General features: G+C 40.1%; 2 protein-coding genes, 3 long non-coding RNA genes and 2 pseudogenes across 5 annotated transcripts; 4 read left to right on the top strand and 3 right to left on the bottom strand.

The window, feature by feature from the left end:
- Positions 1-2,297: 2,297 nt before the first annotated feature.
- On the top strand, positions 2,298-8,124 carry fam174b (family with sequence similarity 174 member B). The gene is made up of 3 exons (XM_028451797.1): positions 2,298-2,738; positions 2,892-3,048; positions 6,848-8,124. Exons 1-2 carry the CDS (start codon positions 2,461-2,463, stop codon positions 3,025-3,027), a joined length of 414 nt encoding a protein of 137 aa, XP_028307598.1. The 5' UTR covers positions 2,298-2,460; the 3' UTR covers positions 3,028-3,048; positions 6,848-8,124.
- A 1,865-nt stretch (positions 8,125-9,989) lies between these two features.
- LOC114465406 (uncharacterized) lies at positions 9,990-15,384 on the top strand. The gene is made up of 2 exons (XR_003674305.1): positions 9,990-10,176; positions 13,919-15,384. It is a non-coding gene; the product is annotated as an uncharacterized LOC114465406 (long non-coding RNA).
- Positions 15,385-48,653: 33,269 nt separating this feature from the next.
- slco3a1a (solute carrier organic anion transporter family member 3A1a) lies at positions 48,654-105,975 on the bottom strand. Its single transcript, XM_028449579.1, has 10 exons — positions 105,817-105,975; positions 101,701-102,154; positions 68,952-69,050; positions 63,941-64,216; positions 60,989-61,153; positions 60,725-60,923; positions 57,567-57,744; positions 52,509-52,699; positions 52,372-52,436; positions 48,654-51,132 (listed from the first exon to the last, which is right to left on the bottom strand). The coding sequence occupies exons 1-10, from the start codon at positions 105,973-105,975 to the stop codon at positions 50,780-50,782; spliced, it is 2,139 nt and encodes a 712-aa protein (XP_028305380.1). The 3' UTR covers positions 48,654-50,779.
- Positions 65,446-65,914, top strand: LOC114464912 (uncharacterized). Its single transcript, XR_003674270.1, has 2 exons — positions 65,446-65,596; positions 65,732-65,914. It is a non-coding gene; the product is annotated as an uncharacterized LOC114464912 (long non-coding RNA).
- Positions 66,265-68,934, bottom strand: LOC114464913 (uncharacterized). The gene is made up of 3 exons (XR_003674271.1): positions 67,783-68,934; positions 67,463-67,519; positions 66,265-66,536 (listed from the first exon to the last, which is right to left on the bottom strand). It is a non-coding gene; the product is annotated as an uncharacterized LOC114464913 (long non-coding RNA).
- Positions 105,976-108,118: 2,143 nt separating the features above from the next.
- LOC114464228 (coatomer subunit delta pseudogene) lies at positions 108,119-112,746 on the top strand (annotated as a pseudogene).
- Positions 112,747-121,185: 8,439 nt separating this feature from the next.
- LOC114466304 (uncharacterized) lies at positions 121,186-121,303 on the bottom strand (annotated as a pseudogene).
- Positions 121,304-144,179: the final 22,876 nt, after the last annotated feature.

Raw genomic sequence — 144,179 nt, 5'->3', positions numbered from 1 at the left:
TTTAATCAGTGTGTGCTGGACTACAAAGGTCACTGGAGCTTATTCACTATGGCAATAGGTGGTTTGCAACTGACGTCACATATCCCATGATCCTCTCGGATTTGCTTGGATCCACCATCTCTCATGTATACAGCTGCATAACAACACATCTTCAATGGTGGATTAATGTGATTTTCCCCAAATTTATCAAGGATTGAATATTCCAGATAAAGCTAGGTTTCGCAGTAAGATAGAGAAGTCTGGTTGACCCCTACAGCAAATTGTTAAAATTTGAGGACGATGCAGGCATGTGGCCGAGTGTGAACTACTTGGTACACACACACACGGACATGCGTGGTGGTCTGAAGTGGAAGATCCTGTTATTTTAAAAACACAGTTAGTGTAGTAATGGACAAAAAACTTACCCTTCACAAAATGTTCTTCACATTCTCGTGTGTATTTGTAGCTTGTAGGTTTGATATCCAATCTGTGCAGATTTGCGAGATACTGTCTTTGACGTCTGTGAGTTAATCCTTTGATTTCTGGCCCTTCACACTGTTTAACTGTAGGTAAACTAAAGAATGAAACATTGTTGCGAGCAGAATTGTTAGACACCCGACAACTGCGCACATAACTCCCATTTTGCACTTTTCTCAACAGTTACCGCCGTGTTGTAAATAAAAGTTGTCATAAAAGATGGCGGAAACTAGCAAATCAGAGAGGATCATGGGAAATTTGTGACGTCAATGCAAACAATCTATTAATGCTGATCCCAGTGTGTGTGTTAGAGTTCTACTTGAATAGAAACACCTGCGCTGTAATAAAGTTTAACTACAGAGTGCTGTTCATTTATCGTCCAATGGATTAATCTAATAAATAATCTCCCACTTTTACGCATTCACAGTATCAGCAGCTTCCTGCCTGAGTTCTCTCATTTCTGCCTTGTCTGCAACAACAGTGTTGTCTTTGGTCTGAATTTCTGATTTTAATTATTCATCATTTTAAACTTCAGCAACCTGGTCGTTACCAATTATGAAGTAGATCATCACTACTACACTGTTGCTCTCACTGTCATCATAGATTTATATTCATTATATTTGTTTAAGATCATTAGCTGTTTCTCCATTCATTGTAAAGACGATCAGTCTGACAGTTCTCTCCATTGATTGGTCAGACTCTGCAATCTTTATGTGCACTCGCACGTAGCAAGGCTGTAATCACTTGACTTAACTAATATTTAAAAAATAACTAGTTACTATTTAAAAACATGAACAATAACATGTTTTGTCTTGTTTTTATCTTTAATAATATGCATATTATTATATTTGTATGAATATAATTTAATGATAAAACCAACAAACTCAGTGTAAGTGAGGAGGGATTGGGACTAAATCTAAGGACGGAAAGACCTTACAGCTAAGGTTGACCCCATTTTTATATCACAAATTACTGGTGACCCCAGAGACTTTTTTGTGTCTAAAATCATTTTTTTTTTTTATCATATTGTTTATACTGTGTTACAAATATAGAGTAGTCAGGATTAGTGCACAAAGTGACAATATGTACAAGGTCAGATATTTTTAAATTGCATTTGATTTGAACTAGATTTATATTTGACAAAGTGAAACTATAGAATACAATTATGTGAGACTGTGTAGTGTTTTAAGTTATTATTATTATTTTATTTAAGCTCTTTGAGGTTTCTGCCTCTTCCTACACTACCACACCACAATATCTATTTCTGTGATTTTATGTACTTTTTTTTTTTAATAGTGCAAAATAGAGAAATAAAAATAAATAAAGAAATACAATAAAGAATCAAATATAATATTAGTCAGTCATTTAAAAAAAAAAAATGTTTTACTCTTTTTCCTTTTTGTAAAAAATCTTAAAATTGTATTTTGAGTAAAATCTTTAACAAAACATTGTAGAAAAATAATGGTCATTTCATATGATGACTTGATCACTAGTTCAACACTGGACAAATAACTTGACTGAACAAATTACCCAAAAAATAATCACCACCCATTGTTAGCGTTTTCACTTTAAATAAATCCCATTTAAAGCTTTATTATTCTTGTCAAATTACAGAATGTACCATAAACCCACGTCTCTAATGTTGCCCTTATGTGTAGATGTTTATATTCATATGAACCGACATTTCCTTATCTTTGAACCTTTTTTTATTTTACTTATTAATTTAAATCAAATAAACTTTTAATAAATTCTTATTTTTGAACTTTAAAACCATCAAACCGTGGGATAATATTGTGTGTGTGATGGCCAAGGGCCCGTGAACGTAGCAGTGCTGATCCCTTTCCGGAAGAGGAGGAGGAAGATGTTAACCTGAGCGTCAGAGAGGTTTTCTGTGTTTCTCACGTCAGAGGAACGAGCGGAGGCTGAGGATGATGATCGATCAGAAGCAGATTTTGGATTAATACTCACAGATTAAAGAAAGTGTGTGCGTGCGTGTGGGACGTCATGGGGACACTTCCTGTGAGTGTGACGCTGCTGCTCGCGGCTCTGTGGGGGGTCACCTCCGAGCCGCACGTCATCACTTCATCAGCTACGCTCCCTAACCTGACCTCATCATCATCCATGGTGAGCCACGAGCACGCGCTGAGGAACGGGACCGATCCCTCCGTGGGGTCCCGGATCTCCTCCATTATGACGCACCTTCCCGCGCTGAAGAACGGCGTCATTTTGGTGTGCGGACTGACAGCTGCGCTCATCACGTGTCTGCTCATCAAAGTCATCAGGTGGGCATCATTGACTGTCATCTGCTTTGATCTGATTGGCTTTGATCAAAGTCAAAGTTTCACTTTTGATTTAATTCACGTTTGTGTTTAAAAAGCACGTTTAATAATGTTTCACTTGGAAAACCCAGTTCATCTCATGATTGGTTCCTTTAGATCCGGGAAACGAATGAGAAAAACTCGAAAATACGACATCATCACCACACCTGCAGAGCGCGTCGAGATGGCTCCTCTAAATGAAGACCACGATGATGAAGATGACTCCACCCTCTTTAATGTCAAGTACAGGTAGAATCGATTCCTCAATGACAACGTAAGTTTGAGTTTCGGGTGTAAGGAAGACAAAACACAATTTGGCAATATATCCTGATATTTAACTGTGCGATTATCATATTGATCTAAAAAATGTGCAAATCCATTTTTTTAATCATGTTTTTTTAATCAGAAAAAAACATTTAATGTCACAAACATCTGCATAGCATGTGAACCCAAGGGTGTTGGTTTGTTTTTGAGGCCTTGTCCACATGTAGCTGGGTATGTTTTATATCCCCCCTCCTCCATTATATATACTGTATATAAAAAAATACATCCACACAAAATCACATAAATGTGCTATCCATGTGAATGGATAACTGGATGCATTGGGGTCCCAAGTGCCCCGTTATAGCTTTGCACACCTGCCTAACAATGTTTGAGAACCGGTCCATGTAGGAGGCCTGTCTGGTGTGAGCACCAAAGTGTCCATACAGCTGGCCACTGGAGAGGGTAAATGACTTAGACGGCACGTGGCTGCTCGTGGCCAGCATGCGGCGGGGGTTGCCCCCTGACCGCTGGTGGGTGTGGCTGGTGCCCCGCTGTGCCTGGGGAGTGGGGTTGATGCCGTGCCCCATGGAGCACGGCATCAATCTTCCACAGGGAGGTGGCCCCGGCCCCCCCCGACGAGAGAGGACGCCATCGATCGCCCAAGCAGGGCCACCCCATCAGCCACAGGCCGACAAGCAAGCATACACAAGCACCCCGAAGCGGGCAAGATTTTCCCAAATCTTCACTTTGGTTGGAGTTTTCCAAAAGCTCAATTTTTAATTACATTATCCTTTGTTTTTGTGTGAATGACAGTGGTGGGGACATAGCCTCCTGCTACTCATCACCACCATGCGGCGCCGCCAAGGGAGAAAAATTGTATACATTATTAAGCGGTGTAATAATTACACTAGTGTAATAACAGATGAGAAGGCTGAGCTATAACAATATCTGAATTTTTCTTCAGTCATAGTGCAAACCACTGCAATAAACTTTGCATTATACATAGAATTAACATTAACAACAAAACACAAGAATGTCGACTGCTATTATACAGAAAAACGTTGTCTGCCTGCTCCTTATATTTACATAAAATTTCACAGATCTACCAAAGAGTGCCCTAGTAATTATTATATTTTTGTACATAAATTCCAATACAGTATACACTGCTATCACACCTTCAATCCAAAAAGCCCAACATCTACTGCCTTGCTCTTATGCAGGCAGGCAACATCACATTTATAAAGTTAATAATTACATATTTTATACATTTCGTGTAAAAACAAATTAAATTTGAATTGCATTACAGTGTTATCAGTGTTGGGAAGGTTACTTCCAAAATGTAATTCATAACAGATTACATGTTCAAAAATGTAATTTGTAATGTAATTCCTTACATGACTTAATCTGAGTAACGCAATCTGATTACTTGGATTACATCCACATTAGATTATCTTTTTTTAAGTGTAGGAATGCAGCTATCATTTAGAAGACTAAAGAGGACCATTATAAATACCACATCATTTACAGGTGCTGATGGTGACATCACACTTACAGTAACAGTAATAGTACATACTCATAATAATGATCTGTTTTAAATGTAATGTGTGAAGTCTAGTAGTCTATTCAACAAATCATGTTAGCACACCATAAAGGACTTGGTTTGTATGGAAACATCAGACAGTAACCTAGCACTAACTGTAGACAGTAGGCTATACGTAAGTTAACTAACTGCACATTAATAAGTAGATAGAGATGAGAGATGTTGACATCTGACTATTATCCTTGTTGATTACACTGATGTTTATGACTAGTTTATTACGCAAGGTTTTTCTAGAACAGTTCATATTAAGCACAAAAATAATCTACAAGGTCAAAACACTGTATTTAATAATATTGTGTGTATTCAATATTCATCTGAAAAACTTCCTCTGTATAACCTGTTATTAGTTTAATACTAGTGTGATGCTCACACTGTGAGAGACGAGCAGCTGAACTCCTCAGGATGAATCAAAGGAAGCAAATCAAACTGAAAACAAACAAATTAGAATCAATGTGTGGCATTTTGAAGTATTTCTTTATTTTATAGTTTACAAACATTTGTACAATAAACAGTCCAACAGGCAGAAGCAATAATACTGATCAATAATCAATGTAATCAACAATCACATGAATCTATGGCAACTATACAAAGGAACAAACAAACAAATAATAAATTAGTTATCAGAGTTACAGTTCAGCTCTCAATAATAACATGTTCAAGCATCACATATTAATCGAACAGTGAAATGTAGAATTAGAGAAGTGTGGGATATCTTCCTGATAGTGGCAGTTACTGAATACAAAATAAAGCTTTGAGTACTTCATCATACAAACAGAGCAGCCATGGAATCATTAGCAGGTAGTGTAGCATCACATTCATTTAAAAACACCTCCAATAAAAATACACTCCTACCTTTTCATGTGTGCGGGCAGACACGCACAAACACACACGCGCAGGCTGAGTGCCCTGTCTCAAAGACGCACTTGGAGGCGGTGCCGAAGTGGGAAAGGATTTAACCCTTTGTGTGCCACATGAGCTGCCTTTTTTCCCTTCAATTGGTTGGTACATTTCAGCCATAATTAGAGATTGGTATGAACACGTCCATACGCAATTCTCCGCCAATGAGTGAACTACATCAGACCTTGTTAAACTATCTCACTCCCAGTGTCGGTGTCATTCAGGGGCTGTGCCCCCCGGCTGACCTACTGTGCCCCCCACTCCCTACTCTTCCCACTCTACAGGGGGCGCTCTGGGACAAACCTTTTATTACTCGACGAGACCTGATTGGCTATCGCAACTGACTGTGTCTATTCACTGACAGCGCACGGGAGCCTACTCTGTTGATCGTATTGTGAAATGTGAACCATTTCATATCATTAGATTCAAGGCAATGCACAGCCCTAATTTGAATCCCATTGGATCAGATCCAGGCTTTGATCGGAGACGATGTGTGATTGATCACCTTTAGTGACTCACTCAATGCCCCTTAGAGGATTTGAACCAGCAACCCTTCCTTAACCACTAGGATGGTTAAGTGAAGGCTTTACTTTTCTCCTCCCAGGATTATCTTCAGATTACTTGTGTTTACCTGTCCCACCCTCAGCTCCAATGACTGATCACACAAAGTTATTCCTGATCGGTTTTTATTAATTAATCTTATTCTACTTTATCATCTCGTCACCTGCTTTGTGTGTGTATGGAAAACTTTTAGATGACATAAACACTATTTCTAACTTATTTTATCCATAATATTTTTCCAAACAAGTAAAAAGAGTTTAAAAAAAAAGGTGAGTATTGATTTTTCTGTGGGTAATGCAAAGTTTTAAACACTGAATTCAGATTAAGTATTTGTTACCCTCAAAGATAAACACTGAAACACAGACGTCACATGATGTGGTGATGGAATGATTACAGAACCTGCTTTTCCTTTTCTCATAAACACTGTGTGTGCATGTGTGTGTGTGATAATGGCAGAGTTGTGCACTGTCTGTATCTCATTAGAACAAAACTCAGCACAAAAACACATTTAGGGGAACTTGTCTCGGCAGTAGAACAGCTGAATAGTTTCCTCAAACCAAGTGTTTTTCTGTAAATTCTTTGTTGACTTTAGGTCACACCCTTCCCTGCTCGCTATTGTTCCTCCATGCCAACACTTCCTCAAAGGAAGGCGAGACATCCTGTTTGACATTCTTTAAGTCAAACTGGATTCTGAACAAACAAAGATCAGAACAATTTAAACTAACTCTGACTTTCATCCTTTGGTTTGTAGGTGAATCCTCAGCGTTCCAGAATCTTCTTTACCACTTCGTCTGTGCTGCTCCAACACAAACTATGAATTGTATCTGCCTCCCAAACGATGCCTCAGCACACGAGTAGAAAAGTTTCCTGCTTTAATAAATTCCTCCTCCTCATCAACTGGAACATTTTACAGATCTATGTATTTGTATCTATGTCTGTATCTGTATGTATGTATCTATATCTATGTCTGTATTTGCATCTATGTATCCTTGTCTGTGCAGCCTCTACAGACGCTGACCACTGACAGAATGAGTAGATGATCACTGGTCACATGATCTCAGCAGAGAATCATCAGTGTGGTCGGTGCTGCCAACAATGTGCAAAAAATACACAAACTGATATTTTTGTAACTGAAATGAAATACGAATCACTCGATCCTACATTTATATTATGACAGTGACGTCTACGTCAGCAGGAAACTATTTCTAATGTATTTTATTTATCTAACACACGTTTGTTAGGAATGTGTTTAACTGTGACTTTAGTTCAAACTCTTACATCAGCAGCAGGATTTGTTTTAAAAAGTCCAATAAAATGTGATATTTTTAGATTTTTCAGACATAATAATTTATACTCTGTGTGACAAGTTGGTGAGTTTAGAAAAGTTACGAATATATTTGTTGAAGGAAAAAAAACTTTTTAATGTTTATTTTCTTTATTCTGAAAAATTACACAAATTAACCAAAGTTAAAAAACAAGTTGATAAAAAGAGGGAGTGTGTGTGTGCGTGTGTGCGAGAGATGGGAGATGTGATCCTTCGTGGTGCATTGGGGTGCAGTGGTTCTCGGACGACTCCACGTCTCTGTATTCAGCGCTTCTGACTCAGTCTTTTCTGTAAATAATTTGTTCAGATTGTGTGGACATCAATTATTTTTTCTGCTGAGGACCAAAGCGTTCAATGAGAGATTGAAACGTGTGTTTGTTGGTGAAGCTTTATGTGTTTTCCACTTGTTTGCAGATGGACGTGTTTGTTCTGAGACGAGTGTGTCAGCTTTGCTAACGTGTGTGTGCGCGCGCGTGCATACAGATGGAAACAGCTCACGACTTTATGATGCTATTTGTGGACGTTTATTGGAAAAGAATCGTCTGCTGCAGAAAGTTTGTCTTGTAAAGAAAGAAATCAAAATGTTGGCTCTGTTTTGGAAAAACAAGCTCTAACACACTAGAGATTCTATGTTCCCACTTCTATAATTCCTTTGTTTCCATCAGTTTGAAACTACTGAAATAAAACAGCTCTTATAGCTAAAAGAGACTCAAGTCTTTTTTTCAAGTTTAATATCATAAAATTCCATCAGAACTGCACAAACATTGAAACTTCAAACACTCCACTTGAATCTATTAGATAATGTATTAGATAATGCAAACACTTGTTGACAGTTTGGCACAATAATAATAATACTGTATGTGAACATTCAATAAAGGTTTCAGATCCAGGCTTCATTAACTGAACAGTTCATATTTTTACAGGGCGACCGTGGATCAGGTAGTAGAGGGTCGTCTTCTGATCGAGAGGTTGGGGGTTCGAACCCAGTACCTGACTATGTGTCGAAGTGTCCTTGAACCCTAAGTTGCTCCCAGTGGTCGACTAGCGCCTTGCATGGCAGTCCTGTCTCACTGGTGTGTGAATGTGAGAGTGAATGGGTGAATGAGCTGATATGTAAAGCGCTTTGAGACTGCTTCAGTGTGGTGATAAAGCGCTATATAAAATCAAGTCCATTTACCATTTTACAGGTTTCACACCCTGATGATGATGATGATAATGTCTGTTCTAAGCTTCACTGCAAACGTTTTATGGACAAATCAAAAATGCTGCACAGTTTCTTTGCTCTCATTATTTTTGGAAAACATGAGCTTTAAGAAACTGAAAAATTATTAAAAAATAAAAAAAAAATGAGTGAAGAAAAGTAAAGTATCAAAGAGAAGCTAAGTATGCAATCTAATTACACTTCAGACATCTATTCTACATTATGTTGTTTTTATAAACACTTGTATAAATGAAAAATACTTTTATTCCTAGAGCTACTTCCTGTCTGATAAATAAATATATTTTATAGGCTTTATTGACCTAAAAATGAAGCTGCTTTAAAAAGCATCGTCTATAAAAAACAAACATGGTGAATAATGTAAAAGACAGCTTTTCCTTCCTCACAGGAATCATAATAATAAGAACTAGAACTGCAAGCAGTTATGAAAGGGGCAGGTTTTGCGGAGCCCCTAAGTACGTCACAAAGGATGACGGGATTGGGGCAAGTGTCAGGACACAGGCCAACGTGTCATTTGCAGTGTTGTAATAGTAATGGGCGTGGCCCAGCCCAGGTGATTCAGTACTATAGATTGTTTGCACCGATGTCACAAATTTCCCATGATCCTCACTGATTTGCTAGTTTACACCATTTTTTGACAACTTTTATTTACAACACGGCGATAACTGCAGAGAAAAGCCCAAAATGGGAGTTATGTACGCAGTTGTCGAGTAAAAATTCTGCTTGCAACAATGTTTCATTCTTTAGTTTACCTACTGTCAGGGCCAAAATTGTTAGTTATGTTTATTAACATATTTACTCATAGACCTTATTCTTTTTAAGGCTTTAAGTTGAGACTTTTCATTTCTGCTGTCTCATGTTTTCTGCTCTCTTCTCTTCCCAAAACACATCTTATCTTTCAGACACGGAGGCATCACACAGTCACATGCCTACACACACTCACATAGTCACACATACACACCCAATACACATCCATTCATACACACAAACACCATACACGCACACACCTCCGAAACTCACGACATTCAGGAGATACCAGAGAACTGGTTGTTTTGACCCAAAGAAGAAACTGTCTCTTTTCACCCTCTCCTATCACCTCCACCCTGTCCTCTTTATCTCCTGGGGGGAGGAGGGAGGGGGACTGAGGGGGAATATACATGATGAGTTAGAACTGTGTGCCACTCTGTCCTCGGATCGCCTGGCCGGGCGGTCACTAATTTTGTCCATCTTTGTACTCTTTTTTACTTAGTTTTATAATAAACCTTTTTTATAAAATCATCAATGCTTCGCCTGGACTCCATCACTCAACCAGAGCAATAAATCATGTCTCCAAATGAGGTCAACCGCAAATTTGCCGTGACAAATTGGCGATCACGAACAGGATCCATCTTCTACTCTGGGGGGCTTCTGCCGTGGACCAGCACTGGAGAGTGGACGCACTTAAAACCCCAAGGCTGCCCCACGGTGGGCTGCCCCTCGGACAGAGACTGGACCACGAACCATCGGTTGACACTCAACACCAATTCGAACTATTAAGGTAAAGCTGCCTTTATATATATATATATATAAATTTTAATTTACATATATATATTCGCTCTGTGTTGATAGAAAGGCAACCAGTCGAGCACTGTATTGATTTTCATCATTCTGGAGGTTCTCTCCTCCTTCAGCTGTTCTGTGTTTTGACGCTGTGAAAGAAACTGCCATGAGAGAGGGTCAAATGGTTGAAGTTCTTTGCTTTTTAATATTATAAGTTCCCTCTATTTTTCTTCGGGTTCGGATATTTTTGTTCAGGCATCTAGTATGGCTGGTCATTATTTACTTTGGTTTTGTTCAGGCACCTCCCCGGACAGCCTGTGAGGGCCTGACCATAGGATAGACAGGCAACCAAAGTTTCCAAAACACCCCGGTGCCATGTACTGAGTTCACCTCTGTACCGATATCAAAATAGATTAAAACCCCAAACCTAACCTAAACTGTAGTGAAGACTACAGGGAGTAAAACACTAATCATGGGAATCATACAGATGAACAATCCAATAAACAAATAATATATGCATCCGCATATACAATCTTGGTATGATGTGAACTCAGATTATGCTTTCGGTGAGTTTTACTTCTTTTTTATCTTTGTTTTTATTTTGTTTAAACGTGTGAATGGAATCAGATTTCTCCCTTTGGTTGTTTGGCTTTAATGCTTTCATTTTGGACGAGAGTCAGCTGCTGTGTTTTTGTGCGCTTTGTTTTTTTTTTTTTTTTTTCTCTCAGCTGAATGGACTTGTGGCACGGGGCACAACCACACACACACACACACACACACACACACACACACACACACACACACACACACAGAGAGAGAGAGCCACACCCACACACAGAGAGAGAGAGGGAGGCACACCCACACACACACACAGAGAGAGAGAGGTAGCGCCCCTCATTGGCCTACAGAATAGTGCTAAGCCATTACAACACAGACACTATTTTTTATTTTTATTTTAAATTTCATTTGATTTCATGTTTGATATATCTGGGGTCCACTCTAAAATGACTATGAGCAACACACACTCAAACACACACACAGATGAATACAGTATTTCATTTTATTTTATTTTAATATTACTGTTATCATCATTATCATTTTTTATTATTTTATTGTTAGTTTCTGTTGGCTTTGCGGTTGTCCCTGAAGAAACGACATCTTCAATGAAAGCTCTTAATGAATGAAATCACCTTCAACTCTTATGCTAATGAAATGTCAACATCATTCAAAGGACCAAGCTTCAGAAGGAAATCGACTATCAAAGGACTCAACTCTCCCATTCAGCAAAGCAATGCTGCAACAAAATAACTCGCTCAGTCCCAAGTCAACTCTTCATCGTCTATGGAATGGGCCGCATGCCAATGCTGGGATTAACACATCCTGTCCCATCATCAAAGACTGAGAACCTGTGGGCGTCGGAGTTGGTTGGACACTCCCCCACCAATGAGTTGCGGGTTAAACGCCACGAATACTGCCTGAATGATGGGCAGCAACTGCAGACTGATCACACGTCTGCTGGAATATCTTCACCAAAAAAGACACTGTTTCAAAAGCCACGAGGATACCAAGCCATAAGAAGTCCACCACAGCCTTTGGTGGTAGTGCTATATCACTTTAGCCTTGAACTTTGGCATGGATGGGGACAACTAGCAAATAGCCAACAAGCTTCTCCTTCGATAGGACAATACTAACCCCTCTATCTTCTGACTGTACGCTAGATTATTTTGTTTTCATTTATTCTCTCACACCCGGACAGACCAGACATACAGTCACACACTCACGTTCATAACTATGAGCTGAAACACAGGACCACCATAACTTCACACAGAACCCTTCTGTTTGCCACATGAGACCATGTGTGCCCATCATTTACCTTTGCTTTTATTCATTATGTTGCTCATTTATTTACACTGCTTTTGCCTCTATGAGAAAAGAACAAACAAAAGGGAAGAAAATAGTGTTACTAATAGGTTTGTTTTTGTTTGCTTTTCTTTCCTTTTATTTTCTTGTTGAGGGGAGACCCCCCCCACAATGCAAGATATGGTTACATCCGTTGAAGAAAGAGCCCTCTGTTGCCTCAGCTTTTGGAGCTGAAGTGTTTATTTTTTTTTATTCTTTTATTGGCCATGATTTTTTTTGAGCTCACATGTTTTTTTCTCTCAATTTCAGGAGAATTGAGACAGAGATTGAGGACTGCAGCCTCAACCAAGTTTACATTTTGACATTTTTTGACCGATACCCTCGTAAACAATCTGTACCTTACCCTTTTTTAAGCTGCTTGCGACAGACAGCCTAGTTCAACATTCATCGTTTTCATTTTGCGCGCCTCCTCCTTACCGCGTCGGACTGTCTTGCCGGCCCGAAGCCACTGGACAGCAGGGGGGGTACCAAATTTTTCCTGAGAAAACTGTCCCATTAGTTGCTATGAGTACATAGGCAATTACTTTTCAAACAAGAAGTCCTGGTTTAATGTGCAGAAAAAGGATAAACCTTGCTAGGGGAAGCGCTCATTGGGGGATAGTGGTCCACCTGATTTGATACATGCTTGGTAACCGAATACCGTTCTGAACAAATTTCTACGTTCCCTTAGAGTGAGGGTTATTAGAGGTTGCGTGCTCCGTTCAATGTTGAATAATATTAGGGGTGCCCAGAAGTCCTGACAGTTCTGCGTTGGTGGTGTTTATAATTCTCTCAGCTTTATATTTTCATAAAGGCAAAGGTTGAGAGGTTCTCCTGCTAATTCGGAGGGTTCTTTATATCTCCGGAGTAACTAGTGGTCGAGGGTATAATTCTCCCCAGCTTTATATTTTCATAAAGGCAGAGTTTAAGAGGTTCCCCTGTATAATTCTCCCAGCTTTATATTTTCATAAAGGCAGAGGTTGAGAGGTTCCCCTGTATAATTCTCCCAGCTTTATATTTTCATAAAGGCAACGGTTGAGAGGTTCTCCTGTGATTCGGATATTTGTTTTAAATTTCTGGAATTTGCAGCTGTTGAGAGAGTTGAGTTTGGTTATTAAGTGCACGGCCGTGCCAATTCTGCCTGATCAGCAGATAGCAGACTGTCAGTACTACCATGGGCAATAATCTAAGTGTAGACTCCGCCAAGGCGGAAGTAAAAAATATAACAAACAATTTAAATAAATAAATAACATTATTTATTTATTTGGTTAAACTTATTTAGCTTTCTCACATCTCCATGTCTCCCAATTGTATGTATTCATCTTGAGAAGACATGTAGTCACACTCCACACTTCTCCGTCCGACTTGCATGTCCTTGTACACAGTGGTTCTCAAATTGTTGCTTCTCACCAGGTATCAGCGTACCACTGGTTGTAGACGTACCACAGTTTGAGAATCACTGCAACTCCAGCTATGCTTCTCCTTGCTCCAGGAAAGGAGAATCGAATTAATACTTCCTGCTTTTCTTTCAGCCTCATATTTTCCCACTCACGTGTGAATGGGCTACAGATAACATTGAGTTAGGCATGGCTAAAAGCTCACTAACCCACACCTAACCATTGTGTGATTGTGCAGCAGCACCTTTTAGGATCTGAAAAGCTCTCAGATCCTGACCTCTGACCTGTCTCTACCTTCCTGGAAGCTATAACTGAGCACCAGAGCCATACTAACTATTCATTTAGTTAGTTAACTAACCCTAACACCCCTACTCTTTAAACTTTTATTTTATTTTATTTTATTTTATTTTATTTATTTTTTTCCCCCTCTTTTCTTCTGTTCAGGTACCAACCCATCCCAAGAGAGGTTGCCAGGTGTGTGGAGACTACCCTTCCTCTGACACCAACTGATCATCTACACGATATTCGGCCTAATGACGAACAGGGTGGACCGACCAAAGGTGAATCGGCCCTTTTCAGGTTCAACTGACGACACACACGGCTGTGAAGGTCGCAGAGCGAGCCACGTGGATTCATGCATCACACTGCAGGAAGGTGCCAACACCAGCCGACACTGATCTTGAGGCGACCCGTCCAACGGAGGAAGAACCAACATCACCACTGATCGAGGAACCGCAGTAAGGAGCGTTTCCTCTCTTCTGGATCGGGAGCAGTGCTTTGATGACCTTTCGTTTGCTTTGAAAGTTGCAAACGAAAGGGAAAAGGAAAAGACCTCGGGCGGTCACCAGCTGACCTTTCTTACGAGGCAAAGAAAAAAGACCTCGGGGGGTCACGAGCTGACCTTTCTTACGGGGCATACGGTCTGTTGAAGCCTTTGAAATCCAACCTTGAGGACATCGTGGGAGAAAAGAGGTCACAAGCCTTTCTCGCTGTGATTGAAGTTGGTCATCGATTGACGCGATGGTCCTGTCAGCAATTCCAGTACTCCTCTGGCTGGGCTTGAACCAATGAATGCAAGTGTTGATCCTGATGTGAATGTTTCCTTTTACAGGGATACTAATGCTAGCAGAAATAAACGTTGGATAAACGTTTTTTACGAACACCTGGTACTGATACGCGCACTATCAAGCTAAAAGTAGGGGCCTAGCCAACTGTTATGTTTGCTTACTGATGACACCTACATACGTTTTTGTTGACACTACTGTTAAACATCGTGAAAGGCCAGTAATCAAAGGATTAACTCGCAGATGTCAAAGACAGTAGCTCGCAAATCTGCACAGATTGGATATCAAACCTACAAGCTACAAATACACACGAGAATGTGAAGAACATTTTGTGAAGGGTTAGTTTTTTGTACATTACTACCTTGACTTATGTGTTTTTAAAATAACAAGATCTTGCACTTCCACTTCATACAACCAGGCAAGTTCGCATTTGTGTGTGTGTGTGTGTGTGTGTGTGTGTGTCATGTGTTGGTTATTTAGCCCTTGGGGTCCTCTTTTCGTTATTCTGTCTTTGTTTATTTGGTTTGAGTCTGGTCTTGTGTTAACTCTTGTCTGTGTTTCAGGGATTCCTGTTTGTGGCTCCACCCCCCAGTGATGTCTGTGTGCTTGGTTGGTGATTGATTAGCTCCCTCATGTTTTTACCCAGGTGTGGCCCATTCCCAATCAGGCTTCCTCCACTATTTAACTGAGTGTTTGGTCACAGTGTGTTACTTGTTCGTTGATGTTGTCAGGTTCATTGTCTCCCTCCTCGTGTCCTGCTGTGTCTGGTCTTGCTCCCTGTTCCTGTTCCCCTGCCTTTGAGTTTTGTTTTGAGAATAAAAACATGGACTGGTTCCAGGAACGTTATGCTTCTATTCTGCCTCCATCTCTCCTTGCATTTGGGTCCACACCCACACCGCACCGTGACAGTGTGTACATTTGTTTCTGCCTTTGCATTGTTTTTAGACCTGTTAAGCACTTTGTATTACATTTGATTATTTAAAAAGTGCTTTATAAATAAAGTTGATTGAGTGATTGATTGAAAAAAAACATTTTCGTTGTAGGAAGACCTGTGTATGAGTTGCATGAGGCAGATGTAGATTGGGCCCCCACACTGAAACTCGGGCACTCTAAAATCAAAGTACATCTGTTGCTCGATCAGTTGAACGTGGTGAACAATTGAAGAGAAGAAAAGCAAGAGCACGGTATTCCAAACGTTCTGCTGGTGCCAACAACTTTGATGTGGAGCCTTTCAGAGACAGTGAAGATGTTACATGTAAGTCTCGAAATGTTATAAATTTTGTGAATGAATATGTTAAAATACAAACTATTTGTTCATACAGAATCATTGATGTATTCATTAATTTATTCATTAATTCACATACAGTGATATTTTACTGTCTGTGACCTTGGCATATTTATGTGACAGTTGTACTGTAGCAAAAGTTGTAAAAGTTTATTAACATTAAAAAAATGTCATGTTAAAATGATAGAACTATGATTATTTCTTTTAAGACTCTTCTGTTATTGACAGCTACCTTGGGCCAGTCAGAAGATTGCAGTGAAGACATGACATCTGGAATGCCATCATCTGTTGGTGCAGAACCTATCCTTGGTCAGCCCATGAACGTAAATCAACACTGAAGGTGATTCAGTGCTATTCAGGAGTGGGAGTGGCCTATGTCAGAAGATGCGACTGTATTTAGGGAACACGTGGATTTAAACTTTATGAAGATGTGATTTAAAATGTCAAAGTTTCAGGCCAAAATATGTTTGCACTTATAGCGCCACCTAGTGGCGCACTTTTTGGTATGTGTGGTCTGTGTGCTCTTCTATGTATACACTGTACATTTCACAGCCCTCAACATAATATTTCAGCTGAAATAAATGTTTGTTGTTTATGTTGTAATAAGCGATGCCCACTTTGACCAATTGCGATTAATTTCAAGATTTGGCTCACACCCCAACAGTCACATGCCAACCAAGGATCTTAGATTTGGTGTTAGCATTTATTTTGATCAAAATATGCAACAGTTTGCGTTTTTATAGCGAGCTAGAAACATTTATTCATTAATAATTTGCGTATATTTTGATTGAACAAAATTCTTTTATGATCTTTAGATCCGGTCCAACTGAAGACTCTCTGTGTCAAGTTTCACGCTGATTGGACAAAACCCCAAGGAGGAGTTTGAAAAAGTAGGTTTTTGATGTGTAGTGACTTACAAAGAGCAATATGCCGTGGAAGTGAGCGTGGCCTATGTCAGAAGATGCAATTATATTTAGGGAACACGTGGATATAAAGTTTATGAAGATGTAATTTAAAATGTGAAAGTTAAAAGCCAAAATATGTTTGCACTTATAGCGCCACCTAGTGGCGCACCTTTTGGTATGGGTGGTCTGTGTGCTCTTCTATATATATCCTGTAAATTTCACAGCCCTCAACATAATACTTCAGCTGAAATAAATGTTTTGTTTATTAATATTTTGTGTTGTAATAAGCCACGCCCACTTTGACCAATCGCGATTAACTTCAAGATATGGCCTCAAGAGCGACCCAAAGTCATACCCACCAAATTTGGTGAAAATTGGTCTTGCCATTTAAGAGACAGAAATTTCCCATATTTGCAGTGCCCCCTAGAAGCCAATGTTATTAAAATTTGGCTCAGACCCCAACAGTCATGCCAATCAAGGATATCAGATTTGGTGTTGTTAGCATTTATTTTGATTGAGATATGCAACAGTTCACGTTAATAATTTAAGCATAATTTGACAGAACAAAATTCTTTACTCAACTTTAGATCAGGTCTAAAAGAACAATCTACATGTCAAATTTCTGATTGGACAAAACCCCAAGGAGGAGTTAAAAAAAAGTAGCTTTTCCAGTTTTCGCGATTTACACCGACAAATCTCGAGGTGGAAATGGGCGTGGTCGAGCCCAGGTGATTCAGGGAATCTGTGCATATGAAGTTTTTGAATATGCAACATACGGTGTGGGAATTATAGGCCAACCCACCAAAGGGCACCACCCTCCTTTGCACAGTTTTGCCTGCGGCACCACATTTACCAGGGGAAAACTATTACTAATAAAAACCCATGTGATTACAATAGGGTTCCGAGCACTGCTGATCCCCAGGCCCCGCGGGCTTGGCCCCTTAACTAGAACTGCAATCAGTTATGAAAGGGGGCCAAGCCTTCCCGTGCGGCTCGGCCCCCAGGTTTTGGGGAGCCCATGGAAAAATGACGAAGAATGACGGGCTTGTGGCGAGCGTCAGGACACTTTTTGGTATGGGTGGTCTGTGTGCTCTTCTATATGTACCCTGTACATTTCACAGCCCTCAACATAATACTTCAGCTGAAATACATGTTTGTTGTTTATATTGTAATAATCCATGCCCACTTTGACCAATTGCGATTAACTTCAAGATATGGCCTCAGGAGCGACCCAAGGTCATACCCATTAAATATGGTAAAAATTGGTCCTGGAGTATGTATGCATGTATCTAGCACCGCTGGTCCTGGGAGCTGCGTATGCACATACACGGTCCCCAGGCTAAGCGGGCTTGGCCCCCTAATAATAACAACAACAGGCTGGCTCTGAATACATTCAATTAGAAACACGTTTCCCTTCATGCTCCACATGTTTTCTATTGATCCATTACACACACACACACACACACACACACACACACACACACACACACACACACACACACACACACACACACACACACACACACACACACACACACACACACACACACACACACACACACACTTTAAAGCAGCATAAAAGTCAAATAAAACATTAAAAACTTAATTTTAAAAGGTATATAAGAGCATAATTGATGTATTTTAACATTTACACCTAGAATCTTAAAATGTCTTTTTAAAGACACAAACATGTTTCACTGCCAAACAGACAAGATCAGCAGCCTTTAGTGTAAGTAAGTAATTAATTTATAAAGCGCTTTTTGCTGATAAAATAACAAAGCGCTGTATAGAACAGAGGAGAAATTAAAACAACAGGAGAAACATCATAAAAGAATAATAAAACAAAGGTGTATTTACATCAACAGCAGCAGCATCATAAAATAATAATAAAATCTAAAATCTATTTAACGAAAAACTTTTCTGAAGAGCAAAGTCTTCAAATGTTTCTTAAAAGAGTCCACACAGTTAAGCTCCTGGAGAGACTGGTGCAGGTTATTCCAGAGTCTGGGGGCCACAGCCTGGAACCCCAGGTCTTCTCGGGTTTTAAAATTAGTTTTTAGGATCTTTAGGAGACCGAAGGGTGCACCCTGTAGTGTAGGGGCACAACAAGTCCATGATATATTGAGGAGCCTGGCCATGTAACACTCAGAAAGTCAGAACTAAAATTTTATACTCTACGCAAAATTTGACTGGAAGCCAGTGCAGAGTAGAAAGAATGGGGGTAATGTGGGATGTTCTGGGGTCACCAGTCAAAAGTCTGGCAGCAGCATTCTGTAGGATCTGAAGTCCGTTTAGGGTAGACTTATTAAAACAAGTGAAAACAGAATTACAATAGTCAATGTGAGATGATATGATCATAGGCATGATCAATTTGAGATCTGATTTTGATAACAAGTTCCTCACTTTAGAGATATTTCTCAGGTGATAAAAACAGTTTTTGGTCAATTGAAGACAGAGATCCTCCAAAGATATTGACTGATCAAACACAACCCCAAGGTTTCTGAGGCCGGTTTTCACAGATGAGCTCAGAGCACCAAAGGAGTCCCTAATCAGAGGGAACTTTTTATCGGGAGTGATGATCAGAGTTTCTGTTTTGCTTATCTAGAGGTAATTGGATGACAACCAGTTTTTGATACAAGATACACAATCTAAGATCTCAGATGAAAAGTGAAACTCTGAGTCAATAAAGGAACAATGCAACTGGATATTATCAGCATAAAAATTATCCGTCAGGTACAATAAAAACAAACAGGCCCCAGAACAGGGCCCTGGGCAACTCCATGACAGGTTGGACACACCCATAAAAGTTTTTCCATTTATATATATGAAGCAAACCACTGGAGAACAGCACCAGAAAACCCCATCTCAGATTTGAGTTGATCTACAGTGTCGAAAGCAGATGTTAAATCAAGTAAAACCAAAACTGTGTAGCGACCAAAGTCAGCGGTCATTCTCATGTCATTGGTAACTTTCACAAGAGCAGTTTCAGTGGAGTGGATTGATCTAAAGCCAGATTGATATTTATCATAAAAATCATGCTGTTCCAAAAATGAACTCTAACTCTAACTCTAGGTCAACAATGTCCACAGGTCTTGATGAAGGTTTCATCTTGCCCACTATAACCTGAACATCCTGTAGGCTGACAGGAGTGAAGGAGGACCATGAGCCCACAGGGGCTGAGGCAGTGCACAAGCTAACCAAGGGGTGAGCGATACTGGCCCTAATGTCTTGTACTTTGTTTACAAAGAAGTTTAAAAAATTGTTACAGTCCTTCTGTGTGTGCACAGGCACATGAGGAAGTGAGGGTGTAACAAGATTTTCAATAGTGTTAAACAAGACTTTGGGGTTTCTCTTACTTCATAAAACAAGATTTGAGAAATAAGCAGAGTGGGCGCATTTTATTATTTAATTTTGCTCCATTATCTTTTCTTTAAGTGTTTCACTTTCTGGCGGCTTCTCCTAAAGCTAAAAATAGCTTCATTCATCCATGGACAAGGTTTCTTATGAGAGCCTGGAGTGTTTTTAGCTGGTGCTTCCATGTCCAAAACAGTCAAACAATGGCTATTGAAGTTTGTCATAAAAGTGTCAACATCATCACAACTAGCAAAGGTAGATGGGTCAAAAGAGGCAGAAAACCCACTGATTGCAGCTTCATTAAGAATGTGTCTCTGCTTTTTCACATTGGAAGTAGTCCTTGCTAATGTGAATGACAGATTAAAAACGATACAGCAGTGGTTGCTTATTTGCAAATCTTCAATACTTATTTGGTCAATTTTTACACCAAAAGAAAAGACCAAATCTGAAGTATGACCTTTTGTGTGCGTTGGACCCGACAAATAGAGCACAGACTGGAAGGAATCCATAAGAGATACCAACTCAGCTGCCATAGGACAAGAGGAGTTATCAACATGAAGATTAAAATCACCAAGAATTATAACACTCCAGCTCAACAATAGATGACACGAACTCAGTAAATTCATTAAGAAATAAACAGACAGGACCAGGAGGTCGGTAGACTAAAACACAGTAAAAAGGGGGTGTTCGTTTCCAACCTTACACGTCTGGAGCTCAAAGGAGTTGTAAGTGTTTGTGTCCAACAGTCTGCAGCTGAAAGAGTCCTGGTATACGAGTGCCAAACCGCCTTCACAATGCGTGAGCCATGGAGTTCCAAACACGGAACAGTCCGGAGGGCACAGCTCAAGATGAACGTACTAATTTTCTCGCTCAACTCACGGGACACAAAAAGGTCCTTCAGGAGATGAGCTTTGTTGGCTAGCGATCTAGCATTCTGCAGGATGAGGCGTAGTCACTTCCTCGTAATCCCGTGTAGAGCTGCAGCGCAGCGGCCAAAGGCATCCGTGATCCACACTGCGGAGCATGGGGAGGCATCTGTGCAGCGGCGCTTCAAAGATAGGAGGTAGGACTTAAAGGAGCCAGGCCTCTACCACAGCTCAGGGGAGCTGGAGAAGGCGAGGCCTCCCGTGACTTGTCCCCAGAGGCGCCCAGAGTATGGGCAGTCATCCATCATGAAGATTTATACAGGGGTTATTTAGACCCATTTCATGTAATGTATGCATACTAAATTAAGGGCATGTACGCGCAGGCTTGGTGCAAAACAACCGGAGAACTGCCGAGGCTATCTCAGTCTGGATCCAGTAAAAACTGACCGTAAAAAGCTGTAAATGGACTGATATGCAGACGTGGGACAGTGAGGAGGAGACTTCATGTAGAGATGGAAACTGATCAGAATATGTGGAAATACACGGAAACTTTTGTTAACAAGAGTACAGCAGCCCGCCTACCAACCCGTTCATAACAAGTAGTTATAAGCATCTAGAGACTTAATGCTTTTAGGTTTTCTTTCGTATCTACACTGGGTTTATCTATCAGATATGTATAAATGTTCATTAATTGCCATTTTTCAATTTTTCAAGCATCACATATGTAAACAACATGGTTTCTGCACCGAGTATGCACACGCATTTCAGTCACGTGTCCCGCTCATTCTCCAAGTTAAAACTGATTAAAAACCACTTAAGGATCACAGTGGGACAGGAAAGACTTGCCATGTGGACTTGCCATGTTGTCCATAGAGAATGAGAGAGCAAAGAAAATGAACATACAGAGCATCGTGAACGAGTTTGCGGAGCGCAAGGCTCGTCGTATGCCCTTCAAATAGTGGTGAGTAGGTCTATAGTACTTCTATTGGAATTGGGTTTGTGATCATGTGGGCTGCTGTGCCAGTTTTACTAAACTTTATAGCTACTGATACAGGCTCTGAGTTGAAATGGTTAAAGTGGGTGTCAAAATTATGCGACCGCTATCCGCGGTGCTGAACTGCTTTGAATTTGTTTTGTTTTAATACTAGTGACTATGTAGCCTAATGTTTTTGTTGTTCTCTTGTTTTGTTATACTTCATGTCCGTTTGATGGACTTCAAAATGACATAGTCGCTCTCTGTAGTGCTGAAGCTTGTAAGTCCTGCTGTTGCAGGCATGTGTATGTTATAAAATTATGTTATCATGAGCTTTATTATTTAAAGGGCCCGGCCATTTGCCCCGCCCCCAGCCCTCTGATTTGTTCCGCTAGTGTGCCTGACGGTCATATACGAGTAACGCAGTGATATTTTGACACGAAAACCAGAACAATGTCACATTAATCCTGTATTAGCCTCTCTGCATTGGCTTCCCATAAAATATAGAATAGAATTCAAGATTCTTCTTCTCACTTATAAAGCCCTAAATGGACAGGCACCAGTCTATCTCAAGGAGCTTTTAGTGCCATACAATCCCCCCAGAACACTACGCTCTCAAAATGCTGGACTACTCGTTGTTCAATTTGTCTCTAAAAGTAGTATAGGAGGAAGAGCTTTCAGTTATCAGGCCCCACTTCTCTGGAACCATCTACCAACCACGGTTCGGAGGGCAGACACCCTCTCTACCTTTAAGGTTAGGCTCAAAACATTCCTCTTTGGTAAAGCTTTTAGTTAGGAACCAGCTCATAGCTCATAGTTAAGATGCAATAGGCATAGACTGCCGGTGGGGGGGTCTGGCATGCTCGGTTGGAGAGAGGTTGGAGAGGGCGTTAAGAGAGAGGTCATTTAGGTTAGAGAGGGACCGGAGAGGGTCCCATTCCTCTCTCTAACACTCCCTCTATGTCTGCTTCTTCCCTAGTGTGTTTGCTCCTGTACTCCTTCTGGCTTTTGTCTTGCAGGTCCGTGGGATCCTCAGTGTGGAGTTACAGAGTCTCAACAACTCTGTCTCCACCCTTTCCTCTGCACACACCCAACACAGCATAACGTGGATGGCTGTTCATCATAGGAATGGGATCCACACAAGGTTCCTGCTGCTTAACAGAAGGTTTTCCTTGCCGCCATGATGAATTCATGTTGGGTGTGGGATACATATGTATGTGTATATACGTATATATGCATATGTGTGTATCCATAAAATGAAGAGTCTGTCCTTAAGACTGCTCTACTGTAAAGTGTCTTGAGATACCATTGGTTATGATTTGGCGCTATACAAATAAAGATTGATTGATTGATTGACTGAACAATGTAGCAATAAACAATAGTTCCAGCAGAGTAGGCAAGGCAGGAAGACAGTGGCCGGTACATGCTGGCGCCATCTTGGATCCTGATGTGACGTGTTCTTAGAGAAAACGGCTTGACATAGCAGCATTAGCATTAGCATAGCTTATGTATGTGTTACACTGTACGTCCTTAGAGCGTTGCACGCAGGCTGTGTTGTAAATGTCTCACTACCGTACTACACACTACAAACTCAATGAGTATATACTGTCTACTATATACTATAAGTATGATTAGGATGATGAGCGTTCCCACTGAAGTATAATTCCATGTTTCCCAAGATGCATTTGGAACCTACAAGGACAAAAACCTGAAGCACATTGAGGCTGAATATCTCCATCAATTCTCCACCTTTGAAAGTTCTGAAAGCATTTTAAGTGAGAAAGTGACCAAGTAGAATATCAACATGTGCTCATTTGCTCCATAAAACTCACATAGACATATTTCATTCACACATTTTCAGAGACCCTCCATTGTGCTACTGACTAAACTTCCTGTTAACTTCAAAACAAGAGCCCTATTTACAAAAGAGTTAAGAAACGAATGCAGTATTTTTCAACCTTGGGGTTGTGACCTCATGTGCGGTCTCCTGAAATATCTAGTGATTGAAAATAAATAAATACTGAATTAAGTACAATCTTAAACAACTATATTCTATACTTTGAACTATATTCTATACTTTCACTTTCTAAAATATAAATCTAGTTCAAATAAAATGTGGCTTAAAAAAAAAGAGAAAAAAGGAATAAAAATAAGTAAGTATTAAAAAATCTGACCTGGCACATCTTTTTACATGGCTAATCTGTATTTTTTACAGTGTAACAAACATTCTAATATTCTTCTAATATTAGAAGAAAGGAAAAAGTCTTGAGAAATTGGGGTCACGATCGCAAAAAGTTTGGGAACCCCTGAACTAATGGAAGACAAGAAGAGATGCCAGGGGACGGGACTTGGATAAGCAAACTGCTTCTCTCGTCTCCTTTTTCGGCATGGACAAAACAAAAAAAAAAAAAAAAAAGGAATAACAAAACTTCTGTGAATGCAACCATGTCGGAAATAAACTGAATAAATAAAAATAAATAAATAAATAAATGCTTTCATTTTGAAAAGGGGATATGGATTTTTAGTTTGAAGCCAGTCCCAGGACCATTTTACATTCAGCTCCCAGTGCATAATGTGAAGTTTGAGTATGACTAGGGTGCCCCATAGACGTAATACATAGACGCTGCATCGACTGCCGCCGCCCACTAGAGCGGTGCTTCAACAGGGCGGTCATCTTGAACCGGTGGCAATCGCTCCTACAGTGCATTACATCTATGGAGGAATGATGTGTTTACACTATTAAAGTTGTCATAAATCACTCAATTCTCAAGCAATTTTCACGGAGTTTGTTTGTAACAAACGTCAGACATGATAGATAGATAGATAGATAGATAGATAGCTAGATAGATAGATAAATAGACAGACATAAATAGAACAAACCTAGAAAATGTTCAGATGTGCTTTATTGACAACATTGTTTAAGGCTATACATTGCATTTGACTATTATTATTATTATTGTATAATTGCACTACTACTGTATTATTGTTATTGCTATTCTTATAGTTATCATTATATTCTCATATTATTGTATTTTTTTATTATTAATACTTTATATTATAATTAGTGGCATTCTCATTGCATCATTATTAATATTGCTATTATTATTATTATTATTATTATTATTATTATTATTATTATTATTATAACCATTACTATTATAACCATTACTATTATTACTATCACTATTACTATTATATCATCATAATTTTATTGTAGCCAAAGAACTGAAATTTTCAAGGATGTGGGTGTGGAGATTAAGTGTTGAGTGGTAGAACCAGCATTTTAAATATATCCAAGCACCTTGTATCATAGCTACATGTGTGACGTTTAAAAAAATTAAACAGACGTTTAAAAAAATTAAACAGACGTTTAAAAAAATTAAACAGACGTTTAAAAAAATTAAAGTTTTGAAATCGGTTCAAAATTCAATGAAAAATTCTATTTAGAGATTGATAAATACCTAGTTCTGTCGTAATGTCCATGCACCGCTGCCTCCACCAAGATGGCGGTGCTGTTGACGTGTCCCCCCACAGTCAATGCGGCATCTACGTATATATATATATATGTGTGTTATCATATATATATATATATATATATATATATATATATATATATGAAAACACACATTTTAAAGAATCAGATTTTGTAAATAAGTGGAATAAAACAGTATTTAGTGGCTGCTGAATATTTATTTCTATAGTTCTTATCATTTTGTGTCATCTCCCCCTTAGTGTGGGACCAAGACTGACCCTAGTATTTTCAGTTCATGTTCTAATCAAGAACGTTTACATCATCATTATCATAAATACAATTTTTAACTAAAAATTTACATTATAAAACCCCATATTTATTTGTTAATTTTTCAATTTCTCCCTTAATTTTTGTTGGATTTTGAGTTTAAGAAAAATGTGATTGGCAGAGTGTATTATTTTAAGTTGGTTATAGAATGAGTGGTACATTAGTATGAGTAGTATGTTAGGATGAGTAGTATATTAGTATAAGTAATACACTAGGATGAGTAGTATATTAGTATGAGTAGTAAGCTAGAATGAGTAGTACATTAGTATGAGTAGTACTTTAGTATGAGTAGTACGCTAGAAAGAGTAGTACGTTTGTATGAGTAGTATATTAGTATGAGTACTACGCTAGAATGAGTAGTACGTTAGTGTGAGTAGTACTTTGGTATGAGTAGTATTCTAGGATGAGTAGTACGTTAGTATGAGTAGTACGCTACTGTGAGTAGTACTTTAGTATTTTATATAGACATTCATAACACAGATATAGTCATAATGTTGAAAAGTAACGTGAGAACTGAGTGTAACAGAAGCAGCCATTGATAAAGCATATTTGATGCTTTTAGGCATTGATTTTTGATAACTTGAATGTGAAACTACATTAAATCTGTTATTTGTCCTATAAAATTAAGTTCTGTAATGCTTTAGTTTGATTTGAACATTCGAAGCAGTAAACAGGAGTTTAAACTGTAGGTCAGGTTGAAGTTTGGTCTCATTCTCTCTCTTCCACTGCATGTTGAGTAAACGTCTGTGTGTGAACAGCTGCTGTTGGTTCTCACGCTGAGAGTAAACGTCTGATGCTCACAGCAGCTCTCTGTGGACCAACATGATGGTCTCTGAGATCAATCCATGCACAGTGATACTCATTCAGCTGCTTTTACATTCCTATCACAAACTGTAAAAAAAGCACATTTTTAATTCAAAGCTTGTGTTTTTAAACCTTTTTTGTCCCTATTTAAAATAGAAACATTGTGTATCCAGTGTAAGGCCACGTGTGGCCCTAGAAACCAGCATCAGAGGTGACGTGTTCCACTGCACAGCTCAGTGTGGAGCTGCAGCGCCCCCTGTCTGTGCAGCACGCTCAGCGTCCTGAACTCCAGCGGCATGGTGTGGGTACTGGAGCTGTACTCGTACCTCAGACTCTGAGGCTCAGAGTATCGTAGTAATGGTACTTAACGGCTCCGCCCCGCAGGTCACGAGGGAATAGCCGGAAACCGTACAGATGATTTCCTCACAGAAACGAGTGGCCAGAGTGTACATGAGGAGACCTGTGGACGAACGCTCTATGTTCAAGTGGTTGGTGAGCCAGAAACTGGTGGTGAGACACACACACACACACACACACACACACACACAGCGGTGCTAGGAACCCTATTGTAATCATTGTAATCATAAGGATTTTTATTATTTTTATTATCATTATTAGGGGGCCAAGCCAGCGGGGCCTGGGGACCGCGTATGTAAGCATACGCGGTTCCTAGGATGGTGCTAGGACCCCTATTGTAATCAAAATCATTTTTATTATTATGTTTCCCCCAATAAAAGTGGTGCTACAGGCTAAAACGTGCAAGGTAGGGCGGTACCCTTTGGAGGTTGGGTCCAGACCCCTCCGCGTACCTTGGACACAAAAACTCACATATGTCTGCCAGCAGGCTGCGCTATACCCAAGGTCAATGCATTTTGGCCTGTAACTCCCTCACCGTATGTCGCCCATTCAAAAACTTAATATCCATAGATTCCCTGAATAGCACTGAACAACCTGGGCTAGGCCACGCCCATCACGAAAACTGGAAAACCTACTTTTTCAGACTCCTCCTTGGGGTTTTGTCCAATCAGCGTGAAACTTGGCACGCAGAGTCTTCAGTTGAACCCGATCTAAAGTTCTGCAAAGAATTTTGTTTGGGCAAAATATGCTTCCTACATGTATATACATGAGCATTATGTAGCGCTGTTTATTAGCTTACCTTGTCATTGCTGACGTTGGGGATTTTGCCGACAAGCCTTTTAAAAGCCGGCAATTCCACTGTTGACAAAGGCTGCATATCCTCCACCAATTCAAGTAGCACGGCAGACCGAGAGAAACTTCATTTCTGCTGCTTTGTGTTCCGCACTTTCGTCCTCTGCTCTCTTTCTCTTCGCCGCACCTGCATCTCTCTGTGTCAACTTGATGTTAATGTGGCACTGGTCCATGTTTTCAATGTGTCCTGTCTGGATAGAAGTTAATTGTATGCATAAAAGTTGTATGGCTATTAGTATGTCAAAAAACATTGGGATGTGATTGCCCTTAATACCATACAAGTTTAAGTACATTAAAGAAAATTCAAAGCAATACATCCTGTATATGATACATATTAACTTAAGTTAACTTAACTTAATTTTTTTACCCAAATTAATGTTGGCCTTAACTACGTCAAAAAATTAGGTAAACTAGCTGTTTACACTAATCTTTAAAACAAATTTACGTTAGGAAAAAAAAAATATTCATACATAAACATGTATTGTATATACACATACATATGACAGTGTACTGTATAAATCAATAGTTATAAATGACAAAATTACTGAAAATCCCAGTTATTTCAATGGATTTGAATTGCTCGCCAATAACTTCCGGAACTATTTGGTAAATGGTAAATGGTAAATGGACTTGATTTATATAGCGCTTTATCACCACACTGAAGCAGTCTCAAAGCGCTTTACATATCAGCTCATTCACCCAATCACTCTCACATTCACACACCAGTGGGACAGGACTGCCATGCAAGGCGCTAGTCGACCACTGGGAGCAACTTAGGGTTCAGTGTCTTGCCCAAGGACACTTCGACACATAGGCAGGTACTGGGATCGAACCCCCAACCTCTCGATCAGAAGACGACCCTCTACCACCTGAGCCACGGTCGCCCCATGAGTCTACATGAATCACGTGACGGTCAAGCATTTTGAACTTTCGTTGTTGCATCTCTCTCTATACGGTTCTGACAACAACAAACACATACCAATAAAAATAACTGACTGTAGACACAGTACCACCTACTTGTGAGCATTAGATGTTTTTTCACAAAATTTCAAAAAATCCTAAAAATCATAGGAAGGGCCGAGGAGGCTCAAACCTGTCTCTACGTTGTCAGCTTTCTATGGCCAACATTTCATACACTGCAACCTATGGTCTACAAAGACATCCATCACTCTAACTTTTTACAGATATGTCAAGTGTTTTTTCTTGGCCAATAGTAATAGTAATAGTTTCATATCACCGCTTTATGCAGGAAACACACATTTTACATGCTTATAGCTGTGATTAGTAGCTTACCAACAACGTTTGAATGTCCTCTGTGATCACCGCCTGTCTTCTTAAGCACGTGTGTTCCGCATGGCGTTCCGAAGACTCGCGAGGACATTTAGTCTAAAGTACGGTTGAGTAGTGTGTTCCGGACGACGTTCCGAAGACTCTTGGGAATATAAAATTAGTCTAAATACAGTCGAGTTTGTATTTGCTATTGATACAGGCAGTGTTCCGAAGCACTAACCAGTGAAAAGTGATTGATCACCGCTTAAAGGTTGCCAAGCACTGGGGGGGGGGGCAAATAAGAGCTCATTGACCCAGAGAGAGGAGGTGGACTGGTTATCACCGCTGGTGGGTTAGATGAGGCCTGTACTCTACTTAGACACTGCGCAGCAAAACCTTGTGAATGCATGAATGTGAAAATTGATGCATGAACGTGTGCGGTGCATGATGTTTGACTACACATGTTCCTCTGTTTCACCTTCCTTTCCTCCTGGGTTTTGAGGCACTAGATCTTCTCCCTGTTTTTGCCAATTATGTAGTGGGGTGTTCAGATTTCATTGCTAATTGTTGATGGAATTATGATTTTTGGCTTTGGGCCTTCTAAATGGTTTACCAATGTTTTTTTTTTTTTTTTTACATACATAATACCACTTTCAGTGGAATGACTTGCTTTGACCTTGTCTGACCTTACTGTTCATGTTCAGTGTCCATGTTTTTGTTGTGTGCTTGTCTATGTCTTCGTCTTTGTTGTTGTTATTGTGGTTTTACAGGATGCTGGCTGTATATAAAAAAGGGATATTTTATATGATCCGTCTAAGTCTTAATGTTTCCTCTCTTTCTGTTTCTGAGTGTTTCCGAACAGAAAATGCCACTGCCTTTTCGACTCCGATCCTGCCTCCTACAGCCGTCATGCCTGGTCACTGCTTCTTTGATGAAGGATGAGAATTAAAGGGAAGTATTGTCCTTAAACTATAACTGGGAAGCAAAGGGGAAATAGATTGAAATAAACACGTGACAATATGACATATTGCGGATGTTCTAACATAATATCTTATCCAGAGACTACAGAGACTTCCAATCCAACTGCAAAACTGGACAAATCTTCAAATTTCCAAAAGGAGCGTACAGTTAACCCTGGCTTTGACATTTATGGCTGAGGAGGAGGAGGTTGAGGAGGCTGGAGGGCACAAGAGAGAGGAAAAAGGAGACATATCCAAAATGATCAGATAAGTGATTTTCCAATGATATTTATCATATAGTTTTAAGAATCCAAATGTATTCTTATGTAAAAAAGGGAAGGCAGAGGGCCAACGTCCCTCTGATTTTTGATTTGTATTTTATCATAGGAAAATGATATACCTCAAAACCCTCCAACCCTTTTCTTCCCCCACCAGCACTTAGCGTGCAAGACCACAAAACACTTTCACTGGATTTAGACATTTTTAAGGGTAAAATTAATTGTTCTCAACATTGGGTTGGTGGCCCAATCTGGGTCGCCTGAGATATAAAGAGGGTCCTCCTGAAATTCTTAATAATTGATAGATGTAAATGAGATAGTTTAACTTCCGAGCATTTAAGGAAGCTCTCCAAACCGTGCTATGGCTACGAATGGGATAAATGCAGAGAGCAAAAGACAATATGATTGTTCGACTCAACTTAACTTTAATTCTGTCTTACCTTAAATAATATTGCTTAACTTTGGTTCAGACACAGAATAGGAGACAATTTTGAAGCTAAATTGGTGGCAAAAGTAAGTAAATTACGTCTCAAATAACAATTATGGGGGAAAATAATGAAAAAAATGAACTGACAAATTCAGCTCTATAAAAATGATTAGGTTATGTTATTAGGTGTGGTTAACATTATTCAGAATAAATAAAAGATAGAACAAGATTTCTCTTTCATAGATAAGAGATAAATAAAAAATAAAAATAAAAAATAAATAAATAAAGCACCTTTTAGGATCTGAAAAGCTCTCAGATCCTGACCTCTGACCTGTCTCTGCCTTCCTGGAAGCTATAACGGAGCTGACAAAGCCATACTAACAATTCATTTAGTTAGTAAACTAACCCTAACACCCTTCTCTTTAAACTAGTTTTGTTTTATTTTATTTTACTAGTACAGTGTCCGTCGGAAGTATGCATTCATGTGGGAGCATAAGTACAGTTGTCAATTATGGCCAAATGAGTATGTGTTTGAAGGTTGGATGTACAAAGAGTTGTACATACTCTGTAGTGTTATAAAGGGGTTTATTTGTAGGTGCAAAGTAAAATGGCGTGTGGTTTAATTTCATGGGACATGATCATGATAAATGTGTTTGTTGTTTTTTTATACTCATTTTTATATATTTTTTTTGTTTGATGTATTTTTTGTAATGTATGTTTTTGGAGTCATTATGTGTATTTTTGTATCTTTCTGTTGTCTTTGTGTGCATTTTTTGTAGGATTATTGTTGTTTGTCAATCAATCAATCAATCTTTTATTTGTATAGTGCCAAATCATAACCAATGGTATCTCAAGACACTTTACAGTAGAGCAGTCTTAAGGACGGACTCTTCATTTTATGGATACACACATATGCATATATACGTATGTGGCAAAATGGTAAGTTGTGACAATGCCACCAGGAGAATTTCACCCCTGGAGATAGTTAAACCCAACTAAGTTTAAGGTCCCACAGGTTGGCTTACAAATCAGGGCTGAAGGCGTGATTTCTCGTACAACAAATGCCTTTTATTATAACCAAATGAAACAAAAAGACAGTCAATCATTTAAACAAAACCAAAGGTGTCGCCATTGCTGGGGAATAACAAGAGGCAGAGGTGGCTGCACAGGGAGCAGGGGGGTGGACTTACCGCGGCAGCCATGGGGGGAACAAGGGCACAACCTAAAACACCACGTGACACACCAAACCAAGGACACCACACAAGGTTGGGAACACCACCACCAGGGGTTCTGGCTGCCACGCACCAGAGGCCCGCAGCTCCTGGCAGACAAAAGGAAAACAATTAATACACCCAGCAATAGGACATCAAAATTAACATGAGAAAGAAATAAAAATACGGAAACCAATGTATATTCGGAAATAATGACTACTCAAGAAACCAATAACTCTCTTGACAAGACAGACGAAACACTAAAATCTAAACATACAATGCAGACACAGACAAGGACAAAATAACACTTAGCCTGTTGCCCCCTGGAGGGATGGGCCAATCGGGCAGGTGTGGAGGGCTGATCCCTGAACAGACTATAGTAAAAACAGAGGATAAAACACCCACACACAACAATAATATTAAAACGGAGCCAGTGTGGATTAAAACCACCAAAAGACAGTTGCATTAAAAACCAGCCAATCTCATAGTGCTGATATAAATGAATCCTGGAGAGGAAGAGATCCAACTCCGGCCGTACGACACAGCGCAGCAAAACAGCACGTCTGAGGGGGAGTGGCAGCCGGTTTTAAGGGGCAGCACACAGCGGCTTTGAGCCTAAAACAAAACATTTAAACTTCAAGCACCAAGTCTAGCCATGATGTTATTTATGAGTTCAACACTTACAGACGGTAAGCTGGAGTGGGAGGAGTCGGGAGCCGCGATAATAGCGGCTCACGCTGCGCACAGAGCTAGACCAAAAATAAAGCCCATGTTGGTGCTGAACTTAAAACACGGAGCAGCCACAGGAGAACGAGCAAGCCTACCTCGGAGACGGTGGTAGATTCGTGCCGAGCCAGACAGGAGCAGAGTGTCCGCCAGACCATCTGCTTTCCAATGCGCTCCATGCTGTAGACACACCACATGAACTGAGTGTCCGTGTGTGCCAGTGATCGGAAGAGGAAGCAGAACAAACCATGCTCACCTCTGGAGCGGTGCCAAACTCCCAGTAGATGCCGGAGAAACTTGCTTAAAGCAGATCACTGCAGCCTTACGTCGCCAAGCCACTCTGCTACATCTACCAAGCAGGAAGTGATCAGCAGGGGTGTGTGCAGAGCCATAAGTACGCAGCGCTGTCAGGGGCACCACCCACTAATCAGCGCGCCAGCTGTGGAGGCAGCAGACTCCATCCTGCTACACGTATATACACATACATATGTATCTCACACCCAACATGAATTCATCATGGCGGCAAGGAAAACCTTCTGTTAAGCAGCAGGAACCTTGTGTGGATCCCATTCCTATGATGAACAGCCATCCACGTTATGCTGTGTTGGGTGTGTGCAGAGGAAAGGGTGGAGACAGAGTTGTTGAGACTCTGTAACTCCACACTGAGGATCCCACGGACCTGCAAGACAAAAGCCAGAAGGAGTACAGGAGCAAACACACAAGGGAAGAAGCAGACATAGAGGGAGTGTTAGAGAGAGGAATGGGACCCTCTCCAGTCCCTCTCTAACCTAAATGACCTCTCTCTTAACGCCCTCTCCAACCTCTCTCCAACCGAGCATGCCAGACCCCCCCGGCAGTCTATACCTATTGCATCTTAACTATGAGCTATGAGCTGGTTCCTAACTAAAAGCTTTACCAAAGAGGAATGCTTTGAGCCTAACCTTAAAGGTAGAGAGGGTGTCTGCCCCCCGAACCGTGGTTGGTAGATGGTTCCAGAGAAGTGGGGCCTGATAACTGAAAGCTCTTCCTCCTATATTACTTCTAGAGACAAATGGAAGAATGAGTAGGCCAGCATTTTGAGAGCGTAGTGTTCTGGGGGGATTGTATGGCACTACAAGCTCCTTGAGATAGACTGGTGCCTGTCCATTTAGGGCTTTATAAGTGAGAAGAAGAATCTTGAATTCTATTCTATATTTTATGGGAAGCCAATGCAGAGAGGCTAATACAGGAGTAATGTGATCTCTTCTCCTAGTTTTAGTCAGTACACGTGCTGCAGCATTTTGAACCAGCTGAAGTGTTTTAGGCGACTTGCTCGGGCAGCCTGCTAAAAGAGAATTACAATAATCCAGTCGAGAGGTAACAAAAGCATGGACTAGCTTTTCGGCGTCGCTCTGAGACAGGATAGATCTGATTTTAGCAATGTTACGGAGATGAAAGAAGGCAGTTCTTGAAGTTTGTTTTATGTGAGAGTTGAAGGATAAATCCTGATCAAATAGAACTCCAAGGTTTCTAACAGTTGTGCTTCGTGCCAGAGTAATGCCATCTAGGGCAGTTAGGCTAGCATAGGTTTCTCTAAGGTGTCGTGGGCCCAGTACAATGACCTCAGTCTTGTCTGAGTTAAGAAGAAGAAAATTTTGGTCCATCCAGGCCCTAATGTCCTTTAGACAGGCCTCAAGTTTAGATAGCTGATTTGTCTCACCTGGCTTCATTGATACATACAGTTGGGCATCATCAGCATAACAGTGAAAGTTAACAGAGTATTTTCTCATAACATTACCAAGGGGGAGCATATAGATACAGAAGAGGATTGGACCTAGCACAGAGCCCTGAGGAACCCCGTAGCTTACTTTAGTGTACACAGAAGACTTATTATTCACGTGTACAAACTGGTACCTATCAGATAGGTAGGACTTAAACCAGTTTAGGGCAGTGTCTGTGATTCCAAGTAATTCCTCTAATCTCTCTAGTAGAATATAGTGATCTATAGTGTCAAAAGCTGCACTAAGATCTAATAAAACCAGCACTGAGAGTCGTCCTTCATCTGAAGCCTAGAGTAGATCATTAGTTACTTTAACTAAAGCAGTCTCTGTGCTGTGTTGAGCTCTAAAACCTGACTGGAAGTCCTCGAACAGGCTGTTGTTTTGAAGGAAGTCACAGAGTTTGTTGCCATTATAGTGTCATTCTGGAATCATTTTGTGTATTTTTCTGTCTTTTTAGTGTAGTTTTGTGCATTGTTGTCATTTTGTGTATTTTTTGTATAAGTATTTAGTTTTGTGTATTTTGAGTCAGTTTCATATTTTTGTTGTTGTTTGGTGTATTTTTCTGTAATGTATGTTTTTTGGAGTAATTCTGTTGTAATTTTGTGTACTTGTATAAATATTGTTTAATTTTTAGTTTTATTTTCCTCATTTAGTATATTTTTTATAATAAATACTGTGTGTGTGTGTGTGTGTGCCACCCATCTCCTCCGTGCGTTATCTATCACACACGTGCACGCGCGTCTTGCACATTGTTAAGAGAGACACGGTAACTGCAGTACGCCAGTTAAGTCAACTATTCATCAGCATGTATGTCTATGCTGTACGCCCCCTCGACCAACAGAGAAAGTTTGTCACACCAGTGCCACCACTGGATAAGTTTGTGTAGAGCCCTAATAATAATAAATATGTTGATTAGGATATAATATTAATAGTGAAAGTAGTAATAGTAATAAAAGTAATGTTGTAATGATATTAATGGTAATAATTGCAATAACAAAATAATATAATAATGCACTAAAAACAATATTAATAATAAACAATATTAAATAATTATAAGGTAATATAATGACAATATAGTAATGCTAATAATACAATGAGAACACCAGTAACTATAATAAAAAATATTAAAAATGAAAAAGAATATAATGGTAATTATAAGAATAGCAATAACTTCAATACAATAGTAGTAAAATTATACAATAACAATAACAAAATATCATGAAAATCCAGTAACTATAATACAATAAAAACAATAACAACATAAAATAATAAGGTAATAGCAATAATAATAATACAATGAGAATACCAGTAACTATTAGATAAAAGAATAATACAAAAAAAGAGTAATATAAGAATAGCAATAACAATAATATGGTAGTAGTACGATTAGATAGAGATAATATATTACTGTGTGTGTGTGTTTCTCTCTTACACAGGGGTCATGCACATAATGTGTGTGTGTGTCTACCTCTATCTCCTACCTCTCTCTCACACATGCGTGTGTGTCATGCACATAATCCGTCAGGTTGTTGAGAAATAAAAAAAAAAAAGAGAGAGAGAGAGAGAGACCCGAAAGTACCACGAAAAATAAATGTTTTGCAACACCATAGTCGCAACTCTCCCTCAACGGCTCTGTCTGCGTTCACCATGTACATCACAATGTAGTGCACGCACGCACGCACGCGCATCAGCCGTGTGTGTTTGTTTACATTGTAGCTGCTAGCATCTTTCTTAGCACATAGAAGAATATAAGAAGAAACACTCACCGTTGCGTAGAACAAACAATAATCATAGTGGACCCATCCGCTCACAAAAACGTTACATTCCTCTGTTTGAAGAATCATAATGTTTGTAATATAATCGGCTAACGACCGTCAGCACAGCCACCGTCCACAGTCATGGAGACGAAGGAGGAAGTGAAGTCCGTGACGCAAGATTTAAAGGGAGTTTGGAATCACTGGAATAATATTAAATAACCATGAAATATTAACTTAAATGACTTTTAGCGATACAAAAACTTTTTTAATATTGACTTTTTTTTTGTTTAACCCAAACAAACTGCGAGACGGTGACATCATGAACCCGGAACCGGAAGTAGCGCGCTTAATATCGCGCTCTTACCGAGGGAGTGTAATTATAAAATTAACACTTTGAACATTTTGCTACACCAAATTACTCCAAAATAACAGATGCACACACTTGGGGTATTTGGAAGCCGTCGACTAAGTTTTAGGTCGAACTCACACCGCGTTGGGGAGATATTCGCTCCACACACAGACACACATGCACACAGACGTTCTTTGCTTTTATAGATAGAAGATTTTATTTTATTTTGTTTTTGTTTTCCCCTCTTTTCTTCTGTTCAGGTACCAACCGATCCCAAGAGAGGTTGCCAGGTGTTTGGAGACTACCCTTCCTCTGACAACAACCGATCATCTACACGATATTCAGCCTAATGACTTCGTGATCATCTACATGCCGACCAGAAGTGGATCGACCAGAGTTGGACCGGCCCTTTCCGCGTTCAGCTGATGACCCACACGGCAGTGAAGGTCGCAGAGCAGGCGACATGGATCAAAGCAGATGATGCTGACACAGAGGCTGACCGAACAACAAAGGGGGAACCAACAAGGCCACTGAGTGAGGCAGCGTAATAACAACTACACCGTCTAAGCTGGCTTCTCAGGTGCGGTGCACAAAGAAGCATTCCTTTGCCTTATGGGATCACAGGAGCTGAATTTCTTTTTCACGAGACACACACTCTGTTGAAAAATCGCTCTAGAACAAGAGCCTAGATCAAGCCCTGAGGACCCCACTGACGTGGGACTTTTGTTCTTCCTTTGCTTTGTTTACAAGCCACACCCATTAAAAGGCTTATAGCTAGGTGGAGGGTGGACAACCTCACACCTGACTGCAAGATGATACAGTCACAAGCCCTTCTGCTGTGATTGAGGAAAACACTCAAGGTTCTTCACTCATGATGCCACCAATCAAGTGGGGTGGTTCTAACCATGGTTCCACTATTCTTCTGGCTATTGGTGACCCCAGTTACCAACAGGGCCACTGGACTCAGTCAATGAATATGAGTGATGTCCTTGATGTAAATTGTGATATTTGCTTATCGAGATGTAGTAGAGGTTTTGATGTTTGATGATTCATGCCATTGATAATAATGATGATGATTTTAAGGGTTTTTTGCTTATTTCCACATTTTTCTTGCTCTCTCAGATATGTGTGTCTCACAAAAGAAGAATATATCCAATGTATGACAATAACAATGCTAATAGTTAACTCTGACAGACAGCAAAGGTGGATCCAACGTTATTCTACTGGAATATAATAATTTTGTTTCTTGATTTGGTTGTTGATGGCAACCAAAAGTGGGGAATTGTTATGGCAATTATTATATTAATCATCATATCATCAAATGTGTGTTCATGTGTACAATTTGTCATGTGTTTCTACACAATGACTGCATTATATCGTTGTACTTTTGAACAGAGACGTTGCTCCTTTGCTGAGTCATGTTAGATTAGATTACCCGCAGTACAGACAGATTGTGCTGTATTCACAGTGCCAGCAACAAACAGTCTCTGCTGAAGGTCTCATACCAAAGCTCTGATAAACAGAGCTCTGTAACAGTGCCAATGATGTGATTCTTGTTTTATGCCTTTCACAGGGTTTAGCTGGCCGACTCACATTCTCTCACCTACGCACACAGATAAGCTGCATCTGACCAAGGCCAAACTCAAACTCACATGCAGATACGCGCGCATGCACGCACGCACGCACGCACGCACGCACTGTACAATATAATCTGTTGTTGATGCCGTTATGTGAACTTTAATACATGTTCACTTAAATGTGGAATTTTCCTGCTCAAAGACCATTGAATATATAATTTGTTTTACTTATTACCACATGATGTACAATGTTAGTTGTCTTTTACAGATGATTATATCTATCATTACGGCTGGCTCTAAGCCTCCTGCAGAACGCTTCACAACATGTTGCAGTTAGTTTCACTGCCCTCTGTGCTTCAATGTGAAACCAGAAAAATGGTCAAGGCTGCAGAGGCATTTAGAGTCACCTTTAGAAGGTGGCATTTAAAGGTAAGATTAATGTATTCGTCCCTGTTTGTACTCATAAGTATAAGTACCAAAACACATCTTTTTTTTATCCATGTTCTGACATCTTGCAATTGATATTCCAAATCATGTTCAGATTTGTGTTGTAGCAATTTATGGTGCTGAAAAAAGGGTATTTGGAATTTAATCTAGTATTGTATCATTTATGTTGCTGAATTTTACAGTGTAGGAGGTTATGAATGTTGGGTTATGTGAATGAAAGTATAATTATGATTACTGTATGCCTTTGGGGTGCAACCTCCTTCACGGAGGAAAATATGTCTAAGTTTTAAAATAAACCCAATGATATAAACCAGGGAAGAGGACTCGAACAGCCAACTTCTACACCTTAACAGCTTTAATAACTCAAAGGAATCAAAGATTTCAATTTACCTTTCATTTTGTATAATTCAATAATAAACAAAAACAATGTGGTAATTATATCATGATAAATTGCAGTTCTAAGCTAATTAAGGTGAGATTATACGTAATAAAATGAAATCATTACTAAACATCTAATCTAGACTAAATACTGGATAAAAAAGCTAGGATACATGTTAGAATAAAAATCATAAAAATCTATAAAAACCATAATGAAAAGGGACTCAGGGAAAGACGGACAGGGTGGATGCATAGCCACGTACGGACAGACGAACATATATGATGTGTAACTATATGTGAGACATGTTTGCCGGTGCTGCGTGAATCTTTTTTTTTTTTTTTTTATCAAATTTTTATTATTTTCAGAACAGTACATAGCGTTGTGTGTTTAATACAGAGAGGGAAGATACTTGCATATACATACAGAAATATTATGCAAATAGGTCATTGGTCAAAATAAAGCATGTAGGATTAAGATAAGTCTGTCCCTCTGTTCTGTCATTACAGCACAAGTATGCACAAAAGAAAAGAAAAGTAAAATACACCCATCCAGCCCATACTCACCCACCCCACCCCGAGGACCCCAGGATTGGACCAAAAAGGAAAAAATAAAACATAATGGAAGGAGGAGGAAAAAAAACAGAGAAAAAAAAGTACCGGTAGTGAAACTTTTCATAATAAGGTTTTAAGAGTTCTTATGGCGTTAGACCAAAATTATATATTATAAAGTTTAGCATGGTGCATTTCAGCTGCCCAGCACTCCATGTTTGCAACATCAATAAAATCCAACAGCCATTTTTGCACAAATAATATATGAGGAGGTTTCCATCTACATGCAATAAGTGTCTTGGCGGTGGTGAGGCCAGCCAAAACCACACACTTCTGCTTAAAGGGGACATATCCTTCCTTTTTAGAGATAAATCATACAGTTGTGGTCTATATAAAGCGGAACTGCACTGCTTGGGTCTGAATTCCTCATTATTATAGCTCCACAGGCCCCTTTTCTATCCCTTTTCTGATGTGCTTCTAAGAGCAACTCGTTTTGGTGCAGTCTCTTTAAATGCAAATGAGACACCGCCCCCTCTCCAGGTTCAACTCCACCCTGCTCGGCCATTTTTGTAGTTTGATAGAAGAGATATGGCTATGTAGCGGCGCAGAAAAAGTTTATTCACACGGTATTTACACAATGTCAACAACGGAAGACTTGTCCACCCAGCTTAACATGTTTGAGCCAGAGTCTGACCCGGCGGAGCGAGATGAAAATGAAGATGATGAACCTGCAGAACCCTAACAAGTGAGCTAACACAAGCAGCGAGCTAACGCTAGCGCCAAGCTAATGTCATGAAATGCATTTTAATACAGTCTTTTCGGAGACAAAAACGGCAAAATGAAATGACTAATGAAAACTTTAGACTTAAATTAAACCACGTAGGCCATATCATCAAGGATCTAAAACGAGCACACAGCGCTAACATATGAAGTCTTTAGACGGTGCAACTGCTAATGCTAACAAAACAATGACAGTGGTGGCCTAGTGGTTAAGGACGCTGTAATCGGAGGGTTGCCGGTTCAAGCCTCACCTGGGCCATCACTGTGGGATGTTGAGCAAGTCCCTTAACCCCGAACTGCTCCCCAGGCGCCGCAAAATGGCTGCCCACTGGCCCTCAGGGATGGGTTAAATGCAGTGGACAAATTCCATTAATGTAATAACATTACATGGCCAATTAAAGGCAAAAGCCCCGATTTAATCTTTAATCTTAATCTTTAGTGTTATTTACAGCTTACCGAAGTGCTTTGTTCGTTGTCTCCAAAGATAGAAGGAATTGAACCCTCAATCAGACAAAGTCTTTCGGCAAATCCTTCTTTATACTGGCGGAGGTTGCTGAAGCAGTCATCCTTGAAGTGCTGCGCGCACACAAAAATGACCTTACCCACAGATGTGGGTACATTTCCGTGAAAAATAAAACTCAACCAGGCACTTCGAAAAGGTTCTGATGCTGGGAGACGTTGTAATGAAGCGTGTGGGTTACTACATCCAACAACCGAACATTTTGATTTCTCCTCTCGTAACTTCTGCATCCTGGAGCTTGGACTACAAAATAAAAGCAAGAAATAAAAATGGCGGATTGCTCGAAGTGTTGGGCCTGGAGTCGATGTCCTAGTTTGGCAGTTCCGCTGATGTTATTGTTCAAAAAATGTAATAGAGAATCAAAAAATCAAAACAGATTGAAAAATATGACCAAAACATAATATAAAGATATCAACGGAGCACCTGAAGAGATTAATTTGAACTTTTCTGTGCTTCTAAACAATCTAAATATACATCAAAATGCATTTAAGGGCTAAAAAAGTGGATTTAGCATGATATGTTCCCTTTAATTGAAAGCTCTAAACAAGAGCAGTCATTAAGAAAAACTTGTGGTAAAACTGGAACTTTTTTGTTTAAAATACGTGAAAGAGTATCGCAAACTACCCCCAAAAAAATCTGCAACCCCTGGGCACTCCCAAATCATATGTAAATAGGTGCCAACAGATTTGTCAGGGCATAAGCTGCAATTTGCAGATCGTAGGGCTTTCATTTTATAGAGGGTACGAGGTGTATAATATGTGCGATGGATAAAATTCAAATGAACAATTTGTTGATTAGGGTTTCTGGAAGATAGAATGGTATTTTGCCAGATTGAGTTCCAGCTACAAACAGTAGATCAGGGGTCTCAAACTCAAATTACCTGGGGGCCACAGTAGGCAGAGTCTGGGTGAGGCTGGGCTGCATCAGGTATTCCACAAAAAAACTTTGGTAAAAATGAAATCTTCATAAACGTCATTACTAACAGTTCTTTAAAGGTAGGGTAGGGGTTTGAATGTAGCCTCCCCGACGGCTCCACCTTTACCCCCCTCCCCTCTGTGCTCCGTCTGACTCACATGCATGCACACAGCTGCTGCAGAAGAGGAGCTGAGCTCATCGCTTGTATTGTGTAGAAACATTGTTGTCTCATGTCTCATTCAGAAGTAAGTAAACACTAAACTTTACCATCATATATGTTAAAAACGTGACCAAAAACTCTGTATTAACTCTATCAGCGGTGACGGGCTTTCAGTCTGAACTCGTGCACGCGAGGAACCGAGAACGAGCAGGGAGACAGAGAGATGTGATTGGTTAAAAAAGAAACAGTTTGTTTTTTTCCATTGGTTGAAGTTATTACAGATTTACAGCTGCTACAGTTGACAGATTTTCTTCGTTCCTTTTTCAGTACATATAAGATCTTAATTTCTGTCAGGACATGAAGACAATTTCAACCCTAACTTAAAAAGTGTATCTGGAGAAAATCGTCTACCCTAGCTTTAATTTCATGTATTCCACAAACAATTTTGGTAAAAAAAAAATTAAATCTTCATAAATGTCATTACTAACAATTCTTTAATTTCAATGGGTTCTTCTGAACATGAACTGCCCTGAACATGAATGCACAGTGACAAAAATGAACATTTCTTCTGAACATAGCTTCTCTTGCCTACTTCCTGCTGCCAGAGACCTGGCAGTGCTTCCTCTCACATAGCTGAGCTACATTTGGCTTGAGGGAAGAAATAGTCTCTGCTCATCACCAACCATTCTCTTCACTGCAGGCTTTGAACATGACATGATGTTGGCTAATTGCTGTCACTCTCCTAATGAAGTTTTTTTTTTTTTTTCCCAAGCAATAAAGTTCAAATCACGTGTTTAGCCAACCAGACGCACCGAGAACGTCATTTCTGCTTTTTCTTCCAGCAACAACAAGGCGGATATTGAACCACTCGGCAGCAATTGCCTCTCTTTTTGCGCTCAATGTTCATGTATTTTTTGATGACATGAACATCGTGACATTTGTAGATGGTAGAAAGTACCAAGATAGAGAGCGGAAAAAAGGCGATCGCAAGTGGGGTGTTTACTATCCGTCGGGAGAGTGGGACATTAGCCAACTGTAGCCAATATAAACCATGGGACGCAGCCACAGAGGCGTTTACTGGCTTTTATTTTCTATAATAACCCCATGGAATCAGCTGTGTGTTCTAGCCAACACCGATGTTTGGTTGACCATAACCGAGGTGGGTAGGTCCCCTTTGAGCCCACAGTCTCGGAAGCGGGACGGCGGGTGCGAGCTGGCTGGGTGGGTGGCTCCATCGGAGGTGTGCTTCCCTTAGTGACATTGTCAACGCACAATGCTGTAAAGTGCCATTCATATTGTAACAGACTGGGTCCTATTTAACTGAGTTATGTTCCACGTGGAGTTTATTCAATGTTTAACAGGTGTTGTAATTTCCCATGGCATTTGAAGCATTGTTACGTGTAGCTTTCTCTGCCAATGTTCGTCTTCGTTTACATGTGTTCTGTGTGTCGATTGGCTGGGAGGCTGGGGAAGGGCAGGCGTAAGCGGAGAATGAGGGGTACATAATGTTTTAAAGACTTCCATTAAAGGCTGATAAACCTTTGATAACGGCTTTAGTCATGTCATTACAATACAGTATAAAACACACGGGCCGCACTAACATTACATTTGCACATTGTCCTGCAGTCCACAAATTATCATCCCACGGGCAGCGAGAATCTCTGCAGTAGATGGTAAACCTTCATCCATGCTTGGTAAAGGGGCAGTGGACTAGCAGTTGCCTCAAGTAAAGTGCCATAAAATGTAGAAACTATGCTGTTGGGTTTGATAAACAATGCATGAAATGGATTGCTGGACAGTAAGCTGTTCCAGGGAACACTATAGGTGGGCATTGCTGTGTGTAGCTGCAGGTAGAAAAAGAAAAGGCTTCCTGGTAAGTTAAAGATATTTAGAATTTCTTGAAATGAGCGTAAGCCCCCTACCTCAAAAATATCGCCACAAGCGTGTACACCCTTTTTTGCTCCATATAGGGAATGAGATTGGGTGTCTTCCTACCTGTAGAGAATAGTTGTGAAATATGGGTGAATGAAGGAACCATTTTGATGTAATATTTGTGTGTTGCCAGACAGTGATAAGCTCAGTGACAATGCTGCCAAACTTAGTTTGTGTTTTTTTGGGGGAAATATTGGAATATATTGAGGCCTACAGTCTATGTTGGTGAACAATGTTTTTCTCAATTGGGCGCCAGGTAACTAATATAGAAGGGTCTAACCATTTAGAAAGAGGGCGAAAACAAAAGACCAATAGTAGAATTGGAAGTTTGGGACACCTAGTCCACCTTGCCTTTTTGCTCTTTAGAGCATTGAGAGTTTCAATCAAGCCTTCTTTTTCCCCATAGAAATTTTGAGACAACAGAGTGCAACTCTTTCCAGTAACAACCGGGTGGGGGTAGAGGAAGCATTTAGCAGTAAAAATTAATTTGTGGAAGGATATTCATTTTTATAACTGATATGCAGGAGTGGAAGGAAAAGGGGCACTTTTCCCATCTCTGTAAGTCATTCCTAACCTCTGAAAATACATGTTTGTTAATAAAAGATACTGGATAAGAAACTGAGGAGCTGACCATGATTCCCAATTATTTAAAACTTTCAACAATAGGAATGTTTGAGGGGATAGCTGGTAATCTGTCAAGGCGATTTAACGGCAGTAGTGCTGATTTATTCCAGTTAATTTTATATACAGAAATATGACTGAATTTATGGAAAACATCTAATAAATGGGGAAGAGACTGAGAAATGTTTTGGATAAAGAGCTAAATATCATCAGCGTACAAAGAGATGTAAGGATTAGTGTCCTGTATAACAATTGGGTGACGGGAGACTGACTACCGGATTTTCTGAGGCATAGGTTCTAAAGAAAGTGAAAAAAGCAGAGGGGAAAGCGGGCAGCCCTGCCGAGAGCTTCGAGAGATTGGGAAGCGTTTAGAGCAAGTATTCCCTGTAATAACCACGGCGCTGATGGTTTGAAATAGAGTAGCTGAATCATAGATATAAATGTATTACTGAAGTCCATGTGTTTCAATACTGCCCACAGATAGTGCCACTCATGGCGATCAAAGGCCTTCTTTGCATCCAAAAACAAAAAAGCATTAGATAAGTTTGTAGAATTAGAAAATTCCAGGATGTGAAGAAGGCGACGGAGGTTATCAGAAGCAAGATGATTTTTAATGAAGCCTGTTTGATCCTCCTTAACCAAATAGGCCAGTAAGGGTTCCAATCGAGAGGCAAGTGTCTTTGCATAGAGTTCAATATCTGTATTCAGAATTGACAGAGGGCGATAGCTTGAGCATAAGAGTGGGTCTTTGTCCTTTTTTGGAAAAAGAACCAGAAGAGCTATGTTTTTATTATTAGAGAATGAGATTTTTTTGATTACTGCATGGATCATATCAAGGATTCGAGGTCCCAATTGGGGCCAAAAAGCCAAATAAAACTCAGGCTGTATACCATCCAAACCAGGTGACTTTCTTTTATTCATATTCTCAGAGAGTTCACTTAAAGTTACTGGAGCATCTAGTAGAGGGTGGGTGTCTTGCTGGAGCTTAGTTAGTTGGAAGGGACTAAGAAAATAATTTCATAATTGGTCATTGGGGCTTATCATTAGGGAGTACAGGTTAGAATAGTATGACAAAAAACAGCTATTGATGTCTGCTGAACTAATGAGCAATTCATCTGTAGGTGATTTAATCACAGTGATAGTAGAACATTTTTCATTAAATTTGAGTTTGGATGCTAGTAAGTAGCTTGGTTGTGCACTGTGGAGGTAATGGTGTTGTCTGCTTTTATGAATAAGGAAATCAGCCCTGTATCTGAGAGCTTGATTTGAATCTTTAATCAATAGTTCTCTTTCAATAATGTTTTCAGGGGTGGGATTCAAAGCCATATGGGTTTCTATAAGAGCAATTTTACTTTCTAGTTTTTGAATGTTTTCCAGTTTGGATTTGTGTAGATTGGATGATAATTCAATTGTTTTGTCCCTAACAAATTTCTTTACATAGCCCTCGGAGAGGACGAAGGTTGGCGCAGGGGGTCGATGCGGTGAGCCCGCATAAGCTCTGGGGGATTTTCAGCAAGGGATGGGAACCATTTAGGTAAGTTAGCTGTCAGATAGGCCAAAGCACTCCCCATTTCTGTTCCCTCTTTTAAGTTCATTAGCCAGAGACTGTCCCTCCTTCTTCTGTCTTCTATTTCTGCTAATTTGGATTTGAGCTGGTTTAGTGAGCTGCTTTGCTGGGAAGACGAAGTTTCAATCTTCTCAAGTTGCTCCTGTATCTTGGAGGTGATCTGGCATTGTTTGTTCATTTGCTCGGCATGCTTTGTCCAAGTAGTCTGCATGTTTTCCAGTTGTGTCTCTAAGCAATCAAATCTGACATTAGTAAGGCTGTAACAATACATGTATTTGTATTGAACCGTTTTGGTACAGCTACATGCACATGAAACCAGAGCTGGAGGACCCTGCCCTGTCGCTAAAGTCTCCTGCTTGGGAACACATCGCTTCTGGGTGAAATACTGCAATGGAGAAAGACAAGTGGATAAAACGAGGGCAGTATGCCGACATTGTTTATCTGAGATTGGGTATGTTTACGGGAACACGACGTACATGCTAACTCACTTGAAACGGCACCACCCAAGTGCAAATATCATGGCGACAAGAAATAAAACATTCTTCGTGCAAACGCAGCTGACTTCGGTATTAAACCAGCCTTTGCCCAGCAATTCAGATCTGGCCAAAGCTACAACAACAGCCATCGGAGTCTTTAGAGCAGCGGATAAAAGCTGTTAAGCTGTGAGGAGCTTATTTATTATTTTTTTTCATAATATTTTATGTTTTTTTTGTTTGTTTAAGAATATTATTAGTTCCATGCAGCACTTTACAACAGTATAGTATAGTAGTTTTTTTTTTTTAAACTTTATTTTCATATTCTGTATAATGTTAAATACATTGTTGGTTGCATTTTGTTCCATTATGTATCGAAAATGAACCGAACCGTGACCTCAAAACTGAGGTACATATCGAACCGTGATTTTTGTGTATCGTTACACCCCTCGTCATTAGGGGCGACCGTGGCTCAGGTGGTAGTGGGTCGTCTTCTGATTGAGAGGTTGGGGGTTCGATCCCAGTACCTGACTATGTGTCGAAGTGTCCTTGGGCAAGACACTGAACCCTAAGTTGCTCCCAGTGGTCGACTCGCGCCTTGCATGGCAGTCCTGTCCCATTGGTGTGTGAATGTGAGAGTGATTGGGTGAATGAGCTGATATGTAAAGCGCTTTGAGACTGCTTCAGTGTGGTGATAAAGCGCTATATAAAATCAAGTCCATTTACCATTAGAGTTCTTTTCAGCTGAATTGAAGTACTTTTTTAGAGTAGTGTCAAGTGAAGCCATCGACTACTCCGCCATCTTAATTCCTGTTGCGTGAATCTTGTGTAGTTGTGGGAGTCTGTATTTGAGCTATTGTGGGTCAAACTTGCTGATCAAAGATTGTTCGGTACCTTGGAGATGATGGGGAACCGGCAGGGGTTCTCTTGTTGCAGGAGCTACGCTGGCGTGCCACCTTGTTGGATCTGTTTCATTAAACTGCAGAGCTCCGCCCCGACCTATCCACGGACCACGTTAGGCCGATCGCAGCCGTCTTCAAACTGGAAGCGTGTGACCAAGGTTTGGTTCGCGATCCGGGTTTTGTAGGTCGGCTGTTACGAACGCTGTTCCTGCGTTTTAGGCTTTCGCTGTGGGTAAGGTTCGCTGAACCTCGGGTTGTTGTTTTCAAAATCTAACTCGCAGCGAGAAATGAAATAAAAACTGAATGAGTGAGAGAACGTGTTGAGCTTGAAACACCCGCTTTCCAGAAACTGAAGTTTTTCTAAGAAACATTCTTTAAAAGTAAGTTTGGAGAACGCCTCTTGGAGGATGGGTTTTTGTTAATTATTCAAAAGTCACGGTCGTGATTTGGTGATCTAGCTTTCATGGTGAGACTTTGAATTACAATATGCAATACAATATGATAACATATTTTGACCAAATAAAACAAAAGCGTACAAATTCTCTCAGACTCTCAGGTTAAATCTGGACTTAACCCTAAGCTGGGTTTGATGAAATACCCCTCTGATCAAAGTGATCAATAACTGATTCTGTTTTTATTCTATTGATTTAAGTGTTGCATTTGATAACACAGTGAATGAAGGCCCATAGAGGTGTTGTGTAACTGCTTGGAAAAGGTAAACTGCTAGATGAGTGAAAACATGGAAACATTTTTTAAATCCACGTCTCTACAGTGTATGAAGTGAGAGGGAGATTTTAAATCATATTATTGTTGATTTAATGTTTTTACTGCTGATTTTAAATGTTTTTATTGATTTTTAAACTGTTTAATGTTTTCTGTTGCACTTCATCATGTAAAGCACATCCAATTGCCTTGTGTATGAAACGCACTATACAAATACATTTGTCTTGCCAAAATGTTAAAGAAACAACTTCAACATAAATGAGACGTCAAACCTGCTGATACACACAGTACGATTACAGCACACACTGAGTCTGAACAGGATAAGCAGGTACAGAAGATGAACAAGAACTTCAAAATAAAACTACAAACAACTTGTAAATTATGGATAACAAACAGATCTAACTATCAGAATGAATCACTTTAAATCAATAGATCAGAGAACACATTTTTTTTTCACAAATTACAGATTAATATTGATATGAGTGTAGCTGCAGAAATGATTGCTCTTACCTGGGGTTTGGAAGAGATTCTGAATATGATTCTCCTGCTTAGAGAAAGGATAATAACATTTAGAACATTTATTAAAAAACAGCAGCTCTGTGACAAAATAACAAAAGAAAAATAAAGACATAAAACAACATTTCCTGAAAAATAATTTATTTCCAGAATAAAATAAATGATATGTAGCCATAGAAAAAGTGTAAGAAAAGAGAAGGAGAAACATGTGACATGTGGAAGAGCTCAGATCCAGGAATAGAAAGAGTATTGCTGTTTGAGGCTGAGACATGCACGCGCACACGTCTCTTAAAGCTAACACATTACAGGCCAATCTTAAAGACACAGATAGTGATAGAATTTTTCTCTAAATATTCACATCCCACCCACTTAAATAAAAACTTTAGATTCTGCTTACAAACACAATCTAATAAAACAAATATATTACGCACTTTTCTTAACGTGAATGTAGCAACACTTGAACTGTTTCTTTTCTGGTGCAAAGGTTAAAGAAAAGAGCTTTAACATTCCTGTGTATTCATCCCTTATTAAGACATGTTAGGCTGAAATAAACAAAGAAAACATGACTAGAAGAACTGACACATCACACACGTCAGTAATGAAGCTTCCAGTCCAGTCAAAGCGGGATGAACATCTATGATCCAGCACAGAACACTTACAGTGTCTATTGGCCACTAAATCCATGCCAGACGTCACTTCCACTCATGTCTGTAAACACTTTTAAACAGAAATATTGGGAGGACAAACCCCACTGCCTTCTCTTTGACCAGTAGAAACCAGAGGTGGGAACAAGTCCTTGTTTTGCGCGTCAAAGTCAAGTCTTATGTCTTTGTGCTCGAGTCCCAAGTCTAGACAGTCGAGTCTTGAGTTAAGTCCCAAGTAGAGTCGAAGTCCTAAACGTTTTTCCTGAAGTCCTAAACAAGTCTTTAAAAAAATTAACTGCCCAGGCACCAGTAAGGACATTTTTGGCTGAGATATCCATATGCTTGTTGTGAGACGCAAGCTTGTAGATTATTATTTTCACAATATTTGTCGAATTTTTACATTAAGAATCAAGAAACCCCGTGGCAGACTGGCAATCTATCCAGGGTGTATCCTGCCCTCACCCATAGTACGCTAGGATTGGCCCCAGCACGCCGCGACCCTGAAAATGATAAACGGCGGAGAAGAAGGACTTGATGGATGGATTGATCCAGAATAACTCTGCTGCTGTCATTTTGTGCAAAAAATAATAGAAATATATTAACTTCAGCTTGAATAAAAAATTATATATGGACAATCTTTCAAAATATTTTTTTCTTTCAATGTGTTTTGGCTTATTTATACAAGTTTGCCCAAAAAATAAATCATATAATTCAATCAGTTGAATAGAAAAATAATTTAGGTTTTTGTCACATTCCTTCAAGAAAACCAGAATTGAATGTCTTTCATGGAAGGGAATGAGATCTGCTCCCCCTGGTGGGAAAAATCAATCCCTACCATTTCCATTAATTCTGGATTTCCTGAATCACTTTCAAGTAATGTGACAAAAACCTAAATTATCCTTGTAGTTAATTCATTGTTGGGAGTGTCACTGATAGAACAAGTCATCTTACAGGTGAAGTGGTCCTTCAAAGTTGAAATTATACATTTAAAAACAAAACATTACATTTTAGTTATTTGCAGGTAATCCTGTATAAATGTGCCCAAAGACTGTTAAGACAGGTTCCTTGCTAGAAAAATGCTAAGCAATAGGTAGCACGCACTATTACAGCTGGTATGAAATGGGTCAATCAACCCTGAGTATGTAAACCTTGGGTTACTTATGTGCATGGGCGTGATAAAAAGCCATCATCGATTGAGCAAAGATCACATCTCATTTATTTGATTTTTAATGTAATGTAGTCGCCAGTCCAAAAAAAGACATCATAAAAAATACGACTAAGCATGGAATCGAAACCCCAACCTTACACTCCCAAGCGCGACTTCTTGCTCACTGCGCCACAGTGACCATATAGACAGGATTGAGCCTCGCCGTGACATACAGCAGATGTGACTAAATATGATTTATATATCACTCTCATTATTATGGCATGACTTGTAATGACTTGTCAAGTCAGGGGGGTCGAGTCAAGTCCAAAGTCACTGAGCCTAGAGTCCAAACAAGTCCGAGTCTTTTTTTGATTTCATCAAGTCGAGTCAAAAGATATGGCAGCTAGCGTTGATTAGCATGGTTTTAGCATCATCCATTTCTCTGAAAGAACCCAGAAACTATAAAACTGACTCCATGTTCTCACACAGCTCGTGCTGCTCCAGGTTATAGATGAACTTGGTTCTGTCGGCAAGCTTGGGTCCTTCAGTAAGGGAGGGGTAGAACTCTGTGGGCGACATGCCGCCCTCGTGGCTTTTGATGTACTTCCTGTAGTTCCTGCGCAGGCAGTACCACGTGGTGGCGTAGAGCAGGAAGGCCACGCCCTTCAGAATGATGGCCAGGCTCACGTAAAGGTGTCGGTATGCGACATTGTCGTAGAGCAAACATGCGCCACGATCGCCGCAGTCAGAGCTCCAGAAAAGGCAAGTGGAGTCGATCCCAGCACCAAAGATCAGAGGAGGAGGGATGAAGCCTGGAGGAAAGGAAACAATTATTATTATAATAATAATATTACATTAGAACAATATTATATTTAGTTCTGGGACTTAATTGCGATTAATTAATTAATTAATTACAGGAAAATAATGCAGTTAATCTTTTTTGTTTTGTTTTTCACTCCAAACAGCGTGGAACCTTTATCATTTCAAGAGTTCCTGGTATTCCCATACTTATGATGCACAGACCACAACAAAAGAAACAGGAGAACCAGAAGATAAGCCGCTGCTGTGCTTTGTGGGCATTATTTTTAGCTTAAATGAAAACACTGGATGGAAAATTAAAACCCAGTTGTGTGTAAATTGTTAGAGAAAGAGTTTGTTGATCAGCGGAGCTCTTCTAGACTCAGCTAGCACCTCAATGCTAAACATGTGCCAGCTAGCACCTCAATGCTAAATGGTCCTAGTCCAAGCAGGCAGTGTCTCCAATCCACACTGGACTAGATGACAGGGTTCAGAGCCAAAATGAATAAATCCATGAGTGACAAATGAACAAAGTCAGTTGATAAATGATTGGAGTGGACAGTCGACCACTCTCTGTGGTAGAGGAAGTGGGCGGGGCTAGAAGCAGTGCTACAGAAAGTATCGTCTCACTCAATTTATCAGCTGCTATGTAGAAAGACTATTTCAAATTAATTTAATCTGCTTCATCACTTGCTCTGTTTATTTTATGCCACAGATATTCTAACTATTTTGCACTTTCAGTCACCACTTCCATTTGTTTTAGAAAGTTTGCTAAAAATCCAGAAAAGCATGAATATAGTTTAGTTAAATTTAAGTTTGTGCTTTGTGAACAATATATTCATAATATTCTTTATTCATATTACATAATATGTTATCACTCAGTGATGGAAAAATTAAACACTATTTAGATGTTTGAGCTCATTCATTGTTTTCATTGATTCAGTCATATACCAAAATCTATTTAAATTGGAAAATGTTGCTTCTCATGTCAAACATTGTTAGGACACTAATTCAGATTAATTAATTACAAAGTCTCTAATTAATCAGATTATTTGTTTTTATTGAGTCCCACCTCTAATTATAAAAGTTCACAGATTAACAGCCCTCTCTATCTGATTGTTCCAGCTGAATAATGTAAGTTATTAAACTCATCAAACAATAATATATATTTAAATTGAATAAAAGAAGCAACATAAAGTGAGCTAAATAAGAGATGTGATGTTTGTAAATATGGGAAAGGTTTCTTCTCTTACCGAGGAGACGCAGCAGGAGGAATAAAACTCCCAGAGCATATGATTTCAGCTCAGGGCTGACAGTCCTGTTATAGAACAGAGAGGTTTAGGAGGCATTTGTGTTTTCGAGGGTGAGGAAATGAAAGGATGAATGTCACCTGATGAGGATGATGACAGAGGGAGTCTGAGCCATGGCTCCAACCAGGCTGCAGGCACAGATCACACACAAGAAGACCAGAAACGCCTCCTGACAGCCAGCCATAGGACACTTACCAGGAACCACCTTCACCTCCTCATCATCATTATCATTATTACTCTCAGAGGGAATACAGGAACACACCATCAGCTTCTGTAACGAGGGATGGATGGATGAATAAATGAATGGATGGATGGATGGATGGACGAGCTTTCTCTGGGAAGCAGAAAGTATCTACAACAGACAGTCCCATTACACAGACACCACATAATTTCCCAGCATGAACTTGGTGAAGACAGATGTACTGTCAGTGCCTGATCCTTTCAGATTATTTCAGATCAGTTTTTGACTGTCAATGTTGTGTATTGTTTTAAGCAGTTTTTGAACATTTTGTTAAAGCAACTAATTCTTAAAACAATTTTTTTTTTTTTTTTACTAATTTATTTACATCAAATACATCAATTCACAATCATATCAATCTCTATCTTGTGTGTTAACTGCAGATATGAATTTAAGTGTCTAGACTCAACTCGACTCGTTGGTAGATCATTTCAGTTTTTATTATTTTTTTATTAATATTATTATTAATATTATGTATATGTTTTATTCAGCATATAATAATAATAATAATAATAATAATAATACATTGTAATTATAATGCTTTACATTTGATGAACAAATCTCAAAGTGCTACAGTGAAATGGCAAAAAAAACAAAGAGTAACAAAAAGAGTAAAAGCAGCCTATGGTTTAAAAGTCAGCAATAGCATTGACTAAATAAAAATGTTTAAGTTGTTTTTTAAAAGAGTTTACGAGCTGTGGTGCCCTAAGATATTCTGGAAGGGCATTCCAGAGCCGTAAGGCTGTAGCCTGAAAGGCCCCCTGTCTCCCATGGTACGGAGATTGGTTTTGAGTGGGCGGAGGCGGTGACTGCCTGTGCTGTGGATACTTCTGGTGGTGGTGTGGGGGGTCAGGAGCTCAGTGAGATATGATGGGGAAGTTCTGTGGAGGCATTGGTGGTAGGGAGGCGGATTTTGAACTGTACTCTCTGCTGGATGGGGAGCCAGTGCAACGAGTGGAGGATGGGGGTGATGTGCTCATACTTCCGCACCCTCATCAGGACCCTGGTTATTACTTTTGTATATACCGTAATTTACGGGCTATAAAGCGCACTGTTTTATTGGCCGCATTACAATAATTTAGCAATTTTTTAAAAAAATGCCGCAGCCTAACATAAGCCGCACCCTATTGGCTGATGAAGGTGCCCTTCAGACAACTCGGCCCATCAGAACGGGCATTAGGTTTCACAGAAATTTCTGTTTCAACTGATAAGTTTCCTTTACTACATGAAGTCACCTCCTCACTGCCCCACGTCTACATATCAGTCCATTTACAGCTTTTTATGGTCACTTTTTACTGGAACCAGAATGATACACCGCTTCATCTGCTCTTTTTACTGTGAACTACCGCAGAGCAATCACAGCGAGTCGGACTCTGAGTCAACTTCATGCTATTACAAACTGGCTCACTTTTACTGTAGACAGAGCAGAGATAAAAAAAGCCTGTATACAGCCTCTGCTCCGTCTGTCCGTCCTCCTTACGGAAGCGTCTCCATCAGCCTCAGAGTCCAGAGCACCGATCAATCCTGAACAAACCTAACGCGGTGATTTGACAACTTTACACTGTTTATCCTTCTATTACAAACTGGCTGACTTTTACTGCATCCACACTGCTGCTGCAGCTGGCTCTCGCTCTCTGACAACATTTTTCCGCGTCATGTGTGCATCATGACAAAATGAGTGATCAGAATGATTCTGTACGAGCAAAAACGATTTAATGTTCACAATTTCATTGTTTCACTTGGTCTAATGTGACAGAGCTCAATTTTGTAGCGGCATGAAGCTTATAAAACTGGGAATAATCCACAATTTAGCCGCGTCATTGTTTAAGCCGCAGGGTTCAAAGTGTGGGAAAAATGTAGCAGCTTATAGTTTGGAAATTACGGTAAGTATTTAATTAAATACTTTGTTGCTGCTGGTACACAGACAAAATTTGTTTTTTTCAAATTACAGACAGAGGACAGAGATAAAATGTTTCTCATTAATCTTTTATTTATGCTGCCTCAAAACCTGTTTTCCAAGCAATTATTTCAGAATTTAAATACTGCACGACTTCATCAAACGCTCAAAAAATAACTGTGCTGTCCGTAAAGCACTGTGCTGATCAGCTGTCTCCAGTGTTCACAGACATTTTTAACACCTCACTGGAGACATGCACCATACCAGCCTGCTTTAAGGCCTCCACCATCATCCCTGTTCCTATGAAGCTGAGGATCACAGGACTCAATCACTACAGACCCGTCACCTTGACCTCAGTGGTCATGAAATATTTTGAACTCCTCTTGCCCTCCCACATCAAAGACATCATTGACCCCCACCTGGACCCCTGGAGTTCGCCTACAGATCCAACAGGTCTGTAGACGAAGCTGTAAACCTGGCTCTCCACTTCATCCTCTAGCACCTGGACTCCTCAGGCTCCTACGCCATTATCCTGTTTGTGGACTTCAGCTCTGCTTTTAATACAATAATCCCAGATCTCCTCCAGGACAAACTCTCCCAGCTAAATGTGCCAGACTCCTGCTGCAGGTGGATCACTGACTTTCTGTCTGACAGGAAGCAGCACGTGAAACTGGGTAAAACCAACTCTGTTTCCCGGACCATCAGCACTGGATCTCTTAAGGGCTATGTTCTCTCTCCTCTGCTCTTCTCCCTGTACACCAACAGCTGCACCTCCTCTCAACAGTTGGTCAAGCACATGAAGTGCGGATGACACGACCATCATTGGACTCATCTCTGATGGAGATGAGTCCGCCTACAGGAGGGAGACAGACCGGCTGATGTCCCAGTGAAACCAGAACAACCTCGAGCTCAATGATTTAAAGGGGACATATCATGCTAAATCCACTTTTTTAGCCCTTAAATGCATTTTGTTGTATATTTAGAGTGCTTAGAAGTACAGAAAAAATCAAATTAGTCTCTTCAGGTGCTCCATAGATATCTTTATATTCTGTTTTGCTCATTTTTTTCAATCTGTTTCGATTTTTCTATTCTCTATTACGTTTTTTGAACTATTACATCACAGTATTTGCAGCGGAACTGCCAAATTAGGACATCAACTCCAGGTCCAACACTTCGTGCAATCCGCCATTTTTATTTCTCGCTTTTATTTTGTAGTCCAAGCTCAAGGATGCCAAAGTTACGAGAGGAGAAATCAAAATGTTTGGTTGCTGGATGTAGTAACCCACACGCTTCATTACACCGTCTCCCAGCATCAGAACTTTTTCAAAGTGCCTGGTTGAGTTTTATTTTTCACGGAAATGTACCAACATCTGTGGGTAAGGTCAGTTTTGTGTGCGTTAAGCACTTCAAAGATGACTGCTTCAGCAACCTCTGCCAGTATAAAGAAGGATTTGCCGAAAGACTTTGTCTGATTGAGGGTTCAATTCCTTCTATCTTTGGAGACGACGAACAGAACACTAGCGTTAGCTCGGTGCTTGTGTTAACTCACTTGTTAGGGTTTTGCAGGTTCATCATCTTCATTTTCATCTCGCTCCGCCGGGTCCGACTCTGGCTCGAACATGTAAGGCTGGATGGACAAGTCTTCCGTTGTTGACATTGTGTAAATAACGTGTGAATAAACTTTTTATGCGCCGCTACATAGCCATATCTCTTCTATCAAACTACAAAAATGGCCGAGCAGGGTGGAGTTGAACCGAGTGTCACCTGAAGAGGGGGCGGGGTATGGAGTGTCTCATTTGCATTTAAAGAGACCGCACCAAAACGAGTTGCTCTCAGAAGCACATCAGAAAAGGGGTAGAAAAGGAGTCTGTGGAGCTAAAATAATGAGGAATTCAGACCCAAGCAGTGCAGTTCCGCTTTATATAGACCACAGCTGTATGATTTATATGTAAAAAGGAAGGATTTAAAACCATGATATGTCTCCTTTAAAGAGGACCATCATTACCCAGGACCTCATGTGGGAGCTGAACATCAGCTCCATCATCAAAAAGCTCTGCAGAGGATGTACTTCCTGCAGCAGCTAAAAAAGTTTAGTGTGCCAACAAAGATGATGGTGAACTTCTACAGCTCCATCATTCAGTCCATCCTCTGCTCCTCCATCACCATCTGCTACGCTGCAGCTATGGCCAAGGACAAGGCCAGACTGCAGCGTATCATCCACTCTGCAGAGAAGGTCATCGGTGGCAATCTGCCCTCCCTCCAGGACCTGTACACCTCCAGAACTCTGAGGCGCGCAGGGAAGATTGCGTCAGACCCCTCACACCCCGGACACAAACTGTTTCAATCTCTTCCCTCTGGAAGGAGGTTGCGGTCCATCAGGACCAGAGCCTCCAGACACAAAAACAGTTTCTTTCCTTCTGCCACCAGCTTCATGAACACAGCCCTGGTCCCCCACTGACCACCACTTATCACCACCTCCATAAAGACAATATTACCTGCAGCACTTGTATATACCTGTATGTATATATTTATCCCATATCCTTTATATTTATCATTATTAATATTATTGTTTGTGTTTTTTTTTTCTTTTTCTGTTCTTCGCACCAACTGCCAAGTTAAATTCTTTGTGCTATTTTTAAACTGTACTTGGTGAATAAAAACCTTTCTGATTCTGAAATAATGTACTTTATCAGTACATGAAGCATTTGTGCCCCCAAAGGGCGCTGTTACCCTATAACTAAGCACTCGTCTTGTCCTGGTTTTTCCTGTTTGTCTTTTTTTTCCCAATTAACAATTAAAAACACCACTAAAACATTAAACTAATAAAATATTTAACAAACGTCGGTTTACATTTAAATATCACGTCCCAGGTGCTCTGTCGTAAAGATTGCGATTGAAGGAAGTGACGTAGTATACGGTCATGTGTTGAAAGGATCAGGCACTGACATGTATAAACTATGAGCATCACAGACTGGATGAAGGACCAGGATGTTCTCTGCAGACCTGTGAGGCATTGGAGCTGTTGAAGACGCTGTGGGCAGAGCCTGTCTTTGTGCAGCCAGCAAAGCAGGGCGACAAGTAGGTGACGCCGTTAGAGCCGCACACAGGACTGATGGAGGAGGTGAAGCAGTGACAGGAGGAGATGCACTGGGCCTCTGGTTTCACACCTGGGTGAAGAGTTCTGGAGAGGACACATAACAACACACAGACACAAACACACACAGTACATACACACAAAGACACAGACTGACTTTAAATTTTAAATTCATGTGTTCATCCACACATCCATACACTTTACTTGACAAAGTTTTTGAGTAAAAACACTAAAGTTTTGTAGCGTTTTGTCTGTCTGTTTCCATGGCAACGGCGCTTAGGTGCTTGAAAACGCAATTTTTTAAAAAGTGGCTCCAGAGAGTGTTTGAAAAGGCTTCCCTCTCCGCCTCCATATTAACAGGGAACACGGGCATGTTCACTGAGCCTCAGAGTAAGGAACACCGTTGGTGTGAATTTACTTCATCATCACTTGGATCAGTGGGGACGTGTTTCATTCGGACCACAATCACAGTGCTGCATGCCTACTGAGAGCTGCACATATTAGTCTTAATTTCTATCTTTTTATCATAGACTCTGGTTGAACTCGGCTCATACACTGCACGGTTAATGAAAGGTCAGGTGATGTGATTGGATTAGAGCGCGAAAGACTCACTAATGGATGGTGAGGAGGTGAATGGATGGATAAATGATGTTATAAACGTATAAAGGACTGGTTGTGTAGCTGTGTGTTTGTCACATATGTGTAGAGTGTGTGTTAGAGCAATGCTTTACATGCTTTACAGCAGCAGTAAACCTCTAGGTAGCATATGTAGCATCACATGAAGATGTTTGTCATGTATATAGATAGATGTAGAACCAGTAGCTAGTAAATAAAGCTCTTATTAAAAAAATAAATTAAAAAAAAACCACCTCAGATCCTTCTACATGTGAACACAAATGTGAAAAGAGTCGACAGCAATAGGTTCAGGATTAAAGAGAGATCAGCTTTATATTGGTTCAGGTCATATTATGTGGGGCCTGACTTTGTAGGTCTGATTAATGTTGCAGTTTGTATGTTTTCTGGCATAATTTGGTCAAAAATCCATATTCATCTTTGCGCATATTTTAATCAAAAGTGAGTGGACAGTGAATCTATTCTCCTTCTTCTGGCTCTGTAAATGAAGTTTAGAATTCCAGGAGCGTGACACTCCTGGAATCTGGAATTTAGCCCATCAGAGATCTTTCTACAAACACGTGTGCTCCGTGAGCTGTTTTTGGCATTACTATTGGCTGCTCGACTGAAGTCAGGCACGTTCAGGTACCATTGGTAGTAAAAGTGTAACGACGGACGTCCAAGCTAAAGTCTCCATCGTGGCCTTAGACACAACAGTTACACGGCAAATCAAATGGTAAAAGGCAGACTGAGGTGGAGAAGCAACAGAATAAAGACACAAACATAGTTTTGTGTTGCTTTGTGTCATAAGGGTTCCCCGCGACTGTGGAGGGTCCGCCACACACACTGGTGTCAGAGGGAGAGTAATAACAGACAGGATAAAAACATGTGTAAACCTAAGAGAGGCGAGGTGAATTAATTTTGCAGTCTGGATGCAGAGTTACCGTTTTATTTTTATTTACCAATAAAACAAACCAATTCACCTACTTAAAATCATTGCCCTAAATGGAAAAAAAGGGATAAAAATGTTTTAAGTCAGAGTACTTTTCAAACATTTTTGAAAATGTATGAAAGGAATTTGTCAAATTGGTTCCAAGTACAATTAACATAAAACAAATAGGCTGACATGTTCTTTTAGTTACACAGTCTTTTTTTTACTTTAATTAACAAAAGTGGTGTAGCATTAGCAACACTGGCTACATAACAAAGCAGCATATCGGTCTAGTGATTTTGATTTGTTTTAGAGGTAACACACATGTTAATAAAATCCTACTTTAAGCAGTCTTTTGAACCCCTTATTTCCCATAGTTTGGACAATCATATCCTTTATCAGATCAAATGTTACTGCTTTGGTTACATTAGGCCTGGGCAGTGTTGTGCTCGTTGCTGAAAAAAAGTAACTAGTTACCGTTACTAGTTACCTCATTCACAAAGAAACTCAGTTACTATTTTGATTACTTACACCAAAAAGTAATGCGTTACTGGGAAAAGTAACTTTTGAGTTACTTAGAATTAAAGAATGTATTATTTTTTTGGGTCGTTTGTGTCCATACAGCTTCATATCAGTGCTGTAATAATACAATAATCCACTGTTGATCAACTGTGCCCCTGTATTAACATTGTTTTGGATAAAAGCCTCTGATAAATGAAATGTTACTGTATCCAACCCTACAGTTTCTAATCATTTACATTCACAGTACTAAACTCTGCTCAGTATTAGTCTTTACAAATACCAATCTGACTGAAACACTAAGTATTCTTTCAATACCAGTTTATTTACTTGAGACCAGCAGAAACTGAAAATGTTACAAGTAATTGTGAAATAAACAACACAAAACAACCTGAATATTATTCAAAATCAAAGATCAAATATTAAAGTGGCTTCAGCATCATGAAAAGGTTGTGTTTTGCCAAAGAATATTCCCTTACAGCTTAAGTACAAAAACTAGTAATAATGTTCAACATAAACACAAAAAAACTTCTAAAATAAATAAATGAAAAAAATCTGAATTAACATTTGGAATAAATTTAGACCAACTCTGCTTTACAAAAACTGCTATAAAACAACCAAAAATGATGTGCATATAAAGCACAAAACAGCTGCTCAAAAATTAAAACAGTAATTTTTCAGCCTTAGCACAGTAATGTAAAGTAAGCTGTGCGTATTCCAGGTGCGCATTCTGCTGTTGATAATGCTTCATTGATCAACCACACCTCCATTTATTGGCCTGGCATGTTTAATACATGGTTTTTAATGTTTCCCACGGTCTCATGTAAACAGAGATCATTTAGAAAACGTTGTGTAAACAGAGCCTGAGAGCAGACCTCAGGGAGAACCTGGACCTCCAGTAGAGAGGACAGGAAGTGGATCCACCAAGAACGATCAAGGATCGATATTAACTGATTAGAGTTCTACCATTAGCCTGCCCACTATGATCAACTATGATCTTCTTACTCGTTGGTGTACTGCACGGTCACTCCTGCCACCGGCCCCGTGTCACAGCCCAGGAACAGGAAGGAGACGTAGCACGCGCTGGAAATCAGGTTGACCATCATGGCCATACGAATGGCTCCCAGTGCCGACAGGTTGAGCTTCTTCACCAGTAGACCCCCCATGAAGATCCCCAGACACGCACACGGGATGGCCGTCATACCTGCAGCACACACACTCGTTAACAGGAAAGTATGTGAAACTTGACCGTGCGGTGTGCACTCATACCTAGCAGCTGATTGGCTGAGGTGGTGGTGAGGTTGAACTGCTGCTCCAGGTATTTCCCCAGAAAGGCTGCGAATCCAGCGACCACCGCGATCTCCATACACGCCGCCAGGATTATACACGTGAACACAGGGTTGGACAGAAGGTGTTTGGTCACCTTAGGAATAACTGACAGGACAGAAAGAGAAGAGACAGCGCACACGCACATGATATTTCACATTTATTTTATTGTTTAAAGTTTAAACTCAATAATTATTACAGAACATAATCTAATGCTGATGATCTCAGTCACATTAACACTGTTTATTTTCGTTTGAAGCTTCAACAACACTACATGTTGGTTTGTTCAGTGCTAAAGCTCAGCTAGTACTACAAACCTGTGCGTACAAATGATGTAAATTTTGCTGCCACGCACCCCCGCGAGGGCGCTTCATGTGGAAACATTTCCGCGAAGAGCGCCTCCACATTTTTCTAACTACGCGGACAAAGCCACACGGCAAATCCTGGCGGCCTTCGGCTTCTTCAGATGTGTCCACAATCTCCTCATTTGTGGAACCACAGTCTCCTACTTTTAGTGGTGGTAAGTGTTTTTATTTTTTCCCAAATAAACTCGAGTGACGTCTATCACTGCGGGGCCAAAGAAATGTGTTTGTTTGATTGGAGGGCCACATGATCAACATTCATGTCATCATTGAAAATAATGAGCAATCTGAGCATTAACACAGGAAAGAACAAAGAGTTTTTATAGTAATTTGGGGTATTTCTCTTGTTGTCTTGTTCATTGTGAGGCATTTTGTGCATTTCTGATGTCGTTTTGCTTTTTTGTTAGCGCTAAGGTTTTTCTTGTCTTTTGGTGTACTTCTATTTTCTGTAATTTTGCGTAGTACTGTTGTCATTTCTGTAGTAGTTTTGTGTGTTTTTGGAGAATTTTCTGTGTTTTTTTCTGGTCTTTTACTGTATTTTCCTGCAATGTTGTAATTCTATTCATTCTTGCTCTTGTTTTGTGTATTTTTCTGTCATTTTGTACATTTACTTTGGGGGCCACATAAAATTAGACCAAGGGCCGGAAGTGGCCCTCTATTATTATTATAGTTTCTTTATAATTTACTCTGTGCCTTAATAATTACCCCTCGGGGATAAATTAAGTTTTTTCTGATTCTGATCACTTCTGCCTTTATTGATGAAAAACTATTTGACTGTAAAAGTGTGAGACAGTGAGGGAGTGTTTAGAATGAACATAAAAGTACCAATCTGACTGTTTTTATTATTATTATTTCTCATTTCTGTAACATAAAAGTTAATAAATAAATCCAAAATGCAGCTTGAAATGTTCAGTCCCCCTGCAACTTAAAGAAGGAGAGAGTAAAGCAGTGTTATTATTTATGATTTTCTATATGACAACACTGGATACATGTGTTTTAATGTGAAAGATTAGCTTTAAGATGGAGGGAGAGACTTTCCATCAGTTGTAAATGCGCTTAAGTCAAAAAAGCCGCGGAGCTCCGCTGTTTTTGGCTGCGCTATTCTCCCCCTTTACTTATGTCAGTCACTCCATCCCAGTAACGCACTCTGGGTGGAGCGGTCCTGAAATATGGGTGTTCCCATTCAAACCTAGCCTTACACATATTCCGCCGTATGCTTAAGTTTTTTTTCCTGTTACGCTGAACCTGGATTAAGTGCAGCACCCCGATAAGGTGAAACATTATATTGCACTAGAAGTTTGGACTTAGTTACAATTTAAGCCACACGGACTCATAATATTGCAGAAGAGACTCCCAGAAAGAATCTATCCAAAGTGACACTGTCACACTGTCACGGGGGTGGGGGGAGTCGCACAAGCACGCCAAAGGATTGGCCATCAGCATTATTAATATGTTTTTATTTACCAGTTGTCGATGGGACACAATGTGATACATATATTTTACCCATGTCGTCCACTCCTTTTTCAGGGAGGCGGTGAGAGCAGCGTCGCAGAGCTGTTTAGCTGTGCCGAATGTGCGTGTCAGCTGCTGCAGCTTGTTACAGTGAAACTCTGACAGATGTCAGACTGATTCACCTATTTTAACACTATGTATAGCATAAAGCCGCAGTTTGATCCACTACAAGAGTAAATAAGTGAAACTATGATGACAGATGATGATGATGATAATGATGATGCGCGCTGATCATTTCTGAATGCAGGAATGTAAGAAGTTAATAAAATTAGGCTTTACACACAAACAAACATTATCTGGCATTAATATGGGGAAAAAAGAGAGATTTTAACTGTGGCTCAGGCAGAAAAATGTGTCCGATCAAATCAACCTGTTACATTGTTTATCAACGAAGACGTTTCAAATTAAAAGTGTGCTTTATCATTTTGACGAATTTCAATAACATTTACAAGCGTTAGAAAAACTCCATGTTCCGTGACATCATGGCCCAGTCAGCCTCCTTTGCTTCAGACCACCTTCATTGACAGACTACGCGCTTTTGGTCGATTTACGCGCGATGGGCATAAAGGCAGGCGCGTAAAAAAGCACTTAAGTCCAGACGGGAGAATAGGGCCCTAAGTTAGACAATGGGTAGGATAGAACAAAAAGATACATGAGGATTAAAAGCATTTAAAAGTCCAACAACGTAGATCATGGCATTAAAAGTCTCAAACAACATAACTCTCCCTTTGCAGAATGCATGTGTGCTCCAATGGTTAAGGGATGCAAATTTTCTGGGGGGAGTAGATTATGCTTCTATGGAGCATCTGCTTTGTCCTCCATCTTGTAAACACTGCAGCCTCTGAGCTGCACGGGAAGCTGGAGGGTCAAATATCATTGGGCTGCTTTGTTCCTTTAAAACTCTTTTTACTTGGTTTTATTTCGTGAACCTTTGAATTTGATATCGCTGTTTCTTTTTTTCCCATTACATTCCTAGTGTATAGTACTATATATTACTCTGTAGTAGTACTGTGTAATGTACCTCTGAGCTGCTGCCAGCAGGTGGCGCTGCGTTCCGTCTCGTGGTTGGCCACGCCCCCGTTAATGACCTTGGGCGTGTCAGAGGCGGCGCTGTCAGATGGAGGAAGCATAACCTGCTCGCTCTCTGCTTCTTCTTCTTCTCTTCGATTGGTTGGCAGCGACTGAGGGAAGCCGAACATCAGTAGAGCCGAAGAGAAGAGCAGCACACCGCATAGCAAGAAGCCCGCCCACCAGGCTCCGATCCACCGCGGGTCGTCAGGGGTGATCCCCAGCTTAGCTGCACAGGTGAACACAGGAAAACACAGGTAAACACAGGTGAACACTGATAAACACAGGTGAACACAGAGGGGTATTTCATCAAACCCAGCTCAGGGTTAAGTCCAGGTTTCACCTGAGAGTCCGGCTCCGTTAAGCCGGGTTCTAACAGGAACTGCAGCTCCATCAACGAGAAAACACCTTGGTTACCATAGTAACACAGTCCGTGGGTCAAACCTGTTCCCAACCAGGTTTAAGCAGCAGGCTTGGCTGAACCTGCAGACGTCAGTTCATGGAACCCAATCATCATTTTGAATGAAGTCATTTTGTGATGCTTTAAAACAGGGGTTCTCGACTGGTCTCACCTTGGGATCCACATTTTGCCATTGTCATTAAATTGCGACCGGACCCACCTTTTTTTAGAATTCAGTCAACCAAACAAAGTTTTTCAAAAATAGCTGTTGAAAACACACATATATAATCTTTTTTAAAAATAATTCTATATTATTTCCTGTGCAACATGCATTTCACAGCATGTCTGTCAAAAGTCCAACTTGAGAGACATGTAGTGTTTATTTATTTTTGACTAGCTGTCCACGACCCATCCAGTACAGGTCCGCGACCCACTTTTGGGTCCCGACCCACCAGTTGAGAATCGCTGCTTTAAAACACTCAACAAAGATCTACAAAAGGAAAAAGCAGTCAAGAAGACTTCTATTATACATTATAAATACCGCTTTAATGCGGTATTTTAAAAGGAAATGAAACAAAACATCATGGTAAATGCTTAATTAAGATTTTAAATCAATACAAATGACAATAGAATCATAGTCATGTTTAATGTGTATTGTATTTATAATGAGTTTAACTTTAATCAGTTTTCATGTGTTTAAACCATCAGTAACACTAATGCCTATAGGGATATGTGAATATCCATCGCCTCCGTTTAGCGCACGGTATATGTCCATATTCATTGAGGATCCAGAGATTAATAATGAGAAAGCTCTAAATATACAGAGAGGGAGAGGCTGTTCAGGGACAGTCACAGGACAGAGCACTACGGCTCCCATAGGGCTTTTCCACCAAGAGCACGGGTGTTTTTTTTGGAGCTGGGGTTGGTGCCAGAGCTACTTCAGAGCTCCTCCTGTTTTGCTGAAGAACCGGTTTGGTTTTCCACCGCAGTAGCGGAAAGTTGGAGCCACGTCCTTGCGTCACCACAATACGTCAGTACGTCACTGATTACGTAACAGTTTACCCATGAGCACTTGCGTCATAATGAAGCCCATGTTTTGACTGTTGACATCGTATGAAAACTATCTTATCCTACGTAAAGATTCTGCTGAACAAATGTAACCATCTTCATTGTAGTCACAGGAATCTGCGACAACATTTGTGAACACAGGTAATTATCAAAGACGTTTTATTGCTTAACAATGACCGTGTTAGCATTTGCTAAGCTACTTAGCTTCAACTACGCCTGCTTAAATACAGCAGATAAAGACAATAAGTTGATTTTGATGTTTGTTTATCATTACAGATGCTCTTAATGCTGACTGTGCACGTCCGTGACCATGCTGTTGGTGGGACTCAATACGACCAGAATCAGAACAAGTTTGTGTCAAACTAACGAGTCCTGATGTCATTTCATTCATATATATTTGGACCAAGGACTTACTGTGTGTGACTGAAGGGATGCTTTATTAAAATGTTTGTGTCCTCATCATGTTGTTCGACTTGTGTTATTAATGATCAATGGCACCTTATTGACTCCAACATTTGTTTTATACTTATTGCTGCTGTTTGATTTGTTTCAATACATTTTGAATTGAGGAAATCTTAATTGCATTCTATTTAATTGTCCTACTTATTAGGTGAGTATTGTATGAACTTTTCAATTTTATAAATGTATCAAAATAAAAAATATACAAACCTAATAGTGTGTGCTACAGCAGGTTATGTTTCTATTGCAGGGCAAAAAAGTGGATGTAAAGAGTAATTAAATTAACTGAATAGAAATAAAATACATGTGTATGCTTACAAGTAGGCAACAAACAATGAACAAAGTCCTTGTAGAATACAAAATAAGTAACTTTATTTACACAAAGTAAAAAATAGATGTACAAATCAACTCAATATATAACATTTACTTAAAAAAATGATTGTGGGTTTTCTATTAGAAAGGGCCAAAGCCTGATTCTATCTACTCCAGAACCAACACCAGTGCTGTGGAGTTCATCATGAGCTGGAGGTTTTGGACCATGGACGTGGTTCTGGTCCATGAACCGTGTCGCTGACTGCTCCATGGAAGAACATCTGCATTAACAGCTTCCTCCTTTTTTTTTCTGCATAGAAGCATTAAAAATAATATTTGAATTATTTATTTTAGCAGTCTCCACAATAAGAAAATACAAAAACAAACACTCAATTGTGTAATCCTTAAGCTAAAGTGTGTAGGTTGAAGCAAAGCTTATACAAACCTACCCTATCACAATAGAACTAAACAAGGCTCTCTAGATAATCACATGCAACATTTTTTTTTAGCTTATATTACTTTTTTAACTATATATTCTACACAAGTTTTATATATACAGTGTATACATTCACATCAAACATATATACATACACATGAATGTATATATGACATGTACTTGGTAAAATTGTTACTCTTCTTTCTTATACTTACAAACAATATGATTTTAAAAAACTTTATAAACTGATTTATGTTGTTTTATTTCATCCCTTACACAGTTCCATAATTTAACCCCTGATATTGTTATACTCATCCTTTTGACTGTTGTTCTAGCATATTTCCTCTTGAAAGGTAGTTCTCTTAAATTATATTTCCCTTCTCTCTTTGAAAATCTTTTCAGCAAACCTTTTGGAAGTAAACCTTTACTTGTTTTAATAAATCATTTGGACAGTTTTGAGTTGGATGAGATCTGGAGTTTTTAACAATAATCCATGTGTGTTCTCTGTATTCAGCGTTATGTCTGAGTCTGATGGATCTTTTTTACATTCTGAATAATGGTTGGATGTTCGTCATGTATGTATTTCCCCAAACTTCAAGACAGTAACTCAAATATAGTAAAACAATTGTAGAATAAAGAGTGTGCAATGTTTTTTGAATAAGAATGTGCCTGGTTTTGTCCAGGAATAGAAAACAATATTAGTTCTTAATAATAGTTTAATTTGTTCATAAACAAATGATATTTTAGGATGGACCAACAGATAATCTTGTACATGTTTGCATAGAATGAATGAATCTTACTGGATTTGTTCTGACATGAAGACGAGCTGAGATACAGATGAACCTTTAAATCCAACTCTGAAATGAGCAGAAACGTTATCACATAGTTCAGTAATATTATTACATGACCATTATGTAACAATAAGGGAAGTTCTGAATACAGGTTAATGATATATTTCTGCTGCTTTCAGGAATATTAAAGTATTATGGTTTCCTAGCTAACCAGCAGCTAACTGGCTAGCCTGCACCACGTTAGACGTAACGTTCATCATATTGATGAGGGAATATTGTAGCAAACTAATATTGGTAGTAGTTTAACAACAGGGTGAAATAAAACTTACCAGGATTAGTAACAGTTCTACAGGACGAGCTCCTCCATGGCTGTAGTTCTGTTCGGTCCGTGGGGCTCCGTCCACTTCCCCTAAACCTCTTCAGACATGCACAGTACCAGGAAACAATGTTCTCCTCCTCTGACCACTGCTCTATCTTCTTGGACTCACTTTTAAATGTTTTTTGTCGGATTTGCGCTAACGCAACCAGCCGCTCGCCAATTTAAAAAATGGCTCCTTTTCGTTTTTTGAGGACTGTGGATGACCCCGCCTACCACCCGCCCACTTCAGAGCTGAGCTGTAGCCCAGAAGCTATGTGGGGCCAGCGTAGCCCCGGTTTTTGGCTCCAAGAGCTGGAGCTATGTTGGTGGAAACAGAATTGCCCGGAGCCAAAACACGCGCTAGCTCCAAGTTAGCACCAGCTCCTGCCCGGTGGAAAAGCCCTACCAGATGACAAACTCCATGAACAGTATCTCTTTTGGAGGTGATCAGTACGCACATCTCCCGTGCGCGTTGCTCACCTTCACCAGGAGCAGTGTTGGATGTGACATCCAGTGGTGCACACAGCTGAGCTTCTCCCTCCCTTCATTTGAATTTAATGTTCAGTGCCAAATTCTGAGAAACTATTCATCAAAACACTCACAAGTCTCATAAATTACATATTATTTAATTTTATTAGACGCTGACAGGTGTAAAAAACTGATCAAACCCACATGATCAGTGTGATCTCATGCTTCAGTTGTTTTCTATGATAAATTGACTAAATAACACCATCTTTAACCCTTAACTACTTTTAAAATGTTCAAACCACAGAAACTTCTTGAACTTTATTTTCACTGATCAGTAACAGATGATGTCATGTCCCGTTGGTGTCGGCATTGGTTTCTATTGGCTGTTTAATCAGAGTAATGCTGCAGCACACGCACCCAATGTCTCTAATCATTAAATCTGTGATCGATCTCATGAGTCTTCGCTTAAGCTAAACACTGTTAGCTGATTGGCTCATCTGGGGCGCTCCAAGCTGAGAAGTGTTTGATGGAATGGTAAAAGCCAGCATGGTCACGGACGGCTTGGCTAAACCAGGTTTAAACCGTAGGCCTGACTCTATTAAGAACACTTTGATGAAATACCCCTCAGGTGAATTGAAACATCAACAGGTCACATGATCACGTCCCACTCACTGGTGTCGATGAAGATGGCGTCCACGTAGAACTTCGTGCAGACAGAGCCCAGGATAAAGCCACAGGCGGGTCCGAACACCAGCGTGGAGAACAGGATCCCTGCAGGAAAGAACACATCAGACCTGAGGCCAATCCCCCAACACCACACACATCAGTGCTAAGGCCACGCCCCCAACACCACACACATTAGAGCTGAGGCGACGCCCCAACACCACACACATCAGAGCTGAGGCGACACCCCCAACACTACACACATCAGAGCTGGCACTTTATGAGCGAACTTGAATGAATATGATGAGACGCTTTGAGCCCTTTTTTTGAAATGGGGCCATGGGGCCCACCCCCATTTCTGCTGACGTGGTGACGTATCGATCATTTCCTGTTTACGCTCTACCGCTGCTTGCAGCGCTCTACTACTGTGTTCTGCTAACTCTAATCAAACTTGTTGTCATTGATATTTTAGCCTTGAAAACACTTGTTTTAATTTTTTACCGTACAGTTAAACGTACGTAGGTTAAGTAAAAAGCAATCTCGCCTCTTATAGGCAGTGTAATATCCTTTAAACTTCCTTTTGTCCTTAGCTTAGCTTAGCTTAGCTTAAATTTAGCACCTATGGCTTCTCTCTCCTCCCCTCCGCTCTCCTGCCCGGTGTGTCAGATGTTTAGTTACTCCTCGTCCTCCTTTAGGGACAATGGTAGTTGCATAAAGTGTAGCGTACTGTTAGATATGGAGGCGAGGATCAACAATCTGGAGAAGCGGTTCCGCACCCCTGATACCAAAACCGAAGCTAGCAAGCAGGACCTAGCCGGTGCTAGCTCTAGCTTAGCTTCCCCCCCGGCCAGCATTGAGTGGGTTACTGTCCGTGGTAAGCATAGTCGAAGGTCAAAAAGCCGCTCGGGACACCACCATGTTCACGTCTCAAACAGGTTCTCCCCCCTCCGTGAGGACAACACACTCACCGGGGAACAAACTCTGATAATTGGCGACTCCATAGTGAGAAACGTGAAGCTAGCGAAGTCAGCGGGCATCGTGAGGTGCATCCCAGGGGCCAGAGCGGGCGACATAGAATCAAATCTAAAGTTGCTGGCAAAGAGTAATCGTAAGTTTGATAGGATAGTCCTCCATGTCGGCACTAATGACTCCCGACGTCGTCAGTCGGAAGCAACCAAAGTGAACATTGAATCAGTTTGTGCTTATGCTAAAACAATGTCGGACTCCGTAATTTTCTCTGGTCCCTTACCAAATCTGACCAGTGATGACATGTATAGCCGCATGTCATCATTTAACCGCTGGCTATCGAGGTGGTGTCCAGAAAACGAGGTGGGCTTCATTGATAATTGGAGATCCTTCTGGGGAAAACCGAACCTGATAGGAAGAGATGGAATCCACCCTACTTTGGAGGGAGCATCTCTACTATCAGAAAACATGGCACAGTCACTGTTATGACATCTCATGAATGAGACCATGTTACAGAGGGGGAGTCCTCCACGCCCCTCTGCGCTTGCCTTAGGACAGTTTCCCTCCCATTGCTATTATGATAGCTGTGTTCATCGCCATGACAACTGTTGTGATGGTGATGAATATTATTTTATGGAGACGGTGTCAGTCCCCCGACCCATATTTCACAATGATTTTAACATAAAATCAAATAAAAGAGCTATCAATTATAAAAATCTGAAAAAAATTAAAATCTCAAATCTAGAAACACCAAAACATAAAACCATTAGATGTGCTCTATTAAATATTAGATCACTGAGATCCAAATCTCTACTAGTAAATGACCTTATCTCAGAAAACAACTTTGATTTATTCTGTTTAACTGAAACATGGCTGTATCAAGATGAATATGTTAGTTTAAATGAAGCCACTCCTCCCAGTCATTTAAATACTCATATGCCACGAGACATAGGCCGTGGAGGTGGTGTAGCAGCTATTTATCATTCCTCTCTCCTAATCTATCCTAAACCAAAGGCCAGTTACACTTCCTTTGAAAGCCTGGTTCTAAATTTATCTCATACCGAATCAAAAACCTGCCAGCCAGTCTTATTTGTGATAATTTACCGTCCTCCAGGCCCTTATTCTGAATTTCTATCAGAATTCTCTGAGTTTATATCAAACTTAGTCCTCAGTTCTGATAAAATACTGATAGTAGGAGATTTTAATATCCATGTTGACAAAGATAGTGATAGCCTGAGCTCAGCCTTTATGTCCCTAATAGACTCAGTTGGCTTTTTTCAAACTATTAATGAAGCTACTCATCGTTTAAATCATACTCTTGATCTTGTTCTAACATATGGCCTTGATATTAATGAACTAAAAGTCTACCCTGAAAATCCTCTGCTATCAGATCACTTTTTAATATCTTTTAACATTATCCTAGAGGATCTCGCACTGTGCAATAAAATAGTTACGAGTAGAAATCTGTCCAATAGTGCTGTGGCTAAATTTAAAGAGGCCATTCCTGCTGCCTTAAACTCAGTGCACCATCCAATAGATAACTATGACATTAATTATAACCCCTCTCAACTGGATCTGCTTGTCGATAGCTCTGCTAGTCTACAAAAATCCACCTTGGACTCAATTGCCCCATTGAGGGAAAAAACTATTAAACGTCAGAGGAAAGCTCCGTGGTTTAGCTCTGAAACTTACACACTCAAACAAACAACCCGTAAATTAGAGAGAATGTGGCGCTCCAATAAAACAGAGGAGTCACGAATACTCTGGCAAGAAAGCCATAGTAAATACACGACAGCCTTACGACATAGTCGATCTACATACTACTCCTCACTAATTGAAGAAAATAAAAATAATCCGAGGTACCTTTTCAGCACTGTAGCCAGGCTAACACAAAGTCAGAGCTCTATTGAGCCCATGATTCCTCTAGCCCTCAGCTGTGAGGACTTTATGACATTTTTTAACGATAAAATTCATAAGATTAGAGATAAAATTAGTCACTCCCTGCCTTCACCTGGGCCTGCTGTACCATCAAATGTAAATAGGCCTAACCTAAACTGTTTCACACATATAGGACTTCAGGAACTTAACTCTATTATTTCATCCTCCAAACCATCGACCTGCCTTTCAGATCCGATCCCAACTAAGCTGTTTAAAGAAGTTGTTCCCCTAGTCTGCCCATCTTTGTTGGAGACAATAAATATATCCCTATCAATAGGCTACGTGCCACAGTCCTTTAAAGTAGCTGTAATCAAACCCCTTCTCAAAAAACCTACTCTTGATTCCAGCACTTTAGCAAACTACAGGCCTATATCTAATCTTCCTTTTATTTCAAAGATTCTTGAGAAAGTTGTGGCGGCTCAGCTCTGTGAATTTCTTCAAAACAACAGCCTGTTCGAGGACTTCCAGTCAGGGTTTAGAGCTCAACACAGCACAGAGACTGCTTTAGTTAAAGTAACTAATGATCTACTCTGGGCTTCAGATGAAGGACGACTCTCAGTGCTGGTTTTATTAGATCTTAGTGCAGCTTTTGACACTATAGATCACTATATTCTACTAGAGAGATTAGAGAAATTACTTGGAATCACAGGGACTGCCCTAAACTGGTTTAAGTCCTACCTATCTGATAGGTACCAGTTTGTACACGTGAATAATAGGTCTTCTGTGTACACTAAAGTAAGCTACGGGGTTCCTCAGGGCTCTGTGCTAGGTCCAATCCTCTTCTGTATCTATATGATCCCCCTTGGTAATGTTATGAGAAAATACTCTGTTAACTTTCACTGCTATGCTGATGATACCCAGCTGTATGTATCAATGAAGCCAGGTGAGACAAATCAGCTATCTAAACTTGAGGCCTGTCTAAAGGACATTAGGGCCTGGATGGACCAAAATTTTCTTCTTCTCAACTCAGACAAGACTGAGGTCATTTTACTGGGCCCGCGACACCTTAGAGAAACCTATGCTAGCCTAACTGCCCTAGATGGCATTACTCTGGCACAAAGCACAACTGTTATAAACCTCGGGGTTCTATTTGATCAGGACTTATCCTTCAACTCTCACATAAAACAAACTTCAAGAACTGCCTTCTTTCATCTCCGTAACATTGCTAAAATCAGATCTATCCTGTCTCAGGGCGACGCCGAAAAGCTAGTCCATGCTTTTGTTACATCTAGACTGGATTATTGTAATTCTCTTTTAGCAGGCTGCCCGAGCAAGTCGCTTAAGACACTTCAGCTGGTTCAAAATGCTGCAGCACGTGTACTGACTAAAACTAGGAGAAGAGATCACATTACTCCTGTATTAGCCTCTCTGCATTGGCTTCCCATAAAATATAGAATAGAATTCAAGATTCTTCTTCTCACTTATGAAGCCCTAAATGGACAGGCACCAGTCTATCTCAAGGAGCTTGTAGTGCCATACAATCCCCCCAGAACACTACACTCTCAAAATGCTGGACTACTCGTTGTTCCATTCGTCTCTAAAAGTAGTATAGGAGGAAGAGCTTTTAGTTATCAGGCCCCACTTCTCTGGAACCATCTACCAACCACGGTTCGGGGGGCAGACACCCTCTCTACCTTTAAGGTTAGGCTCAAAACATTCCTCTTTGGTAAAGCTTTTAGTTAGGAACCAGCTCATAGCTCATAATTAAGATGCAATAGGCATAGACTGCCGGGGGGGGGGGGTCTGGCATGCTCGGTTGGAGAGAGGTTGGAGAGGGCGTTAAGAGAGAGGTCATTTAGGTTAGAGAGGGACCCGAGAGGGTCCCATTCCTCTCTCAAACACTCCCTCTATGTCTGCTTCTTCCCTTGTGTGTTTGCTCCTGTACTCCTTCTGGCTTTTGTCTTGCAGGTCCGTGGGATCCTCATTGTGGAGTTACAGAGTCTCAACAACTCTGTCTCCACCCTTTCCTCTGCACACACCCAACACAGCATAACGTGGATGGCTGTTCATCATAGGAATGGGATCCACACAAGGTTCCTGCTGCTTAACAGAAGGTTTTCCTTGCCGCCATGATGAATTCATGTTGGGTGTGGGATACATATGTATGTGTATATACGTATATATGCATATGTGTGTATCCATAAAATGAAGAGTCCGTCCTTAAGACTGCTCTACTGTAAAGTGTCTTGAGATACCATTGGTTATGATTTGGCGCTATACAAATAAAGATTGATTGATTGATTGATTGATTTCTGGTAATTTCCAAATTTATGGGAACATAGTCGTGTGATATATCATTTCAAAGGTAATTCAACATAGATTATGATTATGCCTTGCACAATTCAATTAGGGCCGGGGGGCACACACCATCCATTTTTCGGCAATTTCCAATAGTCGTTTTCTCATTTATTTGTGAGTCAAATTTTGCGACAGTTGGTGGTGCCAAATCATTGACAAATACCAATATATGAATGGGGCCCATTACTCCGTATGTGCCATGGGGGCGCCAGGGGGCCCCCGGGGGTTCCATTTTTCAAATGACTACTCCTCCGTTAATGCTCGTTGAATCAGGCTGTAATTTGATATGGATATTCTATGAGCGGATGTCAAGAGCCTCTCAGAGAAATTTTTTGATACAGGTATATCGTTTCAAAGGTAATTTTACGTCGCACAATTTCATTTGTTTTACTCGGTGGAACCAAGTAATTTCACTCAATTCTTGGGAACGTGGTACGTGATTCGGCGCAGAGACATTCCAGGGGCCCGGCTGTATTATGCAAGTTCTTCATTTTTATGTTGGACCCCAACTTTGGATTATTTTACCACTCGTGAATATTGAAAATCCTTTACATGAGGCCATTGTAGCTTGGTTCTGTGTCTTATAATCATTGATTGTTGATTCATTTTTAAATAGTAACATACAAAAAATATTGTATCAGAAGAACACTTATTTTGAAAACAAAATATTAATCCCACTAATCCCTGAACTCTGATTTGTGATGTTATTAGACTGAGGACTGCTGAAGGTGGTTTGAAAGTGTAGAGATACGAGATGATTACAGCTGTGTGGTTTCCATTATCAGCATCTACAGCAGTGTTGGGAACGTTACTTTTGTTCCAAAAAGTAACTGAGTTAGTAATTTAATTACTCTATAATAAAAGTAACTCATTACCAAGTAAAGTAACTATTTGTGTTATTGTTCAAAAAAAAGTTGCTATAGGTCAAAGAATTTAGATTTTTTAGATGTGTGTGTCATGAGGTGCTTCATTAAATTTGAGTTGCTTACAACAGATGTCAACAAAGTCTTCTCTCCTGGATATAATGAACACTTCACATGCACGTTCTTGTTTTTGACCACAATTAATTTAAAGCAGTGTTTGTATCGTCACCTTAAAAATGCCAACCTTTCATCGGACTGCTCCACGCTCACCATCTCTGCTGCTTCATCAAATCTGTAGTGTGTGTGCGTGTGTGTGTGTGTGTTGGCACATGAGTAAAAACACTGGCTCTGATTGGCTACCATGAAACATGACGCCGCCTTAGCCAATCATAATCGCTCACCTTGTTTTTAACCCACCTCCTCACTAGAGCTGTGTAAGAAGCCAGGGTTGCTTTCAGATCACAGTTTATTCAATCAATGCATGTAACGCACCACATTTAACGTTCAGTAACGTTAACGTCGTTGTAACGGTGTAAAAAGTAATTAGCTAGATTAGCCCGGTACTGAAAAACAAACACTGTTACCTAACGCCGTTATTTTCAACGCCGTTATTCCAAACACTGATCTACAGTGAGAGGATTTTCTTCACCAACCATCATGGAAACTGTGACTGAGCTCAGTGTGAGTGACTTCCTGTGTGAACCTCACAGAAACAGATGAGGCTCCGCCCCCTGGGAGTGACATACTTCTTCAGTCAACACTTGACACAGCAGAGTTTAAAACTGAAATTTGTTGGAAAACAAACACCATGGAGACCTTTTCCTTTGTGTAATAACAGTTTGAGACCAAGAAAAAAGGGCGGAGTCACAACCCAGGAAGTTGTGGTGGCTTCGAGGGAATCTTTCAGGTTCCTGTTTAACGGTTTTTATTTATTTCAGTAAAGGCCTAGCATGCCACAGGAAACCACAGGGAGGAAATAACTGAGTGAGAGGATGAATGTTCACAGCATGCTAACCAGGGCTGCGCCCACCTGGTTTCACTGCTACCTGTTAATGATTATGATAGAGAGGTCCTAACTGTCACATCATTATTAGTCACTGAAGACCAAACACACTGTGGGAGTCCAAAGATAAAGAAAAGTGAAGTGAGATCCTGGTTCTCAACTGGCAATGCTGCCTTTCTCACATAAACCACCCTGGAGCTGCTTTAAAAACACAAAAGATAATGTACGGATGTTCATTAAATGATGACAAACAAGCACCTCAGTGTTTAGTCCCTGTTTAAAGACCTGCTGTAAGGTTAAATAAATAATCAGCATCTCTAGCTGGATTTTGATTACATATTCTCGCTAAAAAAAGCGATATTCCTAAATGTTAACAAAGTGTAATTGCGCTTTGAACGTGTTTCCATTGAACGTTGTTTTGGGCAGGAGCCTCGTAACTCCAGTGAAATCTCATCCCGCGAGACTTCAGAAAGACGGACGCTCAGAAGCTCCTTAAAACACTCTGTATTCCTTTGTTGTTTCACATCTAATGTGGCAGTAATAATTTAAATTATAATGCTAAGAAATGTCCTGGTCTCTTCTGTTTACACGTGCCGCGCCATGTTTTCTCACAGTGGTCATGTGACCAGGTACCTCACATCATGTGACCATACTCTGTGATGTGTATTTGCAGAAAAAGTGTTTCGATAGCGTTTTTGCGACATAGTTCAATATCGAAATGCCTGAAATACCTCCTCATGAAAGCGTAAAAACTTTTTAATAATAATAATGCATTGGATTTTATATACTGTAGGGCTTTATCATAGACACTCAAAGCGCTTTACAGAATTAAGGCATTATTCTTTCACTCCACACTTAGTGGTGGTAAGCTACTATTGTAGCACAATCAAAAAAACATGCACTTCCCTTTTACTTGAGGCAGTGTGCTGGATCAATAGGTCCAAAAATGCTATGAAGAAAAGAAGGTCCGCACAACTGCGTAGTTAGCTCCCAATTTCAGTTTTTAATATACACCAAAAAACATGACGTTTCGGGCTGACCGCCCTTCATCAGACATGAGTTGCAGCTTTCCGGCACACCTGTTTTTATAGTGTACATGATTAAACAGGGTGGTCACATGATACATGTCAGCGTAGGCAGATGGACATTTCACTCGCATATATTTAGTCGCCATGTGTACTAACTTTATACACTATATAAATATATACAAAAATATATATACAAAAATATATATACAAAAATATATATAAAAAAATATATACACTACATATATGCAAATATATACAAAAATACACTTCAGACTTTCCAGGAACTCAAACAAGCCTGAACATGTCAGTTAACGGGATTAACATTCTGCTCTTCATCTGGCTTTAAACATTTGGTCACATTGCAATGCTTTAACTTTTAAAACAAATTCACTCAAAGTTGTAAACTTTTAACGTTTTTGTTTAAGTATGACCATGTGATTGTTTTCACAAAAGTCTAAATAAAAACTTCTTCACATGGTTATTATGGAACAATTTGTGTAGAAATTTGAGGAAAGAGAGGAATTCAATATGATTTGGAATAAGGCTGTAACAGAACAAAATGTGTAAAAGTAAATGGACTGTATTTAGAAATTATGCTCAGTTTTAATAGTTTTTGTATAATTGCATATGTATATATTGTGTTTTATTGTGCAATTTCCTTTCTTGGAACATGTTTTTCCCTCTATCTGCACTGTGTACAGGCCCATGTAAATATATATTCCTGTTTATCTGCTGCTGAAACTCTGCAAATTTCCCCTTTGTGGGACGAATAAAGGATGTCTTATCTTACATCAGCTCCATAAGGCAATAAACGTTTTATATTTAAAAAAGTGCATTATGTATGAAGTCAATGGGTCAGTTTCACTGTAAACAAAAATCTGTGTCCCCTCTGTATTAAAGTAGACACTATACCTCACATTATTTATTCAAACCTCCAACACATCACACTCAGTCATACTTGTGATGATGACAACTAAAATGCGCCTATCATTTCTGAATGTAGAAATGTGTCATTAATATGAGGAAAAAAGAGAGATTTTAAATGTGTCTCAGACAGAAAAATGTGTCCGATCCTAACACTGATCAATAATCTCGTCAATAATCTGATCAAATCAACCTATTACACTGTTTATTAATGAAGGCCTTTCAAATTTAAACTCCGCTTTATCATTTTCATGGATTTCAATTATATTTACAAGCATTGGGAAAACTCCATGTTCTGTGAATTCTAGACAGCACAAAAAAATTTCATCAAAGCCCAGTCCTCCTCCCTGGCTTCAGATCTCCTTCATTCACTGACAACAAGCTTTGGGTTGATTTACGCACGGTGGACGTGTCAGGAACCTGGACCGGAGAATACGCACAGGATTCAGGAGCTTAAATGCAGGTGCTTAAAGAAAAGCTGAAGTCCAGACCAGAGAATATGACCTATAGAGAGAGAGCAGCCACTCTGTGGCAGGAAGTTCAGAAAAAATAGATTTTTACATTAAGTGCAGCAGAAACAGCCGACTGTCAGAGTAGAACATGTTCTCAGCCCCTCCCTCTAGGGTTAACACACAGGGAAGGGAAATGAAAGGCTGGTAACAGGTGAGTCTATTTGAAGACCACAGAGGAGATTAATCTCCAGGAAGCATACCATTAAACATAGTAAATCCCATTCAGAGCTCATTATGCTGATCTGAAGCTCAAAGACCTGCAGGACTGAGAACCTTCAATACAACCCAAGGACCGTCATCACAATCCAAGAACCTTCATCACAACCCGAAAACCACAAACACAACCCAAGAACCTTCAACACAACCAAATAACCACAAATACAACCCAAGAACCTTCAACACAACTTAAGGACCTGCAATACAAGCCAAGAATATTCATCACAACCCAAGAACCTTCATCACGACCCAATAACCTTCATCACAACCCAAGAACCTTCAACACAACTTAATGACCTTCAATACAACACAAGAACCTTCAACACAACTTAAGGACCTTCAATACAACGCAAGAACCTTCATCACAACCCAAAAAACCACAAACACAACCCAAGAACCTTCCACACAACCCAAGAACTTTCAATACAACCCAAAAACCACAAACACACCCAAGAACCTTTATCACAACCCAAGAACCTTCAACACCACAAATAACCACAAATACAACCCAAGAACCTTCAACACAACTTAAGGACTTTCAATACAACTCAAGAACCTTCATCACAACCCAAGAACCTTCATCAATACCGAAAAACCACAAACACAACCCAAGAACCTTCAACACAACCCAATAACCACAAATACAACCCAAGAACCTTCAACACAACCCAAGAAACACAAATACAACCCAAGAACCTTCAACACAACCCAAGAACTACAAACACAACCCAAGAACTACAAACACAACCCAAGAACCACAAATACAACCCAAGAACCGCAAACACAATACATGCAACACAAAGTGAAAAATGACTTCATAACAAATAATATGTTGCACTGATTGTTCTCTTTGTTTTATTGTTTCTGTAAGTTTTCTATTTTCATCAACTAAAATATTTACGTTTGTTATTCTGAATAATTTAATTGGACCTTTTCTTAGATTAATGGTGACTATGTAAAGGTTTTATTTCCATAAATGATTAATGATGCAGCAGAAACAGAAACATGTGATGATGACCTCTGCAGATGTTACTAACCCTCACAGCCATGACCTAAATAAATAAAGATCATCCTGCTTTACTTAAGTCAAACATCACAACTTAAAAATCTATCAGCACAATAACACACACACAGGCTAATACTATTAGCATCACGACCCCGTGGTTTACTGCAGTCCACTGACCACAGTTATTCACCCAGTGCCATTACAACCTCAGTTATTCACCCTGTCACATTAAGAACTCAGTTATTCACCCTCTCACATTAGGCCCTCAGTTACTCAACTTCTCACATTAGGCCCTCAGTCCTCACACTCTCACATTAAGAACTCAGCTATTCACCCTCTCACAATAAAGAGCTCCAGTTCCAACATGTGAGTAAACTGAAACCATCACATCATACTGTGGGTAAAGACTTTGAGACACAAGCCTCCAGCAAACATTTACTCCTACTTCATCTCATCAACATATTACATCATTAGGGACCGACTCCCTGACTCATTAGAGTCGGTAGGCGAAAACGATTCAAATGCAAACCTTGCTTAAAAAAGACAAATCATGGGTTTGTAACTCTGATTTTCAAGCACTGAGCATCCACTATACGCGCGCACGCACACGCGCACACACACACACACACACACACACACACACACACACACACACACACACACACACACACACACACACACACACACACACACACACACACACACACACACACACACACACACACACACACACACACACACACACACACACACACACACACACACACACACACACACACACACACGTTATGGAGAATGACAAGGGACTGAAACCCAGTAATACTGATTTGATACAAATCACCTCTAACTAAGCGTTACATTCATGTGGATGTCAATTCTGAGTAAATGTAATGTTTTATGAAATTGAAAAGATAAAGGTTTATCACAGTGAGATCTGTGATGACCTTAATCTTAATATTGACATAGTAAATCTGGTTTGTTGGAACATACACTTTTTAATAGGGACAGACCGATATGGATTTTTAAGGCCGATGCCGATACCAATTTTTTCCCCATAAGCCTTAGCCGCTGACCGATACGGACTGCCGATATTCTTGAGCCGATATTTGGAGCCAATACTACTTTTCCTCCCTCAATTTACATCATAAAAATTAAACAATGATGATAACAAATGGTACGAGTCTCAATTTTTAAAAAAGGAACATTTATTGAAATTAACAAAGGTGAGGTAGAACGCCGACAAGTAAAAAATATTTAACAGATATTAAAAACAGGTGATGTAGAACCAGTAAAAAATATTTCTGCTCTCTGTAAATAATGCGGATCGGCGAATGCAGTAGCCCGCATCGGCCGATGCCAATACACGTAAAAAAAACGCAACAATCGGCCGATGTATTGGTCTATCACTACTTTTTAAACCTTTAATCAAAGTTTACACACTTTACAGAGTCCATCACTACTGACAGTAGCTCACACTATAAACCCATAGTTACAGTATCATTAAATCACCTGACATGGACAAACTCCCAGTACTGCTGCCAATGCTTCAGCCTCTCAAAAACACTCAGGTTTGAACTGCTGCAATTTCACACATCTGTCCATTATCTGAGCTAAAAACCTGTTGATTTCAGGGATTTTCCATCAAAATAATGACCAAAGGAAAGTGATTCTGCTGTATGCTAATGTCTGAGAGTTGATAAAAAAAAGTTGAAGAGGTTACAAAAACCCAACTGATCTCAGTCCTGTTCCATAATTGAAAAGCTGTGACAGCTGAGCTCTTAAATCCCTTTAGATGACAAAGCAGAAGAAAACCATGAACCACTAAAAAAAAACAACAGGAAAAGGTTTCAATCTGTGAATGTAACAGAGCTAAACAGCAAAGAATATGAATATATGAACTGAACTCAGAAAATAAATCACTTTTAAAGAAACCTGCATTTTTAGGATTAATCAGATTCTTTTAAACACACGCGCACACACAAAATGGATTCAGTGTGTGGATTCAGACACATTCCTTTATGTCTGAATCCACATGGTTCTATTGGTTTCAGCTTGACCACAGAAAGAGGACTGCATTTATGGACTTTCAGGTGGAAATTTAAAAAGGTTACAATTGTGTGATTTTCACTAGTTTTTAGTTTAATTTGTGTCAGTGGTTCTAACTGATCTTGATAGAGTAAGTATTAATGTAAAGTAAGTAATCAATTCATCCCAGGGCATGAAGAGTGTCACTTTTTCTGTCACATTTGGTATTAAAATCCATTGATGTGTAATCTGTCTCCAATCATGCCAATGATAAAGTTGTTGTGGTATCATGTCTAAAAAAAACTAGTGTTAGTGTTTATTTTGCCCTTAATGTGCACGTACGTCTGTGCACGTACGTCTGTGTATGGTGCCTGTGATCAGTTCGTTAGCAGGATGCTACTTGTCTTTAACCTTAACAAAGCAGGACTTAATCTTTAAGCTCATTTAACCTTTAGTCCTCACAGGTTTCTCAGAAAAGGTAAAGCTGTCATTAGCCTAAATAACACAGAGCTCTTGTTGTTCATGGACTTCAGGAAGAAAGCAAAGTTAAAAACTGTTCTTGTCCTCCTGGCTTCTTGTATCCCAGCAGTCTTCACTAATTCTCATTGTGGGACACAATATTAGTACAAAGCTCTTTATGTTCTAGTCTTACAGTAACAGATATTTTTAATGAGGTTCTAACATACATGATGCTCTGTGTGTGAGTGCGTGATCACAGACACACAGCAGGCATGTTGTCAGACAGAGAGCAGAAGAGCAGTGAGACTGAGCGCAGGAGTCACAGTGATCCATTTGTGCACACACACGCACGCACACGCACGTCCCTTGTGGGGATGTTGGAGGATGTACAGCTTAGGCTCCTTCACAGCAGCTGTTTTTCTCTAATCATCAGGAGCTGATGCCAACAGTCTGTTCTTCTTCTCTCATACAGGAAGAAGGAAGTGGGCGCCTAATGACGCCTGATTGGACAGATCATGTTTGCCTCTTATTGAGACAGAGCGGTGAGTGTGACAGGAAGTGGAATCTAATTGGAGGAGATGGAGAGAGGACTGGTGGCTAAAGACCAACACTTGATATCATGGATTAGATAAAGTTCTTCAGTGTCACTATGAATAATCTTTATTCATCAATTCAACTACGGCACTTTGACACTTTAGCTTCACTTACACTAAAGAGAAATTACAAAGCTGGAGCACACATTATCAATAAGGATTGCTGACTTTACAGTATTTACAACGGCCACATAAACTACAAAAAACCTGATGTTTAAAGTGTATTACTACATTTCTTGGGTTAAAGCACTTGAAGCTGTATGTTAATAAACCCTCTAATAATAATGCTGTGTGTTATTGACACTCAGTTGGTCCTGGTCCAGTACACAGTTTACTTTCAGATATTACTTTTAGACTCCAAAAATAAAATAACTAATCAAATAACATACATTGACATACATGGCTACAAGTTGAGTGTAGTTGATGACTACCCATCATTCAAAAGTTAAAAAATCCCTTCTTGTGAATCAACTGAAACAAAATTGGCAACAAAAACCAAAACCAGTAAAACATCCAAAGTGGGACTTTTCTGTTAAAATTAGTAAATCCCCTGTAGCTTTATAAAACCACATATTTGTTTCTTGTCTCCAATCTGTATTAATAAGTTTTAAAAATTCCTTTTGTAATCATGTGATGTTACCGATCGATATTGTTTGTACCAGGGTTGTGGTGAATTACATTTTTAAGTTACAATTACATTTTCAATTACCCATGTTCAATTAAAATTTTATTACAATTACAGTGACCAGCATTTTTTCCAATTACAATTAAATTACAATAATTTGTATCCCCAGAAAGTCAATAACAATTACAGTATGCTCTCAATTACTAAAGTTCAATTACAATTAATCACATTTACTGAGCCTGAAATAAATAACCTAATAAAAATTTACCTCCCTCGTATGATAACGAGTCATAAATCAGCTGTAAAATACACTAAAAACAATTATCTATCATCTGGTTCTTTCAATTATAATTAACCCCAACCCTGGTTTGAATTAACCAGGACACTGATTCATTTTCAACTTTAATAAATATTTAACGCTACTGTCGACCTTCCCTAGTGTTGTGGTAGTCAAGACCGGTCTTGGTCTCGAGACCAAATTTTAATGGTCTCGGTCTCGTCTCGGACTCGGCATTTTCTCTCAAGACCGTTCGAGACCAGCACTAATTCCTGCTATTTTAAAACTTTTTTATAATGTGATAAAAACACGGATAAGAACGGGATAAAACAATCCTTTATTCATTCATTAATCCACCCCGTATAATGACCGCAACCTTCCTTAATGTGACTTGAGTGACGTGTGTGTACGCGCGTCTGGCTACGGTGTCAGTTTGGACCGCGGAGCAGAGGGAGATATGAACTAATCACCGGTAAAAATCTCAGTAAAACTCCAGAAAACAATCACCAGTAATAAATATTATCTCCCTGGCGTCATCGCTTCAAGTCATCGCTTCAAGTTGCACATGCGCAGAATCACTCATATAACTGTAAAAAGGTCTTATATTAGTCTATTTTCTTTTTTAAGTGGTGTTTTTTTGTGTCTTTAGACTCCAATTACATTTATGTATATAATATGTTCCCCACAAAATAAACAGGTTCACAATATAATTATTTTTTTGTAGTTTCTGTTTCCACTGAATCCAGAATAATAATAATAATAATAATTCTCAACAATAACTATTGATTGATTTGTCGCATGACTGTTTCAAGGTTTGGGTTTGTTTTATTTAGTTTCACATCTATCTGTAGCTCTATGTTTTTTACGCTGCTGACAACTTGTTTGTAGTTTTATTTCAGAAAGTTTCACTTTTACAGTTACAGCTGGAAACCTTTGTTAATTGAATATTCTAGTTACATTACAGCAATCAAATTAAACTATATCAACTAAGTGAATTAATAAAATGGCCTGTGTAAAGGCTTTTTCAAACTAAAAAATTATCTTGTGAAATCTGTGACCTGTACAACTCAAAGAATCTGAATGAATCATTATTTCTTGGCAGAAATGCTTTTAAACACTTGCTGTACATTAAGCTGACATAAAAATCTTGTTTTCAAATATGTAGAATATTGTGAATTTATCAGTAGCAGTAGTAGTTTTAATATTTTAATTAATTTTTTGCAGGCACCTTTTTTGTCCGTCAAATGTATTTAAAATGAACTAAAATTAAAGAGAGAATGTTATTTAACTGTCGAACCTTGTCATAATTATTTTTATTTATATATTTTTTTAAATTGAAAAAAAAAAATGTTTATGGTCTTGGTCTTGGTTTGTCTCGGTCTTGGTCTTGACTCGGTCTAGGCTCCCGAAAGTCTTGGTCTTGTCTTGGTCTCGGTGCATTCTGGTCTCGGGCAAGTCTTGGATAGTGTGGTCTTGAACACAACACTAACCTTCCCTTCAAATCAATCAGTAGATACGAGGGAGTCCTGCTGCTCCCTAGGAGACGAGGACCATCGTACACCCAGAGAGGGGGAGGAGTTACTCCATAGAACAAATAACATTTACAAGCTCAGATTAATCAATAATCCTACACTTTAATCAATAAAACACACCTAAACATCTATTTATTTATATATTCATAAATCGTTTTTTAATCTGCTTCACATCCTTCATTCTGTTAAGTTATGACACAGATTTGTGACCAATCTCAGAGCAGCCAGTCAGCTCACACATTGCAGGAACTTTATTTAGTTATTGGTATTAAAGATTTGAGATTATTAAAAGGCCAGCGCCGGAGGACCTCAGGACCGAGAAGGCTTATAGGACAAAAGTAGTTCTGAAAGATAAGAAGGCCTAAGTCCATTAAGACACTTAAAAACCAGTAAGATAACCTTAAAAACAATCCTGAAACACACGGGGAGCCAATGCAGCAATTTTAAAATGTGCGTAATGTGTCCCCGCCTCCAGGTCTTCTGTAATAATTGCAAACTTGAAATACTCTTTTTGGGAAGACCAGAGAGCAGGGCATTATAGTAGTAAATTTGACTAGTGACAAAAGCATGCATTAGCGTCTCCGTTTTGGCCTGAGAGAGAATGGGGCGGACTCTGGCTATGTTCTTCAAATGATAAAAACCTAATTTTGTTATTTTTTTTTATGTGAGGGACAAAAGTGAGCTCAGAGTCTAAAATAAAGCCCAGTGCCCGTATTCACGAAGCCTCTCTGAGAGAGCAAGGAATCTTAGCTCAAAAGTGATCCAGGAAGTGTCTGAGAGCAACTCAGAGCAAGGAGTTGACAGAAACGTTTATCTTAGTGAGGAGGTGTGGTTGACCTCGTTGCTGGGTATGATTCAGTCTGCTAAAAACTATGATTGGTTGTTAAAGAAAGGGAAAAAAAAGAAAAGGGGAAAAAAAACACAACTAGCTCCTAGTAATGAATAGAAAATAAAATCAACTGATCATACTTGGACTGCATTAAGAAATGTGTAATCATGAAATATTAATTTAATTCATTCATTCATTTTCAGACCCACTTATTCCTGTTCAGGGTCACGGGGGTCTGCCGGTGCCAATCTCCGGCTTAATTTAATTCAGCAAAATTGAATTAATTTGTACACAGCTTAAAATGTTTGAACCTCATTCATATGCTGATTATTATATTGATTTATTTATTGTAGTTAACTGTCTACGTTGGAAATTTACCACTTTTGTGTATTTGATACTAATGGTGGAGCAGACACAGCTGTCAGTGATTACTGTGATTGCTGGAGCTGCTAATCAATGCATCGTTCCCTTTCCTGTGTGGCACAAGATACAAGTATGAAGCAGTGTCACCTGCTGCAATCAAAGCAAGGGCGGAGATTACAGCACACAGAGAAGGGAGCAAACAAATCGCGCAGCAATACAAGGCTGCTAATACGTTACACTGTGTGAGAAAAGTCAGAGTTAGAATAATTTTATTGCCAGTTAGAGTTTAAAACAATACAACTTGGTGGATGGTGTGAAAAAACTAAAACAAACCAGAAACACAATCATAATAATTGATAATAATATTATTATTATTAATAATAATAATAATAATAATAATAATAATAATAATAATAATAATAATAATAATAATAATAATAATAATAATAATAATAATAATAAGGCTTCTTAAAAGTCCTCCTCACTACTCCTAACAGTTTTACACCTTAGGAGCTCTTTTAGGGCCTAAGATGCTTTGTGAATAAAAAATTCTAAGAAAAATCTTAAAATTCGAGGAATTCTAAGATTTTCTAAGAGTGACATCACTAAGAGCTACTTTTAGCCTTAGGGTGCTTTGTGAATACGGGCACAGGTTTTCAACTTGTGTAGAGGGAATCAAAGATGCTGTTTGAAATTTAGGTAAAAGTTTCTCTCTCTGAGCCTCAAAACCAAGAACTAAAACTCCAGTTTTGTCCTGATTAAGCTGGTGAAAGTTTTCTGCCATCCAGGCTTTGATATCTAAAATACAGGTAAAAAGAGTGTAATCTCCAGCAGAAGTGTGGAAGTTGACTCCGTGCCTCCTGATGACATCCCCAAGAGGTAGCATATACAGATTAAATAAAACAGGGCCTAAAATTGATCCCTGAGGCACACCACATGTTATTTTATGGACCTTTGAGGAGAACATATCCAAACTTACATAAATGTTCTGTCTGTGAGGTAGGATAAAAACAGCACCAGAGAGGCCAACCAAGTGTTTGAGTCTATTCAAAAAAATTGTGTGGTCTACGGTATCAAAGGCTGCACTAAGGTCCAGTAGAACCAACACTGTAAGCTTTTTCATGTCCAGGGACCTCATTTATAAACACTGCATACGTACAAAAGAAAGCGTACGCCACATATAAGCAAAGTTTGGGATTTATATAAAACAAACCTGGCGAGATAATGTGCGCATCTCCACGGCAGCTCTGACCCTGCCGTATGCACAAAATCATGAAAAAGGGCAAACTCCGACACCAACAGCAGAAGGATGACATTAAATACTGCTCTGTAAAATGTATACATTTGTGTGAAATAATCAAACATTGCACATTTCACAATACAGATCATATATGAAGGATATATTTGCAAAAATGAAGGAAAAAATATACTGATGCCCCAGGGAGTGAGTGACGTGCGCGCGCCTACAAATACAGTTTTATATTAATAAGAATTGTAATTAAAATCACATGATCATTGCACAAAACTGCTGATAGCTGTTATAAAAAGAACAAACTCACAATGCTTGAAGACGCACAGTGACTGATCTGGCACTGCTGAAGGACGAGGCGCACGGGAGACTCTGGAGGGAGCGGGTCTACAGACATCAGAGAGACATACAGACCGGACCCCCCATGAGGACGCGGTGCTGCGGGAGGGAGGACGAGGCTGCGGTGGGAGGGAGGACGTAAACACCCTGACACTGATGAAAAAATATAGTTTTACTTTAAACTAAATATTGTGAATAATGTATAATTCCAAAAGACCGGTAAAATTTTATTATTTCAAACAGGAAATACAATTTATTCTTATGCTTCTGGCTAATATAGTGCATCTGTGTATCCCTCCACCTGATCACCTCAGTCACAGTCTGACTCTCTGAGGGAATGCAACGCGATCTGCCTTTCTATCATTCATAAATGCGCACTGTGTGACCAAATTACGCTATCCTCCTTGTGTCCGCCTCAACAATTAATACCCCTACCTCGCATTGAGTGAAATTTGTTTTATTTGCTCGTTTTCCCACTCGGTCCACCGTGGAATTCGTATTAATGAATATTCATTAAGGGTGTTCACCTGACCTTTTATAGGCACCGTATGGGCAAAGCAAGGTGTTTTCTCACGTACGACAACTATCCACATTGATTGTGATTTAAAACGCAAACAGGCGTGGGACGTACGTGCAAAATCAATTATAAGTCATAAAAAATACAATTGTACGCACTTCCTGGTTTTCAGAGTACACCAGCTGAAGTGTGTTTACCTAGGCACACTTTTATAAATGAGGCCCAAGGTTGTGCCTAATGTTTTTTAAAATCCTTAGTAGGGCAGTCTCTGTGCTGTGGTTCACTCTAAAACCAGACCAAAAATATTAAAATCAGCTAAAAATTAATTCATTTGAATAAAAACAAGTTTTTGTAAAATGTAAAATAATTAAATTCTAAATTGCTCTTCTTCAAATGGGGCCTCACCACTGCTGCTTTTAAGGCCGCAGGGAAGGTTCCCGTCTGAAGAGAGCATGTTAAAATGTTTAGAAGTTAATACCTGAAAGATCCATAAAATGTTTTAAAAAATGAAATGGTGATTGGATCTAAAAGACATGTGGTGGGTTTTCTGAGGAGAAATCTTTATCAAACATCTCAGCATTAACCAGAGCAAAACTGTCCTGTGTTTTGACAGGTAAGGATAGTCATTCAGGACTGTTTAAAACCATGCTACAATTTGATAAAATATTACATCTAATATAGGGCTGCAACGAACAACTATTTTAATAGTCAACTAGTCATCGATTATTGAAACGATTAATCGACTAATCGAATGACAAATCGTACAATTATTTGCTCTATGTTGCTACAATCTTTTAAATTTGGCCTGAGTCAAATTACGACAAATAAAAACAATAAATAAATAAAACAATTTCCAACTTTAAGTGTAAACAGGTTCCTTACAAACACAAATTAAATTGAATACGTCATTACTAGAATTTGCTTCAGTAATAGCATTTACACATTAAAAAAGCTACAATAGCTGCTGACTCAGAGTTAATGAGCTGATATTTTATGGAACATGTTACAGCTTGTGTATATGGGTTACTCCATTAGCGCTATTGTATATAATTTATTTCCTCATTTAAAATGAAATTATTTTCGAATAAAAATAAAGCACATAAAAAGCAAAAATAACCGCAATAGTGTTTTTACTGTTTAACATAAACCACTGCTGCTGAATCCAGTTTATTGTGTATCTGATAATGAGTTACATAAAGTTATGGTTGGTAAATATCTCACTGATTTCCTATAATTAAACTAGATCAGACTTGTTGATTTAATCATTAATATACTGAGAGCATTACTAATGGGATATTCTGGTGTAATAATGACAATATTTACATTACTGTCTAATGGGGCCAACTTTGTCTGTGAACACATGAGATATAATTAAAAATATTGCGTTTCACAAGTCGGGATGGATGAATAGTGATGATAGTTTTATGCCAAAATTTATTTCAGATGACGTGTGACATGTTAGCTTTTATCTTTCCATAAAAGTGTTAAATCTAGCCATTAATAAATCTGTGGCCCTTTGTAGTTTATTGACAGTAAGATGTGCACTTTTTTGCTCTTAGCCCAGTCTTATGTGATGGTGGGTTAGCTTAGCTTAGTTAGCTTTAGTCCTCTTTCCAGTTGATAACAGGGCTGTCAAGTCTTGAACTCAGTTCAGAGTGAGACTTTGGCTGCAGCGGCGGTTAGGGTACTAAAATCTGATAAAAGACGCATACTATTTATTTAGCATTTAACATTTCTTACTGCAGGGGTGCTTATCGTGTGTGTGTGTGTGTGTGTGTGTGTGTGTGTTTATGGTTAGCGTTGTTTAATGTAGGTGTTAGTGGCAGGTTTTGAGACCTTCAGCACAGGGGAAATTCTGCCATTGCCTATTTAGATTAACTAGGCATTTGCATGTATTTGTAATAGACGTTGCAGGAACACAGTAGCCTCTTGGGAGAGACAAAAAGTTAGTAAAAAACAACTTAAATATGTTTAGAACTACAAATGAAATTCCTTCTGTTGATTCTTGTTTTTTATTTTCTTTATTTTTCCATTGAAAGAGGCCATTACAGATCAAAATAAATTCACTAATCAATAGGGATAGGCGATATTGACAACAAAAAAATGATCCCAATAATTTCTGGGATTTATCACAATAATGATAAAAATTACGATCAATAAAAACTATAAATAAAAAATAAAAATAAAAAACATAATTAGTGTAAACGGGTTCTTTACAAACACAAATAAATCCGAATACATCAACATTAGACACATTTAAATAGGCTACAACATCTGCTGACTCAAAAAGTTCATGAGCTGATATTTTATGGAATATACAGTATTTGTGCATGTGGGTCACCCTATTAGTGTTACTGTATGTAATTCATTTATTTCCTCATTTGAAATAAAATTATTTAAAAAAAAAAAAAACACATGAAAAGCAAAAATAACAGTGTTTTTACTGCTGCTAAATCTTGTTTCATTTATCTGATAATGAGTTACATAAAGTTATGATTGATAAATAACTCTGATTTCCTATAATTAAACCAGATCAAGCTGATGATTTAATCATTCACTATATTTTGGTGTAATAATCACAATAGTTACTTTAGTCTAATGGGACCAGCTTTGTCTGTGAACACGTGAAATATAATTTAAAAATTACAATTTGGGACGGATTAATAGTGACATTATTATTTATGCTAACATTTATTTCACACAACGTGTGACATGTTAGCTTTTATCCTTCCACACGAGTGTTAAATCTGACAAATAAATCGGTGGCTCTCTGTGGTCTTATGACAGTAAGACTTGTTCTTTTTACTTGGCCTGTTCCTTATTTGGAGTGGTTAGCGTTAGCACTTAGCTCAGTCTGTGTGTCGGTGTGTTAGCTTAGCATAGTTAGCTTTAGTTGAGTTTCCAGTTCATAATCGTTGCTGCGGGTTCATCTCTGTCCCCGTGTTTGTGGAACTTTGGGTGGATCTGACGGAGGAACTTGAATCACTTCCCTTTGTTGGATGGTTATCTGGTTTTAACCAAGTAGCGGTCCGTGATGTATCGCAGCACGGCAGCTTCTGGTAGCTGAGACGAGCACCACACAGACGGCGGTGTGTGAAGGTAGCGGTGGACGTCAGAATTTCCGTAGACAACGTTCCGCTCCAGAGAATATTGACAACAAACTGGGACAGTTTTGGCCCGTGGAACACGGTTTTTTTGGGGCATTATTAGCTAAATTGAGGGGCAAATGGCCCGTGGCTCTCGCTAATTTCCGACATGGGAATTTATCGTTTATATCATGGGACGACATATTTTTACCGGTGAGAATGTTTTTGATGATAAATCATAAACAATAAAATATCGCACATTCCTACTAATCAATCAATCTTTATTTGTATAGCATCAATTCATGACAGAAAGCAGGTAAAAGACCTTACTGTTTGTTATCTAAATAAATAGAGGTAGGCAATTTTTATCACAGTGGGGCAATCAAAAATTTGTTTGTTTGCACGGAGAGTCACATAATCAACATTAATGTGAGCATTAGAATAATGACCAATTTGAGCATTAATACAGTGTTTTTCTGAGGAGTATTCCATAAAGCGTGTTATGCTCAAACTCTGAGTATGTTCAGGCTCAAATGAGGGAAACTCTGAGTATCCCATTCCTAAACGCGAGGTATGTTCTTCTCTGAGTATGTTACCATGGCAACATTGTCCGTGAACTAAACCTGGTCGCTGGCAGGTTTTATCAAAGAAACCCTGGGTTTCTACTTGGCTCCGCCCACCTGAACACCGTTTCTGAACACTTTAATGAACCTTAATACTTTTCTCTGAAACACATTAGTAACATCACACACCACAGATGTGTTCACATCATTACTAATGTTGTGTTGTTTTAAGTTTTTTTTTTTTTTTGTGTGTGTGCAAACGGTAGTTTTCTTTATAAAATTGTGGATGTAGGTTGAGGTTGATCTGCATTAAAACATCTACTGACGTCTGTCGTAAAGTTCCCTGAATACAAACCTGTGGATAATATAAAGGAGGATATGATAATTTAAATGAATCCACTTTTAAGGCTCGATTGTTGTTGATTTTGATTAAAAGGCAGAGTCTGAAGATTATTCAAAACTATTAGTATTTTTACTGTTTGTATTGGACTTTGCCTGTCATTAAAATGGGGATGTGTGAAGTGGAGGAGGGAAACCGTCAGGAATAGGGATGGAGCAGGACTGGATAGCGTACCTTATGTTGGAAACCAATACCTGGCTGCCCAGCCTGCTCGAGTGGATCCCATCCTTGCGTATAAAGATGCTCAGTTCCAAAAAAGGTTAAAATTGTCAATAAAAACAATGTTGTAGGTGGTGCAGGTGGAATGGAGCCAGGTGTTGAGACTCAAAAGACAGCTAAAACGCTCTGTGCTGGGGGACAACACAGGCAGAGGTCCTCTAAGCCACACTGCCAGTCCACATGTTTTAAAAAGATTAAAAAGCATGGGACGAGCCAGCGACGATGAGACAGGATGTGGAAGGGGCAATCAGGCCGCTGCACGGAGGTTCAGCCAATAGCCAGGGGACCGCAGCGCTGTGTTCCTCAAAGCGCCGGGCCACCGCATCGCGCAGGAGTCCCTGTCGTGCCAAGGAGGCGGCCACCGCAGCTTGGGTGGAGGAGGTCAGGGACGCAGCTGCACCGCAGCTGGAAGAGGTCACTGCAGGCAGAGTAGAGGAGGTTGTGGGAGCAGGACAGTCATGGGTCAGGGAGGTGAACCTGTGGGCCAGAACCAACCGAGGGGGAGATGACTCCCTGCGTCTCCTACCACAGGACACGACATCGGCTCACCGGGATGTCCGTACCCATGCCGTGGAGTCGAACATGCCGGAGCATAAGAGGACGACACTGGATCCCACTGGAGGGTGTCCGGGAGAGGCGACCAAGGCTCCACCGAAAGCCCAAAGCAGTCTGCCAAGGAGAGAGCAGACACCCGGGGGAGGAGAGCCACGAGGCCAGCGAGGACGAGTTCCTTCCTCTGAAGCTTAACAGAGAGAAGTCAAATATCCTCTCTCAGGTCAGCCACAGCACTGTAAACCGTGAGCACTTTCCAGCTGCCTGGAGTGTTGGTTGACGTTACATTCAGCAATGCTCATGCTGCTTGGTGCTCACGCTCTCTAAATTTTAATATATAACAAACAGCTACAATACGTCAATGCTAAATAATTAGCATTGATGTATTGTAGCAGTTTGTTCTGTGTGAACTTTATTGATCCAATCAAACTGTGACTGTAGAAACATGGAGAGATTCTAACAGTTAACGATCCAAAGTGCTCCCGAATGATTATCTGCTGTTGTCCTTCAGCTGATACACATTAACTAGTGAACATGAGTGTGTGTGATCCATTGTGAATGTGCGTTTGAACCATGAGTGACTGTTGGGAATGTGTAGAAACCATCATCAAGTGATCAATGAGACTGAGTATCTCAATCCTGGGAGTAACAATTGCTGCTTTCCATGGCAACAGCTTTGTGATGCTACTGTGCTTACCCTCTGACTCCTCCCACCATGGACGTTTTTTTTTTAATCAGCATTGTTAATCAGTTTTTTTTTTTTTTTAAACTCTTTTGTAAATAGGACTCTTGTTTTGAAGTTAACAGAAAGTTTAGTCAGTAGAACAATGGAGGATCTCTGAAAATGTGTGAATGAAATGTGTCTACATGCTTAAAATGCTTTCAGAACTTAAAAAAAGGTGGCTAATCTCAGTGTGCTTCAGGTTTTTGTCCTAGTAAGTACCAAATACATCTTGAGAAACTTGGAAGTATACTTCAGTGGGAACTAAGGCGAGACATCAAATTTTAATCGTGACCACGATTTTGGCCTCCACGATTAAATTAATCTGATTGTCTTCTCCATTTAATAAGTAAGTATGTAATGTTTTATTTCTATAGCACCTTTCACAGACAGAGGTCACAAAGTGCTTTACATATCCACTCATTCACACACCAATGGGACTGAGCTGCCATGCAAAAATGCGGGCTCTGCTGCATATCTAATCAGGCACTTTTCAACCCTAGTCAGCCAAACACCAGGAGGCAAACACATGATTAACGCTTTATTGGGCTACCTTAATAACACAAGCGAGCAACCTTCAGCGAGATTGATGAGAGCGAGTCATGTCGAGCGACCAACCTGTGGCGCTGCTTTTTCTTATATATGTGGTTTCTGTTAATAAAATGCAACAAGTTGACATGCTCTGGTGGTCAGCCTGGTGTGTTAACCATAAGACCTGCCCCTCTGCTTCAGCTGTTGGCTCGGATGAAGCCAGGTGGAAATAAAACATGGATCTGTCATCAAGATGTCAGTCTATCCCTCTCCCTCTTTGTTTTTCCTCCGAGACTCTCACACAGGATGGATGTCGTACCTGACAACAAGCAGGACGATGTGAACAATCAACTAGGTCTGGATCATCAGAAGAATGTTCTTCATCCATTATTTACACATTCTCAGCTCTGACAGCAGCAGAGTGAGAGTAGAGATAAAATTAAACATTACAAAAGAAGGAGAAGCAGCAAATTTTGGATGTAGAAAGAAACTAATTGGAATCAATGGGTATGAACATATTTATGCAATCTTTATTATATATTTATTATTTAACACACACACACAAACTGCATTTTCTGCTGAAAATTACAGTTACAGTCTCTTTAACTTACTCACTGCCATTGACGTAAAAATATGTCACTACATCAGGCTTGTACTATGATGTAGTGACCAACAGTGTTTGGAATAATGGCGTTAGGTAACGCGTTTGTTTTTCAGTAACGGGGTAATCTAACTAATTACTTTTTATGCCGTTACAACGCCGTTATAGTTACTTGAATGTTAAATGCGGTGCATTACATGCATTGATTAAATAAAATGTTATCCGAAAGCATCCCCGGCTTCTGAATCAGCTGTTGTGAGGAGGTGGGTTAAAAACAAGGTGAGCGACTATGATTGGCTTAGGCTGCGTCATGTTTCATGGTAGCCAATCAGAGCCGGTGTTTTTACACATGTGCCAGCAAGAGGAGGCGGGTTAAAAACAAGGTGAGCGATTACGATTGGCTAAGGCGACGTGCCAGCACACACACGCACACGCACACGCACACACACACACACACCAGATTGGATGAAGCAGCAGAGATGGTGAGCGTGGAGCAGTCTGATGAAAAGTTGACATTTTTAAGGTGACGATACAAACACTACTTTAAATTAATTGTGGTCAAAGGCAAGAACGTGTATGTGAAGTGCTCATTATATCCAAGAGAGAAGACTTTGTCGACATCTGTTGTAAGCAACTCAAAATTAATGAAGCACCTCACGACACACGCATCTAAAAAATGTGAATTATTTGACATAGATCAACTTTTTTTTTTTTTTCTTTTTTTAATAGTAACGCAAATAGTTACTTTCCTTGGTAATGAGTTACTTTTATTATAGAGTAATTTAGTTACTAATGCAGTTACTTTTTTGAACAAGTAGTGAGTAACTATAACTAATTACTTTTTTAAAGTAACGTTCTCAAAACTGGTGACCAACTGGTGCAAAGTAGGAGGCAGCAGTGCACCTTTGGATGAAGGATTGGCCATGATCGGCAGAGGTCAAAGGAAGAAGAAAGGAGTTTATGAGACAGAAAAATGCACTACAAGAGTTGATAATGAAGCTCCCAGCAGCTGACACTCGACCAGAGCATGTGTGGGACTAAGTGGACTATTGAGAGTGTCACGATCGTGAAAAAAAACAATCAACGGACCAACAAAGCGGTGACACTCAGCATGTCCGGGAGGAGGAGAAAGTTGCGTGTGTGGAGACTGACAGGGGAGAGACTTGGAGGAACGCCAAAATACAGTAAGCAATCCATTCAACTCTGACCCAGATAGCAAAATAATAATAATTTTGCCATCAACAGCCCAGTCAGTGTTGTTTTATAGAAGGAAACCAATGTTGAGGTGTCACTAGAGCAAATAAAAATTGCTTCAAAGTCACTGAGATGTTTTTTCAGAAAAAGCCTTTTTTCTCAGTTTTTTGTCAGAAACTGACAATTTGTGTGAAACCTTCCTATTCAACTGCTGATTACAGAAGAACGAAACAAGCTAGAAACAAGAAAAAAATAGAGTCTAATCTTTCAGAATCTGGTTTCAGATTTTAGATCGTCATAGTACAAAATATTCTGTGGGTCTTCAAAAATGAGTCAAAATGCTCTAAAATGGCTTGCAGTGAGGGGGTAGTCGTTCTAAAACTGGCTGGCAGTGAATGAGTTAACTAACTGGGTTTTCCCGTCAGTTTGGATCATTTCCGAATGTGTAATGTAAAATAAAACTTAGCCAAATCAAAGTGCTGCTCTCTGCTCATTGGCTTCTCATCAGAGGATCACAGTATAATATAATTTATACAGTGATCAGTCATACAGACGATAGACCATGGACAGTCACACATCACACCATCCTCCTCTGGGACTCTTTCACATGATGAAACAATGAGAGATTCGCTCAGAGACAACATGCTCCGGACCAGTTAGAAACTAGTTAATTTGGTGCACACACTGACAACCGAGCTTTAGGAAGTACACAACTAAAATATACATTTTTTACACTTCCCTTTTACATTTATCATTGCTGAAAAGGGATTAATATATATCACCAGTTCTGGAGGTTGTATTTTTCTATTTCCAAAGTCGAGGTTGTGCCAAATTGGAAACAGCATGTTAGTTTTTAATTGGACGTTTGTAATGTCCAGTACTTTCCACCATGCAGTCAGGATGGAGGCAATCAGTGGGTTTTTAAAGCCGTTGTGACGTTTGAGAGTCGCAGTGATAAAAGGAAGATCTGAGAGTTTAATGTGTTTGCAGCAGTGGCGGATGCTTTAAGACTACAAGGGAACCTCAGCTTCCCCTAAAATCAGTGGTCAAATATGTAGTGTTGTGTGTACATTTCATTGACTAAATATATGACAGAACACATGTATGTTTAGTTCAGAATCAGCTTCTTATAACAGGAAACTGACAGTGACAGCGTGACGTTCTTCATTCATTACCGCAGCGTCACAGTGTTAATAAACAGTGGTGAAGTTCAGCTTCAATTGACTACAATGGGAGAGGATTTAGGGGTTAATCCACTGCAGTCAAACTAGACGTTCATTGGATAAATGCTCGGTTATGACGCACTTAGTCCCGCCCATCGGACGCCGGGCTTCACAGGAGGTCTATGGAGCAGTGGGCTGGATCTGTCTGTTCCGGACGCTGGAATAATGGATGATGATTGGATGATCTGTCTCAGGCTAATTCAATTTTGATTGACAGCGAAATGAGCCAATCAGAGAGTATGAAGTTGTAAGCACACAGGCGGGTTTTTCAAATATTTCAGTCCGTTGCTCTGTGTTGACACGGAGACTTTGCTGATCCTCTCATAGCGAATTAACTTCTGACAAACCTAGTGTCTGTTTTTGGTGTTTGTGGAGACTGTTACTGCTTGTGTTGTGAGACTTTTGACCAAACATTCACACTCCAGCGCGCGCGTGCGTGTGTGATAATCTACAAATAGTTGTTGACAACAAAATGTGAATTCTACTAGAATTCACATTTAAATAAAAAGATACATTTTCTGAAGTAGGCAGAAAATGAGCTTCCCCTGCATGAAAGACCAGCAGCCGCCACTGGTTTGCAGTCTAACTGTTCTATTTCTAGCCAGGTGTTGTAGTATTCTTTTTGTTTTAGCAATTTGGTTAAATATCATATTTGGTTTGCTACGTGAGAATGCATGAAGTTGGGGGCTTCTAGGCCCCCCTCTCTCTTATTTGTCTGAAGGGTTGAAAGTCTAATTTTTAAATGTTAATTTTGGTGTCTTTCAAACTTCAGCAGAGGATTTAAAAATGATTTTAAAACATTTTCTGTTATCTTCTATTCAATAATCACAGAGTAGTCCTCTCTCTCTCTCCCTCCCTCTGGATCCTTGGTGTTGATTGGCTAATACAATCGGCCAGCTTGGAGGCGTCCTGTCCCAGCCAGCAGAGCACCGGCCTGTGGCTGGGGCAACGTCACTGGGTGGCAGCGGCGCAGTTGGCCGGGTTGGAGGCGACCTGTCCTGGCCAGCAGAGCGCCAACACTCCGCTTGAGTGGCTTCACTTAAGCTTGCTTTGGGTGAACCTTGTGTGTGTGTGTGTGTGTGTGTGTTTAATTTAGAATTAAATTTGCATTAGGAATTAAGCATTTACAATGTCAGTTTGAAGAGGATTTAACTTTTATTTTAAATGAAAGAGGAATTAAAGCTCCCATGTAAATATCAGTGTCTCAAAGTGTTTCTCCAGGCATAACTTCATGCTGGTGCATGTACTCATTTAAATATATGAAAACACAATAGTTATCACTCTGCATATTTCACAACTAACTTAAATGTCCTTGACGTCGCACTTCAAACACAATCTCATTTGACCATCCATGAAAAAGCTACTTAACCTCTCACTTTTCTATAGCAATACATACTTCCTACAGACACTGCACTAGTTATTATAAACTAGTCAAAATCTCAGCCAATGTTATCGGCCGTGTCAAGAACATTGGTCGCCAATAATATTGGTCGATCCTTAAAATGGGAGGTGATATTTTCCCGTATCTGGTGATTTAGCAGCTGTTTCTTATCCAGATGTCGTTAGCTAAAGAGGAAACACACAGAAGATTTAAAAGCTCACAGATCTGCAGAAGACTGAACGTGTTTATATGTATAATGTATGTTTTTACACATTTTTAACAATGATAGAACATGCTGTTTTACATGAAGTTCTAAATGAATTAATGAATGAATGAGTGCATGTAAATATATTTTCCTGCTGTCATTCCCAATGAATGAATGAACAGAGACAGCTGAGCTGTGTTAGTTCAGTCCACTCCAGCTTCACTCTAAAGCTCTCAGTGTGTTTATGCAGGCATGAGTCCTGTGGGAAGAGCCAGAATTAGCTTTGGATGGTGAAAGGTCACACAGCAGTGGGAACAGACTAGAAATGTGTCCACTGCTACGTACTGGGACCACGTCTAGACTCAGGACATGAAACTAAACCAAAACCATCAGAATAAATCACATGTTGATGTGGAGAGGTTCAAAGTGTTTGTAGAACAGACTGAGTTTTAAATTTGAAACAGTAAAAGTTTTCTGCAGCAGTAAACAGAAAAGCAGCAGATTGAGCTTTAGCTTTTTAAACAAACTCAACACAATAAACACTGAAAAAAGTTAACACAGTAAAACCAGTAGCAGCAGAGCCTGTAGCAGTTGTTTTTGTGAAGCCTGTGTGGTATGTGTGCTAACATTCCAGCCTCACTCTGTAATTACACTCACTGAGCTCTGAGCACACACTGCTAACTGCACATTAGCCTTTAAAACACCGTCCGCTGTGCTAGGTGTCACGTAGCACTCCATGCTTTGTGTTAAACGTCAGCTTGTGTGAAATCTTTCCTCCATGTTTCAACGTGTTAGACTTTCATCACAATCACCTGATGACCACTGACTAGAAAACATAAGAACTAAAGCTTCCACACCTTCTCATTCAGTCTGAGCACTGACGCTGATCTAAACTGATGAATAATCCAAACACAAACTGCTCTATTCATGCCGTGGAGGCCACATAACACACCTCCAGCTCAACGATTAGGACCATCAGCTGAGAACCACTCAATACCACATTGTTCCTCGCCGCTCACCACTTGTTGGTCCTCCAGCTGCTTATCAGCAGAAAACAGGACCCATTCTCCCTCAGGACCTTTTCTCCCTCAACATCCATTCTTTCTCAGCGCCCGTTCTCCCTCAGCACCCATTCTCTCTCAGTAAGCGTTCTCCCTGAAGACCTGTTCTCCCTCAGGATCCGTTCTCCCTCCAATCTTTAATTTCCAAACGCAGAGTGCGAGCGGGCCATGACCCCACGTATCAGAAACTTCAAAGACAACATCAGAATCTATTAAACAAACGATGGGAGAGGCCTCCATCGTGTGAATGATTACAAACAGTAACAAAAAACAATAATTGGTCAAACTGAGCCATGGCCTCAGAGCACAAACAGCCAGCTTTGTTCACTCACATCTGTAGGAGAACAAAGGAGGGGCGTGTGTTGTCCTAGCCAACGTCTCTGCTCCACACTGATAAAAAACATGAACAATATCCTTTCCTCAGTCACCCCTTAAAGTGGCAGCACAAATAAATCAGAACACTGAGTCAGCAGATTAGGATTTATGCTGTATGAGCTAACTTTCGCACTGATTGACTTTAATTATCATGAAAACAGTAATACTCTCTATGTCAAAGCGAGTGCGCATAACTGTGCGCGTTACTGAGCAGTTCTTACTTTGGTAAGAGAAATATTTATAATCACGTTGAAGCCTAATATGCAACCTCAGCATCATCGTGCCTTAAAATATCCACAGGATGATGGAGATGATGAACATGCTCAGGTGTTTGCTCACCTGTTCAACCCACAGCTCGCTGTACTCTGAACAAAGGGAGGTTGTGTGTGTGCACACAATGCAGATGCACAATATAACACTATGCAAACCCTCCACCTGCTACTCACACACAAACAACCCAATGGTTTTCATGAGCCAAGCAGGAAAATAGTTTCTGTAATCATCAGTGTCACACAAAGTGAGTGTCAGTTGGTTAGTTTGTTTAGATAGTCACTAAGGTTGGAAGAAAAAAAATGGATTCAGTGATATATGAAGATAACTCACCACGCGATTATTGTATCAATCCAAAAAATGTCCAAACTGATTTTTTTTAATCATGTTTTTAACAATAAAACCATTTAATTGTGCTAACATTACAATCTGTTGTAGAAGCAAAAGTTAAACTTTTTTGAAAATTGTAATTTGACAGTTTGATAAACATACCACTTGCTTTTTATATTTGAATTACTGTTAGTTCCCATTTACTTGTTCTCACAAAAATAAATTGTATTTCATACCATTTTATACTTATGAAAGTGAAATTTGTAATTATTGATATTTCGATATATATCGAATTGTTTAGTATCGGAATATATCTTATTGTGACATGCAAATCATGAATCATGGAGCACAGCTCTATTAGTTACTAAGCTTTGGAAAGGGTTAGTTACTGTAGTTAATTAGTTAGTAACCTTTGCTTGGATCCAACTAACCAATGGATGTGTTTTACTGTGAAGTCAAACAGGAAGCTGACGTATTATCTTACCTATATAGAGGGAGGAGTCTTTCTTCTTGACGTGGTCGTCAATGTAGGACACTCCCAGAGGCTGAACAGGCGTGGCTCCGACTCCCAGCAACACCTGTGCTCCAATCAGCAGCAGATACATCATGTTGGTGTTGGCCTTGTTGGCGCACACGGCGTCCTCAGCTTCCTGAGCATTAACGCTGTTATTGGAGCAATAATCCCTGCCCACATCAGTCCTCCATGTCTCTCCGATCTCGTATTGATTGGTCAGGAACTCCGGCAAAGCGGAGAGGAGGGCGCCAAGCGCCATGACGATCCCGCCGCAGCCAATCAGACGAGGCCTGTGCGCTTTTGCCCCGAAGTAGCTGACAAACAGGATCAGGGCGAGGTTTCCAATCTCAAAGCTACTCGCTATCACGCCAACGTCTGTGCTCTGAAGGTTGAAGCGCCGCTCCAGCGTGGTCAGCACGCTCACCTGGGGGGGGACACACACTCACATTGATTATTGGAGTTTGGCTCGTACGAACAGCTCTGACTGAAACTAGACTGGGCTCCACAAGAACAAATCAAAACATTACAGTTTATCAAAATAACTTTACACTCAGTTTCCCAACATTCCTGAACTTTAACATGAAGTGGTTCTGCTGAGCATCAGGATGTTAAAGGTACAGTCTGCAACTCATACAAAAGTAACTTTTTGTCATATTTGCTAAGGCTGTCACTATGTAAGGACAGCTTTACATCAGACTAGTAGTTTGTGTGAAAAAACAGACTCATTGAGTCCCCCCTGCTGCTCCTGCAGCCTTTGGCAGATTGCCAGAAAGCACCGTGACCGAGCAAAAAGAACCAATAAGAGCCAGGATTGTGTTTGATGGGCTGTCTGACAGCTGTTGCTCACGGGCCCCACCCCTTTCCCGGAGCTAGAGCGCCATCTTTTTTACAGTGTATGGTCTGGAAGAGTAGAAGATGGAGTTAATGACTTTTCTGCTTGAAAGGTAATAACTGCTGCTTGATTTACATTATATTTGATTTGTAATTGTCACACTAGAACTCTGTGGTGCATGTGTTGTTTGTGTGTGTGCGCAGCCTCCTTTTGGGTGCTGTAAGGGACACTGTTGTTGCTGCTACTAGAATCTGGTGTGTGCACATAGCGATAGAGAAGCGCTGCAGTAATATGCTTTTAACAGAGCATGTTATATTACTGTGATGTTGCTGTCGGAATAACGTTAGCTTGTTAGCTCCTCTGAGGGATGGAGTTTGGAAAGTTTGGAGGCAGGGCAAGAGAGCAGCGGGGAGAGAAGGATCTAAGAGTTGCGGATTGCACTTTTAAGGAAATGTTTCTACATTTGCACTAAGAAAGTGATGCACTTTATATATATATCCACAAAGCTGCTGCATCTGGACATTTTTTTTAAATTTTTGCTCTACAAGGAAATTTAAAACTCACGACACTTGGTTTAAGATGTTTTGTTAATTTGTCCTGTAGAATATTAAACATGTATTGTTATATCACCTAACCAAACCCTGTGATTTTCTTTATTTGTAAAACCAAAATACTGCTGTGCACTTTATTTTTGGCAAAGAGCTCCAAGCAGGTCTGCAGTGTAATTTGTTGGTCATGTTTATTTTGTTTTTTAAATTGTGAAAAATGTAAAACTAAAGGACGTTATATACTGTAATTTAGTATTTTGGATAGCAATGTTCAAAACTTTTAATTCATATTTGAGATAACTACCTCTTGTGCAGTCAAAACAACACATTTGTATTGTTTCACATGTATCGTTCAATGTTTTAAAATAAAATAAGATTGGAACATTCAAGGTGTATGATGTCAGTTAAAACAAAGAAAGAAATCGCGATCTGCCAGAAAATTGTAATTGGTGGACCCTTACATTTCACCATTTCTCCGTCCATGAAAAGAAAAAGCAGTTCGTGTTTGGAGTTAATGCTCACAAACCAAACTGCTCCATCCTAAACCTTACATGTAGGGCCTTCAGTTCTCACAGAAACCATCTACTGACAACATCTACAGACAGAAACCAGAACAACATCTATAGACACAATCCTCCACCCCATTGATAAGCAGTGATTCCATCTGATTGGAAACAGTGTTAGTGTATGTTAGAAAAGAGGAACCAGAGGCTGTAACCATTGTTCCTGTCAACAGTGACTAAACCTGTGCCCCATCTGATCCCTGAGAGCCTCAGTGAACATGTGTGAGTGACAGCTGATCGTCCTGTTAGGAAGGTTCCAGTCTCTTCTGCAGGTTCAACATGTTTGACAAACTGAATGGAGTTCATTCACTGATCCCAGTTTAGCTCCAACCACAGCCCATCACTGTGGAAATGTTTCATCTGTTGCCTAGCAAAAACACAAATGCCGCCGTCATCCTGTCCAATAACAGTCGAGTCTGGTTTGAGTCTCAGAAAACATGCTTTAGCTCTGTGCTAGCTCCAACAGCTTTATTTAGAACCATCAGTTTTATGTTTGACTGACTGCTTTTATTCTGTGTGATGATTATGTTTAAATAATAAGTTTTCAAAGAGTTTAGAGCCCGAATGTGACGATATCTCGATATTTTTTTCTTCGCACGATCGATTGTCGATATGCTCGTGCTAAGTATCGATTTTTTTTTTATTTTAAAAAAAACCTTTTCTGCTTTTTCACTAAAATGTGCAGGTAGGTCTTCAAGGAAATGTTGTCACTGTTGAAGGTACAAATATTTTGTTTACTGCAATATTGCACTATAATGGAAAGAAAGACCCTATTTTTGTTTACAGAAAGCACTATTGGAGATACTTATTCATTTACATTGGTATGATGACACTTATTTACAGAAATGTTGCACTAAAATAGTATCACTGTTCAGGACACTTTCAATTTACTGTCTTTCAGAGATATAAAATAAAAATTGTATTTTTTCAATTAATCTTTTTTTTCTTGTTAGATTGATTTCTGACCAATATATCAATAATCGCAGTATCGTCATATCGTGAGATAATCGTTATTGTGAGCTTTGTATCACGGGGTACCCAGAGTTTCCCACCCCTTCGCACGAGTGCACGTTACGTCTCTCTTCTTATAAATACAAAGAGTGTGTTGTAATTTGTAGACAGAGTTAAACAGCTCTGTGTGTGTGTGTGTGTGTGTGTGTGTGTGTGAGTGTGTGTGGATGACAGGCAGCCTATCAGACAGGTTTTCTGCTCCTTGTTTGCTGAGCAGCTTCAGGCACTGCACAAACTAAAGAGCAGAAGGAGTTCCATGTGAAACATAAACTCATGCAACAGTTTATTTAATGAAAGGGATTTTGAAAAACTCACACTGTATTTAATTATTAATGCATGAAGTTGTGTAAAAAAACTTTTTCAGTTTCTCTCATGACTTTTAGCATCAAAGACTTCACATCTGAAAACACAAATAGATAATATTGTTGATCACTTGGTGCAGATTGGTGTGAGAGCGTGACACATGCACGCACAGGAGGGGGAGCTGTAGAGAACATGTAAAGGTCCATCAGATTAACACGTTATACACGTTCTCCATATTAGGAGCGGAACATCTGATCTACTGAGTGGATCAGGACCTGCTGAGCATCACATCCTGAAGCCTCCCACTGTGTGTGTGTCATCTATACATTACACACACATTAGAGCTGTGAGAGAACAACTCCATCGCCTTCATGACATCGTGTAGGAACACACACAACTACCAAAAATAAACATAAAACGAATAAATAAATAAACAAATAAAGGTGAAAGTTAAGATAAGTGCAGCTCATTAATTACAGGGTGCATCAAAATCTGCTGTGACGTAATAAACAGGAACCACTTGTCACTGAGGAACAGTATTAACTTTGCTAAATGGTAAATGGACTTGATATAGATAGCGCTTCAACGCCTACACTGAAGTAGTCCCAAAGTGCTTTACAATATCAGTTCATTCACACACCAATGGGACTGAGCTGCCATGCAAGGCGCTGGTCAACCACTGGGAGCAACTTTTAAGGATCAGTGTCCTGCCCAAGGACACTTCGACACATCGACTGGTACTCCCAAACCTCTCGATCAGAAGACGACCCCACTACCACCTGAGCCACGGTCGCCCTTTATAAACATTCACCAGGTAAACAACACTTACCAGGTAAGCTCCCACCGTGCCCTGCGCCAACATCAGCGCACATTCCGATATGAGGAAGATCTTGATGTTGGAGAAGCACGAGGACTTCTTAGTCGGTCCGGTACCTGGGTCCGCTTCCCCGTCGCTTCGCTCCGAGTCCCGGGGCTTCTTCTTCACCATCTTCTCTGGAGCTCAGCGCTTCATCATCATCTTCGTCAGCAGCTCGCTTCAATCCTCAGAGCTCATTAAAAGTGCTCAGAACGGTTACCGACACTTACCAACACACCACACACCGACCGACCGACTAGTGACGCCCTCATACCGCATGTTCCCGCTCAGTTAGAGTCACTTAGAGTCATTAATGTATCAGTTAGAGTCAGTTTGCACCGACAGAACGCGTTCCGGCTCAGTTTTACTCAGAGGAAAATCACACACACAAAAGATCTGTGACTACTGAGGAGCCCCGCCCCCTACCAACACTAAGGGGCGGGGCCTATCAGCTACTCTCTCTGTGTGTGTGTGTGTGTGTGTGTGTGTGGGTGTGTGTGCGTGTGTGTGTGTGTGCGTGTGCGTGTGCGTGCGCGTGCGTGTGTCCATCTGAGCATATTCATCTCCATCACTTTCCTTTTGATGAACATGACAATATCTAACTCTACTTTTATTTCTTCTTCTTTAAGTCCATGCAGAGTGGACACGCCCCTCCCTGGACATTACAACCATGAGTTGAACCTAGTTTCCATAATCTGGTCTCGACCCATCACTTCCACAGACAACAGACTGACTAAAGCTCAGCGTCAACATGGGACCATGGGATGCACTTATTTATTGAAATGTATATTAAATGATTATTTCGTGTTCTGTTTTTGTAGTGGGTTCTTGACGTCAGAATAGAGGTTTAATAAAAGTTTAAATGTCAATAAAAACACAGCGTTTACAATTTGTACATGTTTATTTTACAGGCTAATAACATGATGATAAATTAGGCAGTTTCACAATTATTTAGTTATTTTGACTCATTGGTATCACACAAAATGTACATTTTAAATAGGGATGTATGGTATATACACATTCTGAGTGTTTTAGATGTTCGTGTGAATTTGGGATTTATAGGGGTTTTCTAATGCTCTGATGAGGAGGAGGAGGAGGAAGAAGGAAAATGGAAAGTTAAAGTAATGAAATTAATAAAACTTTACCAAAATTAAATTATGGACTATGAATCTAGAATTTTCAATTGAGATAATTTGTTAAGTTATAAACCATCTTTCTGCCAGAATTGTGCGTGCATGCAGTTTTACACTCCTTTGAATAGGTGTGATGATGACAGCTCCTTCTGCGTAACCAGTAGTGTGTGGTGAAAAAGCTTTTCCTGGCGCTTTTCTGAGGATTTCTTCCACTCATTCACTGTACAGGCCCGCGGGGGAACTGTCGGCATGAATGGGTTCTGGTTCTCCTTCTCACACGGGACAACTTCTGGGCGTCGATGGGTAGTTTAACCAACAAGTTCTCAAATCAAAGATGCTAGAGTTTGTTTAAAGGTTACTCATGGGAAGCTATAAAAATTGACGAGCTCCAAAAATGGGAAAAGGCTGTTTGGCTAATTTAAAAAATGGAGATAAAACTTAAAGTTAGTTATTGTGGAAGTGGCTTGCAGCCACTTCCTGACTGGAGAGAAGTTCAAATAATTTCTCAAAGTTTATGCATAACTAAACTGTTTAAGTCAGAGGTAAAGAAACGGACTGGATGAGACTGAGCTGAAGTTGGAGTGTAAGAGAGATGAGGGCCAGAGAGCGTAAGAACTTTCTTTTGGCAAGAGCGAGGGCAAGGCCTTTTGAAAAAAATGTCAGGAGGTTATCTGATTGGTTAAAACATCTGCAGTGCAGGAGTGAGTGAGACCTGATTGGTTGGCAGAAATAAGCGGGAGTCTTAACTTTCCTGTAAAGATGATAAGATGGTGGGGCTATCCCCACATGTGCTTTTTAACTCATTCAGTGCCAGCCATTCTCAGATTTTCTACCCCCCTCAGTGCCAGCTGTTTTTGAGCATTTTGACTGATTTTAAAGACCCACAGAATATTTTCTGCTATGACTATCTAAAATCTGACACCAGATTCTGAATGATTGAAGCCTCTACTTTCATCAAAAATAAAAACCTATTTGTTCTTTTGTAATCAGCCGTTGAATATAGCAAGTTTTACACAAATCTTCAGTTTGAGAGCAAAAAGCTGAGAAAACAGACTTTTTGTAAAAAAAAAAAAACCCTGTCAGTTACTTTAAAGATCTTTTTATTTTTTGCTTTTGAAACAACTCTAACATCTGAACATTGAATGAATAAAACTAAGATCATACCAGCACCTGCCAGAGCCACTGGTCCCAGTAAGGCTCTCAAACTGGGAGTGGGAAAGAGGTGGACAACTTTGTAGACAAGCTGAAGTCTGAGGGTGAAACCATCATGGCCAGTACAGGAAAGAGAGCTATCGTGGAAAGTGTTAATCTGCGTGTGGAGGAGAAGATCTCCTTAAGGTGTGGTTGTGATAGAGGTCTCCAGAACATGGAGGTGTTGGGTATAGTGACAGTGTGTCAGACGATAAAAATGGACGAATCCCCCTCATCATCAACAACAAAGACAACAAAGGGCTGCAGCTACAGACTCATCCTAACGTGAATAAGAAGCTGTTCACAGCTGAGTCTGTAATTTGTCTGAAGAACCCAGAGAAGTCGTTTCCTCTGAACAACAACAAAGTAGAGACTACAGACCACTGATGAGTCCCTCACACCTCTAACCATAAACTGCTGGCCTTCAGAGAGCGACTCAGAATGTGACGTTAACATAGAGTATGAGCTGCAGAAATGTTTTACAAATGTTTTATTGGCCAAGTACAGTTTTTAAGACAGCACAAGGAATTTGACTTGGTAGTCAGTGCGCAAAACAAAAAAAACACAAAAACAAGCCAACAACAATAATAATAATAATGATGATAGATATAAAGGATGAGGGATGAATAAAGGATAGATAGAGAATAAAGGATAAATATGATAAATATAAATATATATTTATCATATTTATCCTTTATTCTCTATAAATATATATATTATAAATATATATGCCCTCCCGTAGGCCCACCACCCGCAGGAGGGATCATATGGGGCCGGTGCAGTGTGGATCGGGCAGTCGTCCAGGGCGGGGGCCTTGGCGATCTGATCCCCGGCTACAGAAGCTAGCGTTAGGGACGTGGAATGTCACCTCTCTGGCGGGGAAGGAGCCTGAACTTGTGTGCGAGGTGGAGAAGTTCGGACTAGATATAGTCGGTCTCACCTCGACACATAACAAGGGCTCTGGAACCAGCCTTCTCGACAGGGGTTGGACTCTCTTCTACTCTGGAGTCGCCAATGGTGAGAGGCGCCGGGCCGGGGTGGCTATACTTCTTGCCCCCCGACTTAGTGCCTGTACGTTGGAGTTTACCCCGGTAGACGAGAGGGTAGCCTCCCTCCGCCTTCGGGTGGGGGGACGGATCATGACTGTTGTTTGTGCCTATGGGCCAAACAGCAGCTCGGAGTATCCACCCTTCTTGGATTCCTTAGAGGGAGTACTGGAGAGTGCTCCTTCTGGGGATTCCCTCGTTCTGCTGGGGGACTTCAACGCTCACGTTGGCAGCGACAGTGAGACCTGGAGGGGCGTGATTGGGAGGAACGGCCCCCCTGATCGGAACCCGAGCGGTGTTTTGTTGTTGGAATTCTGTGCTCGCCACAGATTGTCCATAACAAACACCATGTTCAAGCATAAGGGTGTCCATATGTGCACTTGGCACCAGGACACCCTAGGCCGCAGTTCGATGATCGACTTCGTAGTCGTGTCATCGGACTTGCGGCCGCATGTCTTGGACACTCGGGTAAAGAGAGGGGCGGAGCTGTCAACTGATCACCACCTGGTGGTGAGTTGGCTCCGATGGCGGGGGAGGATGCCGGTTAGACCGGGAACGCCTGGCAGAGTCTCCCGTCAGAAGGAGCTTCAACTCCCACCTCCGGGAAAACTTCAACCATGTCTCGGAGGAGGCGGGGGACATTGAGTCCGAGTGGGCCATGTTCCGTGCCTCTGTTGCTGAGGCGGCTGATCGGTGCTGTGGCCGCAAGGTAGTCGGTGCCTGTCGTGGCGGCAATACCCGAACCCGTTGGTGGACACCGGGGGTGAGGGATGCCGTCAAGCTGAAGAAGGAGTCCTACCGGGCCTTTTTGGCCTGTGGGACTCCGGAGGCAGCAGACAGGTACCGACGGGCCAAGCGGAGTGCAGCCACGGCGGTCGCCGAGGCAAAAGCCCGGACATGGGAGGAGTTTGGTGAGGCCGTGGAGAACGACTTCCGGACGGCTTCGAAGAGATTCTGGACCACTATCCGGCGTCTCAGGAGGGGGAAGCAGTGCACCGTCAACACTATGTATGGTGCGGATGGTACGCTGCTGACCTCGACTCGAGACGTTGTGGATCGGTGGGGGGAATACTTCGAAGACCTCCTCAATCCCACCGACACGCCTTCCAATCAGGAAGCAGGGCCCAGGGACCCGAGAGTGGGATCTCCTATCTCTGGGGCTGAAGTTGCCGAGGTGGTTAAAAAGCTCCTCGGTGGCAGGGCTCCGGGGGTGGATGAGATCCGCCCGGAGTTCCTCAAGGCCCTGGATGTTGTGGGGCTGTCATGGCTGACACGACTCTGCAACATCGCGTGGACATCGGGGGCAGTGCCTCTGGATTGGCAGACCGGGGTGGTGGTCCCCCTTTTTAAGAAGGGGGACCGGAGGGTGTGTTCCAATTATAGAGGGATCACACTCCTCAGCCTCCCCGGTAAGGTCTATTCAGGGGTACTGGAGAGGAGGGTCCGCCGGATAGTTGAACCTCGGATTCAGGAGGAGCAATGTGGTTTTCGTCCTGGCCGTGGAACTGTGAACCAGCTCTACACCCTCAGCAGGGTCCTTGAGGGGTCATGGGAATTTCCCCAACCAGTCCACATGTGTTTTGTGGACCTGGAAAAGGCATTTGACCGTGTCCCTCGGGGATTCCTGTGGGGGGTCCTCCGGGAGTATGGGGTATCGAACCTCCTGATAGGAGCTGTTCGTTCCCTGTATGACCGGAGTCAGAGTCTGGTCCGCATTGCCGGCAGTAAGTCGAAATCGTTTCCGGTGAGGGTTGGACTCCGCCAGGGCTGCCCTTTGTCACCGATTCTGTTCATAACTTTTATGGACAGAATTTCTAGGCGCAGTCAGGGCGTTGAGGGGGTCCGGTTCGGGGGCCTCAGTATTGCATCACTGCTTTTTGCAGATGATGTGGTCCTGTTGGCTCCAACATACCGTGACCTTCAACTCTCACTGGATCAGTTCGCAGCCGAGTGTGAAGCGGCCGGAATGAGAATCAGCACCTCCAAATCCGAGTCCATGGTTCTCGACCGGAAAAAGGTGGAGTGCCTTCTCCGGGTTGGAGATGAGGTTCTGCCCCAGGTGGAGGAGTTCAAGTACTTCGGGGTCTTGTTCACGAGTGAGGGAAGGATGGAGCGAGAGATCGACAGGCGGATTGGTGCGGCGTCTGCAGTGATGCAGAGTCTGCACCAGTCCGTCATTGTAAAGAGGGAGCTGAGCCAAAAAGCAAAGCTCTCGATTTACAGGTCGGTCTACGTTCCAACCCTCACCTATGGTCATGAACTTTGGGTCATGACCGAAAGAACAAGATCACGGGTACAAGCGGCCGAAATGAGTTTCCTCCGTAGGGTGGCTGGGCTCTCCCTTAGAGATAGGGTGAGAAGCTCAGTCATTCGGGAGGGGCTCAAAGTAGAGTCGCTGCTCCTCCGCATCGAGAAGAGCCAGATGAGGTGGCTCGGGCACCTAATTAGGATGCCCCCTGAACGCCTCCCTAGTGAGGCGTTCAGGGCACGTCCCTCCGGAAGGAGGCCCCAGGGAAGACCCAGGACACGCTGGAGAGACTATGTCTCTCGGCTGGCCTGGGAACGTCTCGGGGTCCCCCCGGAAGAGCTGGAGGAAGTGGCCGGGGAGAGGGAAGTCTGGGCCTCCCTACTGAGGATGCTGCCCCCGCGACCCGGAAACGGCTAAGCGGGAGAAGATGGATGGATGGATGGATGGATAAATATATATACAGTGCAGAAGATAATGTCTTCATGGAGGTGGTGATCGGGTGGGGGGGGGGTTCAGTTGGTGACTGGGGCTGTGTTCATGTGGATGGTGGCAGAGGGAAAGAAGCTGTTTTAGTGTCTGGAGGTTCTGGTCCTGATGGACTGAAACTCGAGGGGGGGGGGATTTAAACAGTTTGTTACCAGGGTGGGAGGGGTCGGCCACAATCTTTCCTGCAAGCCTCAGAATCCTGGAGGCGTACAGGTCCCGGAGGGAGGGCAGATTGCAGCTGATTATCTTCTCTGCAGAGTGGATGATACGCTGCAGTCTGGCCTTGTCCTTGGACATAGCTGCAGCATACCAGATGGTGTAGGAGGAGCAGAGGATGGACTGGAAGATGGAGCTGTAGAAGTTCACCATCATCTTTGTTGGCAGACCGAACTTCTTCAGCTGCCGCAGGAAGTACATCCTCTGCTGAGCTTTTTTGAGGTCCTTGAGGTCCTGGGTGATGATGGTCCCCAGGAAGCAGAAGTACTCCACAGAGGTCACTGTAGAGTCTCATAGGGTGAGGGGGTGAGGGGAGAGTCTGGAGCTCAAAGACGTGGTCATCAGCATCCCTGTGCTATCTGGTGTGGGAGCCCCTGTGATCGGTGATCTGGATGGAGAATACAAACATGACAGCAGGAGGAACGTTCTAGAATGGAATCTGCCCCTCATCAACACCAACAACAAGACAGGAAGTCTGGAGTTTAGCATCGCTGGACAACCCAACGAGTTCTTCCCCATCAACGTCTCCTTTGTGTCCAAACGCAACTACTGTGACATCCAGGTTGCCAAGGTGACATACTAATTCTGTAAAAATGTTTGGAAGAAAACCAAAAAATGGGGTAAACATCACACAAATCACCACAGATACAACCAAGAAAATGAGTGCACTGCAAATATAAACAGAGATTACCACCACTACAGGAGACACCACCACTACAGGAGACACCACCATCAACAGAGAGGACTGTCAGTTCCTGTAACAACAATACAACAAACACATTAAAACACTATCGAGCTGAGCCCTGTAGCTCTCTACTATCCTGCCAAAGTCCCAGTAAGCTGGATGCAATGTAACAGCTTCGTTTTAAAAGCCGCAGAAACCGCTGTGCCAGCCGGCAGCTGAGTTGTTTATGCCCAGCTAAGAAAACAGCTTGAAGCAGGCTACACCGTAGCAGCACACACAGGCAGCTTTAAGCCGAGCAAAACGGCAGCATCTACACAAGGTAGAAAGCATGAAATACCCAATCGATCATGATTATGCACCACTAAATATTTATACAAAAAATACACAAAATTACAACATAAATGCACAAAACTACACTAAAAAAGATACAAAAATACACAAAATGACTTCAGAATCACACTACAATGGCAACACAAAAGAATAATTATACAAAACATGCACAAAACAGATACAAAAAAACACATAATGACTCCAAAAAACATACATTACAGAAAAATACACCAAACAAAAAAAAATCTGAAAATGAGTAAAAAAAAACAACAAACACATTTATCATGCGCATATCCCATCTATACTATAATTCAAGGGAGGTCTGTGTGGATGTCTGGATGTGTGTGTGTGGAGCAAATATCTCCCCGACACGGTGCCAGTTCGACCTGAAACTCGGTCGACGGGTTTCAAATACTCCGAGTGTGTGTATCTGTTATTTTGGAGTAATTTGGTCATTTTAAAATGTTTATTTTAATTTTATTTCACTTCTGGACGGCCCCGAAATGAAACCTATTCAGCTTTTGACCTCAGGGTGTGAGGGGGCGCTCGCACACCATATGTTGAGAGACGACTTCTGCCATCCATCTTGATCACAGTTGAGTCGACTTCCGGTATCCATTTTGATGGTGAAACAGATGAACGGTGATCAACTGCGACACATTAAAAAAAAAAATAATAATCTATCGGCATCCACGTTAATCAATCTTATTTTAGAGTATTTTGGTGTAGCAAAACGGTCAAATTAACGTTAATTTTATAATTACGACTCCCTCCGTAAGAGCGCAGTGTTGAGCGCGATACTTCCGGTTCCGGGTTCATGACGTCACCATGTCGCAGTTTGGAGTAAAAAAAAAAAAAAAAAAGGTCAATATTAAAAACGTTTTTGTACCGCTAAAAGTCATTTAAGTTAATATTTCATGGTTATTTAATATTATTCCTGTGATTCCAAACTTCCTTTAAATCTCGGGTCACGAACTCACTTCCTCCTTCATCTCCACGACTGTGGACGGAGGCTGTGCTGACAAACATTCAGAGGAATGTAACGTTTTTGTGCGGAAGGGTCCACAACATGGCTCCACTATGATTATTGTTTGTGGACGTACTATTCTGGTAAGTAAACATGCATGTTTATCCGTGAACACAGCATTATAAACGCTCATATTTTCACCACATAAGCAAAAACAAAAGCATGTGAGGCTTTTACTCCGGAGCAGAGCATCACACGCTGGAGAAGTCAAGTCATTTATAGCAGAAAGACCCGCAAAGTTCGTGTTAACATGCACATAGTTCTAATGTCGGCAGTTAAGAAAGCTAAGCTAAGCTAAAGCTTATCACATGGTGCTCGAGGTAATAAACCTAGACGTTGCATCTAAAGAAGGAGAGATGAATGATGTGACTACATATTAGTCTTTCTTATTATTATTTTATCTTATAGTTACTGGTATTCTCATTGTATTATTGCTATTACCTCATTATTTTATATTTTTTATTTTTATTATTGTATTATAGTTACTAGATTCTCATTATAGTATTTTGTTATTGCTATTATTATTTTATAATTGTACTACTACTCTATTATTGTTATTATATTATTGCTATTACCTCATTTAATATTTATTATTTTATATTAGTTACTGGATTCTCATTATATTTTATTGCTATTATTATTATAACTATTACTACTTCTACTATTAATATTATATCCCTATCTAATTGTACTACTACTTTATTATTGTTATTGCTATTCTTAATTATTATTTTTTATAACCATTACTATTACTACTTTCACTATTAATATTATATCTCTATCTAATTGCACTATTACTGTATTGTTATTGTTATTCTTAAATTATTCTTTTTTTATTATTTTATCTTATAGTCTGGTATTCTCATTGTATTATTATTAATATTGCTATTACCTTATTATTTTATGTTTATTATTGTATTACAGTTACTGGATTCTTTTTATTTTGTTATTGCCATTATTATTATTATTATTATTATTATGACCATTATTTTTTTAAACTCCTTTTTAATTATTAATATTTTATATTATAGTTACTGGTATTCTCATTGTATTATTAGCATTGCTATATTATCATATTTTATATATCATTGTATTATTAGCATTGCTATATTATCATCATATTATATCATTATTTAATATTTTTCATAATTGTTGTTTATCATATTATTGTTACTAGATTCTTATTATATTACTTGTTATTATTATTATTATTATTATTATTATTACTATTATTACTGTTACTATTATTACTGTTACTATTTTCGCTAATACTATTTTTTGTATATTATCATCAGGGCTCTACTCAAACTTATCCAGTGGTGGCACTGGTGTGACCAACTTTCTCTGTACAGCATAGCCATGCATGCTGATGAATAGTTGACTTAACTGGCGTACTGTAGTTTTGTATGAAGTAAAGATTGACAGTGACTTGAGATATATTTGCAAAATGTTTTAGCGTCAATGTTAAGTTTTTCTGTAACAAGCAGTGGCTGAAGTAATTATAATAATAATAATAATAATGGCTCCACTATGATTGTTTGTTCTGCGCAAGGGTGAGTTTTTCTTATATTATTCTAAGTGCTAAGAAAGATGCTAGCAGCTACAATGTAAACACACACACACACGGCTGATGCACGTTCGTGCACTACACCGGGATGAAAATACTGAACTTACACAGAGCCGTTTAGAGAGTTGGTGTTACAAAACGTTTATTTTTTGTGGTACTTCTGTGTCTCTCTTAACAACCTGCAACGGATTATGTGCAAGACGCGCACGAGAGATAACACACGGAGGAGATGGATGGAGAGACACACACACACAGTATTTATAATAAAAATATACTAAATGAGTAAAACAAAACAAAAAATAAACAATATTTATACAAAAAATACACCAAATGACTCCAGAATCACACTACAATGGCAAAAAAACAATAATTGTACAAAAAATGCGCAAAAAGACAACTAAAAGATTAAAAAAACACAATGATGACATTAAACCAGGAAAATTGCACCCACATTTTGCACCTGCAAATATACCCATTATGCTCCCACACGAATGCATACTTCTGACGGGCACTGTACTAGTATAATTAAACCAGGGAAATCACACACGCTTTTTTACTTTGCACCCGCAAATATACCCCTATGTACCGAGTATGTACGCCTCTTTGTACAACCACCCTTCAAACACACTCATTTGGTCACAACGGACAACTTTACTTAAGTTGTATCTGAATACATACTTCCGACGGGCACTGTACTAGTCTATCTAAACTATAATGACGGAAGCATCTGTGTGCATGTGTGTATGTGTCGAGCAAATATCTCCCTGATGCGGTATGAGTTCGACCTGAAACAACGGGTTCCAAATACCCCAAGTGTGTGCATCTGTTATTTTGGAGTAATTTGGTGAAGCAAAACGGTCAAAACATTAAAACATTAATTTTATAATCACGGCTCCCTCGGTAAGAGCGCGGAATTGAGCGTGCTACTTCCGGTTCCGGGTTCATGACGTCACCGTGTCACAGTTTGTTTGGGTTAAAAAAAAACAGCTAAAAGTCATTTAAGTTCATATTTCATGGTTATTTAATATTATTCCCGTGATTCCAAACTTACTTTAAATCTCGGGTCACAGACCACTTCCTCCTTCGTCTCCATGACTGGGCAGTGGCGGTCCACTATGATTTTGTGCGTGTGCGCGTGTGTGTGTGCGTGTGTGTGTGCGTGTGTGTGTGCGTGTGCGTGTGCGTGTGTGTGTATGTGTATGTGTGCGTGTGTGCGCGTGCGTGCGTGCGTGTGAGTGCGCAGGACAGGAACCAATCCAACACAGTTCAAATGTTACTATTTAAATTAACGAACCAAGAGGAAAAACATCAAAAGCCTTTATTAAAGCCTTTACTAAACCATTTATTACGACCTTTACTAAACTCTTAAGCCTTTAATAAACCCTTTATTAAACCCTTTACCAAAACCTTTATTAAACCTGTTACTACCCTTAATTAAAGCTTTTACTAAAGCCTTTGATAAACCTTTTATTAAAGCCTTAAGCCTTGACTAAACCCTTTCTTAAACCCTTTACTAAAGCCTTTATTAAACCCGTCACTAGACCCTTTTATTAAACCATTTACTAAACCCTTTATTTAAGCCTTTACTAAAGCCACAGTAGATTAAACTAATGACTTTAATGCAGATAGTAATAACTGATGGGAATCACTTCATTCTAACATTAAAACATAACCTTTGAGGCACAGAATGAGTTTCCTCTTCCTCCTTCTCCTCCTCAGTTTAAACAGGAAAGCTTGTGTTTACACTCCCAGTCGTTCCTCAGACTTTCCATTGTCTAAGGCCCAGTGGTTGGATGGGTTGGACCCTTCTCCATGTCCTATAAACACCGTGTGTTTCAGAGGTAGAACAATACTCTGCAGCCTCTTCTATTCATACAGTCCTGGCAGAGGTCCAAGGCTCCGCGCTCAGCCTCAGACCACCTGGAACCTCTGAGAACACTCCTCTCAGCAACAAAACCACAGACAGCTAGCATGCATTTTGCAAGGGTTAGAATGCTAGGGTTAACATGCTGGGGTTAACTTGTTGGGGATAGCATGAAGGGGTTAATATGTTGGGGTTAGCATGTTGTTCTGTTAAAAGATGAACACAATAGAGTGGGAACAGTAAATACAGAACATTGATTCAATGTGTAAATATTAGCTCACAACAACAGAATAAATGTTTACAAACCATTCCGGCTTTCACTTTTCCTCTCACACACGTCAGTTTAATGAAAGTCTGAATTAGCATTAGGAGTGAATTTAGATTTATTAAAACAAAGAGTGTGAACTATGATCATCAGCTGGAGGTAGTTAGGTAATGTAAGGTTAGTTACTAATCTACTGCTCGCCATCCTATCTCCTTCACCTACTTGTGAGCATTAGATGTTTTCTCACTAAATTTAAAAAAAATCATAAAAAATTATAGGAAGGCCCGAGGAGGCTCAAACCTGTCTCTATACGTAATCAGCTTTCTATGGCTGACATTTCATACACTTCAACCTATGGTCTACAAAGAACATGTCACTCTAACTTTTTAAAGAGATATATTACATATCACTGCTTATTGCAGGAAACACACCAATTTACATGCTTATAGCCATGATTAGTAGCTTACCAACAATGTTTGAATGGTCAAGGTCAGACGTATGGTTGAATTTTGAGGGATATTTAAGGACACTGTTTGCCCACTACATTTAGCTTCACATATAGCAAGTCATGTAACTAACTCAGCTACACACCCATCCCAGACACATTGATCACTGATACAGGTTACATGGATGGGGGGCCCGAAGGGAGAGGAGGGGCGAAGGAGATAAAACCGGGGAGAAAAGCCAAAGCTTGCTCTCTTCCTCTTGAAGGAGCTTGGAGCCGGCGCCAAAATAGTGTCTCACTCAGTCGTAAATCGTAACTGTAATAAATGGTGTTAAATCCATTCCTTGACTTCATCTTCATTATAGGTGTATGATTATCAGTGACGTGCCGTGAGCACTAGGGTTGGATAGGCAGGGCGATGAAAATCGAGACCACTTATGTCAACACCAATGTCAATGCCATATGTTTCTGCTGGCAAGTGTTAATGTAACAAAATCAACATCTAAAACACCATTAAAGAAACATAAACAATTATTCAATAGCAGCCTCCATACTCTCCCAACAAGATATGTATATCTCATGACACGGCAGCGCATCCGTTGTTTGTGTTGGAAACACAGAAACATGGAGAAAATGACAACAACAACAACAACTTGGAACAGCATCAGTGAGGCGCACCCAAAAAGCCAAACCTTCCTTTTGTAGCATTCACTGTGGAAAGTGCAAACAATTTTCTGACCTTTCCTTTGCTGAAGGTCTGGTAGCTCAGGTGTTGGTCTCCCATCTTTTAAAAGCTGTCATTTTTCCTCAAAAGAAAGTCTATCATCTTTAGCGCAATCATCCTGCCTATAGTGTTATCCCGCCGACTCACTAGAATGTAGCAGCAGCCTCACTTTATCAATTCACTAATGTACCCTGAACGTATGTATAGCATTTAGCATAGTGCGGTTACGTCCAAAGGCAGCGTAGAGAGCTGCCTTTTTAGGTAAATGGTTTTCATCTGGGGGAACTGACTGCGCATTTGCAAATACATAAAAACACGCTATGGGAACAGAAGCAGAGCAGCAATGTGCTTTTCGGAGAGGGTGTGGCCTCCTCCTGCCGTACAGCGGAGTGAGATTGTGCAGCATCTCTGCCGTACCAGGAAATAGCGATGTTTAGTCATTTGGGCTATGAAAAGCACAAAATGCTTACACTTTCAAACTTATAGGTACTGTAGCGAAAATGGAAGAATAAATCATTTATAATTATGTTATATTTAAAACAAATAATCAAAATATCAATTCACCCTTGGGTAGGGTTAGTGGATTTGATGTAGAGCCTAGGTTCCCAAATTGGGGTACGGGTACATCCTGGGGTACCCAAAGTGTCATGGGGGGTACGTGAATAAAAAAAAAAATGTAAACTAGAATATAAATAGAGCAGTCGTCAGGAGCCTCCGTGCATCAGGCCAAAATGGCTGCATCTACAGACCGTGGAGACGCCGCTTCGTTGCCACCGTCAGAGATAGACATTTTATTACTAAACGCCATCAAGGCAATTACCAATCTACGGGAAAGTTTTCTTAGCCTTTTTAATGAACTAAAAAAGAAAGATGAGCTACTCACCAAGTACACAGACATGATCGTACAACAGTCAATAACACTGTCGTCTTTCTTCCATAGTCCTCTACGTGACAACGATACAGTTCCCTGGGAGAATCCGGGTTCACAACTGTCCTGTTCAATGCTGCGCCAACCGTCATGGGATGAGAGAAAAACATGGAAAATGGTGTCTCTCCTTTGCTTACTCTCCATAATAATTTTAAAGCTCTCTCATACGAAAATGGAGACAAACTCAGTCCAATTGAGTCAACTGAAACAACTACCAGGAAAACCACAACTGGGACTGAAATCCCATCGATCCAAATCCTCCATAGCCCGTTGAAAACTTCTCAGAGCAGCGGTACAGAGGCACTCTGGTTCCACAAACAGTCCTACGGCCATCGACAAACACTGCTCTACTCCGCCTGATGCAGAACCGCTTGCATGCCAGGGTCCCTCGCGGCCAGCGGCATCCCGCTCACCGTCAGATGCTAATTGATCTTATAACTAACCATCAATTAGGTTTATTATGCCTCACTGAGACCTAACTCAAAAGTTAAAATTATGTGTTTCTTAATGAGGAAATTATGATAACCACCACGTTCCCTGTGAGAGTGGTTGGGGAGGGGGAGTGGTAGCAGTTTTTCACTCAAGCTTGTCAGTCGTCAGTCACCCATAAAAACCAAACTTAACCACATTTTATTTGAAAGCCTCTCTCTTGGAATTTGTAATCCCAAAAATAAAACACAAGGATGGTAAACTGGTTATAGTTTACCATCCTCCTGGTCCATATTCAGAGTTTCTTTCTGAATTCTCTGACTTTCTCACTGATCTGGTGCTAAGCACCGATAAAGTTAGCTGCCGCATACCAGATGGTGATTGAGGAGCAGAGGATGGACTGAATGATGGAGCTGTAAAAGTTCACCATCATCTTTGTTGGCAGACTGACCATCATCAGCTGCCTCATTAATAATAATAATAATGCATCAGTTTTATATAGTGCTTTATCATAGACACTCAAAGTCGCTTTACAGAATTAAGGCATTATTCTTTCACTCCACACTTAGTGGTGGTAAACTACTATTGTAGCCACAGCTGCCCTGGGGCAGACTGACGGAAGCGAGGCTGCCATAGTGCGCCATCGGCCCCTCCGACCACCACCAACACTCACTCACACACTACATTCATACTAGGCAATGTAGGTGAAGTACCTTGCCCAAGGGCACAATGACAGATCCCACTGGGTGACTGCCACCCCACTGTGGCACCTGGAATTCTCAGTGGTCTCCCATCCAACTACTAACCAGGCCCAGACCTGCTTAGCTTCCGAGATCTAACGGGATCGGGCAATGACAGGCTGGTATGGCCACTGGCCAAGTTGTAGTGAGTTGTATTTCACGGTTTCAGGCTGATGAAAGATGTTTTTTCATCACTGAAATTGCCAGTAGGCTAGTTATACTGTATATACTTTCATTATATAGACTACCCAGTATATAGATAATCCGAAGTGCAGTGTGATCGCTCACAATCAGTTCCATTTTTAGTAGCCATTACCTGTATATCACCTTTGACATGATCTGACGTTTGTGACCCATTGCGACACAGCGGTAGCACAAAACAGTGAACTATCATCTTAAATGGACAATTCCTGTGGTCATAGTAGTGCAGATGACAAGAAAGCGACGTAGCAGCTCTGGTGAGTACTTGAAACAGTGTTTGTTGAACTCAGAATAACAATGTGTTTTACTGTAATGTGCAGTTTTTTGGCTGAAGACAATAACAAGAGTGTGTGCATAGCAAAAGACAATCACGATGGTGAAAACTGATCACCCTCTCCAAGAGCGAGGCATGATCTCTGCGTCTGCAGGCATGCCCACTCATGCATATGCATGAAAGACCCAAAACAGCCTGTTTTTAGAAGTGTCATGAAAGTTACCTTTCAGAGGGCTCCAGAAAACAGGCGAGTTTGGGAAAATAATAATAATGTATTGGTTTTTATAAATCGCTTTATCATAGACACTCAAAGCACTTTACAGAATTAAGGCATTACTCTTTCACTCCACACTTAGTGGTGGTAAGCCACTATTGTAGCCACAGCTTCCCTGGGGCAGACTGACGGAAGCGAGGCTGCCATAGTGCGCCATCGGCCCCTCCGACCACCACAAACACTCACTTATATACTACATTAATACTAGGCAATGTAGGTGAAGTGTCTTGCCCAAGGACACAATGACAGATACCACTGGGCTACTGTGGCAAATGGAATTCTCCATGATCTCCCATCCAAATACTAACCAGGCACAGACCTGCTTAGCTTCCAAGATCAAACAAGACCGCCCAAAGACAGGCTGGTATGACTAGTATGACCTCAAATACTATGTTGTTGGGGTTCTTAGAACAAATGGGGAAAAACCTCCATGAAAAATAGCATAATACTAGACCTTTAAATAAAATGAGTGAAAATTCTAAATACGATGTTTTATCGTGTGCTTACAGATTATTATTTTATTAATATGTGAAGTGGCACTCGGCTTGTTCCTCTCATGTACCACCGTGTAAACCGAATCTTTAACACCACGTTTCTGACGCGAGCAACGAGACATGACAACCTCTTTCTGGTTTTAAACTTTTTAGTTGAAAAAATAAGAAAAAGATCACAAAGTCTGAAGCACGGTCAAAAGACTGTGTTGCTTCCATCACTTATTCGGCTCAAAAAAGAAAAGAAACACATGATTGAGGTAAGTTACATCCAATCACCGTTGAAAGTTAGGAGTGACGTCATAACACAGTCAGCAAATATAAAACGTTTTAAACACACAAGCACATCCCTAAATTATGCATTTTAAACTGATATAAAACATATGAATTATGATAAACTTAAACATATCATTCCAAAAAATGTTAATATTTAAACACAAATATTACTATTTTTAGAATAGTATCTTTATGGCCCTTACATTACCCGGCCCCCAATTGTTTAATACTGGAAAGTTAAACAATTGAAACTTAAACATTTGCATTTAAATCTTTCATAATGTCCATGAACTGTTAAACTTAAACATATGTAAAACAAACTTATTTCCTCATTTCTCTTAGTCTTCTGCAGGCTTCTCTGCCGACGCTGCCTCCTCTAACAAACACAGTTTGGTAATGGGTCTTTCCAAGATACTGGTCTTGGTTTTGATCTTCACTCTGCGCACCAAGCTGCTGGAATCTGGTAGTGTTTCGATTACTCTCCCCATAAGCCAGGAATTGCGTGGAGAAGAACTGTCGACTAGCAGTACAACATCTCCGGCCACAAAGTTTCTTCTTGAACTCGACCACTTCTGACGTTCTTGGAGAAGAGAAAGGTACTCCTTGGTCCACCTTGTCCAGAATAAGTCTGTGAGATATTGGACTTGCTTCCATCGCCTTTTTGTGTAAGTGTCTTCCTTGCTGAAGCTCCCTGGAGGCATGTTGGGTTGTGAGTTCAGCAACAATAAATGATTCGGTGTGAGAGGTTCAACGTCATTTACGTCATCTGAGATGCTTGTGAGTGGCGTGCCATTGATGATGCTCTCAACTTCACACATGATGGTCTGAAGACAATCATCATTCACAGTTTGTTCTTTCACCAGCGAGCTGATTATTCTTCGGACTGTACGAATCTGCCTTTCCCAAATCCCACCATGATGGGAAGCTGCAGGGCTGTTGAATATCCACTTTATTCCTTTTGTTTGCAATAATCTTTCAATCTAGTTCAGATGTTAAATTGCCTCTCTCATCATCCTGTCCGAGCCAACAAAGTTTGTGCCATTGTCAGAGCGCATGAGGTGGGTGGACCTCTTCTGCTTATAAAACGTCGGATTGCATTGATGCACGAGTCTGTGTCCAGGCTATCTGCAATTTCAATATGTACTGCTCTGAGAGTGAGGCAAGTAAACAGTACACCATATCTCTTTACTGGAGTGCAGCCCCGCTTCACATCAAAGGGTCCAAAGTAATCGACACCAGTGTTCGTGAAAGGCGGTTTATCAGGCAAAAGGCGATCTTCGGGCAGGTTTGCCATCTTTTGCTCTCCAACTTTACCATTGTTCCTGCGGCACACTGTACACTTGTTTATTAACTTCCGAATAGCAGAATTGGCTTGAGGGATCCAATATTTGCACCTTAGTTGTGCCAAGACATAACTTCGTCCAGTGTCCTGTTCTTTGGTGTATGTCTGTCATGATCAATGCGGAAACTCTACTGTGCTTAGAGAGTATAACTGGGTGTTTTGCATTTACTGGCATGGCTGACTTATTGAGTCTTCCACCAACTCTCAAAGTGCCTTCTTGAAGAATTGGATCTAATTTGCAGAGCTGACTGTTGCAACTGACTTGGTTGCCCCTTTTTAAAGCTTTAATCTCCTCTTCAAAATGTTGTCTTTGGCTGAAGTGAATTATTTCTGCTTCTGCTGCAATCAGATCATCCAAGGTGATTGAGTTTTGTTCTGTTTTTCGACATTTTTCCATGTGATGTTTTAACTTTGACCTTTGTTTTTGCGGTTCCTTTTCAGTTTCACTGATTGCCTTTGAGAATGTTTTTCTTTCATTCTTTAGGTGCTCTGAGGTCTTCTTTAGCTTTAACATCCAGGCAACTGACCTTTTTAGTTTATACCAGTCCGAGTAATAGTTTATCAGTTTGTTCATAGCTTCCACATTTTCTTCAGCTTTGATTGCGTTGACCGTTCCTGTGTTTTTGACCTCTGGGTCATCTTGAAGACTTTCTTTTCTTTGCACAGGTTGAGTTGGCCAGTCACACTCTTTGTTTAACAAAAAGTCTGGTCCTTGAATCCATGTTCCTCCTTTTAACAAACTTTTTGCCCTGAGGCCTCTGCTAGCTTGATCTGCAGGATTTTCTGATGTTCCAACATATTTCCATTGGGAAGGCTTTGTTGCTTCTCAGATAAGTGTGACTCTGTTTGCAACGAATGTTTTGAACCGAGCACTTTCACTGTCAATGTACCTGAGCACGGTTGTGCTGTCTGTCCAAAAGATGGATGGTTGTAATGAACTTTGAAGTTCTTGACGTAACATCTTGTCTACTTTCACCGCGGTAACTGCTGCTGTCAATTCGAGCCAGGGAATTGTGACTTGTTTGAGTGGTGCAACTCTTGCTTTTCCCATCAAAAAGGAGCAATGTTTCTTTCCTTGCTTGTTTTCTTGCAGTAGATAAAAGACTGTTCCATATGCATACTCTGAGGCATCGGAAAAATGGTGCAGTCTCGCTGTTGTAGCGCTTCCGTGTGGGCTTTCCTTTAATGTTCATCTTCCTTTGAAGTTCACCTGTGCAGAATGTTGCTGTGCTTCCTGGATCTATAAAAACACATGTTTCCACATATTAGTTGCTTTTCTTTGATTTAATTTTTACCGGCACTATTGGCAGCACAGATTCAGATTCCCCGGCCCCCGTGAGGGTACGGGACTCTTTTGGGATAGAAACCTGAGCACATGATACTTCAGTTCCACGAGCACCATTGCTTTTCTCAGCTAAGTTTCCATTTACACCACCATTCCTTTCAGGTGAGACAGTGCCTTCTGATTTTGCAATGTGTAGAATATCTGGATGTTTTAATGCACAGTCTTTACACTCTAATTTTCTTTTGCAGAACTTACTGAGATGACCAGGAATTAAGCATCCAAAACATAGGCCCTTTGACTTCAAAAACTCCAAATGCTCTTTGTGTGGTTGACATTTTATTTTGCTGCATGAAGCCAAAGTATGAAATTGCTGGCAGTACAAACATGGTTTATCAAATGCACTTTCTACTTTGTTTGAGTCTGCTGTCTTTACACGTGTACTTGGAAACTGCTTACTTTCAGCTGAGACATTAGTTGCAAAACTGCTTCCGTGGACCTCTCTCTTTGCATAATGTTTTTCTTTTTGCTCAGTTTTTCCAGCTGGAGCCGTTCGACTGTCTGGTATATTACCAAAGAGGGGGTCTAATGCTATTTTTGCTTGGCGGTCTATATATTTAACCAAATCGGCAAACTTTGCTCTTTTATTTTTTCGTTCTTTAATATCGTAAGTTTCAGCACGCCAACGTTCTTTCATTTTGTGGGGAAGTTTGGACACCACTGTCCGTAAATTGGTAGGATTGTCCATCTCCTCCAAATATTCTATGTCCTCCATAGTGTTGTGACATCCAACCAAAAACATTGCGTAGTTACTTAATGCTTTTCCATCATCTGCCTTAATTTGTGGCCACTTTAATGCTCTATCGATGTAAGCACTGGCGATGTGTAATTCGTCCCCATAATGTCTGTGAAGTAATCTTTTAGCTTCATGGTATCCTTTATCAGGTGACATGTGAACACAGCTTCGAACTAGCTCTTGAGGTTCACCGGCTGTAAATTGTTCCAAAAAATAGAGTTTATCTTGATCATTGTCTGTCTTTTGTTCTATTGAATGTTGAAATGCTCTGATGAATGACTTATATTGTAGAGCGTCACCTTTGAAAACTGGAATATCCTTCATTGGCAGCTGAGATTGCTTCTGTTGTTTTACCAGTAGCTCAGTAATTACATTTTAATTTTCCATAACCTTTAGTATGTCATCATTTCTTTTTATTTGTGCATTATTAATTGTGTCTTGAGGATCCACAGTTTGCAACATTCCTGATGGTGCATGAAGGCTTGCTCTGTCTGTTGGAGAAAGCACAGCTATATTTGTGTTTTTTGTGTTCATGCTTTGTGATTTTTGTTTTATTGCATGGCTACTTAAACCATCTTCTGTACTCTCGTACTCTTTAAACACTTTTAATTTTGCACTGCTTTTTGCCAAAGCGGTTTCCATCTCAAGTTCTTCCTTTGCTAATTTAAGTTTTGCCATTTCAATCTCAAGCTGCTGCCTTTTTTTTGTGCAGCAACACGTTCAAGTAGTGCTGCATGTTCTGCTTCTTGTTTAATACGTGTTGATGATAGTCGTGATGATGTTGTTATTTGATTCACTTGTGAACCACATGTTTGTGCACGTTCAGCATCCCTGAATCCAGCTTGTGAGACGCTGTCACTTGGATTTACAAAATCTTGCATTGCTTCCACGTCACATCCGTTTTTCAGCACTGACTGATATACAGTACATCTGCAATCCATGCCTTAACTGTTTTCATAAAGTCTCTAATGGCTGCCATTTTTGGTTCGAACCATTTCTCCTGATCAACCATTTTTTCATCTTCAGTAAGAAAACTGGCAACATCATTATTGAGGCAACAAAACTCAATGAAAAAAATTGCAAAGTCTTTTTCCATAGCATCATTTACAATTCCAACATTTTGAGCATCTGACATCAACATTTCCACTTCTTTTAATTTACGTGACAAAGCTGCAAACTTTTTTTCTTCTCTGTGCTATGCACCTGAACTTTCATGGAGGTATTTTCAGCTGGAAATTACACCTAATATTTTCCTTTAAATTTTGGGCCAGCTCCGTTTTCATGCAGGGATCACGTCAGGTCTCACATCAGACGAGTTTTGACGGAAGATTTCACAGTACCTTGTCTTGGAAACACGTCACGGTAGCATCCGTTCATGCACCTGTGTCTCTGCAGCGCGCAGCCAGTCACGTAATCCACATCGTGCCGTGCAGCGCGGTAGCTCGTTAGCTAGTCTTTTGACTTATGAAGTGGCACTCGGCTCGTTCCTCTCATGTACCACCGTGTAAACCGAATCTTTAATACCACATTTCTGACGCGAGCAACGAGACATGACAACCTCTTTCTGGTTTTAAACTTTTTAGTTGAAAAAATAAGAGAAAGATCACAAAGTCTGAAGCACGGTCAAAAGACTGTGTTGCTTCCATCACTTATTCAGCTTAAAAAGGAAAAGAAACACATGATTGACGATACATCGAATCACCGTTGAAAGTTAGGAGTGACGTCATAACACAGTCAGCAAATATAATACGTTTTAAACACACAAGCACATCCCTAATTTATGCATTTTAAATTGATATAAAATATATGAATTATGATAAACTTAAACATATCATTCCAAAAAAATGTTAATATTTAAACACAAATATTACTATTTTTAAAATAGTATCTTTATGGCCCTTACAATATGAAATATTATTCCTAAACAGGATAAGTAAAATTCAGAGACGCATCTCACCGTTGGGCTACATTGTAGGGGTACGGGACTGGGAACAGTTTGGGAAACACTGATGTACATTGAAACGGTCCTTGAGAGAACATCTCATACACTCACCCCATGATGAAGATGTTCTGATGAACGTTTTCACAGAGCAGAATAACTTCTTTAGAAACTTTAAATCATGTTTGTTTGAAGCATTTCCCTTGCAGTTTAACCTGTTGGACAGGTACACACACACACACACACACACACACACACACACACACACACACAAACAAACACTGAACAGGAAGAAATAAAAGCAGCTCAGGGTGGGAAAAAATCCCAAAGTTTAAAGTTACAAACAGGAAAGATAAAAACAAAGGGGCGGAGCTTAACAGTGCATCCTGGAGCCAATCGGAAGGCTTTTGTGTCACACAATGATGAGGCCACACTTTTCCTCTCCTGCTCTCTCATTTGAAAGTCAAAACTAGATTTGCAACTATAATAAAAAGCCTCCTATCAACGACGTCTGACCCTTTATTAGGTTTATTATCATAACCTCCTAAAAGTATTAAAAATGCAATTTATTATTTGTGTCAGGACATATCATAAATAATTATAATATATACATTATATTACACTGTATATATAAATATTATATATAATATATACAATGTATTTTTGTAGTTTTCTGAGAGTTTGTTTCACTGATGAGGAGCATTAAAAAAAACAGCTGCTTCTCTGTGTTTTGTTTTTGTTCTCGGAATATAAAGTAGGTTTGTCCCAGATGACCTGAGACCTCTGAGAGGTTGATATTGGAGCAGAAGGTCTGAGATATATTTTGGTCCTGTACCATTTAGTGCTTTATAAGCCAGCAGCAGTATTTTGTGGTAAATTCTCTGATTGATTGGAAGCCTACTAAAGATGAATGAATGAAGTTTTTTAAGGTCCTGCTGTGACATTAGTCCTTTGATCCTTGATATGTTCTTTAGGTTAGCTGATTTTGTAACTATCTTTATGTGGCTTTTGAAATTTAGTCCATGATGACACCGAGATTTCTACTTTGATTTGTGGTTTATTTTTTAAGCTGGGTGCTGACTTTCAGTCTTTTTTCTTTGGCTTCAAAGACTACAATTTCAGTTTTCTCTTTGTTTAACTGAAGAAAATTCAGATACATCCAATCATTAATTTGAACACAGAAATGTATTAGTGTTTTTAGTATTCTATATTGTCCTGGGGAGAAATTTATGTAAATATGCATATCATCTGTAAAGTTATGGTAGCTTTTTCCATTGTTTTTTTACTATGTGGGTCAATGTAATGCATGTAAATGATGAAGAGTAGGGGGCCCAAAATAGAGCCCTGGGGAACTCCACATTCCATTTTTGTTGGCTCAGATTTGTAATCACCAATAGACACAATGTAGTCCCTGTTTTTTAAATAGGACTCCAACCAGTTCAGTGCCGTGCCAGAGAGTCCCACCCAGTTTTCCAGTTGGTCTAGTAATATGTTATGGTCTACTGTGTCGAATGCTGCACTGAGGTCCAGTAATACCAAAACTGAAATTATGCTGTTATCTGTTCTTTAAGTAGATGTCATTGATGACCTTAACAAGTGCTGACTCATTGCTGTGGTTTGGATGAAAGCCTGATTGGAAATCGTCAAAACAGTTTTTTAGTGACAGAAAATTGTTTAACTGTTGGAATACAGTTTTTTTTGATGATTTTGCTTAGTTATGGGAGGTTTGATATAGGTCTGGAGTTGGTCATTAGCAGTGTTTGGAATAACTGTGTTTAAAATAGCGGTGTTAGGTAACGGCGTTTGTTTTTCAGTAACGGGGAAATCTAACTAGTTACTTTTTATGCTGTTACAACGCCGTTATTGTTATTAAACGTTAAATGCAGTGCGTTACATGCATTGATTGAATAAACTGTTATCCGAAAGCAGACTTTGTCGACATTTGTTGTAAGCAACTCAAATTTAATGACAACGACACACATCTAAAAAATCTGAATTCTTTGACATATAGCAACTTTTTTTTTTAACAGTAACGCAAATAGTTACTTTCCTTGGTAATGAGTTACTTTTATGATAGAGTAATTCAGTTACTAACTCAGTTACTTTTTGGAACAAGTAGTGAGTAACTATAACTAATTACTTTTTTAAAGTAACGTTCCCAACACTCTTCATTAGGGCAGGGTCAGGGTTGTTCTTTTTTAGAAGTGGCTTAATGACTATTGTATTTCAGGCCTGCGGGAAGAAACCAGAGAGCAGAGACATATTTATAATCTGCAGAAGGTCTGAGATCAAGCAGTTTGAGACGGTTTTAAAAAACCCTGTCGGAAGAATATCTAGGCAACAGGAAGTGGATTTCAGCTTGTGTAAAATGTCATTCAAGTTTTTGTGTGTGACTGGGTAAAACATGGACATGGTACTTAAATTGAATTCTTCACCAGGTAGATATAGTGGTGGCTTATGCTGATAAATTGTCTGATTTCTTTTTTTTATTTTGTCAGTGAAAAAAGTTGCAAACTCGCTACATGCTTGGTGTGATTGGAGTTCAGGGGCAAATGATGCGGGGGGTTTATTAGCGTTTCGACAGTAGCAAACAAAGTACGTGCATTATTGGTGTTTTGTAGCAATGATGTCAGAAAAGAATGACTGCCTTGCTTTTTTCCAGCTCCAAATGATAAATGATCAGTCTCTCTTCATACATTTCATAATGAACCTGCAGATTTGATTTTCTCCACCTGCGTTCAGCTTTTCTGCACTCGTTTCTCAGCTTTTACAGGTAGGGCACTTCTTCATGGAGGTCTCTTTTTCTCAACAGTGATCACCTTTAATCTGGTGGGGGCAATGACATCCATAATATTTGCAATTTTATCATTAAAATTATCTACAAGCTCATTGGGTGAGAGCCAAGTGAGAACACCTGAATAAATATTTCACTGGTGCTGATGTACCTTTTTTTGATAACCTGTGTTTGCACTTGTTTGTCACAATGAGAGCACTCTCAAAGAAAAGACAGGAAGGATCAGAGAGAGCAACCTCCATCACCACAACTTCAGAGCTGTTTAGACCTTTAGAGATGATTAAGTCCAGATTGTGCCCTTTTTTGTGAGTGGGCTGGGTAACATGCTGAGTTAGTCCATAGTTATCAAGAACACAACACAGTTCTCTGGTCCCTCTGGCCTGGGGTTGTCTACATGGATGTTAAAATCTCCACAGATAATTATACAGTCAAAATCAACACAGATTATAGACAGCAGTTCAGCAAGGTCACCAAAAAAGCTTGTACAGTGTTTAGAAACAAGGCACAAGAGCAGGTTTCTGTTTGAAACATAAAATCAAGTTTCTGCCTTATAATTAAACTAATACAGTGTCTGTCAGAAGTATGTATTCATACAATGGGGGCTTAAGGAGAGTTGTCAATTATGGCCAAATGAGTATGTGAAGGTTGGATGTACAAAGAGGTGTACATATTCTGTACTCTGCAGTGTTATAAATATATATACAGCCTATACAGCACAGCAAACTGCATGACAAGTTACTAATGTTTCTGACTTTGTTATTATTTATTTAATGCATTTATCTTGGTGCATAAGTGCATAGTAAAAAATCTAATGTCTATTTTTATATATGTATGAACATAATAAATAGGTTTTCAATGTGTCCTCTCTGGATGTGGTGTTTTTTAATGACCCCCTTTTTTTTTTATAAGAAAATAACAGATAATCCAAAGCAATACATTCTGTATACAATACACATGAACACATTTTTTAATCTAATTAATGTTGGCCTTATCTATGTCAAAAAAAAAGGTAAGATGTTTACACCAATTGAGGGTTTTCATGGTGCGTCATCAACCCCGAAAGTCGGCATTTTGGAGGTAAGCGGCCGGTTTACAAACAGCACACAAACAAGCAAATCCCGAATTTCGAGAAGAAATGGTGAACTATTGCCATGTTTTTGGCTGTACTAATCGGTCAGACCATGAAAAATGTGGAGTTTTATGGACTGTCAAAAGTTATAACAGATCAGGAAAGAACAATGTCTGCATTTTTTAGTCAGTAGTTCTACATCAGGAGAGCAGTGACATGAGACTAGCTCACCGTTGTTGCACCAGTTGTTATTGGTTTATATAGAAACACCGCCGCCTCATCTCCCGTCTTGCATTTAAACCCAGCTTAAGGCAGTCCAGTTTATTCTTCAGGGAGCGGACATTAGAACACAGGATGGAAGGAAGCGGGGTTCTCTGAGTTTAGCTTTTAGCTTGGTTGCTAGCCCCGCTCCTGCTTCTAATTTCACTGCTCCGCTGCTCCACAGGTCGCTGGATGTAGCCCGAGGATCAAGGTCCAGAGTAGTCGCATCTAACGGACTATAACTGTTTCATTTGCCTAAATCTAAGATTGCCTGGTGGTCGTATACTATTTTAGAGTAACTACACTGCAGGTTCACTGTGAAATTATTAGAACTGACTGAGTAATCTGCCAATATAAATCTGTTGCTAACGTGAGACCTTGCAGCCGCAGCTGACCTCCAAACTTCTGTAAGATTTAAGGTCTTCTGCTGTGTATGGGCTGGGTGAAATCCAGGTAGTTGATGATATCAGGATACATATTAGTCCAGATTTTTGCCTCGTATATCCTGGTTTAGCTTTGCTAGCCATAAGCGCCTCCTTTTCTCTAACTTGTGAGATTTTTCTCCCTGATTTGTGATGATTTTTGGCAATCTATAAAATTCCAAATGTGTCTCCCTGTTTGACCGATTGGTACAGCCAAAAACACGGCAATTGTTCACCATTTCGCCTCATCTCCTTTATCTTTCACCTTTATCTCCAAAATGTCGACTTGAAAACCCTCTATTATTAATACGAATTTACGTTAGGAAAAAAAACTTTTTATGGAACTACATAAACAAATATTGTATATACACATATATATGACGGTGTACTGTATAAAGTCAAGTCAGTCAATGCATTTATTGATGACAAATTACCAAAAATCCCAGTTATGTCACTAGGAATCAATGGATTCAAATGGCCCGCCACTAACGTCTGGGAACATATTCAGTCTTACATGAATCATGTGACGGTCAAGCATTTTGGACTTCTGTTGTCACAGCTCTCTCTCTCTACGGCTCTGGTCTAAACTATCTTCCTCTCTCTCACTCATGTGTCTACAGTCCGTGTTTGCTTGGCTGTGTATGTGTATGATTGGCTCTGGTCGCCACTATGAAGCTGTGCAGTGAAATAGATATAGATGGTGCGGTTAGCGCTCCCTCACACACTGAGGTCAAAAGCTGAATAGGTTTCACTTGTGGGCAAACTTGAACGTGCCATCTAGGTGAAATAAAATAAAAATAAACATTTGGAAATAAACAAATTATTCCAAAATAATGGAGGCACAAACTCGGGTTATTTGGAAGTCGTTGACAAAGTTTCAGGTCGAACAGGCACTGAGTCGGGGAGATATTCGCTCCACACACACACACAAACAAGTACGCACGCAGGGAGACCTTCTTTGCTTTATTAATGAAATAATTTATTACAAATGTTTTTCCTGCTAAGGACCTAATATTTAATATAGCTAGCTTCAATAAGTTAGCGGTTGTAGGACCAGGGTGTAGTGCAGTGTAGTGTAAGCAGTAGTCAACGTGAAGCAGAGCGGATAGCGGGCTGGATATTAACGGTCACCAAACTTCCCAAAAAGTTTGCTGGCCGACTGAAACGCTCAATGCCCGGGGATAACACTGGCAGAGGACCGCTAATCCACACGGACAGTCTGCATTTTTTTAGCAGTTCAAAGAGAACGTTAAAATCTGTCTTGGTCTGTTCAGATTGGCATCGTGCAGTCTGGTTAGTTCCAACATGGACAATAAGTCGAGTCACTGAAGAAGATAGGGAGTCAACAGGCCTGGGATAACATCAACAATGTCCAAGACTTTGGCTCCTGGGAAGCAGCGAGTAATGGCGTTGAAGAAGCGAATATGCTGGGTTACACTGTCTCCCACTATTAGAATGGTGGGAGGAAACGGAGAACATAGTGGAGCAGCGGAGAGACCAGGCAACATTGATGGATGACTCAGGTGCGGTGAAACAGTATCAGCAGCAATATTTGGCGAGGAGGACACCAGATTGGAGTGTGGTAGAGCAGTAGAACGCCGGGACACTGTGTCCTTGAGGAGCCTCAAGCCTGGTATATGCTTCTGTGTCATGACCTACGGTGTAAACATAACGCAGAGGTTGGCCAACTGTACTTCGAGGGAACACATTGCTATGCGACTGGCCACCATGCCACTAGGGGGTTGTGGCTGTGTGTGTGCGTGGTTATGGAGAAGCATCAAAAAGCCCTTCACTGTAAAAAAAATCTGTAAAATTTACGGGTAAAAACTGTGAAACCATGACAGTAAAAAACTGTAAATATAAATAATGGGTTTTTACTGTTTATATAACATTAAAATCATAGTAAACTCGTTAATCATGAAAAAACTGTAATTACATTTTTTCTCTTTAAAACATATTGCACTCGAGTACTGTATTTTGCAATTATTTTTTAATTACAGCTAAAAGTCAATGTGAAAGTGCAACAAGACACAACAGTAAAAAATATGCAATTACTAATAATATATATTAACTTTAAATAATATCGATTATATATTATTAAAACTAATTTAGTGATTTTAAAGAAAAGTCATATTGAATTTAAAAACCTCTTTTTCAAAGGAGTCCTGCGGTCTTAAAACATGATTTTTAAAAGCATCTCAAATGTAACAACAATGCTAAAAGATTAAACAAGTTTCCAATCAGTGCACTGCTTCTGTCTCCGGTTCGGCAACCGACACAGTCAGCCTCCCGCGCATGCGCTGATTGTGATTACAGCGCGAGTGAGTGGAGTCGGCTGGAGTGACCCGTTCCCGTTGGACATGGACATGGACATCACATCCTGACGCTGCAGTTTGAAGTCCATGGTTGTAACCGAGAGCTTCTTCACCTGCCGTCTTGAGTTTCTTGGTGAGTAACTCAGTACACATCTTTGAAGACGCTACACCGTTTATGGGTATACAATTCTTATAACAGCCTGGGAAAGCCTATTAATTCAAGTTGTCATTGTTTTAGAGGATACATTTGTGTTCTTCTTTAGTCAGGAGTCATAAGAAAGCGTTTTGCACTACTCTGTAACAGTGTAGGTTTTCCTGCCGAGCGCCAAGCTAAAGCGGGGCCGCTCAGAGATGAGGCAGAGTAGAATTGAAATATGGCGGTGTTGACTGGAAAAGGAAGTGACCGGGGGTGAGGTTTGGAGCGAACCAATCACAGTTCTTAAGTTCCACATTGTCGCGATGCACAGTATTGTGTTTCGGGGATGAACAGGCATGGCCAGTTGAAGGATCCCAAACCAATGTGTCCGGGAGGGAAGCTCCAGCCTTCGTCAAGATTTGGGAATGTTAATTTGTTCCAAAGCTGGACAGCTGGAGATCAGTGGCTTTTTCTTCTGAAGTTCTACTTACAGACGACGGATGTCATCTTACAGGTCAGCGATTTTTTATTTGACTTAAACAATAGTTTCTTGGGGTCATTACAGTGACCAACAGGCATTGCTTTATGCTGGCACGCAGGGGTGTTCGTGGAAGGCTGAGGCTTGGGCCTGCTGTCATTCCCGCTGCTGTTAGTGCATTATTTCTAATCAGGGGTTGGGCTTTTCTCCGGTTGCCATGGCAGCAATGATAACACCAGCCTTCAGCGTGCTCACACATCTAAATATAGAAACGTTCAAATGACATTTGGGTCTTTGTAAATCTGCCACTAAAATCAGACAAACTGATAATGCAGGAGAAGTGAAAATTAGACACATTTAGGTTATCTTTTTTAAAGTGACTTAAAAATATAAATGTGTTTTTAAAGGTTAAAGTTTTGATGTAAAGATAATAAACTGCTAAGTTGGTGGATCATTCACTCTGATTGATCACATGCAAACAAAGCTATGCAATGTCTAAAGAGTGACTGACTGTTCAACAATCCAACAACACACTGTCTGTGTGTGAGTGATGAATGTTCACCTCACTACTGTCAAATGATGAAGCTTTGCCTTCAGAGTAAAAGCACAAAAGAAACAAAACTCATGGAATTAACCTTGAGACAAAACAATAACCCTAGTGCTAACATTAGCATTAGCATTACCAATGTGATGGCTGCATGTTTTTCTTTTGTGTTGAGTGTTTCTGTTTGTTCTGATTCTGATTGAAAGAATCAAAGAGTGTGAGAAGCTTTCATTGGAAACTTAACAGATTGAACACTACCTAACCTATTTCACATTAGCAAAGAACATTCCAACAGGCCTTTAGTCAGTAGCTCCTCACACTCACAGTGTTAAACAGCCTCTAATTAATCAAGTCTTACCAGTATTTCCTGCTTCATTAAACATGAAACTAACTCATTGGAGGATTCTGACTGTAAGATGTGTCTCTCATGCATAAAGTCTGTAGCCTGTTGTATTTAACCATAGGAGGAGTTTGAAATTCTTATGTAACATAAGTTTTGAAAGCTGTATTATAAGCCTGCCAAAATAAATATTGCAGCTTGAAATGTTCAGTACCCTCTATAACTTAAAGAATGAGAGTAAAGTTGCTCCAATTCAGCAGTGTTATTATTTATTACAGTATGTTCTACATGATATATCATACAACACTTGATACATGTGCTTTAATATGGGAGATACACATTAACATGGAGGGTGAGACTTGCTGTCAGTTGTAAATCACTAAGTTAAACAACAGGCAGGATAGAATAAAATTATATATATGGATTAAAAGCATTTAAAAGTCCAACAACGTAAATTATGGTATTTAACAATGTAACTCCACCTTCGCTGATTGTCTATGTGCTCCCGTGGCCGGTGGATTCCGAATTTGTTGTGGGGAGGCGGGCGAGTAGATTATCACAACAATGCTCAATCCACCGCTTTATATCCAGACAAGTGCACACTAAGTGCTTGTTTTCTGTTCCAGCCACTTGTTTTCTCGGTGCATCACTACAAACAACAGACTTATGGGTCTACAGATCACCCACAGTGTCTGCCATGTTGTAAACAAACAAAGCTCTGAGCTGCTACGGGAAGCAGGATGGTCAAATGTCATCGGCTGTTGGTCCTTTAAAACTTTTTTACTTGGTTTTATTTTGTAAACCTTAGAATTTTATATCGCCATTTTTATCATTTTTTGGCAAGTTTTTGGCACTTACCATATGTGTATGATATGTACATCGTATTAAGAATGTAACTTAAATGAAAACTTTTTATCACTGCCCCCCTGCCCCGCAAACTCTGCGTATGTATTTACCCTTCATTTATCTCAAAGAATTAATGAATAATGAGTGAATTATTCTTTAGGCAAGGCAAATTTATTAATTTAGAACATTTCAATGTTTTATACTAATAAAGAAGAGTTAAATGTGCTTTACATGATTAAAAAGTGCAACAGAAAACATGAAACAGTTTAAAAATATTGTTCTGGCTCCTTATGAGCCATCCAGAGTCTATTTTATGCTGTGAATGTTATCACTTCCACCTTGTCTTACTTATTAAAACGTCATTCAGAGTTCTTTATACTGATGGCCTGAAAGTTTAATGTTGTACATAGCTTGAGCATAACACCACTGTTTTCACCGACGCCACCGTCGAACTAAAAACGCAACATAAGAATACCATAAGGTAGAAACAAGGTGTAAAATAAAGACATAAAATTGCATAAAATATATAAAACATACCTCGCTGGCTGACCCATAACTACAAGGCAGAAATGAGGTCTTATTTAGCACTTTTGTTGTTTTAAACCGTGGCCTTGATAAGCCAAGCTGTGTTTCTTGCTTGGGGTGTGCATCACTCTAAAACGCCCCAGCGGAACCAACATAACAAATAATTGTTCCTACCTGGGAATATTCACATAAATGTCCTAATGACATGCAAAAATATGCTTAAGGCAAAATAAAATACATAAAACAAAAGTATGGCAGTAAAACTCCCACCAATCACAACCTATTGTGATTTCCCTTTAAAATACAACATTATACAAACATATTCAATCTGCTTCTAGCAATAAAACTGTTTTGTGTACTGGTCTATCAAGATACACTGGTTTGACAGTCCCTTTTCCGTCCTTATTCAAGGTTGAATTGCTGAGCAAAAGCTTTACCTTTCTGACTCTTCCATCCGCACTAGGATATACTTCCGTTACTCTTGCCAATTTCCACTTGTACCTTGGAGAATTGTCCTCTTGAAGAATAACAATGTCATTCACCTTTGGGTTCCTTTTATCCTTTTGCCAGATTTGTCTCTGTTGAAGATTGAGAAGATATTCTTTCTTCCACCTTGTCCAGAATTCATTGGCTAAAAACTGAACTTGGCGCCATCTCTTTCTTAGGTACAGGTCCTGACTCATAAACTCGCCAGGAGGAGGCAGAATGATACTGGATTTCATCATAAGAATATGATTTGGTGTAAGAGGTTCTACACTTGGATCCGATAGGTTTTCTACTGTTAATGGTCTGCTATTGACAATAGCCATAACTTCATAAAGGAATGTTCTGAGGGAGGCACTATCAAGTCTCTTAGAGGACTGATCTAGAATAGCAGTTAAAACACTTCTAACAGTCCTTATTTGCCTCTCCCAAACACCTCCCTTGTGGCTTGAAGAGGGGGTATTCAGAACAAACTCACATCCATATTGTTTCAACTGTTCTTTGTTACAGTCTTTCAGTGCATTCAAAAACTCTCCCTTAGCACCTACAAAGTTAGTACCTTGGTCACACCTGATTTGTCTTACATGTCCACGAATAGAAATAAAACAACGTAACGCATAAATAAAAGCATCACTAGTAAGATCATCTAGCATTTCAATATGTATTGCTCTAGAACACATACATGTAAAGAGAAGACCATACCTTTTAAGTTCTTTTCTACCCTCTTTCACAAAAAAAGGTCCAAAACAGTCAATACCACAGTAGGAGAATGAGGGTGTCGTTTCCATTCGATCCTCTGGTAAGTCTGACATCCGTTGATCTAGAGTATTTCTTCTGTATTTTCTGCAGGATGTGCACTTGTAGATGTGTGAAGCAACTGCGCGGCTGCATCCTGTAATCCATAGGCCATTGGAACGCAGCTCGTTGACAGTTATTCCTCTTCCTTGATGCCGCACTTTCTCGTGGAAGTGTTTAATGAGTAAAGACGACACATGACTTGATTTTGGGATAATGGCAGGATGTTTGACGTATGGGTGAAGACTAGATCTTGTTAAACGTCCTCCCACCCTAAGTACTCCCTGCTCATCAACAAATGGACTTAGGTTGTGCAACTTGTGTGTCTTTTCCTTGTTTTAAGTCTCTGATTTCCTTGCTGAATGTGTTTTCTTGTGCAAGTTTTATTATGAACAGTTCTCCTTCTTCTTTGTCTCTAACATTTGTGTTTTCACCTTTTGTTTGTGAGACTCCTTTAAAATCTTTCACAAATTTCCTTAGACGAGCAATAGCTTTAACAGCTCTTCTCCAGTCTGAGAATTTGATAAGACGGTCCAGTATTGTTCTCTTTTCCTGTACCTTGGTGTTGAGCACATGAACTGTTTTAAGCTCAGGGTCATTAGACATGACTTCAGTATCCTTGTCATTTTCAATGAGTAGCTCTCTTTGCCACAAAAACTCTGGACCTTTAAACCAGTTAGAGTTCAATAGCTGTTGGACACTTAGCCCTCTTGATGCGTGGTCTGCAGGATTACTTTCAGATGGCACATGATGCCACTGTTGGGGATCTGTGAGTGACTTTATTCTTTTAATCCTATTTGCCACAAACACGTGAAATCTTTTAGCATCATTATTCACGTATCCTAACACAACTTTCGAATCTGTCCAAAAATGTTCTTGCAGATCGCTTATTTCCAGTTCACTTCTTAGCATTACACTTGTCCTTGCTGAGACTACTGCAGCCGTTAACTCAAGTCTAGGGACTGTAGTGACCTTGGTTGGGGCTACACGTGCCTTTCCCATGACAAGGGCACAATAAACATCCCCTTTGGAAGTGACTGTTCTTAAATAACTACATTGTCCGTAGCCTGTTACACTAGCGTCCGAAAAGTGGTGTAAATCCCACTGTGCAATGTCTGTGTTTGTTGGTACAATGCATCTTTGAATTCTCACCTTTGACAAGTTTTGAAGATCGAGAGCCAGGCTTCCCATTGAGTGCGGAGATGATCCGAGAGTGGCTCGTCCCATCCTACTTTCTCTTGACATAACTATTGCAGGATTTGTTAACCTCTTAAGATGAACGGTGACACGAATCTTAGTGGGTCATAGACTGATGCTACTGTGCACAGGATTCCTCTTCTTGTGATTGGGTGCTCTTTCACAGTTATTCTGAACTGAAACTCATCAGAAGAAACGCACCACTGTACACCGAGTGCTCTTTCTATACGTGGCTCTCCAAGTGCCAGATCTAAGTCCTTGACACTTTCGGCACACTCCTCTTTTGGCAGTGACCTTATCACAGTTTCACTGTTTGATATGAACTTATGTAGTCTTAGTTTACCTGTGCTACACAGCTCTCTTGCTTCTTTGACTAGTTTGATTGCTTCTACTTCCGACATCACACTGACAAGTCCATCGTCAACATAAAAGTTCTTCTGTATAAACTTGACTGTACTTGGGGCGAACTTGTTCTCTCCTTGTGAGGCTAGATGTTTTAAACCAAAGTTGGCACAGCCAGGTGAAGAAGCAGCGCCAAAGAGATGAACTTTCATGCGAAAAACAGAGGGCGGAGCACTTAGGTCACCATGCTCCCACCATAGAAACCGTAGGTATTCCTGGTCTTGAAGGGTCACATGAAATTGGTGAAACATATGTTCCACGTCGCACATTACAACTAATGAGCCCTTCCTGAACCTACAGAGCACTCCCACCAAGGTGTATGTAAGGTCAGGCCCTGTAAGCAGGTGCTCATTCAGTGAGGTGTCTTGATATTGTGCAGAGCCATCAAAGACTACACGTATCTTGCCGGGCTTTTGGGGGTGGTATACCCTATGGTGGGGAATATACCAGGCAGGGGTATTACACAGTTCTTTCTCTGCGTCACCACGTGCAATTATGTCCTTCATGAAATTTACATAGTCTGTATAGTACCTTTGGTCATTTTTGAATCTGCGTTCGAGACTGCTTAAACGTTGCATTGCACTTGACTTGTTATTGGGAAGATTTGGTCTGTCGCTTTTGAAAGGCAGTGGCATTTCATAATGTCCGTCCTGCTTTTGTTTAATTCCTTGTTGTAGCTTTGTGAGGAAGCGAAGATCTTCTTGTGAAATGCTTGTCTCTTCCACTGCTCTCTCTGAAAAGTCTGATTCGAGTGCTTTGATTATATCTGGAAATGTTACTTCCTTTACTTGTGTCTTGCAGACATAATGAACTTCATTCTTTAGCTTTGTATTTAACTCAGTCTCTGGTATTACTTGTCTTACAAAGATGCGGTGACTTACTCCAATCACATCACTGACTGCTTCACATGAATCACAGTAACTTATGATGCTCCAGCCTAAATCTGTTTTCTGGGCATATGGCTGGTTTTCTTCTCCACATACAACTTCTCTAGGCATTAAAGCTTGTGAGCAGTTGTACCCTAACAGAAGCCCTATTTCACAGTCCAGTGGTGGAGCAATATGTTCAATGAGGTGCTCCAAATGTGGCCAACCCCTTGCAGTGTCTGGAGTAGGAATGTGACCACGATTAGCAGGTATAAACTCATGCGTGTAAGCAACTGGCACAGTAAGTTTCTTCTTGGAAAACAGTCCTCTTATTTGCAGAGCTTCAAGTTTTGTGCATGGGACAGTTGTTTTCTTAGATGACATTGTAGATAGTTTGAGCTTAACTTGAGTTTTCTTTGTGTCCAAGTTGTCTGCTACTTCGTTGAGAATGAATGATGAATCACTCTGTGTCCAGCAGAGCATAGACAAGTACTTCCTTGCTTGGTTCACTGTTTGTGGATACATAGACAGGTACTATTGCAGATGTCTGTGTATTATTACTTTCATGAGTCACTCTGTTAGATGTACTTTCACTGACTGTATCTTGTGACTGTTACTTGTTGCTTGGTTTCTTTTTGTTCACTTACTTGTTGCTTTTTATGTTGTTCTTTCGTTGTCTCTTGTCTCTGTTTTTCTTTATGCAAGTGTTAAGGCGAAATTATTAGCTTAATAATATATTTACTCATATATTTTTAATCCTTAAGCCTTGGGTAACTTTCCATTGTGTGATTCTCATGTCTTCAACTTTGCTTCTAGCTCTAGGTCAGGCCACCTTCTCCAAAGCACACGATATCTTCTCAAAACAACCACAAGGCCAGACGGATAGGCACCCTCTGTGTCACACATACACACCCCACACACATCCATTCATACACACAAACACATAAACGCACACACCTCTGTCTCCATGACAATCAAGCAGATACCAGGGAACAGGCTGTTTGACCCAAGAAGAAAATGTCTTTTTCTTTCTGCCTGTCCCCACCTCCTCCACTCTGTCCTGTCTTTATCTCCCGGGGGGGGAGGAGGGAGGGGGAACTGAGAAGGGATATACGTGATGTGTCAGATTTTGTCTCTCTCTGTGTCCTCGGATCGCCTGGCCGGACGGTCACTAATTTTTGTTCCACTTTGTTCCATCTTTGTACCTTTTTTACTTAGTTTTATAATAAACCTTTTTTATAAAATCATCAATGCTTCGCCTGGACTCCATCACTCAACCAGAGCAATAAATCATGTCTCCAAATGAGGTCAACCGCAAATCTTGCCGTAACACAAGCAAGTGGGATGGCGTTTGGAACATGTGGTGCATGTCATCCGGTTGCTGCAATTTTTGGAGAGATGGCCAGTGTTTAAACAGCCAAAACATAGTTTTTCACTTTGAATAAACTTAATTCTCTCAGTTACTGGTTTCTCAGTGAACTTCCAACACTTGTGTAAACTGTGTCCTGCCCTTTTACAAAGGACACAGGACACCATGCTCCTTTCAGTAGAGTTGGTTGTGAAGATTTTTGCTCTATCTTTTCTCTTCTGAATGGGTGTAAATTGAGGTTTTGTCTTGGGTTTGTCAGAGTCAATTTGTCTTATGGCTTGGTATGATGTAATGGGATTACATGCAATACTTGCCTCCATTGACAGGAACGTTACAAAGTAACTGAAGAGTGGGAACTGTCTGCGCTCCAGCTGGTACTCTGTGGCTTTTCAATTCCATCTGTTACTTAACCAGTCTGGCAGTTTAGCAGCAAGTTTTTGGTTCTCAATACCATCATTGAGGATGTTCAGATTATCATTATTAATCATTGCAGATTGGCAACTTTTTAAAAAATCCACAAATTTTCTTAACTCTGTACTATCTTTTCCAGTGAGTTTTGGCAAGGAGTGTAACTTGTCCCTAAAGGCCATAGCAATGACAAAAGGCTCACCGTAACGTTCATTGAGCATATTCCATGCTGCTTCATATGAATCTTCAGACCCAATCAAGAAATAGCCATCTAAGGCTTCTTTAACAGTGCCACCTACATACTTCTGTAGGAAGAATATCTTTTCTGCAGTGGGAATGTTCTTTCTCTCTATGAGAGTTTGAAAGGATGCCTTCCAATGCTTAAACTTAAGTGGATCCCCACTAAATACTGAGGGTTCTGGAATAGGTAGTCTATTAGCTGACATAGCTTCTGCCAAAACCTTTATAAGCTCACCTGTACTCTCATGAGTGATGTTTGACTCTCTTGGTGATTGTAAGGGCATATGAGCAATGTTCTTGAGCTCTGATACCTGTACATTTGCAGGATTTAGAGTGAAACTTTCTTGCTTTACTGCAAAGTAGTCTTCATCATAAACTTCTAGTTTTGCCTTCGCTGCATTGAATCTTTTGAGATTTTCCAGTCTTTAAATTTCTCTTTTCAAGTTCTCAAGTGACTTTCTCCTTGCAGCATTTTCCTCTTGTTGTCTCTTTATCATAGCCACTTTCTCCTGTTCTCTTTTAAACTTGCGCTCAGTTTCCTCTTTCTCCTCTAGGAGGCATTGTGACACTGCAGCTGCTTCTTGTTCTGCAGTTATGCGTTTGTCTTCTTCTTCGAGCATTTGCACTTTTTCTCTATGTCTCTCTTG

Source organism: Gouania willdenowi, chromosome 6 (genome assembly GCF_900634775.1).
Source record: "Gouania willdenowi chromosome 6, fGouWil2.1, whole genome shotgun sequence".
NCBI classification, from domain to species: domain Eukaryota; kingdom Metazoa; phylum Chordata; class Actinopteri; order Blenniiformes; family Gobiesocidae; genus Gouania; species Gouania willdenowi.
This window is presented reverse-complemented; position numbering and strand designations above follow the sequence as displayed.

Bases quoted from the DNA above. Each gene is read 5' to 3' on its own strand.
- fam174b (XM_028451797.1), top strand. From the start codon at position 2,461: ATGGGGACACTTCCTGTGAGTGTGACGCTGCTGCTCGCGGCTCTGTGG. The intron at 2,739-2,891 runs GTGGGCATCATT...TGGTTCCTTTAG, and splicing joins CTGCTCATCAAAGTCATCAG to ATCCGGGAAACGAATGAGAA.
- slco3a1a (XM_028449579.1), bottom strand. From the start codon at position 105,975: ATGGTGAAGAAGAAGCCCCGGGACTCGGAGCGAAGCGACGGGGAAGCG. The intron at 102,155-105,816 runs GTAAGTGTTGTT...GTCCCCCCCCAG, and splicing joins GCACGGTGGGAGCTTACCTG to GTGAGCGTGCTGACCACGCT. The intron at 57,745-60,724 runs GTAAGAAGATCA...TGTCCTCTCCAG, and splicing joins ACCGTGCAGTACACCAACGA to AACTCTTCACCCAGGTGTGA.